Source organism: Vigna unguiculata, chromosome 7 (genome assembly GCF_037176805.1).
Source record: "Vigna unguiculata cultivar grain cowpea cultivar isolate G323 ecotype 2 chromosome 7, ASM3717680v1, whole genome shotgun sequence".
NCBI lineage: Eukaryota > Viridiplantae > Streptophyta > Magnoliopsida > Fabales > Fabaceae > Vigna > Vigna unguiculata.
In genome coordinates, this window is record NC_140798.1 from 21,328,528 (window position 1) to 21,472,706 (window position 144,179).

A 144,179-nucleotide genomic window follows, 5' to 3' on the forward strand; every position below is an offset into this window, starting at 1 on the left:
ACCCATGTTCAGTTGCACTCGTTTACCAAAGCGACAACAATGTTGTAAACCAAATATTGGTGGAGAAACTCCAATTACCAACAAGCTTTCATCTGAATCAAGAAAGGATCAAATTCGGTACATGACAATGTGTGAAAGAAGTATTATGTGATATTGCTCCCACGAACTCTTGTCATCTTCTTTTGAGATGGGCATTGCTTCATTTTGAAATGCTCAATCTTCATAAACTTTCCCTTTGTTTAAGGCATGAGGGACTTGAAATGAAGTTGAAATTTATGACACCAAGACAAGCCAAGAAGGATCAACATACGTTGAAGGAGAAAATAGAAAAGGAAAGAATTGAAAAAGAAGAAATATAAGCTGCAGAAGGAAGGGAAATTGAAGAAAAAGAAAAGGAAGTAAAGAAAAAGATTATGGAAAAGGTAGTAGAGAACAACGTGTTTAATCGAAGGCCACCCATGTTTAGTTGCATTCGTTTACGAAAGCGACAACAATCTTGTAAGCCAAAGATTGGTGGAGAAACTCAAGTTACCAACAACCTTTCATCCGTATAAGCAAGGATCAAATTTAGTACATGACAATGTGTGAAAGAAGTATTATGTGATATTGCTCCCACGAACTCTTGTCATCTTCTGTTGAGATGGGCATAGCTTCAATTTAAAACGCTCAATCTTGATGAACGATCCCTTTGTTTGAGGCATGAGGGACATGAAATGAAGTTGAAATTTATGACACGAAGACAAGCCAAGAAGGATCAACATACGTTGAAGGAGAAAATAGAAAAAGAAAGAATAGAAAAAGAAGAACTATAAACTGCAGAAGGAAGGGATATTGAAGAAAAAGAAAAGGAAGTAAAGATAAAGATGATGGAAAAGGAAGTAGAGAAACAAGGTGTTTAATTAAAGGCCACCCATGTTCAGTTGCACTCGTTTACCAAAGCGACAACAATGTTGTAAACCAAAGATTGGTGGAGAAACTGCAGTTACCAACAAGCTTTCATCTAAATCAAGAAAGGATCAAATTCGGTACATGACAATGTGTGAAAGAAGTATTATGTGATATTGCTCCCACGAACTCTTGTCATCTTCTTTTGAGATGGGCGTTGCTTCATTTTGAAACGCTCAATCTTGATGAACGTTCCTTTTGTTTGAGGCATGAGGGACTTGAAATGAAGTTGAAATTTATGACACCAAGACAAGCCAAGAAGGATCAACATACGTTGAAGGAGAAAATAGAAAAGGAAAGAATTGAAAAAGAAGAAATATAAGCTGCAGAAGGAAGGGAAATTGAAGAAAAAGAAAAGGAAGTAAAGAAAAATATTATGGAAAACGTAGTAGAGAACAACGTGTTTAATCGAAGGCCACCCATGTTTAGTTGCATTCGTTTACGAAAGCGACAACAATGTTGTAAGCCAAACATTGGTGGAGAAACTCAAGTTACCAACAACCTTTCATCCGTATAAGCAAGGATCAAATTTAGTACATGACAATGTGTGAAAGAAGTATTATGTGATATTGCTCCCACGAACTCTTGTCATCTTCTGTTGAGATGGGCATGGCTTCAATTTAAAACGCTCAATCTTGATGAACGATCCCTTTGTTTGAGGCATGAGGGACATGAAATGAAGTTGAAATTTATGACACGAAGACAAGCCAAGAAGGATCAACATACGTTGAAGGAGAAAATAGAAATAGAAAGAATAGAAAAAGAAGAAATATAAACTGCAGAAGGAAGGGAAATTGAAGAAAAAGAAAAGGAAGTAAAGATAAAGATGATGGAAAAGGAAGTAGAGAAACAAGGTGTTTAATTAAAGGCCACCCATGTTCAGTTGCACTCGTTTACCAAAGCGAACACAATGTTGTAAACCAAAGATTGGTGGAGAAACTCCAGTTACCAACAAGCTTTCATCTAAATCAAGAAAGGATCAAATTCGGTACATGACAATGTGTGAAAGAAGTATTATGTGATATTGCTCCCACGAACTCTTGTCATCTTCTTTTGAGATGGGCGTTGCTTCATTTTGAAACGCTCAATCTTGATAAACGTTCCTTTTGTTTGAGGCATGAGGGACTTGAAATGAAGTTGAAATTTATGACACCAAGACAAGCCAAGAAGGATCAACATACGTTGAAGGAGAAAATAGAAAAAGAAAGAATTGAAAAAGAAGAAATATAAGCTGCAGAAGGAAGGGAAATTGAAGAAAAAGAAATGGAAGTAAAGAAAAAGATTATGGAAAAGGTAGTAGGGAACAACGTGTTTAATCGAAGGCCAGCCATGTTTAGTTGCATTCGTTTACGAAAGCGACAACAATGTTGTAAACCAAAGATTGGTGGAGAAACTCAAGTTACCAACAAGCTTTCATTCGAATCAAGCAAGGATCAAATTCGGTACAGGACAATGTGTGAAAGAAGTATTATGTATATTGCTCCCACGAACTCTTGTCATCTTCTTTTGAGATGGGCATTGCTTCATTTTGAAATGCTCAATCTTCATAAACTTTCCCTTTGTTTGAGGCATGAGGGACTTGAAATGAAGTTGAAATTTATGACACCAAGACAAGCCAAGAAGGATCAACATATGTTGAAGGAGAAAATAGAAAAAGAAAGAATTGAAAAAGAAGAAATATAAGCTGCAGAAGGAAGGGAAATTGAAGAAAAAGAAAAGGAAGTAAAAAAAATATTATGGAAAAGGTAGTAGAGAACAACGTGTTTAATCGAAGGCCACCCATGTTTAGTTGCATTCGTTTACGAAAGCGACAACAATGTTGTAAGCCAAACATTGGTGGAGAAACTCAAGTTACCAACAACCTTTCATCTGAATAAGCAAGGATCAAATTCAGTACATGACAATGTGTGAAAGAAGTATTATGTGATATTGCTCCCACGAACTCTTGTCATCTTCTTTTGAGATGGGCGTTGCTTCATTTTGAAACGCTCAATCTTGATAAACGTTCCTTTTGTTTGAGGCATGAGGGACTTGAAATGAAGTTGAAATTTATGACACCAAGACAAGCCAAGAAGGATCAACATACGTTGAAGGAGAAAATAGAAAAAGAAAGAATTGAAAAAGAAGAAATATAAGCTGCAGAAGGAAGGGAAATTGAAGAAAAAGAAAAGGAAGTAAAAAAAATATTATGGAAAACGTAGTAGAGAACAACGTGTTTAATCGAAGGCCACCCATGTTTAGTTGCATTCGTTTACGAAAGCGACAACAATGTTGTAAGCCAAACATTGGTGGAGAAACTCAAGTTACCAACAACCTTTCATCCGTATAAGCAAGGATCAAATTTAGTACATGACAATGTGTGAAAGAAGTATTATGTGATATTGCTCCCACGAACTCTTGTCATCTTCTGTTGAGATGGGCATGGCTTAGATTTAAAACGCTCAATCTTGATGAACGATCCCTTTGTTTGAGGCATGAGGGACATGAAATGAAGTTGAAATTTATGACACGAAGACAAGCCAAGAAGGATCAACATACGTTGAAGGAGAAAATAGAAATAGAAAGAATAGAAAAAGAAGAAATATAAACTGCAGAAGGAAGGGAAATTGAAGAAAAAGAAAAGGAAGTAAAGATAAAGATGATGGAAAAGGAAGTAGAGAAACAAGGTGTTTAATTAAAGGCCACCCATGTTCAGTTGCACTCGTTTACCAAAGCGAACACAATGTTGTAAACCAAAGATTGGTGGAGAAACTCCAGTTACCAACAAGCTTTCATCTAAATCAAGAAAGGATCAAATTCGGTACATGACAATGTGTGAAAGAAGTATTATGTGATATTGCTCCCACGAACTCTTGTCATCTTCTTTTGAGATGGGCGTTGCTTCATTTTGAAACGCTCAATCTTGATAAACGTTCCTTTTGTTTGAGGCATGAGGGACTTGAAATGAAGTTGAAATTTATGACACCAAGACAAGCCAAGAAGGATCAACATACGTTGAAGGAGAAAATAGAAAAAGAAAGAATTGAAAAAGAAGAAATATAAGCTGCAGAAGGAAGGGAAATTGAAGAAAAAGAAATGGAAGTAAAGAAAAAGATTATGGAAAAGGTAGTAGGGAACAACGTGTTTAATCGAAGGCCAGCCATGTTTAGTTGCATTCGTTTACGAAAGCGACAACAATGTTGTAAACCAAAGATTGGTGGAGAAACTCAAGTTACCAACAAGCTTTCATTCGAATCAAGCAAGGATCAAATTCGGTACAGGACAATGTGTGAAAGAAGTATTATGTATATTGCTCCCACGAACTCTTGTCATCTTCTTTTGAGATGGGCATTGCTTCATTTTGAAATGCTCAATCTTCATAAACTTTCCCTTTGTTTGAGGCATGAGGGACTTGAAATGAAGTTGAAATTTATGACACCAAGACAAGCCAAGAAGGATCAACATATGTTGAAGGAGAAAATAGAAAAAGAAAGAATTGAAAAAGAAGAAATATAAGCTGCAGAAGGAAGGGAAATTGAAGAAAAAGAAAAGGAAGTAAAAAAAATATTATGGAAAACGTAGTAGAGAACAACGTGTTTAATCGAAGGCCACCCATGTTTAGTTGCATTCGTTTACGAAAGCGACAACAATGTTGTAAGCCAAACATTGGTGGAGAAACTCAAGTTACCAACAACCTTTCATCTGAATAAGCAAGGATCAAATTCAGTACATGACAATGTGTGAAAGAAGTATTATGTGATATTGCTCCCACGAACTCTTGTCATCTTCTTTTGAGATGGGCGTTGCTTCATTTTGAAACGCTCAATCTTGATAAACGTTCCTTTTGTTTGAGGCATGAGGGACTTGAAATGAAGTTGAAATTTATGACACCAAGACAAGCCAAGAAGGATCAACATACGTTGAAGGAGAAAATAGAAAAAGAAAGAATTGAAAAAGAAGAAATATAAGCTGCAGAAGGAAGGGAAATTGAAGAAAAAGAAATGGAAGTAAAGAAAAAGATTATGGAAAAGGTAGTAGGGAACAACGTGTTTAATCGAAGGCCAGCCATGTTTAGTTGCATTCGTTTACGAAAGCGACAACAATGTTGTAAACCAAAGATTGGTGGAGAAACTCAAGTTACCAACAAGCTTTCATTCGAATCAAGCAAGGATCAAATTCGGTACAGGACAATGTGTGAAAGAAGTATTATGTATATTGCTCCCACGAACTCTTGTCATCTTCTTTTGAGATGGGCATTGCTTCATTTTGAAATGCTCAATCTTCATAAACTTTCCCTTTGTTTGAGGCATGAGGGACTTGAAATGAAGTTGAAATTTATGACACCAAGACAAGCCAAGAAGGATCAACATATGTTGAAGGAGAAAATAGAAAAAGAAAGAATTGAAAAAGAAGAAATATAAGCTGCAGAAGGAAGGGAAATTGAAGAAAAAGAAAAGGAAGTAAAAAAAATATTATGGAAAACGTAGTAGAGAACAACGTGTTTAATCGAAGGCCACCCATGTTTAGTTGCATTCGTTTACGAAAGCGACAACAATGTTGTAAGCCAAACATTGGTGGAGAAACTCAAGTTACCAACAACCTTTCATCTGAATAAGCAAGGATCAAATTCAGTACATGACAATGTGTGAAAGAAGTATTATGTGATATTGCTCCCACGAACTCTTGTCATCTTCTTTTGAGATGGGCGTTGCTTCATTTTGAAACGCTCAATCTTGATAAACGTTCCTTTTGTTTGAGGCATGAGGGACTTGAAATGAAGTTGAAATTTATGACACCAAGACAAGCCAAGAAGGATCAACATACGTTGAAGGAGAAAATAGAAAAAGAAAGAATTGAAAAAGAAGAAATATAAGCTGCAGAAGGAAGGGAAATTGAAGAAAAAGAAATGGAAGTAAAGAAAAAGATTATGGAAAAGGTAGTAGGGAACAACGTGTTTAATCGAAGGCCAGCCATGTTTAGTTGCATTCGTTTACGAAAGCGACAACAATGTTGTAAACCAAAGATTGGTGGAGAAACTCAAGTTACCAACAAGCTTTCATTCGAATCAAGCAAGGATCAAATTCGGTACAGGACAATGTGTGAAAGAAGTATTATGTATATTGCTCCCACGAACTCTTGTCATCTTCTTTTGAGATGGGCATTGCTTCATTTTGAAATGCTCAATCTTCATAAACTTTCCCTTTGTTTGAGGCATGAGGGACTTGAAATGAAGTTGAAATTTATGACACCAAGACAAGCCAAGAAGGATCAACATATGTTGAAGGAGAAAATAGAAAAAGAAAGAATTGAAAAAGAAGAAATATAAGCTGCAGAAGGAAGGGAAATTGAAGAAAAAGAAAAGGAAGTAAAAAAAATATTATGGAAAACGTAGTAGAGAACAACGTGTTTAATCGAAGGCCACCCATGTTTAGTTGCATTCGTTTACGAAAGCGACAACAATGTTGTAAGCCAAACATTGGTGGAGAAACTCAAGTTACCAACAACCTTTCATCTGAATAAGCAAGGATCAAATTCAGTACATGACAATGTGTGAAAGAAGTATTATGTGATATTGCTCCCACGAACTCTTGTCATCTTCTGTTGAGATGGGCACGACTTCAATTTAAAACGCTCAATCTTGATGAACGATCCCTTTGTTTGAGGCATGAGGGACATGAAATGAAGTTGAAATTTATGACACCAAGACAAGCCAAGAAGGATCAACATACGTTGAAGGAGAAAATAGAAAAGGAAAGAATTGAAAAAGAAGAAATATAAGCTGCAGAAGGAAGGGAAATTGAAGAAAAAGAAAAGGAAGTAAAGAAAAAGATTATGGAAAAGGTAGTAGAGAACAACGTGTTTAATCGAAGGCCACCCATGTTTAGTTGCATTCGTTTACGAAAGCGACAACAATCTTGTAAGCCAAAGATTGGTGGAGAAACTCAAGTTACCAACAACCTTTCATCCGAATCAAGCAAGGATCAAATTCAGTACATGACAATGTGTGAAAGAAGTATTATGTGATATTGCTCCCACGAACTCTTGTCATCTTCTGTTGAGATGGGAATGGCTTCAATTTAAAACGCTCAATCTTGATGAACGATCCCTTTGTTTGAGGCATGGGGAACATGAAATGAAGTTCAAATTTATGACACCAAGACAAGCCAAGAACGATCAACATACGCTGAAGGAAAAAATAGAAAAAAAAGAATAGAAAAAGAAGAATTATAAACTACAGAAGGAAGGGAAATTAAAGAAAAAGAAAAGGAAGTAAAGATAAAGATGACGGAAAAGGAAGTAGAGAAACAAGGTGTTTAATCAAAGGCCACCCATGTTCAGTTGCACTCGTTTACCAAAGCGACAACAATGTTGTAAACCAAAGATTGGTGGAGAAACTCCAGTTACCAACAAGCTTTCATCTGAATCAAGAAATGATCAAATTCGGTACATGACAATGTGTGAAAGAAGTATTATGTGATATTGCTCCCACGAACTCTTGTCATCTTCTTTTGAGATGGGCATTGGTTCATTTTGAAATGCTCAATCTTCATAAACTTTCCCTTTGTTTGAGGCATGAGGGACTTGAAATGAAGTTGAAATTTATGACACCAAGACAAGCCAAGAAGGATCAACATATGTTGAAGGAGAAAATAGAAAAGGAAAGAATTGAAAAAGAAGAAATATAAGCTGCAGAAGGAAGGGAAATTGAAGAAAAAGAAAAGGAAGTAAAGAAAAAGATTATGGAAAAGGTAGTAGAGAACAACGTGTTTAATCGAAGGCCACCCATGTTTAGTTGCATTCGTTTACGAAAGCGACAACAATCTTGTAAGCCAAAGATTGGTGGAGAAACTCAAGTTACCAACAACCTTTCATCCGAATAAGCAAGGATCAAATTTAGTACATGACAATGTGTGAAAGAAGTATTATGTGATATTGCTCCCACGAACTCTGGTCATCTTCTGTTGAGATGGGCATGGCTTCAATTTAAAACGCTCAATCTTGATGAACGATCCCTTTGTTTGAGGCATGAGGGACATGAAATGAAGTTGAAATTTATGACACGAAGACAAGCCAAGAAGAATCAACATACGTTGAAGGAGAAAATAGAAAAAGAAGAAAGATAAACTGCAGAAGGAAGGGAAATTGAAGAAAAAGAAAAGGAAGTAAAGATAAAGATGATGGAAAAGGAAGTAGAGAAACAAGGTGTTTAATTAAAGGCCACCCATGTTCGGTTGCACTCGTTTACCAAAGCAACAACAATGTTGTAAACCAAAGATTGGTGGAGAAACTCCAGTTACCAACAAGCTTTCATCTAAATCAAGAGAGGATGAAATTCGGTACATGACAATGTGTGAAAGAAGTATTATGTGATATTGCTCCCACAAACTCTTGTCATCTTCTTTTGAGATGGGCGTTGCTTCATTTTGAAATGCTCAATCTTGATAAACGTTCCTTTTGTTTGAGGCATGAGGGACTTGAAATGAAGTTGAAATTTATGACACCAAGACAAGCCAAGAAGGATCAACATACATTGAAGGAGAAAATAGAAAAAGAAAGAATTGAAAAAGAAGAAATATAAGCTGCAGAAGGAAGGGAAATTGAAGAAAAAGAAATGGAAGTAAAGAAAAAGATTATGGAAAAGGTAGTAGAGAACAACGTGTTTAATCGAAGGCCACCCATGTTTAGTTGCATTCGTTTACGAAAGCGACAACAATGTTGTAAGCCAAAGATTGGTGGAGAAACTCAAGTTACCAACAAGCTTTCATTCGAATCAAGCAAGGATCAAATTCGGTACAGGACAATGTGTGAAAGAAGTATTATGTGATATTGCTCCCACGAACTCTTGTCATCTTCTTTTGAGATGGGCATTGCTTCATTTTAAAACGCTCAATCTTGATGAACGTTCCCTTTGTTTGAGGCCTGAGGGACATGAAATGAAGTTGAAATTTATGACACCAAGACAAGCCAAGAAGGATCAACATACGTTGAAGGAGAAAATAGAAAAAGAAGAAATATAAACTGCAGAAGGAAGGGAAATTGAAGAAAAAGAAAAGGAAGTAAAGATAAAGATGATGGAAAAGGAAGTAGAGAAACAAGGTGTTTAATTAAAGGCCACCCATGTTCAGTTGCACTCGTTTACCAAAGCGACAACAATGTTGTAAACCAAAGATTGGTGGAGAAACTCCAGTTACTAACAAGCTTTCATCTAAATCAAGAGAGGATGAAATTCGATACATGACAATGTGTGAAAGAAGTATTATGTGATATTGCTCCCACGAACTCTTGTCATCTTCTTTTGAGATGGGCGTTGCTTCATTTTGAAATGCTCAATCTTGATAAACGTTCCTTTTGTTTGAGGCACGAGGGACATGAAATGAAGTTGAAATTTATGACACCAAGACAAGCCAAGAAGGATCAACATACGTTGAAGGAGAAAATAGAAAAAGAAAGAATAGAAAAAAAAGAAATATAAACTACAGAAGGAAGGGAAATTGAAGAAAAAGAAAAGGAAGTAAAGAAAAAGATTATGGAAAAGGTAGTAGAGAACAACGTGTTTAATCGAAGGACACCCATGTTTAGTTACGTTCGTTTACGAAAGCGACAACAATGTTGTAAGCCAAAGATTGGTGGCGAAACTCAAGTTACCAACAAACTTTCATCCGAATCAAGCAAGGATCAAATTCAGTACATGACAATGTGTGAAAGAAGTATTATGTGATATTGCTCCCACGGACTCTTGTCATCTTCTTTTGAGATGGGCATGACTTCATTTTAAAACGCTTAATCTTGATGAACGTTCCCTTTGTTTGAGGCATGAGGGACATGAAATGAAGTTGAAATTTAAGACACCAAGACAAGCCAAGAAGGATCAACATACGCTGAAGGAGAAAATAGAAAAAGAAAGAATAGAAAAGGATGAAATATAAATTCTAGAAGGAAGGGAAATTGAAGAAAAAGAAAACGAAGTAAAGATAAAGATGATGGAAAAGGAAGTAGGGAAATAAGGTGTTTCATCGAAGGCCACCCATGTTCAGTTGCATTCGTTTACAAAAGGGACAACAATGTTGTAAGCCAAAGATTGGTGGAGAAACTGAAGTTACCAACAAGCTTTCATTCGAAACAAACAAGGATGAAATTCGGTACAGGACATTGTGTGAAAGAACTGTTATGTGATATTGCTCCCACGAACTCTTGTTATCTTCTTTTGAGATGGGCATTGCTTCATTTCAAAACGCTCAATCTTGATGAACATTCCCTTTGTTTGAGGCATGAGGGACATGAAATGAAGTTGAAATTTACGACACCAAGACAAGCCAAGAAGGATCAACATATGTTGAAGGAGAAAATAGAAAAAGAAAGAATAGAAAAAGAAGAAATATAAACTGCAGAAGGAAGGGAAATTGAAGAAAAAGAAAAGGAAGTAAAGATAAAGAGGATGGAAAAGGAAGTAGAGAAACAAGGTGTTTAATCGAAGGTCACCCATGTTCAGTTGCAATCGTTTACCAAAGCGACAACAATGTTGTAAGCCAAAGATGGGTGGAGAAACTCCAGTTACCAACAAGCTTTTATCTGAATCAAGAAAGGATCAAATTCGGTACAGGACAATGTGTGAAAGAAGTATTATGAGATATTGCTCCCACGAACTCTTGTCATCTTCTTTTCAGATGGGCATTGCTTCATTTTAAAATGCTCAATCTTGATAAACGTTCCCTTTGTTTGAGGCATGAGGGACTTGAAATGAAGTTGAAATTTATGACACCAAGACCAGCCAAGAAGGATCAACATACGTTGAAGGAGAAAATAGAAAAAGAAAGAATTGCAAAAGAAGAAATATAAACTGCAGAAGGAAGGGAAATTAAAGAAAAAGAAAAGGAAGTAAAGAAAAAGATTATGGAAAAGGTAATAGAGAACAAGGTGTTTAATCGAAGGCCACCCATGTTCAGTTGCATTCGTTTACCACAGCGACAACAATGTTGTAAGCCGAAGATTGGTGGAGAAACTCAAGTTATCAACAACCTTTCATCCGAATCAAGCAAGGATCAAATTCAGTACATGACAATGTGTGAAAGAAGTATTATGTGATATTGCTCCCACGGACTCTTGTCATCTTCTTTTGAGATGGGCATGACTTCATTTTAAAACGCTCAATCTTGATGAACGTTCCCTTTGTTTGAGGCATGAGGGACATGAAATGAAGTTGAAATTTAAGACACCAAGACAAGCCAAGAAGGATCAACATACGCTGAAGGAGAAAATAGAAAAAGAAAGAATTGAAAAAGAGGAAATATAAACTGCAGAAGGAAGGGAAATTGAAGAAAAAGAAAAGGAAGTAAAGATATAGAGGATGGAAAAAGAAGTAGAGAAACAAGGTGTTTAATCGAAGGCCACCCATATTCAGTTGCATTCGTTTACCAAAGCGACAACAATGTTGTAAGCCAAAGATTGGTGGAGAAACTCCAGTTACCAACAAGATGTTATCCGAAAGAAGAAAGGATCGAATTCAGTACAGGACAATGTGGGAAAGAAGTATTATGTGATATTGCTCCCACGAACTCTTGTCATCTTCTTTTGAGATGGACATTGCTTCATTTTAAAACGCTCAATCTTGATGAACGTTCCCTTTGTTTGAGGCATGAGGGACATGAAATGAAGTTGAAATTTATGACACCAAGACAAGCCAAGAAGGATCAACATACATTGAAGGAGAAAATAGAAAAACAAAGAATAGAAAAAGAAGAAATATAAACTGCAGAAGGAAGGGAAGTTAAAGATAAAGAAAAGGAAGTAAAGATAAAGATGATGGAAAAAGAAATAGAGAAACAAGGTGTTTACTCGAAGGCCACCCATGTTCAGTTGCATTCGTTTACCAAAGCGACAACAATGTTGTAAGCCAAAGATTGGTGGAGAAACTCCAGTTACCAACAAGATTTTATCCGAATCAAGAAAGGATCAAATTCGGTACAGGACAATGTGTGAAAGAAGTATTATGTGATATTGCTCCCACGAACTCTTGTCATCTTCTTTTGAGATGGGCATGGCTTCATTTTAAAACGGTCAATCTTGATGAACGTTCCCTTTATTTTAGGCATGAGGGACATGAAATGAAGTTGAAATTTATGACACTAAGAGAAGCCAAGAAGGATCAACATACGTTGAAGGAGAAAATAGAAAAAGAAAGAATTGAAAAAGAAGAAATATAAACTGCAGAAGGAAGGGAAATTGAAGAAAAAGAAAAGGAAGTAAAGAAAAAGATTATGGAAAAGGTAGTAGAGAACAACGTGTTTAATGGAAGGCCACCCATGTTTAGTTCCATTCGTTTACGAAAGCGACAACAATATTGTAATCCAAAGATTGGTGAAGAAACTCAAGTTACCAACAACCTTTCATCCGAATCAAGAAAGGATCAAATTCAGTACATGACAATGTGTCAAAGAAGTATTATGTAATATTGCTCCCACGAACTCTTGTGATCTTCTTTTGAGATGGGCATGGCTTCATTTTAAAACGCTCAATCTTGATGAACGTTCCCTTTGTTTGAGGCATGAGGGACATGAAATGAAGTTGAAATTTATGACACCAAGACAAGCCATGAAGAATCAAAATACGTTGAAGGAGAAAATAGAAAAAGAAAGAATTGAAAAAGAAGAAATATAAACTGCAGAAGGAAGGGAAATTGAAGAAAAAGAAAAGGAAGTAAAGAAAAAGTTTATGCAAAAGGTAGTAGAGAACAAGGTGTTTAATCGAAGGCCACCCATGTTCAGTTGCATTCGTTTACCAAAGCGACAACAATGTTGTAAGCCAAAGATTGGTGGAGAAACTCAAGTTACCAACAAGCTTTCATTCGAATCAAGCAAGGATCAAATCGGTACAGGACAATGTGTGAAAGAAGTATTATGTGATATTGCTCCCACGAACTCTTGTCATCTTCTTTTGAGATGGGCATTGCTTAATTTTAAAACTCTCAATCTTGATGAACGTTCCCTTTGTTTGAGGCATGAGGGACATGAAATGAAGTGAAATTTATGACACCAAGACAAGCCATGAAGAATCAAAATACGTTGAAGGAGGAAATAGAAAAGGAAAGAATTGAAAAAGAAGAAATACAAACTATAGAAGGAAGGGAAATTGAAGAAAAAGAAAAGGAAGTAAAGAAAAAGATTATGCAAATGGTAGTAGAGAACAAGGTGTTTAATCAAAGGCCACCCATGTTCAGTTGCATTCGTTTACCAAAGCGACATCAATGTTGTAAGCCAAAGATTGGTGGAGAAACTCAAGTTACCAACAACCTTTCATCCGAATCAAGCAAGGATCAAATTCAGTACATGACAATGTGTCAAAGAAGTATTATGTAATATTGCTCCCACGAACTCTTGTGATCTTCTTTTGAGATGGGCATGGCTTCATTTTAAAACGCTCAATCTTGATGAACGTTCCCTTTGTTTGAGGCATGAGGGACATGAAATGAAGTTGAAATTTATGACACCAAGACAAGCCATGAAGGATCAACATACGTTGAAGGAGAAAATAGAAAAAGAAGAAATATAAACTGCAGAAGGAAGGGAAATTGAAGAAAAAGAAAAGGAAGTAAAGAAAAAGATTATGCAAAAGGTAGTAGAGAACAAGGTGTTTAATCGAAGGCCACCCATGTTCAGTTGCATTCGTTTACCAAAGCGACAACAATGTTGTAAGCCAAAGATTGGTGGAGAAACTCAAGGTACCAACAAGCTTTCATTCGAATCAAGCAAGGATCAAATCGGTACAGGACAATGTGTGAAAGAAGTATTATGTAATATTGCTCCCACGAACTCTTGTGATCTTGTTTTGAGATGGGCATGGCTTCATTTTAAAACGCTCAATCTTGATGAACGTTCCCTTTGTTTGAGGCATGAGGGACATGAAATGAAGTTAAAATTTATGACACCAGGACAAGCCAAGAAGGATCAACATACGTTGAAGGAGAAAATAGAAAAAGAAAGAATTGAAAAAGAAGAAATATAAACTGCAGAAGGAAGGGAAATTGAAGAAAAAGAAAAGGAAGTAAAGATAAAGATGATGGAAAAGGAAGTAGAGAAACAAGGTGTTTATTCGAAGGCCACCCATGTTCAGTTGCATTCGTTTACCAAAGCGACAACAATGTTGTAAGCCAAAGATTGGTGGAGAAACTCAAGGTACCAACAAGCTTTCATTCGAATCAAGCAAGGATCAAATCGGTACAGGACAATGTGTGAAAGAAGTATTATGTAATATTGCTCCCACGAACTCTTGTGATCTTGTTTTGAGATGGGCATGGCTTCATTTTAAAACGCTCAATCTTGATGAACGTTCCCTTTGTTTGAGGCATGAGGGACATGAAATGAAGTTAAAATTTATGACACCAGGACAAGCCAAGAAGGATCAACATACGTTGAAGGAGAAAATAGAAAAAGAAAGAATTGAAAAAGAAGAAATATAAACTGCAGAAGGAAGGGAAATTGAAGAAAAAGAAAAGGAAGTAAAGATAAAGATGATGGAAAAGGAAGTAGAGAAACAAGGTGTTTATTCGAAGGCCACCCATGTTCAGTTGCATTCGTTTACGAAAGCGACAACAATATTGTAAGCCAAAGATTGGTGGAGAAACGCAAGTTACCAACAAGATGTCATCTGAATCAAGAAAGGATCAAATTCGGTACAGGACAATGTGTGAAAGATGTATTATGTGATATTGCTCCCACGAACTCTTGTCATCTTCTTTTGAGATGGGCATTGCTTCATTTTAAAATGCTCAATCTTGATAAACGTTCCCTTTGTTTGAGGCATGAGGGACATGAAATGAAGTTGAAATTTATGACACCAAGACAAGCCAAGAAGGATCAACATACGTTGAAGGAGAAAATAGAAAAAAAAAGAATAGAAAAAGAAGAAATATAAACTGCAGAAGGAAGGGAAATTGAAGAAAAAGAAAAGGAAGTAAAAAAAAAGATTATGGAAAAGGTAGTAGAGAACAACGTGTTTAATCGAAGGCCACCCATGTTCAGTTGCATTCGTTTACCAAAGTGACAACAATATTGTAATCCAAATATTGGTGGAGAAACTCCAGTTACCAACTAGCTTTCATCTGAATCAAGAAAGGATCAAATTCGGTACAGGACCATGTGTGAAAGAAGTATTATGTGATATTGCTCCCACGAACTCTTGTCATCTTCTTTTGAGATGGGCATGGCTTCATTTTAAAACGCTCAATCTTGATGAACGTTCCCTTTGTTTGAGGCATGAGGGACATGAAATGAAGTTGAAATTTATGACACCAAGACAAGCCAAGGAGGATCAACATACGTTGAAGGAGAAAATAGAAAAAGAAAGAATAGAAAAAGAAGAAATATAAACTGCAGAAGGAAGGGAAATTGAAGAAAAAGAAAAGGAAGTAAAGAAAAAGATTATGCAAAAGGTAGTAGAGAACAAGGTGTTTAATCGAAGGCCACCCATGTTCAGTTGCATTCGTTTACGAAAGCGACAACAATATTGTAAGCCAAAGATTGGTGAAGAAACTCAAGTTACCAACAAGCTTTCATCCGAATCAAGCAAGGATCAAATTCAGTACATGACAATGTGTCAAAGAAGTATTATGTAATATTGCTCCCACGAACTCTTGTCATCTTCTTTTGAGATGGGCATGGCTTCATTTTAAAACGCTCAATCTTGATGAACGTTCCCTTTGTTTGAGGCATGAGGGACATGAAATGAAGTTGAAATTTATGACACCAGGACAAGCCAAGAAGGATCAACATACGTTGAAGGAGAAAATAGAAAAAGAAAGAATTGAAAAAGAAGAAATATGAACTGCAGAAGGAAGGGAGATTGAAGAAAAAGAAAAGGAAGTAAAGATAAAGATGACGGAAAAAGAAGTAGAGAAACAAGGTGTTTAATCAAAGGCCACCCATGTTCAGTTGAATTCGTTTACAAGAGCGACAACAATGTTGTAAGCCAAAGATTGGTGGAGAAACTCCAGTTACCAACAAGCTTTCATCTGAATCAAGAAAGGATCAAATTCGGTACAAGACAATGTGTGAAAGAAGTATTATGTGATATTACTCCCACGAACTCTTGTCATCTTCTTTTGAGATGGGCATTGCTTCATTTTAAAACGCTCAATCTTGATAAACGTTCCCTTTGTTTGAGGCATGAGGGACATGAAATGAAGTTGAAATTTATGACACCAAGACAAGCCAAGAAGGATCAACATACGTTGAAGGAGAAAATACAAAAAAGAAAGAATAGGAAAAGAAGAAATATCAACTGCAGAAGGAAGGGAAATTGAAGAAAAAGAAAAGGAAGTAAAAAAAAAGATTATGGAAAAGGTAGTAGAGAACAACATGTTTAATCGAAGGCCACCCATGTTTAGTTGCATTCGTTTACGAAAGCGACAACAATATTGTAAGCCAAAGATTGGTGAAGAAACTCAAGTTACCAACAACCTTTCATCCGAATCAAGCAAGGATCAAATTCAGTACATGACAATGTGTCAAAGAAGTATTATGTAATATTGCTCCCACGAACTCTTGTGATCTTCTTTTGAGATGGGCATGGCTTCATTTGAAAACGCTCAATCTTGAAGAACGTTCCCTTTGTTTGAGGCATGAGGGACATGAAATGAAGTTGAAATTTATGACACCAAGACAAGCCAAGAAGGATCAACATACGTTGAAGGAGAAAATAGAAAAAGAAAGAATTGAAAAAGAAGAAATATAAACTGCAGAAGGAAGGGAAATTGAAGAAAAAGAAAAGGAAGTGAAGATAAAGATGATGGAAGAGGAAGTAGAGAAACAAGCTGTTTAATCAAAGGCCACCCATGTTCAGTTGCATTCGTTTACCAGAGCGACAACAGTGTTGTAAGCCAAAGATTGGTGGAGAAACTCCAGTTACCAACAAGCTTTCATCTGAATCAAGAAAGGATCAAATTCGGTACAGGACAATGTGTGAAAGAAGTATTATGTGATATTGCTCCCACGAACTCTTGTCATCTTCTTTTGAGATGGGCATTGCTTAATTTTAAAACTCTCAATCTTGATGAACGTTCCCTTTGTTTGAGGCATGAGGGACATGAAATGAAGTGAAATTTATGACACCAAGACAAGCCAAGAAGGATCAACATACGTTGAAGGAGAAAATAGAACAGGAAAGAATTGAAAAAGAAGAAATACAAACTATAGAAGGAAGGGAAATTGAAGAAAAAGAAAAGGAAGTAAAGAAAAAGATTATGCAAAAGGTAGTAGAGAACAAGGTGTTTAATCAAAGGCCACCCATGTTCAGTTGCATTCGTTTACCAAAGCGACATCAATGTTGTAAGCCAAAGATTGGTGGAGAAACTCAAGTTACCAACAACCTTTCATCCGAATCAAGCAAGGATCAAATTCAGTACATGACAATGTGTCAAAGAAGTATTATGTAATATTGCTCCCACGAACTCTTGTGATCTTCTTTTGAGATGGGCATGGCTTCATTTTAAAACGCTCAATCTTGATGAACGTTCCCTTTGTTTGAGGCATGAGGGACATGAAATGAAGTTGAAATTTATGACACCAGGACAAGCCAAGAAGGATCAACATACGTTGAAGGAGAAAATAGAAAAAGAAAGAATTGAAAAAGAAGAAATATGAACTGCAGAAGGAAGGGAGATTGAAGAAAAAGAAAAGGAAGTAAAGATAAAGATGATGGAAAAGGAAGTAGAGAAACAAGGTGTTTAATCAAAGGCCACCCATGTTCAGTTGAATTCGTTTACAAGAGCGACAACAATGTTGTAAGCCAAAGATTGGTGGAGAAACTCCAGTTACCAACAAGCTTACATCTGAATCAAGAAAGGATCAAATTCGGTACAAGACAATGTGTGAAAGAAGTATTATGTGATATTACTCCCACGAACTCTTGTCATCTTCTTTTGAGATGGGCATTGCTTCATTTTAAAACGCTCAATCTTGATAAACGTTCCCTTTGTTTGAGGCATGAGGGACATGAAATGAAGTTGAAATTTATGACACCAAGACAAGCCAAGAAGGATCAACATACGTTGAAGGAGAAAATACAAAAAAGAAAGAATAGGAAAAGAAGAAATATCAACTGCAGAAGGAAGGGAAATTGAAGAAAAAGAAAAGGAAGTAAAAAAAAAGATTATGGAAAAGGTAGTAGAGAACAACATGTTTAATCGAAGGCCACCCATGTTTAGTTGCATTCGTTTACGAAAGCGACAACAATATTGTAAGCCAAAGATTGGTGAAGAAACTCAAGTTACCAACAACCTTTCATTCGAATCAAGCAAGGATCAAATTCAGTACATGACAATGTGTCAAAGAAGTATTATGTAATATTGCTCCCACGAACTCTTGTGATCTTCTTTTGAGATGGGCATGGCTTCATTTTAAAACGCTCAACCTTGATGAACGTTCCCTTTGTTTGAGGCATGAGGGACATGAAATGAAGTTGAAATTTATGACACCAGGACAAGCCAAGAAGGATCAACATACGTTGAAGGAGAAAATAGAAAAAGAAAGAATTGAAAAAGAAGAAATATAAACTGCAGAAGGAAGGGAGATTGAAGAAAAAGAAAAGGAAGTGAAGATAAAGATGATGGAAAAGGAAGTAGAGAAACAAGGTGCTTAATCAAAGGCCACCCATGTTCAGTTGCATTCGTTTACCAAAGCGACAACAATGTTGTAAGCCAAAGATTGGTGGAGAAACGCAAGTTACCAACAAGATGTCATCTGAATCAAGAAAGGATCAAATTCGGTACAGGACAATGTGTGAAAGATGTATTATGTGATATTGCTCCCACGAACTCTTGTCATCTTCTTTTGAGATGGGCATTGCTTCATTTTAAAATGCTCAATCTTGATAAACGTTCGCTTTGTTTGAGGCATGAGGGACATGAAATGAAGTTGAAATTTATGACACCAAGACAAGCCAAGAAGGATCAACATACGTTGAAGGAGAAAATAGAAAAAAAAAGAATAGAAAAAGAAGAAATATAAATTGCAGAAGGAAGGGAAATTGAAGAAAAAGAAAAGGAAGTAAAAAAAAAGATTATGGAAAAGGTAGTAGAGAACAACGTGTTTAATCGAAGGCCACCCATGTTCAGTTGCATTCGTTTACCAAAGTGACAACAATATTGTAATCCAAATATTGGTGGAGAAACTCCAGTTACCAACTAGCTTTCATCTGAATCAAGAAAGGATCAAATTCGGTACAGGACCATGTGTGAAAGAAGTATTATGTGATATTGCTCCCACGAACTCTTGTCATCTTCTTTTGAGATGGGCATGGCTTCATTTTAAAACGCTCAATCTTGATGAACGTTCCCCTTGTTTGAGGCATGAGGGACATGAAATGAAGTTGAAATTTATGACACCAAGACAAGCCAAGGAGGATCAACATACGTTGAAGGAGAAAATAGAAAAAGAAAGAATAGAAAAAGAAGAAATATAAACTGCAGAAGGAAGGGAAATTGGAGAAAAAGAAAAGGAAGTAAAGAAAAAGATTATGCAAAAGGTAGTAGAGAACAAGGTGTTTAATCGAAGGCCACCCATGTTCAGTTGCATTCGTTTACGAAAGCGACAACAATATTGTAAGCCAAAGATTGGTGAAGAAACTCAAGTTACCAACAAGCTTTCATCCGAATCAAGCAAGGATCAAATTCAGTACATGACAATGTGTCAAAGAAGTATTATGTAATATTGCTCCCACGAACTCTTGTCATCTTCTTTTCAGATGGGCATGGCTTCATTTTAAAACGCTCAATCTTGATGAACGTTCCCTTTGTTTGAGGCATGAGGGACATGAAATGAAGTTGAAATTTATGACACCAGGACAAGCCAAGAAGGATCAACATACGTTGAAGGAGAAAATAGAAAAAGAAAGAATTGAAAAAGAAGAAATATGAACTGCAGAAGGAAGGGAGATTGAAGAAAAAGAAAAGGAAGTGAAGATAAAGATGATGGAAAAGGAAGTAGAGAAACAAGGTGCTTAATCAAAGGCCACCCATGTTCAGTTGCATTCGTTTACCAAAGCGACAACAATGTTGTAAGCCAAAGATTGGTGGAGAAACGCAAGTTACCAACAAGATGTCATCTGAATCAAGAAAGGATCAAATTCGGTACAGGACAATGTGTGAAAGATGTATTATGTGATATTGCTCCCACGAACTCTTGTCATCTTCTTTTGAGATGGGCATTGCTTCATTTTAAAATGCTCAATCTTGATAAACGTTCCCTTTGTTTGAGGCATGAGGGACATGAAATGAAGTTGAAATTTATGACACCAAGACAAGCCAAGAAGGATCAACATACGTTGAAGGAGAAAATAGAAAAAAAAAGAATAGAAAAAGAAGAAATATAAACTGCAGAAGGAAGGGAAATTGAAGAAAAAGAAAAGGAAGTAAAAAAAAAGATTATGGAAAAGGTAGTAGAGAACAACGTGTTTAATCGAAGGCCACCCATGTTCAGTTGCATTCGTTTACCAAAGTGACAACAATATTGTAATCCAAATATTGGTGGAGAAACTCCAGTTACCAACTAGCTTTCATCTGAATCAAGAAAGGATCAAATTCGGTACAGGACCATGTGTGAAAGAAGTATTATGTGATATTGCTCCCACGAACTCTTGTCATCTTCTTTTGAGATGGGCATGGCTTCATTTTAAAACGCTCAATCTTGATGAACGTTCCCTTTGTTTGAGGCATGAGGGACATGAAATGAAGTTGAAATTTATGACACCAAGACAAGCCAAGGAGGATCAACATACGTTGAAGGAGAAAATAGAAAAAGAAAGAATAGAAAAAGAAGAAATATAAACTGCAGAAGGAAGGGAAATTGAAGAAAAAGAAAAGGAAGTAAAGAAAAAGATTATGCAAAAGGTAGTAGAGAACAAGGTGTTTAATCGAAGGCCACCCATGTTCAGTTGCATTCGTTTACGAAAGCGACAACAATATTGTAAGCCAAAGATTGGTGAAGAAACTCAAGTTACCAACAAGCTTTCATCCGAATCAAGCAAGGATCAAATTCAGTACATGACAATGTGTCAAAGAAGTATTATGTAATATTGCTCCCACGAACTCTTGTCATCTTCTTTTGAGATGGGCATGGCTTCATTTTAAAACGCTCAATCTTGATGAACGTTCCCTTTGTTTGAGGCATGAGGGACATGAAATGAAGTTGAAATTTATGACACCAGGACAAGCCAAGAAGGATCAACATACGTTGAAGGAGAAAATAGAAAAAGAAAGAATTGAAAAAGAAGAAATATGAACTGCAGAAGGAAGGGAGATTGAAGAAAAAGAAAAGGAAGTAAAGATAAAGATGATGGAAAAGGAAGTAGAGAAACAAGGTGTTTAATCAAAGGCCACCCATGTTCAGTTGAATTCGTTTACAAGAGCGACAACAATGTTGTAAGCCAAAGATTGGTGGAGAAACTCCAGTTACCAACAAGCTTTCATCTGAATCAAGAAAGGATCAAATTCGGTACAAGACAATGTGTGAAAGAAGTATTATGTGATATTACTCCCACGAACTCTTGTCATCTTCTTTTGAGATGGGCATTGCTTCATTTTAAAACGCTCAATCTTGATAAACGTTCCCTTTGTTTGAGGCATGAGGGACATGAAATGAAGTTGAAATTTATGACACCAAGACAAGCCAAGAAGGATCAACATACGTTGAAGGAGAAAATACAAAAAAGAAAGAATAGGAAAAGAAGAAATATCAACTGCAGAAGGAAGGGAAATTGAAGAAAAAGAAAAGGAAGTAAAAAAAAAGATTATGGAAAAGGTAGTAGAGAACAACATGTTTAATCGAAGGCCACCCATGTTTAGTTGCATTCGTTTACGAAAGCGACAACAATATTGTAAGCCAAAGATTGGTGAAGAAACTCAAGTTACCAACAACCTTTCATCCGAATCAAGCAAGGATCAAATTCAGTACATGACAATGTGTCAAAGAAGTATTATGTAATATTGCTCCCACGAACTCTTGTGATCTTCTTTTGAGATGGGCATGGCTTCATTTGAAAACGCTCAATCTTGAAGAACGTTCCCTTTGTTTGAGGCATGAGGGACATGAAATGATGTTGAAATTTATGACACCAAGACAAGCCAAGAAGGATCAACATACGTTGAAGGAGAAAATAGAAAAAGAAAGAATTGAAAAAGAAGAAATATAAACTGCAGAAGGAAGGGAAATTGAAGAAAAAGAAAAGGAAGTGAAGATAAAGATGATGGAAGAGGAAGTAGAGAAACAAGCTGTTTAATCAAAGGCCACCCATGTTCAGTTGCATTCGTTTACCAGAGCGACAACAGTGTTGTAAGCCAAAGATTGGTGGAGAAACTCCAGTTACCAACAAGCTTTCATCTGAATCAAGAAAGGATCAAATTCGGTACAGGACAATGTTTGAAAGAAGTATTATGTGATATTGCTCCCACGAACTCTTGTCATCTTCTTTTGAGATGGGCATTGGTTAATTTTAAAACTCTCAATCTTGATGAACGTTCCCTTTGTTTGAGGCATGAGGGACATGAAATGAAGTGAAATTTATGACACCAAGACAAGCCAAGAAGGATCAACATACGTTGAAGGAGAAAATAGAAAAGGAAAGAATTGAAAAAGAAGAAATACAAACTATAGAAGGAAGGGAAATTGAAGAAAAAGAAAAGGAAGTAAAGAAAAAGATTATGCAAAAGGTAGTAGAGAACAAGGTGTTTAATCAAAGGCCACCCATGTTCAGTTGCATTCGTTTACCAAAGCGACATCAATGTTGTAAGCCAAAGATTGGTGGAGAAACTCCAGTTACCAACAAGCTTTCATCTGAATCAAGAAAGGATCAAATTCGGTACAAGACAATGTGTGAAAGAAGTATTATGTGATATTACTCCCACGAACTCTTGTCATCTTCTTTTGAGATGGGCATGGCTTCATTTTAAAACGCTCAATCTTGATGAACGTTCCCTTTGTTTGAGGCATGAGGGACATGAAATGAAGTTGAAATTTATGACACCAGGACAAGCCAAGAAGGATCAACATACGTTGAAGGAGAAAATAGAAAAAGAAAGAATTGAAAAAGAAGAAATATGAACTGCAGAAGGAAGGGAGATTGAAGAAAAAGAAAAGGAAGTAAAGATAAAGATGATGGAAAAGGAAGTAGAGAAACAAGGTGTTTAATCAAAGGCCACCCATGTTCAGTTGAATTCGTTTACAAGAGCGACAACAATGTTGTAAGCCAAAGATTGGTGGAGAAACTCCAGTTACCAACAAGCTTTCATCTGAATCAAGAAAGGATCAAATTCGGTACTAGACAATGTGTGAAAGAAGTATTATGTGATATTACTCCCACGAACTCTTGTCATCTTCTTTTGAGATGGGCATTGCTTCATTTTAAAACGCTCAATCTTGATAAACGTTCCCTTTGTTTGAGGCATGAGGGACATGAAATGAAGTTGAAATTTATGACACCAAGACAAGCCAAGAAGGATCAACATACGTTGAAGGAGAAAATACAAAAAAGAAAGAATAGGAAAAGAAGAAATATCAACTGCAGAAGGAAGGGAAATTGAAGAAAAAGAAAAGGAAGTAAAAAAAAAGATTATGGAAAAGGTAGTAGAGAACAACATGTTTAATCGAAGGCCACCCATGTTTAGTTGCATTCGTTTACGAAAGCGACAACAATATTGTAAGCCAAAGATTGGTGAAGAAACTCAAGTTACCAACAACCTTTCATCCGAATCAAGCAAGGATCAAATTCAGTACATGACAATGTGTCAAAGAAGTATTATGTAATATTGCTCCCACGAACTCTTGTGATCTTCTTTTGAGATGGGCATGGCTTCATTTGAAAACGCTCAATCTTGAAGAACGTTCCCTTTGTTTGAGGCATGAGGGACATGAAATGAAGTTGAAATTTATGACACCAAGACAAGCCAAGAAGGATCAACATACGTTGAAGGAGAAAATAGAAAAAGAAAGAATTGAAAAAGAAGAAATATAAACTGCAGAAGGAAGGGAAATTGAAGAAAAAGAAAAGGAAGTGAAGATAAAGATGATGGAAGAGGAAGTAGAGAAACAAGCTGTTTAATCAAAGGCCACCCATGTTCAGTTGCATTCGTTTACCAGAGCGACAACAGTGTTGTAAGCCAAAGATTGGTGGAGAAACTCCAGTTACCAACAAGCTTTCATCTGAATCAAGAAAGGATCAAATTCGGTACAGGACAATGTGTGAAAGAAGTATTATGTGATATTGCTCCCACGAACTCTTGTCATCTTCTTTTGAGATGGGCATTGCTTAATTTTAAAACTCTCAATCTTGATGAACGTTCCCTTTGTTTGAGGCATGAGGGACATGAAATGAAGTGAAATTTATGACACCAAGACAAGCCAAGAAGGATCAACATACGTTGAAGGAGAAAATAGAAAAGGAAAGAATTGAAAAAGAAGAAATACAAACTATAGAAGGAAGGGAAATTGAAGAAAAAGAAAAGGAAGTAAAGAAAAAGATTATGCAAAAGGTAGTAGAGAACAAGGTGTTTAATCGAAGGCCACCCATGTTCAGTTGCATTCGTTTACCAAAGCGACAACAATATTGTAATCCAAAGATTGGTGGAGAAACTCCAGTTACCAACTAGCTTTCATCTGAATCAAGAAAGGATCAAATTCGGTACAAGACAATGTGTGAAAGAAGTATTATGTGATATTACTCCCACGAACTCTTGTCATCTTCTTTTGAAATGGGCATTGCTTCATTTTAAAACGCTCAATCTTGATAAACGTTCCCTTTGTTTAAGGCATGAGGGACATGAAATGAAGTTGAAATTTATGACACCAAGACAAGCCAAGAAGGATCAACATACGTTGAAGGAGAAAATACAAAAAAGAAAGAATAGGAAAAGAAGAAATATCAACTGCAGAAGGAAGGGAAATTGAAGAAAAAGAAAAGGAAGTAAAAAAAAAGATTATGGAAAAGGTAGTAGAGAACAACATGTTTAATCGAAGGCCACCCATGTTTAGTTGCATTCGTTTACGAAAGCGACAACAATATTGTAAGCCAAAGATTGGTGAAGAAACTCAAGTTACCAACAACCTTTCATCCGAATCAAGCAAGGATCAAATTCAGTACATGACAATGTGTCAAAGAAGTATTATGTAATATTGCTCCCACGAACTCTTGTGATCTTCTTTTGAGATGGGCATGGCTTCATTTGAAAACGCTCAATCTTGAAGAACGTTCCCTTTGTTTGAGGCATGAGGGACATGAAATGAAGTTGAAATTTATGACACCAAGACAAGCCAAGAAGGATCAACATACGTTGAAGGACAAAAATAGAAAAAGAAAGAATTGAAAAAGAAGAAATATAAACTGCAGAAGGAAGGGAAATTGAAGAAAAAGAAAAGGAAGTGAAGATAAAGATGATGGAAGAGGAAGTAGAGAAACAAGCTGTTTAATCAAAGGCCACCCATGTTCAGTTGCATTCGTTTACCAGAGCGACAACAGTGTTGTAAGCCAAAGATTGGTGGAGAAACTCCAATTACCAACAAGATTTCATCTGAATCAAGAAAGGATCAAATTCGGTACAGGACAATGTGTGAAAGAAGTATTATGTGATATTGCTCCCACGAACTCTTGTCATCTTCTTTTGAGATGGGCATTGCTTCATTTTAAAATGCTCAATCTTGATAAATGTTCCCTTTGTTTGAGGCATGAGGGACATGAAATGAAGTTGAAATTTATGACACTAAGACAAGCCAAGAAGGATCAACATACGTTGAAGGGGAAAATAGAAAAAGAAAGAATAGAAAAAGAAGAAATATAAACTGCAGAAGGAAGGGAAATTGAAGAAAAAGAAAAGGAAGTAAAAAAAAAGATTATGGAAAAGGTAGTAGAGAACAACGTGTTTAATCAAAGGCCACCCATGTTCAGTTGCATTCGTTTACCAAAGCGACAACAATATTGTAATCCAAAGATTGGTGGAGAAACTCCAGTTACCAACTAGCTTTCATCTGAATCAAGAAAGGATCAAATTCGGTACAGGACCATGTGTGAAAGAAGTATTATGTGATATTGCTCCCACGAACTCTTGTCATCTTCTTTTCAGATGGGCATGGCTTCATTTTAAAACGCTCAATCTTGATGAACGTTCCCTTTGTTTGAGGCATGAGGGACATGAAATGAAGTTGAAATTTATGACACCAAGACAAGCCAAGAAGGATCAACATACGTTGAAGGAGAAAATAGAAAAAGAAAGAATAGAAAAAGAAGTAATATAAACTGCAGAAGGAAGGGAAATTGAAGAAAAAGAAAAGGAAGTAAAAAAAAAGATTATGGAAAAGGTAGTAGAGAACAACGTGTTTAATCAAAGGCCACCCAAGTTCAGTTGCATTCGTTTACCAAAGCGACAACAATATTGTAATCCAAAGATTGGTGGAGAAACTCCAGTTACCAACTAGCTTTCATCTGAATCAAGAAAGGATCAAATTCGGTACAGGACAATGTGTGAAAGAAGTATTATGTGATATTGCTCCCACGAACTCTTGTCATCTTCTTTTGAGATGGGCATGGCTTCATTTTAAAACGCTCAATCTTGATGAACGTTCCCTTTGTTTGAGGCATGAGGGACATGAAATGAAGTTGAAATTTATGACACCAAGACAAGCCAAGAAGGATCAACATACGTTGAAGGAGAAAATAGAAAAAGAAAGAATTGAAAAAGAAGAAATATAAACTGCAGAAGGAAGGGAAATTGAAGAAAAAGAAAAGGAAGTAAAGAAAAAGATTATGCAAAAGGTAGTAGAGACCAAGGTGTTTAATCGAAGGCCACCCATGTTCAGTTGCATTCGTTTACCAAAGCGACAACAATGTTGTAAGCCAAAGATTGCTGAAGAAACTCAAGTTACCAACAACCTTTCATCCGAATCAAGCAAGGATCAAATTCAGTACATGACAATGTGTCAAAGAAGTATTATGTAATATTGCTCCCACGAACTCTTGTGATCTTCTTTTGAGATGGGCATGGCTTCATTTTAAAACGCTCAATCTTGATGAACGTTCCCTTTGTTTGAGGCATGAGGGACATGAAATGAAGTTGAAATTTATGACACCAAGACAAGCCAAGAAGGATCAACATACGTTGAAGGAGAAAATAGAAAAAGAAAGAATTGAAAAAGAAGAAATATAAACTGCCGAAGGAAGGGAAATTGAAGAAAAAGAAAAGGAAGTAAAGATAAAGATGATGGAAAAGGAGGTAGAGAAACAAGGTGTTTAATCAAAGGCCACCCATGTTGAGTTGCATTCGTTTACCAGAGCGACAACAATGTTGTAAGCCAAAGATTGGTGGAGAAACTCCAGTTACCAACAAGCTTTCATCTGAATCAAGAAAGGATCAAATTCGGTACAGGACAATGTGTGAAAGAAGTATTATGTGATATTGCTCCCACGAACTCTTGTCATCTTCTGTTGAGATGGGCGTGGCTTCATTTTAAAACGCTCAATCTTGATGAATGTTCCCTTTGTTTGAGGCATGAGGGACATGAAATGAAGTTGAAATTTATGACACCAAGACAAGCCAAGGAGGATCAACATACGTTGAAGGAGAAAATAGAAAAAGAAAGAATAGAAAAAGAAGAAATATAAACTGCAGAAGGAAGGGAAATTGAAGAAAAAGAAAAGGAAGTAAAGAAAAAGATTATGCAAAAGGTAGTAGAGAACAAGGTGTTTAATCGAAGGCCACCCATGTTCAGTTGCATTCGTTTACCAAAGCGACAACAATGTTGTAAGCTAAAGATTGGTGGAGAAACTCAAGTTACCAACAAGCTTTCATTCGAATCAAGCAAGGATCAAATTCGGTAGAGGACAATGTGTGACAGAAGTATTATGTGATATTGCTCCCACGAACTCTTGTCATCTTCCTTTGAGATGGGCATTGCTTCATTTTAAAACGCTCAATCTTGATGAACGTTCCCTTTGTTTGAGGCATGAGGGACATGAAATGAAGTTGAAATTTATTACACCAAGACAAGCCAAGAAGGATCAACATACGTTGAAGGAGAAAATAGAAAAAGAAAGAATTGAAAAAGAAGAAATATAAACTGCAGAAGGAAGGGAAATTGAAGAAAATGAAAAGGAAGTAAAGATAAAGATGATGGAAAAGGAAGTAGAGAAACAAGGTGTTTAATCAAAGGCCACCCATGTTCAGTTGTAATGGTTTACCAAAGCGACAACAATATTGTAAGCCAAAGATTGGTGGAGAAACTCCAGTTACCAACAAGCTTTCATCTGAATCAAGAAAGGATCAAATTCGGTACAGGACAATGTGTGAAAGAAGTATTATGTGATATTTCTCCCACGAACTCTTGTCATCTTCTTTTGAGATGGGCATTGCTTCATTTTAAAACGCTCAATCTTGATGAACGTTCCCTTTGTTTGAGGCATGAGGGACATGAAATGAAGTTGAAATTTATGACACCAAGACAAGCCAAGAAGGACCAATATACGTTGAAGGAGAAAATAGAAAAAGAAATAATTGAAAAAGAAGAAATATAAACTGCAGAAGGAAGGGAAATTGAAGAAAAAGAAAAGGAAGTAAAGATAAAGATGATGGAAAAGGAAGTAGAGAAACAAGGTGTTTAATCAAAGGCCACCCATGTTCAGTTGTAATCGTTTACCAAAGCGACAACAATATTGTAAGCCAAAGACTGGTGGAGAAACTCCAGTTACCAACAAGCTTTCATCTGAATCAAGAAAGGATCAAATACGGTACAGGACAATGTGTGAAAGAAGTATTATGTGATATTGCTCCCACGAACTCTTGTCATCTTCTTTTGAGATGGGCATTGCTTCATTTTAAAACGCTCAATCTTGATAAACGTTCCCTTTGTTTGAGGCATGAGGGACATGAAATGAAGTTGAAATTTATGACACCAAGACAAGCCAAGAATGATCAACATACGTTGAAGGAGAAAATAGAAAAAGAAAGAATAGAAAAAGAAGAAATATAAACTGTAGAAGGAAGGGAAATTGAAGAAAAAGAAAAGGAAGTAAAGAAAAAGATTATGGAATCGGTAGTAGAGAACAACGTGTTTAATCGAAGGCCACCCATGTTTAGTTGCGTTCGTTTACGAAAGCGACAACAATGTTGTAAGCCAAAGATTGGTGGAGAAACTCCAGTTACCAACAAGCTTTCATCTGAATCAAGAAAGGATCAAATTCGGTACAAGACAATGTGTGAAAGAAGTATTATGTGATATTGCTCCCACGAACTCTTGTCATCTTCTTTTGAGATGGGCATGGCTTCATTTTAAAACGCTCAATCTTGAAGAACGTTCCCTTTGTTTGAGGCATGAGGGACATGAAATGAAGTTGAAATTTATGACACCAAGACAAGCCAAGAAGGATCAACATACGTTGAAGGAGAAAATAGAAAAAGAAAGAATTGAAAAAGAAGAAATATAAACTGCAGAAGGAAGGGAAATTGTAGAAAAAGAAAAGGAAGTGAAGATAAAGATGATGGAAGAGGAAGTAGAGAAACAAGCTGTTTAATCAAAGGCCACCCATGTTCAGTTGCATTCGTTTACCAGAGCGACAACAGTGTTGTAAGCCAAAGATTGGTGGAGAAACTCCAGTTACCAACAAGATTTCATCTGAATCAAGAAAGGATCAAATTCGGTACAGGACAATGTGTGAAAGAAGTATTATGTGATATTGCTCCCACGAACTCTTGTCATCTTCTTTTGAGATGGGCATTGCTTCATTTTGAAATGCTCAATCTTCATAAACTTTCCCTTTGTTTGAGGCATGGGGGACTTGAAATGAAGTTGAAATTTATGACACCAAGACAAGCCAAGAAGGATCAACATATGTTGAAGGAGAAAATAGAAAAAGAAAGAATTGAAAAAGAAGAAATATAAGCTGCAGAAGGAAGGGAAATTGAAGAAAAAGAAAAGGAAGTAAAAAAAATATTATGGAAAACGTAGTAGAGAACAACGTGTTTAATCGAAGGCCACCCATGTTTAGTTGCATTCGTTTACGAAAGCGACAAAAATGTTGTAAGCCAAACATTGGTGGAGAAACTCAAGTTACCAACAACCTTTCATCTGAATAAGCAAGGATCAAATTCAGTACATGACAATGTGTGAAAGAAGTATTATGTGATATTGCTCCCACGAACTCTTGTCATCTTCTGTTGAGATGGGCACGACTTCAATTTAAAACGCTCAATCTTGATGAACGATCCCTTTGTTTGAGGCATGAGGGACATGAAATGAAGTTGAAATTTATGACACCAAGACAAGCCAAGAAGGATCAACATACGTTGAAGGAGAAAATAGAAAAAGAAAGAATAGAAAAAGAAGAAATATATGCTGCAAAAGGAAGGGAAATTGAAGAAAAAGAAAAGGAAGTAAAGATAAAGATGATGGAAAAGGAAGTAGAGAAACAAGGTGTTTAATCAAAGGCCACCCATGTTCAGTTGCACTCGTTTACCAAAGCGACAACAATGTTATAAACCAAATATTGGTGGAGAAACTCCAGTTACCAACAAGCTTTCATATGAATCAAGAAAGGATCAAATTCGGTACATGACAATGTGTGAAAGAAGTATTATGTGATATTGCTCCCACGAACTCTTGTCATCTTCTTTTGAGATGGGCATTGCTTCATTTTGAAATGCTCAATCTTCATAAACTTTCCCTTTGTTTGAGGCATGAGGGACTTGAAATGAAGTTGAAATTTATGACACCAAGACAAGCCAAGAAGGATCAACAAGGAGAAAATAGAAAAGGAAAGAATTGAAAAAGAAGAAATATAAGTTGCAGAAGGAAGGGAAATTGAAGAAAAAGAAAAGGAAGTAAAGAAAAATATTATGGAAAACGTAGTAGAGAACAACGTGTTTAATCGAAGGCCACCCATGTTTAGTTGCATTCGTTTACGAAAGCGACAACAATGTTCTAAGCCAAACATTGGTGGAGAAACTCAAGTTACCAACAACCTTTCATCCGTATAAGCAAGGATCAAATTTAGTACATGACAATGTGTGAAAGAAGTATTATGTGATATTGCTCCCACGAACTCTTGTCATCTTCTGTTGAGATGGGCATGGCTTCAATTTAAAACGATCAATCTTGATGAACGATCCCTTTGTTTGAGGCATGAGGGACATGAAATGAAGTTGAAATTTATGACACGAAGACAAGCCAAGAAGGATCAACATACGTTGAAGGAGAAAATAGAAATAGAAAGAATAGAAAAAGAAGAAATATAAACTGCAGAAGGAAGGGAAATTGAAGAAAAAGAAAAGGAAGTAAAGATAAAGATGATGGAAAAGGAAGTAGAGAAACAAGGTGTTTAATTAAAGGCCACCCATGTTCAGTTGCACTCGTTTACCAAAGCGACAACAATGTTGTAAACCAAAGATTGGTGGAGAAACTCCAGTTACCAACAAGCTTTCATCTAAATCAAGAAAGGATCAAATTCGGTACATGACAATGTGTGAAAGAAGTATTATGTGATATTGCTCCCACGAACTCTTGTCATCTTCTTTTGAGATGGGCGTTGCTTCATTTTGAAACGCTCAATCTTGATAAACGTTCCTTTTGTTTGAGGCATGAGGGACTTGAAATGAAGTTGAAATTTATGACACCAAGACAAGCCAAGAAGGATCAACATACGTTGAAGGAGAAAATAGAAAAAGAAAGAATTGAAAAAGAAGAAATATAAGCTGCAGAAGGAAGGGAAATTGAAGAAAAAGAAATGGAAGTAAAGAAAAAGATTATGGAACAGGTAGTAGAGAACAACGTGTTTAATCGAAGGCCAGCCATGTTTAGTTGCATTCGTTTACGAAAGCGACAACAATGTTGTAAACCAAAGATTGGTGGAGAAACTCAAGTTACCAACAACCTTTCATCTGAATAAGCAAGGATCAAATTCAGTACATGACAATGTGTGAAAGAAGTATTATGTGATATTGCTCCCACGAACTCTTGTCATCTTCTGTTGAGATGGGCACGACTTCAATTTAAAACGCTCAATCTTCATGAACGATCCCTTTGTTTGAGGCATGAGGGACATGAAATGAAGTTGAAATTTATGACACCAAGACAAGCCAAGAAGGATCAACATACGTTGAAGGAGAAAATAGAAAAAGAAAGAATAGAAAAAGAAGAAATATAAGCTGCAGAAGGAAGGGAAATTGAAGAAAAAGAAAAGGAAGTAAAGATAAAGATGATGGAAAAGGAAGTAGAGAAACAAGGTGTTTAATCAAAGGCCACCCATGTTCAGTTGCACTCGTTTACCAAAGCGACAACAATGTTGTAAACCAAATATTGGTGGAGAAACTCCAGTTACCAACAAGCTTTCATCTGAATCAAGAAAGGATCAAATTCGGTACATGACAATGTGTGAAAGAAGTATTATGTGATATTGCTCCCACGAACTCTTGTCATCTTCTTTTGAGATGGGCATTGCTTCATTTTGAAATGCTCAATCTTCATAAACTTTCCCTTTGTTTGAGGCATGAGGGACTTGAAATGAAGTTGAAATTTATGACACCAAGACAAGCCAAGAAGGATCAACATACGTTGAAGGAGAAAATAGAAAAGGAAAGAATTGAAAAAGAAGAAATATAAGCTGCAGAAGGAAGGGAAATTGAAGAAAAAGAAAAGGAAGTAAAGAAAAAGATTATGGAAAAGGTAGTAGAGAACAACGTGTTTAATCGAAGGCCACCCATGTTTAGTTGCATTCGTTTACGAAAGCGACAACAATCTTGTAAGCCAAAGATTGGTGGAGAAACTCAAGTTACCAACAACCTTTCATCCGTATAAGCAAGGATCAAATTTAGTACATGACAATGTGTGAAAGAAGTATTATGTGATATTGCTCCCACGAACTCTTGTCATCTTCTGTTGAGATGGGCATGGCTTCAATTTAAAACGCTCAATCTTGATGAATGATCCCTTTGTTTGAGGCATGAGGGACATGAAATGAAGTTGAAATTTATGACACCAAGACAAGCCAAGAAGGATCAACATACGTTGAAGGAGAAAATAGAAAAAGAAAGAATAGAAAAAGAAGAAATATAAACTGCAGAAGGAAGGGATATTGAAGAAAAAGAAAAGGAAGTAAAGATAAAGATGATGGAAAAGGAAGTAGAGAAACAAGGTGTTTAATTAAAGGCCACCCATGTTCAGTTGCACTCGTTTACCAAAGCGACAACAATGTTGTAAACCAAAGATTGGTGGAGAAACTCCAGTTACCAACAAGCTTTCATCTAAATCAAGAAAGGATCAAATTCGGTACATGACAATGTGTGAAAGAAGTATTATGTGATATTGCTCCCACGAACTCTTGTCATCTTCTTTTGAGATGGGCGTTGCTTCATTTTGAAACGCTCAATCTTGATGAACGTTCCTTTTGTTTGAGGTATGAGGGACTTGAAATGAAGTTGAAATTTATGACACCAAGACAAGCCAAGAAGGATCAACATACGTTGAAGGAGAAAATAGAAAAGGAAATAATTGAAAAAGAAGAAATATAAGCTGCAGAAGGAAGGGAAATTGAAGAAAAAGAAAAGGAAGTAAAGAAAAATATTATGGAAAACGTAGCAGAGAACAACGTGTTTAATCGAAGGCCACCCATGTTTAGTTGCATTCGTTTACGAAAGCGACAACAATGTTGTAAGCGAAACATTGGTGGAGAAACTCAAGTTACCAACAACCTTTCATCTGAATAAGCAAGGATCAAATTCAGTACATGACAATGTGTGAAAGAAGTATTATGTGATATTGCTCCCACGAACTCTTGTCATCTTCTGTTGAGATGGGCATGTCTTCAATTTAAAACGCTCAATCTTGATGAACGATCCCTTTGTTTGAGGCATGAGGGACATGAAATGAAGTTGAAATTTATGACACCAAGACAAGCCAAGAAGGATCAACATACGTTGAAGGAGAAAATCGAAAAAGAAAGAATAGAAAAAGAAGAAATATAAGCTGCAGAAGGAAGGGAAATTGAAGAAAAAGAAAAGAAAGTAAAGATAAAGATTATGGAAAAGGTAGTAGAGAACAACGTGTTTAATCGAAGGCCAGCCATGTTTAGTTGCATTCGTTCACGAAAGCAACAACAATGTTGTAAACCAAAGATTGGTGGAGAAACTCAAGTTACCAACAAGCTTTCATTCGAATCAAGAAAGGATCAAATTCGGTACATGACAATGTGTGAAAGAAGTATTATGTGATATTGCTCCCACGAACTCTTGTCATCTTCTTTTGAGATGGGCGTTGCTTCATTTTGAAACGCTCAATCTTGATGAACGTTCCTTTTGTTTGAGGCATGAGGGACTTGAAATGAAGTTGAAATTTATGACACCAAGACAAGCCAAGAAGGATCAACATACGTTGAAGGAGAAAATAGAAAAGGAAAGAATTGAAAAAGAAGAAATATAAGCTGCAGAAGGAAGGGAAATTGAAGAAAAAGAAAAGGAAGTAAAGAAAAATATTATGGAAAACGTAGTAGAGAACAACGTGTTTAATCGAAGGCCACCCATGTTTAGTTGCATTCGTTTACGAAAGCGACAACAATGTTGTAAGCCAAACATTGGTGGAGAAACTCATGTTACCAACAACCTTTCATCCGTATAAGCAAGGATCAAATTTAGTACATGACAATGTGTGAAAGAAGTATTATGTGATATTGCTCCCACGAACTCTTGTCATCTTCTGTTGAGATGGGCATGGCTTCAATTTAAAACGCTCAATCTTGATGAACGATCCCTTTGTTTGAGGCATGAGGGACATGAAATGAAGTTGAAATTTATGACACGAAGACAAGCCAAGAAGGATCAACATACGTTGAAGGAGAAAATAGAAATAGAAAGAATAGAAAAAGAACAAATATAAACTGCAGAAGGAAGGGAAATTGAAGAAAAAGAAAAGGAAGTAAAGATAAAGATGATGGAAAAGGAAGTAGAGAAACAAGGTGTTTAATTAAAGGCCACCCATGTTCAGTTGCACTCGTTTACCAAAGCGACAACAATGTTGTAAAGCAAAGATTGGTGGAGAAACTCCAGTTACCAACAAGCTTTCATCTAAATCAAGAAAGGATCAAATTCGGTACATGACAATGTGTGAAAGAAGTATTATGTGATATTGCTCCCACGAACTCTTGTCATCTTCTTTTGAGATGGGCATTGCTTCATTTTGAAACGCTCAATCTTGATAAACGTTCCTTTTGTTTGAGGCATGAGGGACTTGAAATGAAGTTGAAATTTATGACACCAAGACAAGCCAAGAAGGATCAACATACGTTGAAGGAGAAAATAGAAAAAGAAAGAATTGAAAAAGAAGAAATATAAGCTGCAGAATGAAGGGAAATTGAAGAAAAAGAAATGGAAGTAAAGAAAAAGATTATGGAAAAGGTAGTAGAGAACAACGTGTTTAATCGAAGGCCAGCCATGTTTAGTTGCATTCGTTTACGAAAGCGACAACAATGTTGTAAACCAAAGATTGGTGGAGAAACTCAAGTTACCAACAACCTTTCATCTGAATAAGCAAGGATCAAATTCAGTACATGACAATGTGTGAAAGAAGTATTATGTGATATTGCTCCCACGAACTCTTGTCATCTTCTGTTGAGATGGGCACGACTTCAATTTAAAACGCTCAATCTTGATGAACGATCCCTTTGTTTGAGGCATGAGGGACATGAAATGAAGTTGAAATTTATGACACCAAGACAACCCAAGAAGGATCAACATACGTTGAAGGAGAAAATAGAAAAAGAAAGAATAGAAAAAGAAGAAATATAAGCTGCAGAAGGAAGGGAAATTGAAGAAAAAGAAAAGGAAGTAAAGATAAAGATGATGGAAAAGGAAGTAGAGAAACAAGGTGTTTAATCAAAGGCCACCCATGTTCAGTTGCACTCGTTTACCAAAGCGACAACAATGTTGTAAACCAAATATTGGTGGAGAAACTCCAGTTACCAACAAGCTTTCATCTGAATCAAGAAAGGATCAAATTCGGTACATGACAATGTGTGAAAGAAGTATTATGTGATATTGCTCCCACGAACTCTTGTCATCTTCTTTTGAGATGGGCATTGCTTCATTTTGAAATGCTCAATCTTCATAAACTTTCCCTTTGTTTGAGGCATGAGGGACTTGAAATGAAGTTGAAATTTATGACACCAAGACAAGCCAAGAAGGATCAACAAGGAGAAAATAGAAAAGGAAAGAATTGAAAAAGAAGAAATATAAGCTGCAGAAGGAAGGGAAATTGAAGAAAAAGAAAAGGAAGTAAAGAAAAAGATTATGGAAAAGGTAGTAGAGAACAACGTGTTTAATCGAAGGCCACCCATGTTTAGTTGCATTCGTTTACGAAAGCGACAACAATCTTGTAAGCCAAACATTGGTGGAGAAACTCAAGTTACCAACAACCTTTCATCCGTATAAGCAAGGATCAAATTTAGTACATGACAATGTGTGAAAGAAGTATTATGTGATATTGCTCCCACGAACTCTTGTCATCTTCTGTTGAGATGGGCATGGCTTCAATTTAAAACGCTCAATCTTGATGAACGATCCCTTTGTTTGAGGCATGAGGGACATGAAATGAAGTTGAAATTTATGACACGAAGACAAGCCAAGAAGGATCATCATACGTTGAAGGAGAAAATAGAAAAAGAAAGAATAGAAAAAGAAGAAATATAAACTGCAGAAGGAAGGGATATTGAAGAAAAAGAAAAGGAAGTAAAGATAAAGATGATGGAAAAGGAAGTAGAGAAACAAGGTGTTTAATTAAAGGCCACCCATGTTCAGTTGCACTCGTTTACCAAAGCGACAACAATGTTGTAAACCAAAGATTGGTGGAGAAACTCCAGTTACCAACAAGCTTTCATCTAAATCAAGAAAGGATCAAATTCGGTACATGACAATGTGTGAAAGAAGTATTATGTGATATTGCTCCCACGAACTCTTGTCATCTTCTTTTGAGATGGGCGTTGCTTCATTTTGAAATGCTCAATCTTGATGAACGTTCCTTTTGTTTGAGGCATGAGGGACTTGAAATGAAGTTGAAATTTATGACACCAAGACAAGCCAAGAAGGATCAACATACGTTGAAGGAGAAAATATAAAAGGAAAGAATTGAAAAAGAAGAAATATAAGCTGCAGAAGGAAGGGAAATTGAAGAAAAAGAAAAGGAAGTAAAGAAAAATATTATGGAAAACGTAGTAGAGAACAACGTGTTTAATCGAAGGCCACCCATGTTTAGTTGCATTCGTTTACGAAAGCGACAACAATGTTGTAAGCCAAACATTGGTGGAGAAACTCATGTTACCAACAACCTTTCATCCGTATAAGCAAGGATCAAATTTAGTACATGACAATGTGTGAAAGAAGTATTATGTGATATTGCTCCCACGAACTCTTGTCATCTTCTGTTGAGATGGGCATGGCTTCAATTTAAAACGCTCAATCTTGATGAACGATCCCTTTGTTTGAGGCATGAGGGACATGAAATGAAGTTGAAATTTATGACACGAAGACAAGCCAAGAAGGATCAACATACGTTGAAGGAGAAAATAGAAATAGAAAGAATAGAAAAAGAACAAATATAAACTGCAGAAGGAAGGGAAATTGAAGAAAAAGAAAAGGAAGTAAAGATAAAGATGATGGAAAAGGAAGTAGAGAAACAAGGTGTTTAATTAAAGGCCACCCATGTTCAGTTGCACTCGTTTACCAAAGCGACAACAATGTTGTAAAGCAAAGATTGGTGGAGAAACTCCAGTTACCAACAAGCTTTCATCTAAATCAAGAAAGGATCAAATTCGGTACATGACAATGTGTGAAAGAAGTATTATGTGATATTGCTCCCACGAACTCTTGTCATCTTCTTTTGAGATGGGCATTGCTTCATTTTGAAACGCTCAATCTTGATAAACGTTCCTTTTGTTTGAGGCATGAGGGACTTGAAATGAAGTTGAAATTTATGACACCAAGACAAGCCAAGAAGGATCAACATACGTTGAAGGAGAAAATAGAAAAAGAAAGAATTGAAAAAGAAGAAATATAAGCTGCAGAATGAAGGGAAATTGAAGAAAAAGAAATGGAAGTAAAGAAAAAGATTATGGAAAAGGTAGTAGAGAACAACGTGTTTAATCGAAGGCCAGCCATGTTTAGTTGCATTCGTTTACGAAAGCGACAACAATGTTGTAAACCAAAGATTGGTGGAGAAACTCAAGTTACCAACAACCTTTCATCTGAATAAGCAAGGATCAAATTCAGTACATGACAATGTGTGAAAGAAGTATTATGTGATATTGCTCCCACGAACTCTTGTCATCTTCTGTTGAGATGGGCACGACTTCAATTTAAAACGCTCAATCTTGATGAACGATCCCTTTGTTTGAGGCATGAGGGACATGAAATGAAGTTGAAATTTATGACACCAAGACAACCCAAGAAGGATCAACATACGTTGAAGGAGAAAATAGAAAAAGAAAGAATAGAAAAAGAAGAAATATAAGCTGCAGAAGGAAGGGAAATTGAAGAAAAAGAAAAGGAAGTAAAGATAAAGATGATGGAAAAGGAAGTAGAGAAACAAGGTGTTTAATCAAAGGCCACCCATGTTCAGTTGCACTCGTTTACCAAAGCGACAACAATGTTGTAAACCAAATATTGGTGGAGAAACTCCAGTTACCAACAAGCTTTCATCTGAATCAAGAAAGGATCAAATTCGGTACATGACAATGTGTGAAAGAAGTATTATGTGATATTGCTCCCACGAACTCTTGTCATCTTCTTTTGAGATGGGCATTGCTTCATTTTGAAATGCTCAATCTTCATAAACTTTCCCTTTGTTTGAGGCATGAGGGACTTGAAATGAAGTTGAAATTTATGACACCAAGACAAGCCAAGAAGGATCAACAAGGAGAAAATAGAAAAGGAAAGAATTGAAAAAGAAGAAATATAAGCTGCAGAAGGAAGGGAAATTGAAGAAAAAGAAAAGGAAGTAAAGAAAAAGATTATGGAAAAGGTAGTAGAGAACAACGTGTTTAATCGAAGGCCACCCATGTTTAGTTGCATTCGTTTACGAAAGCGACAACAATCTTGTAAGCCAAACATTGGTGGAGAAACTCAAGTTACCAACAACCTTTCATCCGTATAAGCAAGGATCAAATTTAGTACATGACAATGTGTGAAAGAAGTATTATGTGATATTGCTCCCACGAACTCTTGTCATCTTCTGTTGAGATGGGCATGGCTTCAATTTAAAACGCTCAATCTTGATGAACGATCCCTTTGTTTGAGGCATGAGGGACATGAAATGAAGTTGAAATTTATGACACGAAGACAAGCCAAGAAGGATCATCATACGTTGAAGGAGAAAATAGAAAAAGAAAGAATAGAAAAAGAAGAAATATAAACTGCAGAAGGAAGGGATATTGAAGAAAAAGAAAAGGAAGTAAAGATAAAGATGATGGAAAAGGAAGTAGAGAAACAAGGTGTTTAATTAAAGGCCACCCATGTTCAGTTGCACTCGTTTACCAAAGCGACAACAATGTTGTAAACCAAAGATTGGTGGAGAAACTCCAGTTACCAACAAGCTTTCATCTAAATCAAGAAAGGATCAAATTCGGTACATGACAATGTGTGAAAGAAGTATTATGTGATATTGCTCCCACGAACTCTTGTCATCTTCTTTTGAGATGGGCGTTGCTTCATTTTGAAACGCTCAATCTTGATGAACGTTCCTTTTGTTTGAGGCATGAGGGACTTGAAATGAAGTTGAAATTTATGACACCAAGACAAGCCAAGAAGGATCAACATACGTTGAAGGAGAAAATATAAAAGGAAAGAATTGAAAAAGAAGAAATATAAGCTGCAGAAGGAAGGGAAATTGAAGAAAAAGAAAAGGAAGTAAAGAAAAATATTATGGAAAACGTAGTAGAGAACAACGTGTTTAATCGAAGGCCACCCATGTTTAGTTGCATTCGTTTACGAAAGCGACAACAATGTTGTAAGCCAAACATTGGTGGAGAAACTCATGTTACCAACAACCTTTCATCCGTATAAGCAAGGATCAAATTTAGTACATGACAATGTGTGAAAGAAGTATTATGTGATATTGCTCCCACGAACTCTTGTCATCTTCTGTTGAGATGGGCATGGCTTCAATTTAAAACGCTCAATCTTGATGAACGATCCCTTTGTTTGAGGCATGAGGGACATGAAATGAAGTTGAAATTTATGACACGAAGACAAGCCAAGAAGGATCAACATACGTTGAAGGAGAAAATAGAAATAGAAAGAATAGAAAAAGAACAAATATAAACTGCAGAAGGAAGGGAAATTGAAGAAAAAGAAAAGGAAGTAAAGATAAAGATGATGGAAAAGGAAGTAGAGAAACAAGGTGTTTAATTAAAGGCCACCCATGTTCAGTTGCACTCGTTTACCAAAGCGACAACAATGTTGTAAACCAAAGATTGGTGGAGAAACTCCAGTTACCAACAAGCTTTCATCTAAATCAAGAAAGGATCAAATTCGGTACATGACAATGTGTGAAAGAAGTATTATGTGATATTGCTCCCACGAACTCTTGTCATCTTCTTTTGAGATGGGCATTGCTTCATTTTGAAACGCTCAATCTTGATAAACGTTCCTTTTGTTTGAGGCATGAGGGACTTGAAATGAAGTTGAAATTTATGACACCAAGACAAGCCAAGAAGGATCAACATACGTTGAAGGAGAAAATAGAAAAAGAAAGAATTGAAAAAGAAGAAATATAAGCTGCAGAATGAAGGGAAATTGAAGAAAAAGAAATGGAAGTAAAGAAAAAGATTATGGAAAAGGTAGTAGAGAACAACGTGTTTAATCGAAGGCCAGCCATGTTTAGTTGCATTCGTTTACGAAAGCGACAACAATGTTGTAAACCAAAGATTGGTGGAGAAACTCAAGTTACCAACAACCTTTCATCTGAATAAGCAAGGATCAAATTCAGTACATGACAATGTGTGAAAGAAGTATTATGTGATATTGCTCCCACGAACTCTTGTCATCTTCTGTTGAGATGGGCACGACTTCAATTTAAAACGCTCAATCTTGATGAACGATCCCTTTGTTTGAGGCATGAGGGACATGAAATGAAGTTGAAATTTATGACACCAAGACAAGCCAAGAAGGATCAACATACGTTGAAGGAGAAAATAGAAAAAGAAAGAATAGAAAAAGAAGAAATATAAGCTGCAGAAGGAAGGGAAATTGAAGAAAAAGAAAAGGAAGTAAAGATAAAGATGATGGAAAAGGAAGTAGAGAAACAAGGTGTTTAATCAAAGGCCACCCATGTTCAGTTGCACTCGTTTACCAAAGCGACAACAATGTTGTAAACCAAATATTGGTGGAGAAACTCCAGTTACCAACAAGCTTTCATCTGAATCAAGAAAGGATCAAATTCGGTACATGACAATGTGTGAAAGAAGTATTATGTGATATTGCTCCCACGAACTCTTGTCATCTTCTTTTGAGATGGGCATTGCTTCATTTTGAAATGCTCAATCTTCATAAACTTTCCCTTTGTTTGAGGCATGAGGGACTTGAAATGAAGTTGAAATTTATGACACCAAGACAAGCCAAGAAGGATCAACATACGTTGAAGGAGAAAATAGAAAAGGAAAGAATTGAAAAAGAAGAAATATAAGCTGCAGAAGGAAGGGAAATTGAAGAAAAAGAAAAGGAAGTAAAGAAAAAGATTATGGAAAAGGTAGTAGAGAACAACGTGTTTAATCGAAGGCCACCCATGTTTAGTTGCATTCGTTTACGAAAGCGACAACAATCTTGTAAGCCAAAGATTGGTGGAGAAACTCAAGTTACCAACAACCTTTCATCCGTATAAGCAAGGATCAAATTTAGTACATGACAATGTGTGAAAGAAGTATTATGTGATATTGCTCCCACGAACTCTTGTCATCTTCTGTTGAGATGGGCATGGCTTCAATTTAAAACGCTCAATCTTGATGAATGATCCCTTTGTTTGAGGCATGAGGGACATGAAATGAAGTTGAAATTTATGACACCAAGACAAGCCAAGAAGGATCAACATACGTTGAAGGAGAAAATAGAAAAAGAAAGAATAGAAAAAGAAGAAATATAAACTGCAGAAGGAAGGGATATTGAAGAAAAAGAAAAGGAAGTAAAGATAAAGATGATGGAAAAGGAAGTAGAGAAACAAGGTGTTTAATTAAAGGCCACCCATGTTCAGTTGCACTCGTTTACCAAAGCGACAACAATGTTGTAAACCAAAGATTGGTGGAGAAACTCCAGTTACCAACAAGCTTTCATCTAAATCAAGAAAGGATCAAATTCGGTACATGACAATGTGTGAAAGAAGTATTATGTGATATTGCTCCCACGAACTCTTGTCATCTTCTTTTGAGATGGGCGTTGCTTCATTTTGAAACGCTCAATCTTGATGAACGTTCCTTTTGTTTGAGGTATGAGGGACTTGAAATGAAGTTGAAATTTATGACACCAAGACAAGCCAAGAAGGATCAACATACGTTGAAGGAGAAAATAGAAAAGGAAAGAATTGAAAAAGAAGAAATATAAGCTGCAGAAGGAAGGGAAATTGAAGAAAAAGAAAAGGAAGTAAAGAAAAATATTATGGAAAACGTAGTAGAGAACAACGTGTTTAATCGAAGGCCACCCATGTTTAGTTGCATTCGTTTACGAAAGCGACAACAATGTTGTAAGCCAAACATTGGTGGAGAAACTCAAGTTACCAACAACCTTTCATCTGAATAAGCAAGGATCAAATTCAGTACATGACAATGTGTGAAAGAAGTATTATGTGATATTGCTCCCACGAACTCTTGTCATCTTCTGTTGAGATGGGCATGGCTTCAATTTAAAACGCTCAATCTTGATGAACGATCCCTTTGTTTGAGGCATGAGGGACATGAAATGAAGTTGAAATTTATGACACCAAGACAAGCCAAGAAGGATCAACATACGTTGAAGGAGAAAATAGAAAAAGAAAGAATAGAAAAAGAAGAAATATAAGCTGCAGAAGGAAGGGAAATTGAAGAAAAAGAAAAGAAAGTAAAGATAAAGATGATGGAAAAGGAAGTAGAGAAACAAGGTGTTTAATCAAAGGCCACCCATGTTCAGTTGCACTCGTTTACCAAAGCGACAACAATGTTGTAAACCAAAGATTGGTGGAGAAACTCCAGTTACCAACAAGCTTTCATCTGAATCAAGAAAGGATCAAATTCGGTACATGACAATGTGTGAAAGAAGTATTATGTGATATTGCTCCCACGAACTCTTGTCATCTGCTTTTGAGATGGGCATTGCTTCATTTTGAAATGCTCAATCTTCATAAACTTTCCCTTTGTTTGAGGCATGAGGGACTTGAAATGAAGTTGAAATTTATGACACCAAGACAAGCCAAGAAGGATCAACATACGTTGAAGGAGAAAATAGAAAAGGAAAGAATTGAAAAAGAAGAAATATAAGCTGCAGAAGGAAGGGAAATTGAAGAAAAAGAAAAGGAAGTAAAGAAAAAGATTATGGAAAAGGTAGTAGAGAACAACGTGTTTAATCGAAGGCCACCCATGTTTAGTTGCATTCGTTTACGAAAGCGACAACAATCTTGTAAGCCAAAGATTGGTGGAGAAACTCAAGTTACCAACAACCTTTCATCCGTATAAGCAAGGATCAAATTTAGTACATGACAATGTGTGAAAGAAGTATTATGTGATATTGCTCCCACGAACTCTTGTCATCTTCTGTTGAGATGGGCATGGCTTCAATTTAAAATGCTCAATCTTGATGAACGATCCCTTTGTTTGAGGCATGAGGGACATGAAATGAAGTTGAAATTTATGACACGAAGACAAGCCAAGAAGGATCAACATACGTTGAAGGAGAAAATAGAAAAAGAAAGAATAGAAAAAGAAGAAATATAAACTGCAGAAGGAAGGGAAATTGAAGAAAAAGAAAAGGAAGTAAAGATAAAGATGATGGAAGTAAAGAAAAAGATTATGGAAAAGGTAGTAGAGAACAACGTGTTTAATCGAAGGCCACCCATGTTTAGTTGCATTCGTTTACGAAAGCGACAACAATGTTGTAAACCAAAGATTGGTGGAGAAACTCAAGTTACCAACAAGCTTTCATTCGAATCAAGCAAGGATCAAATTCGGTACATGACAATGTGTGAAAGAAGTATTATGTGATATTGCTCCCACGAACTCTTGTCATCTTCTTTTGAGATGGGCATTGCTTCATTTTGAAATGCTCAATCTTCATAAACTTTCCCTTTGTTTGAGGCATGAGGGACATGAAATGAAGTTGAAATTTATGACACGAAGACAAGCCAAGAAGGATCAACATATGTTGAAGGAGAAAATAGAAAAAGAAAGAATAGAAAAAGAAGAAATATAAACTGCAGAAGGAAGGGAAATTGAAGAAAAAGAAAAGGAAGTAAAGATAAAGATGATGGAAGTAAAGAAAAAGATTATGGAAAAGGTAGTAGAGAACAACGTGTTTAATCGAAGGCCAGCCATGTTTAGTTGCATTCGTTTACGAAAGCGACAACAATGTTGTAAACCAAAGATTGGTGGAGAAACTCAAGTTACCAACAAGCTTTCATTCGAATCAAGCAAGGATCAAATTCGGTACAGGACAATGTGTGAAAGAAGTATTATGTGATATTGCTCCCACGAACTCTTGTCATCTTCTTTTGAGATGGGCATTGCTTCATTTTGAAATGCTCAATCTTCATAAACTTTCCCTTTGTTTGAGGCATGAGGGACTTGAAATGAAGTTGAAATTTATGACACCAAGACAAGCCAAGAAGGATCAACATATGTTGAAGCAGAAAATAGAAAAAGAAAGAATTGAAAAAGAAGAAATATAAGCTGCAGAAGGAAGGGAAATTGAAGAAAAAGAAAAGGAAGTAAAGAAAAATATTATGGAAAACGTAGTAGAGAACCACGTGTTTAATCGAAGGCCACCCATGTTTAGTTGCATTCGTTTACGAAAGCGACAACAATGTTGTAAGCCAAACATTGGTGGAGAAACTCAAGTTACCAACAACCTTTCATCTGAATAAGCAAGGATCAAATTCAGTACATGACAATGTGTGAAAGAAGTATTATGTGATATTGCTCCCACGAACTCTTGTCATCTTCTGTTGAGATGGGCATGGCTTCAATTTAAAACGCTCAATCTTGATGAACGATCCCTTTGTTTGAGGCCTGAGGGACATGAAATGAAGTTGAAATTTATGACACCAAGACAAGCCAAGAAGGATCAACATACGTTGAAGGAGAAAATAGAAAAAGAAAGAATAGAAAAAGAAGAAATATAAGCTGCAGAAGGAAGGGAAATTGAAGAAAAAGAAAAGGAAGTAAAGATAAAAATGATGGAAAAGGAAGTAGAGAAACAAGGTGTTTAATCAAAGGCCACCCATGTTCAGTTGCACTCGTTTACCAAAGCGACAACAATGTTGTAAACCAAAGATTGGTGGAGAAACTCCAGTTACCAACAAGCTTTCATCTGAATCAAGAAATGATCAAATTCGGTACATGACAATGTGTGAAAGAATTATTATGTGATATTGCTCCCACGAACTCTTGTCATCTTCTTTTGAGATGGGCATTGCTTCATTTTGAAATGCTCAATCTTCATAAACTTTCCCTTTGTTTGAGGCATGAGGGACTTGAAATGAAGTTGAAATTTATGACACCAAGACAAGCCAAGAAGGATCAACATACGTTGAAGGAGAAAATAGAAAAGGAAAGAATTGAAAAAGAAGAAATATAAGCTGCAGAAGGAAGGGAAATTGAAGAAAAAGAAAAGGAAGTAAAGAAAAAGATTATGGAAAAGGTAGTAGAGAACAACGTGTTTAATCGAAGGCCACCCATGTTTAGTTGCATTCCTTTACGAAAGCGACAACAATCTTGTAAGCCAAAGATTGGTGGAGAAACTCAAGTTACCAACAACCTTTCATCCGTATAAGCAAGGATCAAATTTAGTACATGACAATGTGTGAAAGAAGTATTATGTGATATTGCTCCCACGAACTCTTGTCATCTTCTGTTGAGATGGGCATGGCTTCAATTTAAAACGCTCAATCTTGATGAACGATCCCTTTGTTTGAGGCATGAGGGACATGAAATGAAGTTGAAATTTATGACACGAAGACAAGCCAAGAAGGATCAACATACGTTGAAGGAGAAAATAGAAAAAGAAAGAATAGAAAAAGAAGAAATATAAACTGCAGAAGGAAGGGAAATTGAAGAAAAAGAAAAGGAAGTAAAGATAAAGATGATGGAAAAGGAAGTAGAGAAACAAGGTGTTTAATTAAAGGCCACCCATGTTCAGTTGCACTCGTTTACCAAAGCGACAACAATGTTGTAAACCAAAGATTGGTGGAGAAACTCCAGTTACCAACAAGCTTTCATCTGAATCAAGAAATGATCAAATTCGGTACATGACAATGTGTGAAAGAAGTATAATGTGATATTGCTCCCACGAACTCTTGTCATCTTCTTTTGAGATGGGCATTGGTTCATTTTGAAATGCTCAATCTTCATAAACTTTCCCTTTGTTTGAGGCATGAGGGACTTGAAATGAAGTTGAAATTTATGACACCAAGACAAGCCAAGAACGATCAACATATGTTGAAGGAGAAAATAGAAAAGGAAAGAATTGAAAAAGAAGAAATATAAGCTGCAGAAGGAAGGGAAATTGAAGAAAAAGAAAAGGAAGTAAAGAAAAAGATTATGGAAAAGGTAGTAGAGAACAACGTGTTTAATCGAAGGCCACCCATGTTTAGTTGCATTCGTTTACGAAAGCGACAACAATGTTGTAAGCCAAAGATTGGTGGAGAAACTCAAGTTACCAACAAGCTTTCATTCGAATCAAGCAAGGATCAAATTCGGTACAGGACAATGTGTGAAAGAAGTATTATGTGATATTGCTCCCACGAACTCTTGTCATCTTCTTTTGAGATGGGCATTGCTTCATTTTAAAACGCTCAATCTTGATGAACGTTCCCTTTGTTTGAGGCCTGAGGGACATGAAATGAAGTTGAAATTTATGACACCAAGACAAGCCAAGAAGGATCAACATACGTTGAAGGAGAAAATAGAAAAAGAAGAAATATAAACTGCAGAAGGAAGGGAAATTGAAGAAAAAGAAAAGGAAGTAAAGATAAAGATGATGGAAAAGGAAGTAGAGAAACAAGGTGTTTAATTAAAGGCCACCCATGTTCAGTTGCACTCGTTTACCAAAGCGACAACAATGTTGTAAACCAAAGATTGGTGGAGAAACTCCAGTTACCAACAAGCTTTCATCTAAATCAAGAAAGGATCAAATTCGGTACATGACAATGTGTGAAAGAAGTATTATGTGATATTGCTCCCACGAACTCTTGTCATCTTCTTTTGAGATGGGCGTTGCTTCATTTTGAAACGCTCAATCTTGATAAACGTTCCTTTTGTTTGAGGCATGAGGGACTTGAAATGAAGTTGAAATTTATGACACCAAGACAAGCCAAGAAGGATCAACATACGTTGAAGGAGAAAATAGAAAAAGAAAGAATTGAAAAAGAAGAAATATAAGCTGCAGAAGGAAGGGAAATTGAAGAAAAAGAAATGGAAGTAAAGAAAAAGATTATGGAACAGGTAGTAGAGAACAACGTGTTTAATCGAAGGCCAGCCATGTTTAGTTGCATTCGTTTACGAAAGCGACAACAATGTTGTAAACCAAAGATTGGTGGAGAAACTCAAGTTACCAACAACCTTTCATCTGAATAAGCAAGGATCAAATTCAGTACATGACAATGTGTGAAAGAAGTATTATGTGATATTGCTCCCACGAACTCTTGTCATCTTCTGTTGAGATGGGCACGACTTCAATTTAAAACGCTCAATCTTCATGAACGATCCCTTTGTTTGAGGCATGAGGGACATGAAATGAAGTTGAAATTTATGACACCAAGACAAGCCAAGAAGGATCAACATACGTTGAAGGAGAAAATAGAAAAAGAAAGAATAGAAAAAGAAGAAATATAAGCTGCAGAAGGAAGGGAAATTGAAGAAAAAGAAAAGGAAGTAAAGATAAAGATGATGGAAAAGGAAGTAGAGAAACAAGGTGTTTAATCAAAGGCCACCCATGTTCAGTTGCACTCGTTTACCAAAGCGACAACAATGTTGTAAACCAAATATTGGTGGAGAAACTCCAGTTACCAACAAGCTTTCATCTGAATCAAGAAAGGATCAAATTCGGTACATGACAATGTGTGAAAGAAGTATTATGTGATATTGCTCCCACGAACTCTTGTCATCTTCTTTTGAGATGGGCATTGCTTCATTTTGAAATGCTCAATCTTCATAAACTTTCCCTTTGTTTGAGGCATGAGGGACTTGAAATGAAGTTGAAATTTATGACACCAAGACAAGCCAAGAAGGATCAACATACGTTGAAGGAGAAAATAGAAAAGGAAAGAATTGAAAAAGAAGAAATATAAGCTGCAGAAGGAAGGGAAATTGAAGAAAAAGAAAAGGAAGTAAAGAAAAAGATTATGGAAAAGGTAGTAGAGAACAACGTGTTTAATCGAAGGCCACCCATGTTTAGTTGCATTCGTTTACGAAAGCGACAACAATCTTGTAAGCCAAAGATTGGTGGAGAAACTCAAGTTACCAACAACCTTTCATCCGTATAAGCAAGGATCAAATTTAGTACATGACAATGTGTGAAAGAAGTATTATGTGATATTGCTCCCACGAACTCTTGTCATCTTCTGTTGAGATGGGCATGGCTTCAATTTAAAACGCTCAATCTTGATGAATGATCCCTTTGTTTGAGGCATGAGGGACATGAAATGAAGTTGAAATTTATGACACCAAGACAAGCCAAGAAGGATCAACATACGTTGAAGGAGAAAATAGAAAAAGAAAGAATAGAAAAAGAAGAAATATAAACTGCAGAAGGAAGGGATATTGAAGAAAAAGAAAAGGAAGTAAAGATAAAGATGATGGAAAAGGAAGTAGAGAAACAAGGTGTTTAATTAAAGGCCACCCATGTTCAGTTGCACTCGTTTACCAAAGCGACAACAATGTTGTAAACCAAAGATTGGTGGAGAAACTCCAGTTACCAACAAGCTTTCATCTAAATCAAGAAAGGATCAAATTCGGTACATGACAATGTGTGAAAGAAGTATTATGTGATATTGCTCCCACGAACTCTTGTCATCTTCTTTTGAGATGGGCGTTGCTTCATTTTGAAACGCTCAATCTTGATGAACGTTCCTTTTGTTTGAGGTATGAGGGACTTGAAATGAAGTTGAAATTTATGACACCAAGACAAGCCAAGAAGGATCAACATACGTTGAAGGAGAAAATAGAAAAGGAAATAATTGAAAAAGAAGAAATATAAGCTGCAGAAGGAAGGGAAATTGAAGAAAAAGAAAAGGAAGTAAAGAAAAATATTATGGAAAACGTAGCAGAGAACAACGTGTTTAATCGAAGGCCACCCATGTTTAGTTGCATTCGTTTACGAAAGCGACAACAATGTTGTAAGCGAAACATTGGTGGAGAAACTCAAGTTACCAACAACCTTTCATCTGAATAAGCAAGGATCAAATTCAGTACATGACAATGTGTGAAAGAAGTATTATGTGATATTGCTCCCACGAACTCTTGTCATCTTCTGTTGAGATGGGCATGTCTTCAATTTAAAACGCTCAATCTTGATGAACGATCCCTTTGTTTGAGGCATGAGGGACATGAAATGAAGTTGAAATTTATGACACCAAGACAAGCCAAGAAGGATCAACATACGTTGAAGGAGAAAATCGAAAAAGAAAGAATAGAAAAAGAAGAAATATAAGCTGCAGAAGGAAGGGAAATTGAAGAAAAAGAAAAGAAAGTAAAGATAAAGATTATGGAAAAGGTAGTAGAGAACAACGTGTTTAATCGAAGGCCAGCCATGTTTAGTTGCATTCGTTCACGAAAGCAACAACAATGTTGTAAACCAAAGATTGGTGGAGAAACTCAAGTTACCAACAAGCTTTCATTCGAATCAAGAAAGGATCAAATTCGGTACATGACAATGTGTGAAAGAAGTATTATGTGATATTGCTCCCACGAACTCTTGTCATCTTCTTTTGAGATGGGCGTTGCTTCATTTTGAAACGCTCAATCTTGATGAACGTTCCTTTTGTTTGAGGCATGAGGGACTTGAAATGAAGTTGAAATTTATGACACCAAGACAAGCCAAGAAGGATCAACATACGTTGAAGGAGAAAATAGAAAAGGAAAGAATTGAAAAAGAAGAAATATAAGCTGCAGAAGGAAGGGAAATTGAAGAAAAAGAAAAGGAAGTAAAGAAAAATATTATGGAAAACGTAGTAGAGAACAACGTGTTTAATCGAAGGCCACCCATGTTTAGTTGCATTCGTTTACGAAAGCGACAACAATGTTGTAAGCCAAACATTGGTGGAGAAACTCATGTTACCAACAACCTTTCATCCGTATAAGCAAGGATCAAATTTAGTACATGACAATGTGTGAAAGAAGTATTATGTGATATTGCTCCCACGAACTCTTGTCATCTTCTGTTGAGATGGGCATGGCTTCAATTTAAAACGCTCAATCTTGATGAACGATCCCTTTGTTTGAGGCATGAGGGACATGAAATGAAGTTGAAATTTATGACACGAAGACAAGCCAAGAAGGATCAACATACGTTGAAGGAGAAAATAGAAATAGAAAGAATAGAAAAAGAACAAATATAAACTGCAGAAGGAAGGGAAATTGAAGAAAAAGAAAAGGAAGTAAAGATAAAGATGATGGAAAAGGAAGTAGAGAAACAAGGTGTTTAATTAAAGGCCACCCATGTTCAGTTGCACTCGTTTACCAAAGCGACAACAATGTTGTAAAGCAAAGATTGGTGGAGAAACTCCAGTTACCAACAAGCTTTCATCTAAATCAAGAAAGGATCAAATTCGGTACATGACAATGTGTGAAAGAAGTATTATGTGATATTGCTCCCACGAACTCTTGTCATCTTCTTTTGAGATGGGCATTGCTTCATTTTGAAACGCTCAATCTTGATAAACGTTCCTTTTGTTTGAGGCATGAGGGACTTGAAATGAAGTTGAAATTTATGACACCAAGACAAGCCAAGAAGGATCAACATACGTTGAAGGAGAAAATAGAAAAAGAAAGAATTGAAAAAGAAGAAATATAAGCTGCAGAATGAAGGGAAATTGAAGAAAAAGAAATGGAAGTAAAGAAAAAGATTATGGAAAAGGTAGTAGAGAACAACGTGTTTAATCGAAGGCCAGCCATGTTTAGTTGCATTCGTTTACGAAAGCGACAACAATGTTGTAAACCAAAGATTGGTGGAGAAACTCAAGTTACCAACAACCTTTCATCTGAATAAGCAAGGATCAAATTCAGTACATGACAATGTGTGAAAGAAGTATTATGTGATATTGCTCCCACGAACTCTTGTCATCTTCTGTTGAGATGGGCACGACTTCAATTTAAAACGCTCAATCTTGATGAACGATCCCTTTGTTTGAGGCATGAGGGACATGAAATGAAGTTGAAATTTATGACACCAAGACAACCCAAGAAGGATCAACATACGTTGAAGGAGAAAATAGAAAAAGAAAGAATAGAAAAAGAAGAAATATAAGCTGCAGAAGGAAGGGAAATTGAAGAAAAAGAAAAGGAAGTAAAGATAAAGATGATGGAAAAGGAAGTAGAGAAACAAGGTGTTTAATCAAAGGCCACCCATGTTCAGTTGCACTCGTTTACCAAAGCGACAACAATGTTGTAAACCAAATATTGGTGGAGAAACTCCAGTTACCAACAAGCTTTCATCTGAATCAAGAAAGGATCAAATTCGGTACATGACAATGTGTGAAAGAAGTATTATGTGATATTGCTCCCACGAACTCTTGTCATCTTCTTTTGAGATGGGCATTGCTTCATTTTGAAATGCTCAATCTTCATAAACTTTCCCTTTGTTTGAGGCATGAGGGACTTGAAATGAAGTTGAAATTTATGACACCAAGACAAGCCAAGAAGGATCAACAAGGAGAAAATAGAAAAGGAAAGAATTGAAAAAGAAGAAATATAAGCTGCAGAAGGAAGGGAAATTGAAGAAAAAGAAAAGGAAGTAAAGAAAAAGATTATGGAAAAGGTAGTAGAGAACAACGTGTTTAATCGAAGGCCACCCATGTTTAGTTGCATTCGTTTACGAAAGCGACAACAATCTTGTAAGCCAAACATTGGTGGAGAAACTCAAGTTACCAACAACCTTTCATCCGTATAAGCAAGGATCAAATTTAGTACATGACAATGTGTGAAAGAAGTATTATGTGATATTGCTCCCACGAACTCTTGTCATCTTCTGTTGAGATGGGCATGGCTTCAATTTAAAACGCTCAATCTTGATGAACGATCCCTTTGTTTGAGGCATGAGGGACATGAAATGAAGTTGAAATTTATGACACGAAGACAAGCCAAGAAGGATCATCATACGTTGAAGGAGAAAATAGAAAAAGAAAGAATAGAAAAAGAAGAAATATAAACTGCAGAAGGAAGGGATATTGAAGAAAAAGAAAAGGAAGTAAAGATAAAGATGATGGAAAAGGAAGTAGAGAAACAAGGTGTTTAATTAAAGGCCACCCATGTTCAGTTGCACTCGTTTACCAAAGCGACAACAATGTTGTAAACCAAAGATTGGTGGAGAAACTCCAGTTACCAACAAGCTTTCATCTAAATCAAGAAAGGATCAAATTCGGTACATGACAATGTGTGAAAGAAGTATTATGTGATATTGCTCCCACGAACTCTTGTCATCTTCTTTTGAGATGGGCGTTGCTTCATTTTGAAATGCTCAATCTTGATGAACGTTCCTTTTGTTTGAGGCATGAGGGACTTGAAATGAAGTTGAAATTTATGACACCAAGACAAGCCAAGAAGGATCAACATACGTTGAAGGAGAAAATATAAAAGGAAAGAATTGAAAAAGAAGAAATATAAGCTGCAGAAGGAAGGGAAATTGAAGAAAAAGAAAAGGAAGTAAAGAAAAATATTATGGAAAACGTAGTAGAGAACAACGTGTTTAATCGAAGGCCACCCATGTTTAGTTGCATTCGTTTACGAAAGCGACAACAATGTTGTAAGCCAAACATTGGTGGAGAAACTCATGTTACCAACAACCTTTCATCCGTATAAGCAAGGATCAAATTTAGTACATGACAATGTGTGAAAGAAGTATTATGTGATATTGCTCCCACGAACTCTTGTCATCTTCTGTTGAGATGGGCATGGCTTCAATTTAAAACGCTCAATCTTGATGAACGATCCCTTTGTTTGAGGCATGAGGGACATGAAATGAAGTTGAAATTTATGACACGAAGACAAGCCAAGAAGGATCAACATACGTTGAAGGAGAAAATAGAAATAGAAAGAATAGAAAAAGAACAAATATAAACTGCAGAAGGAAGGGAAATTGAAGAAAAAGAAAAGGAAGTAAAGATAAAGATGATGGAAAAGGAAGTAGAGAAACAAGGTGTTTAATTAAAGGCCACCCATGTTCAGTTGCACTCGTTTACCAAAGCGACAACAATGTTGTAAAGCAAAGATTGGTGGAGAAACTCCAGTTACCAACAAGCTTTCATCTAAATCAAGAAAGGATCAAATTCGGTACATGACAATGTGTGAAAGAAGTATTATGTGATATTGCTCCCACGAACTCTTGTCATCTTCTTTTGAGATGGGCATTGCTTCATTTTGAAACGCTCAATCTTGATAAACGTTCCTTTTGTTTGAGGCATGAGGGACTTGAAATGAAGTTGAAATTTATGACACCAAGACAAGCCAAGAAGGATCAACATACGTTGAAGGAGAAAATAGAAAAAGAAAGAATTGAAAAAGAAGAAATATAAGCTGCAGAATGAAGGGAAATTGAAGAAAAAGAAATGGAAGTAAAGAAAAAGATTATGGAAAAGGTAGTAGAGAACAACGTGTTTAATCGAAGGCCAGCCATGTTTAGTTGCATTCGTTTACGAAAGCGACAACAATGTTGTAAACCAAAGATTGGTGGAGAAACTCAAGTTACCAACAACCTTTCATCTGAATAAGCAAGGATCAAATTCAGTACATGACAATGTGTGAAAGAAGTATTATGTGATATTGCTCCCACGAACTCTTGTCATCTTCTGTTGAGATGGGCACGACTTCAATTTAAAACGCTCAATCTTGATGAACGATCCCTTTGTTTGAGGCATGAGGGACATGAAATGAAGTTGAAATTTATGACACCAAGACAACCCAAGAAGGATCAACATACGTTGAAGGAGAAAATAGAAAAAGAAAGAATAGAAAAAGAAGAAATATAAGCTGCAGAAGGAAGGGAAATTGAAGAAAAAGAAAAGGAAGTAAAGATAAAGATGATGGAAAAGGAAGTAGAGAAACAAGGTGTTTAATCAAAGGCCACCCATGTTCAGTTGCACTCGTTTACCAAAGCGACAACAATGTTGTAAACCAAATATTGGTGGAGAAACTCCAGTTACCAACAAGCTTTCATCTGAATCAAGAAAGGATCAAATTCGGTACATGACAATGTGTGAAAGAAGTATTATGTGATATTGCTCCCACGAACTCTTGTCATCTTCTTTTGAGATGGGCATTGCTTCATTTTGAAATGCTCAATCTTCATAAACTTTCCCTTTGTTTGAGGCATGAGGGACTTGAAATGAAGTTGAAATTTATGACACCAAGACAAGCCAAGAAGGATCAACAAGGAGAAAATAGAAAAGGAAAGAATTGAAAAAGAAGAAATATAAGCTGCAGAAGGAAGGGAAATTGAAGAAAAAGAAAAGGAAGTAAAGAAAAAGATTATGGAAAAGGTAGTAGAGAACAACGTGTTTAATCGAAGGCCACCCATGTTTAGTTGCATTCGTTTACGAAAGCGACAACAATCTTGTAAGCCAAACATTGGTGGAGAAACTCAAGTTACCAACAACCTTTCATCCGTATAAGCAAGGATCAAATTTAGTACATGACAATGTGTGAAAGAAGTATTATGTGATATTGCTCCCACGAACTCTTGTCATCTTCTGTTGAGATGGGCATGGCTTCAATTTAAAACGCTCAATCTTGATGAACGATCCCTTTGTTTGAGGCATGAGGGACATGAAATGAAGTTGAAATTTATGACACGAAGACAAGCCAAGAAGGATCATCATACGTTGAAGGAGAAAATAGAAAAAGAAAGAATAGAAAAAGAAGAAATATAAACTGCAGAAGGAAGGGATATTGAAGAAAAAGAAAAGGAAGTAAAGATAAAGATGATGGAAAAGGAAGTAGAGAAACAAGGTGTTTAATTAAAGGCCACCCATGTTCAGTTGCACTCGTTTACCAAAGCGACAACAATGTTGTAAACCAAAGATTGGTGGAGAAACTCCAGTTACCAACAAGCTTTCATCTAAATCAAGAAAGGATCAAATTCGGTACATGACAATGTGTGAAAGAAGTATTATGTGATATTGCTCCCACGAACTCTTGTCATCTTCTTTTGAGATGGGCGTTGCTTCATTTTGAAACGCTCAATCTTGATGAACGTTCCTTTTGTTTGAGGCATGAGGGACTTGAAATGAAGTTGAAATTTATGACACCAAGACAAGCCAAGAAGGATCAACATACGTTGAAGGAGAAAATATAAAAGGAAAGAATTGAAAAAGAAGAAATATAAGCTGCAGAAGGAAGGGAAATTGAAGAAAAAGAAAAGGAAGTAAAGAAAAATATTATGGAAAACGTAGTAGAGAACAACGTGTTTAATCGAAGGCCACCCATGTTTAGTTGCATTCGTTTACGAAAGCGACAACAATGTTGTAAGCCAAACATTGGTGGAGAAACTCATGTTACCAACAACCTTTCATCCGTATAAGCAAGGATCAAATTTAGTACATGACAATGTGTGAAAGAAGTATTATGTGATATTGCTCCCACGAACTCTTGTCATCTTCTGTTGAGATGGGCATGGCTTCAATTTAAAACGCTCAATCTTGATGAACGATCCCTTTGTTTGAGGCATGAGGGACATGAAATGAAGTTGAAATTTATGACACGAAGACAAGCCAAGAAGGATCAACATACGTTGAAGGAGAAAATAGAAATAGAAAGAATAGAAAAAGAACAAATATAAACTGCAGAAGGAAGGGAAATTGAAGAAAAAGAAAAGGAAGTAAAGATAAAGATGATGGAAAAGGAAGTAGAGAAACAAGGTGTTTAATTAAAGGCCACCCATGTTCAGTTGCACTCGTTTACCAAAGCGACAACAATGTTGTAAACCAAAGATTGGTGGAGAAACTCCAGTTACCAACAAGCTTTCATCTAAATCAAGAAAGGATCAAATTCGGTACATGACAATGTGTGAAAGAAGTATTATGTGATATTGCTCCCACGAACTCTTGTCATCTTCTTTTGAGATGGGCATTGCTTCATTTTGAAACGCTCAATCTTGATAAACGTTCCTTTTGTTTGAGGCATGAGGGACTTGAAATGAAGTTGAAATTTATGACACCAAGACAAGCCAAGAAGGATCAACATACGTTGAAGGAGAAAATAGAAAAAGAAAGAATTGAAAAAGAAGAAATATAAGCTGCAGAATGAAGGGAAATTGAAGAAAAAGAAATGGAAGTAAAGAAAAAGATTATGGAAAAGGTAGTAGAGAACAACGTGTTTAATCGAAGGCCAGCCATGTTTAGTTGCATTCGTTTACGAAAGCGACAACAATGTTGTAAACCAAAGATTGGTGGAGAAACTCAAGTTACCAACAACCTTTCATCTGAATAAGCAAGGATCAAATTCAGTACATGACAATGTGTGAAAGAAGTATTATGTGATATTGCTCCCACGAACTCTTGTCATCTTCTGTTGAGATGGGCACGACTTCAATTTAAAACGCTCAATCTTGATGAACGATCCCTTTGTTTGAGGCATGAGGGACATGAAATGAAGTTGAAATTTATGACACCAAGACAAGCCAAGAAGGATCAACATACGTTGAAGGAGAAAATAGAAAAAGAAAGAATAGAAAAAGAAGAAATATAAGCTGCAGAAGGAAGGGAAATTGAAGAAAAAGAAAAGGAAGTAAAGATAAAGATGATGGAAAAGGAAGTAGAGAAACAAGGTGTTTAATCAAAGGCCACCCATGTTCAGTTGCACTCGTTTACCAAAGCGACAACAATGTTGTAAACCAAATATTGGTGGAGAAACTCCAGTTACCAACAAGCTTTCATCTGAATCAAGAAAGGATCAAATTCGGTACATGACAATGTGTGAAAGAAGTATTATGTGATATTGCTCCCACGAACTCTTGTCATCTTCTTTTGAGATGGGCATTGCTTCATTTTGAAATGCTCAATCTTCATAAACTTTCCCTTTGTTTGAGGCATGAGGGACTTGAAATGAAGTTGAAATTTATGACACCAAGACAAGCCAAGAAGGATCAACATACGTTGAAGGAGAAAATAGAAAAGGAAAGAATTGAAAAAGAAGAAATATAAGCTGCAGAAGGAAGGGAAATTGAAGAAAAAGAAAAGGAAGTAAAGAAAAAGATTATGGAAAAGGTAGTAGAGAACAACGTGTTTAATCGAAGGCCACCCATGTTTAGTTGCATTCGTTTACGAAAGCGACAACAATCTTGTAAGCCAAAGATTGGTGGAGAAACTCAAGTTACCAACAACCTTTCATCCGTATAAGCAAGGATCAAATTTAGTACATGACAATGTGTGAAAGAAGTATTATGTGATATTGCTCCCACGAACTCTTGTCATCTTCTGTTGAGATGGGCATGGCTTCAATTTAAAACGCTCAATCTTGATGAATGATCCCTTTGTTTGAGGCATGAGGGACATGAAATGAAGTTGAAATTTATGACACCAAGACAAGCCAAGAAGGATCAACATACGTTGAAGGAGAAAATAGAAAAAGAAAGAATAGAAAAAGAAGAAATATAAACTGCAGAAGGAAGGGATATTGAAGAAAAAGAAAAGGAAGTAAAGATAAAGATGATGGAAAAGGAAGTAGAGAAACAAGGTGTTTAATTAAAGGCCACCCATGTTCAGTTGCACTCGTTTACCAAAGCGACAACAATGTTGTAAACCAAAGATTGGTGGAGAAACTCCAGTTACCAACAAGCTTTCATCTAAATCAAGAAAGGATCAAATTCGGTACATGACAATGTGTGAAAGAAGTATTATGTGATATTGCTCCCACGAACTCTTGTCATCTTCTTTTGAGATGGGCGTTGCTTCATTTTGAAACGCTCAATCTTGATGAACGTTCCTTTTGTTTGAGGTATGAGGGACTTGAAATGAAGTTGAAATTTATGACACCAAGACAAGCCAAGAAGGATCAACATACGTTGAAGGAGAAAATAGAAAAGGAAAGAATTGAAAAAGAAGAAATATAAGCTGCAGAAGGAAGGGAAATTGAAGAAAAAGAAAAGGAAGTAAAGAAAAATATTATGGAAAACGTAGTAGAGAACAACGTGTTTAATCGAAGGCCACCCATGTTTAGTTGCATTCGTTTACGAAAGCGACAACAATGTTGTAAGCCAAACATTGGTGGAGAAACTCAAGTTACCAACAACCTTTCATCTGAATAAGCAAGGATCAAATTCAGTACATGACAATGTGTGAAAGAAGTATTATGTGATATTGCTCCCACGAACTCTTGTCATCTTCTGTTGAGATGGGCATGGCTTCAATTTAAAACGCTCAATCTTGATGAACGATCCCTTTGTTTGAGGCATGAGGGACATGAAATGAAGTTGAAATTTATGACACCAAGACAAGCCAAGAAGGATCAACATACGTTGAAGGAGAAAATAGAAAAAGAAAGAATAGAAAAAGAAGAAATATAAGCTGCAGAAGGAAGGGAAATTGAAGAAAAAGAAAAGAAAGTAAAGATAAAGATGATGGAAAAGGAAGTAGAGAAACAAGGTGTTTAATCAAAGGCCACCCATGTTCAGTTGCACTCGTTTACCAAAGCGACAACAATGTTGTAAACCAAAGATTGGTGGAGAAACTCCAGTTACCAACAAGCTTTCATCTGAATCAAGAAAGGATCAAATTCGGTACATGACAATGTGTGAAAGAAGTATTATGTGATATTGCTCCCACGAACTCTTGTCATCTGCTTTTGAGATGGGCATTGCTTCATTTTGAAATGCTCAATCTTCATAAACTTTCCCTTTGTTTGAGGCATGAGGGACTTGAAATGAAGTTGAAATTTATGACACCAAGACAAGCCAAGAAGGATCAACATACGTTGAAGGAGAAAATAGAAAAGGAAAGAATTGAAAAAGAAGAAATATAAGCTGCAGAAGGAAGGGAAATTGAAGAAAAAGAAAAGGAAGTAAAGAAAAAGATTATGGAAAAGGTAGTAGAGAACAACGTGTTTAATCGAAGGCCACCCATGTTTAGTTGCATTCGTTTACGAAAGCGACAACAATCTTGTAAGCCAAAGATTGGTGGAGAAACTCAAGTTACCAACAACCTTTCATCCGTATAAGCAAGGATCAAATTTAGTACATGACAATGTGTGAAAGAAGTATTATGTGATATTGCTCCCACGAACTCTTGTCATCTTCTGTTGAGATGGGCATGGCTTCAATTTAAAATGCTCAATCTTGATGAACGATCCCTTTGTTTGAGGCATGAGGGACATGAAATGAAGTTGAAATTTATGACACGAAGACAAGCCAAGAAGGATCAACATACGTTGAAGGAGAAAATAGAAAAAGAAAGAATAGAAAAAGAAGAAATATAAACTGCAGAAGGAAGGGAAATTGAAGAAAAAGAAAAGGAAGTAAAGATAAAGATGATGGAAGTAAAGAAAAAGATTATGGAAAAGGTAGTAGAGAACAACGTGTTTAATCGAAGGCCACCCATGTTTAGTTGCATTCGTTTACGAAAGCGACAACAATGTTGTAAACCAAAGATTGGTGGAGAAACTCAAGTTACCAACAAGCTTTCATTCGAATCAAGCAAGGATCAAATTCGGTACATGACAATGTGTGAAAGAAGTATTATGTGATATTGCTCCCACGAACTCTTGTCATCTTCTTTTGAGATGGGCATTGCTTCATTTTGAAATGCTCAATCTTCATAAACTTTCCCTTTGTTTGAGGCATGAGGGACATGAAATGAAGTTGAAATTTATGACACGAAGACAAGCCAAGAAGGATCAACATATGTTGAAGGAGAAAATAGAAAAAGAAAGAATAGAAAAAGAAGAAATATAAACTGCAGAAGGAAGGGAAATTGAAGAAAAAGAAAAGGAAGTAAAGATAAAGATGATGGAAGTAAAGAAAAAGATTATGGAAAAGGTAGTAGAGAACAACGTGTTTAATCGAAGGCCAGCCATGTTTAGTTGCATTCGTTTACGAAAGCGACAACAATGTTGTAAACCAAAGATTGGTGGAGAAACTCAAGTTACCAACAAGCTTTCATTCGAATCAAGCAAGGATCAAATTCGGTACAGGACAATGTGTGAAAGAAGTATTATGTGATATTGCTCCCACGAACTCTTGTCATCTTCTTTTGAGATGGGCATTGCTTCATTTTGAAATGCTCAATCTTCATAAACTTTCCCTTTGTTTGAGGCATGAGGGACTTGAAATGAAGTTGAAATTTATGACACCAAGACAAGCCAAGAAGGATCAACATATGTTGAAGCAGAAAATAGAAAAAGAAAGAATTGAAAAAGAAGAAATATAAGCTGCAGAAGGAAGGGAAATTGAAGAAAAAGAAAAGGAAGTAAAGAAAAATATTATGGAAAACGTAGTAGAGAACCACGTGTTTAATCGAAGGCCACCCATGTTTAGTTGCATTCGTTTACGAAAGCGACAACAATGTTGTAAGCCAAACATTGGTGGAGAAACTCAAGTTACCAACAACCTTTCATCTGAATAAGCAAGGATCAAATTCAGTACATGACAATGTGTGAAAGAAGTATTATGTGATATTGCTCCCACGAACTCTTGTCATCTTCTGTTGAGATGGGCATGGCTTCAATTTAAAACGCTCAATCTTGATGAACGATCCCTTTGTTTGAGGCCTGAGGGACATGAAATGAAGTTGAAATTTATGACACCAAGACAAGCCAAGAAGGATCAACATACGTTGAAGGAGAAAATAGAAAAAGAAAGAATAGAAAAAGAAGAAATATAAGCTGCAGAAGGAAGGGAAATTGAAGAAAAAGAAAAGGAAGTAAAGATAAAAATGATGGAAAAGGAAGTAGAGAAACAAGGTGTTTAATCAAAGGCCACCCATGTTCAGTTGCACTCGTTTACCAAAGCGACAACAATGTTGTAAACCAAAGATTGGTGGAGAAACTCCAGTTACCAACAAGCTTTCATCTGAATCAAGAAATGATCAAATTCGGTACATGACAATGTGTGAAAGAATTATTATGTGATATTGCTCCCACGAACTCTTGTCATCTTCTTTTGAGATGGGCATTGCTTCATTTTGAAATGCTCAATCTTCATAAACTTTCCCTTTGTTTGAGGCATGAGGGACTTGAAATGAAGTTGAAATTTATGACACCAAGACAAGCCAAGAAGGATCAACATACGTTGAAGGAGAAAATAGAAAAGGAAAGAATTGAAAAAGAAGAAATATAAGCTGCAGAAGGAAGGGAAATTGAAGAAAAAGAAAAGGAAGTAAAGAAAAAGATTATGGAAAAGGTAGTAGAGAACAACGTGTTTAATCGAAGGCCACCCATGTTTAGTTGCATTCCTTTACGAAAGCGACAACAATCTTGTAAGCCAAAGATTGGTGGAGAAACTCAAGTTACCAACAACCTTTCATCCGTATAAGCAAGGATCAAATTTAGTACATGACAATGTGTGAAAGAAGTATTATGTGATATTGCTCCCACGAACTCTTGTCATCTTCTGTTGAGATGGGCATGGCTTCAATTTAAAACGCTCAATCTTGATGAACGATCCCTTTGTTTGAGGCATGAGGGACATGAAATGAAGTTGAAATTTATGACACGAAGACAAGCCAAGAAGGATCAACATACGTTGAAGGAGAAAATAGAAAAAGAAAGAATAGAAAAAGAAGAAATATAAACTGCAGAAGGAAGGGAAATTGAAGAAAAAGAAAAGGAAGTAAAGATAAAGATGATGGAAAAGGAAGTAGAGAAACAAGGTGTTTAATTAAAGGCCACCCATGTTCAGTTGCACTCGTTTACCAAAGCGACAACAATGTTGTAAACCAAAGATTGGTGGAGAAACTCCAGTTACCAACAAGCTTTCATCTGAATCAAGAAATGATCAAATTCGGTACATGACAATGTGTGAAAGAAGTATAATGTGATATTGCTCCCACGAACTCTTGTCATCTTCTTTTGAGATGGGCATTGGTTCATTTTGAAATGCTCAATCTTCATAAACTTTCCCTTTGTTTGAGGCATGAGGGACTTGAAATGAAGTTGAAATTTATGACACCAAGACAAGCCAAGAACGATCAACATATGTTGAAGGAGAAAATAGAAAAGGAAAGAATTGAAAAAGAAGAAATATAAGCTGCAGAAGGAAGGGAAATTGAAGAAAAAGAAAAGGAAGTAAAGAAAAAGATTATGGAAAAGGTAGTAGAGAACAACGTGTTTAATCGAAGGCCACCCATGTTTAGTTGCATTCGTTTACGAAAGCGACAACAATGTTGTAAGCCAAAGATTGGTGGAGAAACTCAAGTTACCAACAAGCTTTCATTCGAATCAAGCAAGGATCAAATTCGGTACAGGACAATGTGTGAAAGAAGTATTATGTGATATTGCTCCCACGAACTCTTGTCATCTTCTTTTGAGATGGGCATTGCTTCATTTTAAAACGCTCAATCTTGATGAACGTTCCCTTTGTTTGAGGCCTGAGGGACATGAAATGAAGTTGAAATTTATGACACCAAGACAAGCCAAGAAGGATCAACATACGTTGAAGGAGAAAATAGAAAAAGAAGAAATATAAACTGCAGAAGGAAGGGAAATTGAAGAAAAAGAAAAGGAAGTAAAGATAAAGATGATGGAAAAGGAAGTAGAGAAACAAGGTGTTTAATTAAAGGCCACCCATGTTCAGTTGCACTCGTTTACCAAAGCGACAACAATGTTGTAAACCAAAGATTGGTGGAGAAACTCCAGTTACCAACAAGCTTTCATCTAAATCAAGAGAGGATGAAATTCGATACATGACAATGTGTGAAAGAAGTATTATGTGATATTGCTCCCACGAACTCTTGTCATCTTCTTTTGAGATGGGCGTTGCTTCATTTTGAAATGCTCAATCTTGATAAACGTTCCTTTTGTTTGAGGCATGAGGGACATGAAATGAAGTTGAAATTTATGACACCAAGACAAGCCAAGAAGGATCAACATACGTTGAAGGAGAAAATAGAAAAAGAAAGAATAGAAAAAAAAGAAATATAAACTGCAGAAGGAAGGGAAATTGAAGAAAAAGAAAAGGAAGTAAAGAAAAAGATTATGGAAAAGGTAGTAGAGAACAACGTGTTTAATCGAAGGACACCCATGTTTCGTTACGTTCGTTTACGAAAGCGACAACAATGTTGTAAGCCAAAGATTGGTGGCGAAACTCAAGTTACCAACAAACTTTCATCCGAATCAAGCAAGGATCAAATTCAGTACATGACAATGTGTGAAAGAAGTATTATGTGATATTGCTCCCACGAACTCTTGTCATCTTCTGTTGAGATGGGCATGGCTTCAATTTAAAACGCTCAATCTTGATGAACGATCCCTTTGTTTGAAGCATGGGGAACATGAAATGAAGTTCAAATTTGTGACACCAAGACAAGCCAAGAAGGATCAACATACGCTGAAGGAAAAAATAGAAAAGAAAGAATACAAAAAGAAGAAATATAAACTACAAAAGGAAGGGAAATTGAAGAAAAAGAAAAGGAAGTAAAGATAAAGATGACGGAAAAGGAAGTAGAGAAACAAGGTGTTTAATCAAAGGCCACCCATGTTCAGTTGCACTCGTTTACCAAAGCGACAACAATGTTGTAAACCAAAGATTGGTGGAGAAACTCCAGTTACCAACAAGCTTTCATCTGAATCAAGAAAGGATCAAATTCGGTACATGACAATGTGTGAAAGAAGTATTATGTGATAATGCTCCCACGAACTCTTGTCATCTTCTTTTGAGATGGGCATTGCTTCATTTTAAAACGCTCAATCTTGATGAACGTTCCCTTTATTTGAGGAGTGAGGGACATTAAATGATATTGAAATTTATGACACCAAGACAAGCCAATAAGGATCAACATAGGCTGAAGGAGAAAATTGAAAAAGAAAGAATAGAAAAGGATGAAATATAAGCTGCAGAAGGAAGGGAAATTGAAGAAAAAGAAAAGGAAGTAAAGAAAAAGATTATGGAAAAGGTAGTATAGAACAACAGGTTTAATCAAAGGCCACCCATGTTCAGTTGCATTCGTTTACGAAAGCGACAACAATGTTGTAAGCCAAAGATTGGTGGCGAAACTGAAGTTACCAACAACCTTTCATCCGAATCAAGCAAGGATCAAATTCCGTACATGACAATGTGTGAAAGAAGTATTATGTGATATTGCTCCCACGAACTCTTGTCATCTTCTTTTGAGATGGGCATTGCTTCATTTTAAAACGCTCAATCTTGATGAACGTTCCCTTTATTTGAGGAGTGAGGGACATTAAATGAAGTTGAAATTTATGACACCAAGACAAGCCAAGAAGGGTCAACATAGGCTGAAGGAGAAAATTGAAAAAGAAAGAATAGAAAAGGATGAAATATAAATTCTAGAAGGAAGGGAAATTGAAGAAAAAGAAAACGAAGTAAAGATAAAGATGATGGAAAAGGAAGTAGGGAAATAAGGTGTTTCATCGAAGGCCACCCATGTTCAGTTGCATTCGTTTACAAAAGGGACAACAATGTTGTAAGCCAAAGATTGGTGGAGAAACTCAAGTTACCAACAAGCTTTCATTCGAAACAAACAAGGATGAAATTCGGTACAGGACATTGTGTGAAAGAACTGTTATGTGATATTGCTCCCACGAACTCTTGTCATCTTCTTTTGAGATGGGCATTGCTTCATTTCAAAACGCTCAATCTTGATGAACATTCCCTTTGTTTGAGGCATGAGGGACATGAAATGAAGTTGAAATTTACGACACCAAGACAAGCCAAGAAGGATCAACAAATGTTGAAGGAGAAAATAGAAAAAGAAAGAATAGAAAAAGAAGAAATATAAACTGCAGAAGGAAGGGAAATTGAAGAAAAAGAAAAGGAAGTAAAGATAAAGAGGATGGAAAAGGAAGTAGAGAAACAAGGTGTTTAATCGAAGGTCATTCATGTTCAGTTGCAATCGTTTACCAAAGCGACAACAATGTTGTAAGCCAAAGATGGGTGGAGAAACTCCAGTTACCAACAAGCTTTTATCTGAATCAAGAAAGGATCAAATTCGGTACAGGACAATGTGTGAAAGAAGTATTATGAGATATTGCTCCCACGAACTCTTGTCATCTTCTTTTCAGATGGGCATTGCTTCATTTTAAAATGCTCAATCTTGATAAACGTTCCCTTTGTTTGAGGCATGAGGGACTTGAAATGAAGTTGAAATTTATGACACCAAGACCAGCCAAGAAGGATCAACATACGTTGAAGGAGAAAATAGAAAAAGAAAGAATTGCAAAAGAAGAAATATAAACTGCAGAAGGAAGGGAAATTAAAGAAAAAGAAAAGGAAGTAAAGAAAAAGATTATGGAAAAGGTAATAGAGAACAAGGTGTTTAATCGAAGGCCACCCATGTTCAGTTGCATTCGTTTACCACAGCGACAACAATGTTGTAAGCCGAAGATTGGTGGAGAAACTCAAGTTATCAACAACCTTTCATCCGAATCAAGCAAGGATCAAATTCAGTACATGACAATGTGTGAAAGAAGTATTATGTGATATTGCTCCCACGGACTCTTGTCATCTTCTTTTGAGATGGGCATGACTTCATTTTAAAACACTCAATCTTGATGAACGTTCCCTTTGTTTGAGGCATGAGGGACATGAAATGAAGTTGAAATTTAAGACACCAAGACAAGCCAAGAAGGATCAACATACGCTGAAGGAGAAAATAGAAAAAGAAAGAATTGAAAAAGAGGAAATATAAACTGCAGAAGGAAGGGAAATTGAAGAAAAAGAAAAGGAAGTAAAGATATAGAGGATGGAAAAAGAAGTAGAGAAACAAGGTGTTTAATCGAAGGCCACCCATATTCAGTTGCATTCGTTTACCAAAGCGACAACAATGTTGTAAGCCAAAGATTGGTGGAGAAACTCCAGTTACCAACAAGATGTTATCCGAAAGAAGAAAGGATCGATTTCGGTACAGGACAATGTGGGAAAGAAGTATTATGTGATATTGCTCCCACGAACTCTTGTCATCTTCTTTTGAGATGGACATTGCTTCATTTTAAAACGCTCAATCTTGATAAATGTTCCCTTTGTTTGAGGCATGAGGGACATGAAATGAAGTTGAAATTTATGACACCAAGACAAGCCAAGAAGGATCAACATACGTTGAAGGAGAAAATAGAAAAACAAAGAATGGAAAAAGAAGAAATATAAGCTGCAGACAGAAGGGAAATTGAAGAAAAAGAAAAGGAATTAAAGAAAAAGATTATGGAAAAGGTAGTAGAGAACAAGGTGTTTAATCGAAGGCCACCCATGTTTAGTTGCATTTGTTTACGAAAGCGACAACAATGTTGTAAGCCAAAGATTAGTGGAGAAACTCAAGTTACCAACAACCTTTCATCCGAATCAAGCAAGGATCAAATTCAGTACATGACAATGTGTGAAAGAAGTATTATGTGATATTGCTCCCACGAACTCTTGTCATCTTCTTTTGCGATGGGCATGGCTTCATTTTAAAACGTTCAATCTTGATGAACGTTCCCTTTGTTTGAGGCATGAGGGATATGAAATGAAGTTGAAATTTATGTCACCAAGACAAGCCAAGAAGGATCAACATACGCTGAAGGAGAAAATAGAAAAAGAAAGAATTGAAAAAGAGGAAATATAAACTGCAGAAGGAAGGGAAATTGAAGAAAAAGAAAAGGAAGTAAAGATATAGAGGATGGAAAAAGAAGTAGAGAAACAAGGTGTTTAATCGAAGGCCACCCATGTTCAGTTGCATTCATTTACCAAAGCGACAACAATGTTGTAAGCCAAAGATTGGTGGAGAAACTCCAGTTACCAACATAATGTTATCCGAATCAAGAAAGGATCAAATTCGGTACAGGACAATGTGTGAAAGAAGGATTATGTGATATTGCTCCCACGAACTCTGGTCATCTTCTTTTGATATGGACATTGCTTCATTTTAAAACGCTCAATCTTGATAAACATTCCCTTTGTTTGAGGCATGAGGGACATGAAATGAAGTTGAAATTTATGACACCAAGACAAGCCAAGAAGGATCAACATACGTTGAAGGAGAAAATAGAAAAAGAAAGAATTGAAAAAGAAGAAATATAAACTGCAGAAGGAATTGAAATTGAAGAAAAAGAAAAGGAATTAAAGAAAAAGATTATGGAAAAGGTAGTAGAGAACAAGGTGTTTAATCGAAGGCCACCCATGTTTAGTTGCATTCATTTACGAAAGCGACAACAATGTTGTAAGCCAAACATTAGTGGAGAAACTCAAGTTACCAACAACCTTTCATCCGAATCAAGCAAAGATCAAACTCAGTACATGACAATGTGTGAAAGAAGTATTATGTGATATTGCTCCCACGAACTCTTGTCATCTTCTTTGGAGATGGGCATGGCTTCATTTTAAAACGCTCAATCTTGATGAACGTTCCCTTTGTTTGAGGCATGAGGGACATGAAATGAAGTTGAAATTTATGACACCAAGACAAGCCAAGAAGGATCAACATACGCTGAAGGAGAAAATAGAAAAAAAAAGAATTAAAAAACAAGAAATATAAACTGCAGAAGGAAGGGAAATTGAAGAAAAAGAAAAGGAAGTAAAGATAAAGAGGATGGAAAAGGAAGTAGAGAAACAAGGTGTTTAATCGAAGGCCACCCATGTTCAGTTGCATTCGTTTACCAAAGCGACAACAATGTTGTAAGCCAAAGATTGGTGGAGAAACTCAAGTTACCAACAAGATTTTATCCGAATCAAGCAAGGATCAAATTCAGTACATGACAATGTGTGAAAGAAGTATTATGTGATATTGCTCCCACGAACTCTGGTCATCTTCTGTTGAGATGGGCATGGCTTCAATTTAAAATGCTCAATCTTGATGAACGATCCCTTTGTTTGAGGCATGAGGGACATGAAATGAAGTTGAAATTTATGACACGAAGACAAGCCAAGAAGAATCAACATACGTTGAAGGAGAAAATAGAAAAAGAAGAAAGATAAACAGCAGAAGGAAGGGAAATTGAAGAAAAACAAAAGGAAGTAAAGATAAAGATGATGGAAAAGGAAGTAGAGAAACAAGGTGTTTAATTAAAGGCCACCCATGTTCAGTTGCACTCGTTTACCAAAGCAACAACAATGTTGTAAACCAAAGATTGGTGGAGAAACTCAAGTTACCAACAACCTTTCATCCGAATCAAGCAAAGATCAAACTCAGTACATGACAATGTGTGAAAGAAGTATTATGTGATATTGCTCCCACGAACTCTTGTCATCTTCTTTGGAGATGGGCATGGCTTCATTTTAAAACGCTCAATCTTGATGAACGTTCCCTTTGTTTGAGGCATGAGGGACATGAAATGAAGTTGAAATTTATGACACCAAGACAAGCCAAGAAGGATCAACATACGCTGAAGGAGAAAATAGAAAAAAAAAGAATTAAAAAACAAGAAATATAAACTGCAGAAGGAAGGGAAATTGAAGAAAAAGAAAAGGAAGTAAAGATAAAGAGGATGGAAAAGGAAGTAGAGAAACAAGGTGTTTAATCGAAGGCCACCCATGTTCAGTTGCATTCGTTTACCAAAGCGACAACAATGTTGTAAGCCAAAGATTGGTGGAGAAACTCCAGTTACCAACAAGATTTTATCCGAATCAAGCAAGGATCAAATTCAGTACATGACAATGTGTGAAAGAAGTATTATGTGATATAGCTCCCACGAACTCTTGTCATCTTCTGTTGAGATGGGCATGGCTTCAATTTAAAATGTTCAATCTTGATGAACGTTCCCTTTGTTTGAGGCATGAGGGACATGAAATGAAGTTGAAATTTATGACACCAAGACAAGCCAAGAAGGATCAACATACGTTGAAGGAGAAAATAGAAAAAAAAAGAATTAAAAAACAAGAAATATAAACTGCAGAAGGAAGGGAAATTGAAGAAAAAGAAAAGGAAGTAAAGATAAAGAGGATGGAAAAGGAAGTAGAGAAACAAGGTGTTTAATCGAAGGCCACCCATGTTCAGTTGCATTCGTTTACCAAAGCGACAACAATGTTGTAAGCCAAAGATTGGTGGAGAAACTCCAGTTACCAACAAGATTTTATCCGAATCAAGCAAGGATCAAATTCAGTACATGACAATGTGTGAAAGAAGTATTATGTGATATTGCTCCCACGAACTCTTGTCATCTTCTTTTGAGATGGGCATGGCTTCATTTTAAAACGCTCAATCTTGATGAACGTTCCCTTTGTTTGAGGCATGAGGGACATGAAATGAAGTTGAAATTTATGACACCAAGACAAGCCAAGAAGGATCAACATACGTTGAAGGAGAAAATAGAAAAAGAAAGAATTGAAAAAGAAGAAATATAAACTGCAGAAGGAAGGGAAATTGAAGAAAAAGAAAAGGAATTAAAGAAAAAGATTATGGAAAAGGTAGTAGAGAACAAGGTGTTTAATCGAAGGCCACCCATGTTTAGTTGCATTCGTTTACGAAAGCGACAACAATGTTTTAAGCCAAAGATTGGTGGAGAAACTCATGTTACCAACAACCTTTCATCCGAATCAAGCAAGGATCAAATTCAGTACATGACAATGTGTGAAAGAAGTATTATGTGATATTGCTCCCACGAACTCTTGTCATCTTCTTTTGAGATGGGCATGGCTTCATTTTAAAACGCTCAATCTTGATGAACGTTCCCTTTGTTTGAGGCATGAGGGACATGAAATGAAGTTGAAATTTATGACACCAAGACAAGCCAAGAAGGATCAACATACGTTGAAGGAGAAAATAGAAAAAGAAAGAATTGAAAAAGAAGAAATATAAACTGCAAAAGGAAGGGAAATTGAAGAAAAAGAAAAGGAAGTAAAGATATAGAGGATGGAAAAGGAAGTAGAGAAACAAGGTGTTTATTCGAAGGCCACCCATGTTCAGTTGCATTCGTTTACCAAAGCGACAACAATGTTGTAAGCCAAAGATTGGTGGAGAAACTCCAGTTACCACCAAGATTTTATCCGAATCAAGAAAGGATCAAATTCGGTACAGGACAATGTGTGAAAGAAGTATTATGAGATATTGCTCCCACGAACTCTTGTCATCTTCTCTTGAGATGGACATTGCTTCATTTTAAAACGCTCAATCTTGATAAACGTTCCCTTTGTTTGAGGCATGAGGGACATGAAATGAAGTTGAAATTTATGACACCAAGACAAGCCAAGAAGGATCAACATACGTTGAAGGAGAAAATAGAAAAACAAAGAATAGAAAAAGAAGAAATATAAACTGCAGAAGGATGGGAAATTGAAGATAAAGAAAAGGAAGTAAAGATAAAGATGATGGAAAAAGAAGTAGAGAAACAAGGTGTTTACTCGAAGGCCACCCATGTTCAGTTGCATTCATTTACCACAGCGACAACAATGTTGTAAGCCAAAGATTGGTGGAGAAACTCAAGTTTTCAACAAACTTTAATCTAAATCAAGCAAGGATCAAATTCAGTACATGACAATGTGTGAAAGAAGTATTATGTGATATTGTTCCTACGAACTCTTGTCATCATCTTTTGGGATGGGCATGGCTTCATTTTAAAACGCTCAATCTTGATAAACGTTCCCTTTGTTTGAGGCATGAGGGACATGAAATGAAGTTGAAATTTATGACACCAAGACAAGCTAAGAAGGATCAACATACGTTGAAGGAGAAAATAGAAAAAGAAAGAATTGAAAAAGAAGAAATATAAACTGCAGAAGGAAGGGAAATTGAAGAAAAAGAAAAGGAATTAAAGAAAAAGATTATGGAAAAGGTAGTAGAGAACAAGGTGTTTAATCGAAGGCGACCCATGTTTAGTTGAATTCGTTTACGAAAGCGACAACAATGTTGTAAGCCAAAGATTGGTGGAGAAACTCAAGTTACCAACAACCTTTCATCCGAATCAAGCAAGGATCAAATTCAGTAAATGACAATGTGTGAAAGAAGTATTACGTGATATTGCTCCCACGAACTCTTGTCATCTTCTTTTGAGATGGGCATGGCTTCATTTTAAAACGCTCAATCTTGATGAACGTTCCCTTTGTTTGAGGCATGAGGGACATGAAATGAAGTTGAAATTTATGACACCAAGACAAGCCAAGAGCGATCAACATACGCTGAAGGAGAAAATAGAAAAAGAAAGAATTGAAAAAGAAGAAATATAAACTGCAGAAGGAAGGGAAATTGAAGAAAAAGAAAAGGAACTAGAGATATAGAGGATGGAAAAGGAAGTAGAGAAACAAGGTGTTTAATCGAAGGCCACCCATGTTTAGTTGCATTCGTTTACCAAAGCGACAACAATGTTGTAAGCCAAAGATTGGTGGAGAAACTCCAGTTACCAACAAGATTTTATCCGAATCAAGAAAGGATCAAATTCGGTACAGGACAATGTGTGAAAGAAGTATTATGAGATATTGCTCCCACGAACTCTTGTCATCTTCTCTTGAGATGGACATTGCTTCATTTTAAAACGCTCAATCTTGATAAACGTTCCCTTTGTTTGAGGCATGAGGGACATGAAATGAAGTTGAAATTTATGACACCAAGACAAGCCAAGAAGGATCAACATACGTTGAAGGAGAAAATAGAAAAACAAAGAATAGAAAAAGAAGAAATATAAACTGCAGAAGGATGGGAAATTGAAGATAAAGAAAAGGAAGTAAAGATAAAGATGATGGAAAAAGAAGTAGAGAAACAAGGTGTTTACTCGAAGGCCACCCATGTTCAGTTGCATTCATTTACCACAGCGACAACAATGTTGTAAGCCAAAGATTGGTGGAGAAACTCAAGTTTTCAACAAACTTTAATCTAAATCAAGCAAGGATCAAATTCAGTACATGACAATGTGTGAAAGAAGTATTATGTGATATTGTTCCTACGAACTCTTGTCATCATCTTTTGGGATGGGCATGGCTTCATTTTAAAACGCTCAATCATGATAAACGTTCCCTTTGTTTGAGGCATGAGGGACATGAAATGAAGTTGAAATTTATGACACCAAGACAAGCTAAGAAGGATCAACATACGTTGAAGGAGAAAATAGAAAAAGAAAGAATTGAAAAAGAAGAAATATAAACTGCAGAAGGAAGGGAAATTGAAGAAAAAGAAAAGGAATTAAAGAAAAAGATTATGGAAAAGGTAGTAGAGAACAAGGTGTTTAATCGAAGGCCACCCATGTTTAGTTGCATTCGTTTACGAAAGCGACAACAATGTTTTAAGCCAAAGATTGGTGGAGAAACTCAAGTTACCAACAACCTTTCATCCGAATCAAGCAAGGATCAAATTCAGTACATGACAATGTGTGAAAGAAGTATTATGTGATATTGCTCCCACGAACTCTTGTCATCTTCTTTTGAGATGGGCATGGCTTCATTTTAAAACGCTCAATCTTGATGAACGTTCCCTTTGTTTGAGGCATGAGGGACATTAAATGAAGTTGAAATTTATGACACCAAGACAAGCCAAGAAGGATCAACATACGTTGAAGGAGAAAATAGAAAAAGAAAGAATTGAAAAAGAAGAAATATAAACTGCAAAAGGAAGGGAAATTGAAGAAAAAGAAAAGGAAGTAAAGATATAGAGGATGGAAAAGGAAGTAGAGAAACAAGGTGTTTATTCGAAGGCCACCCATGTTCAGTTGCATTCGTTTACCAAAGCGACAACAATGTTGTAAGCCAAAGATTGGTGGAGAAACTCAAGTTACCAACAACCTTTCATCCGAATCAAGCAAGGATCAAATTCAGTAAATGACAATGTGTGAAAGAAGTATTATGTGATATTGCTCCCACGAACTCTTGTCATCTTCTTTTGAGATGGGCATGGCTTCATTTTAAAACGCTCAATCTTGATGAACGTTCCCTTTGTTTGAGGCATGAGGGACATGAAATGAAGTTGAAATTTATGACACCAAGACAAGCCAAGAAGGATCAACATACGTTGAAGGAGAAAATAGAAAAAGAAAGAATTGAAAAAGAAGAAATATAAACTGCAAAAGGAAGGGAAATTGAAGAAAAAGAAAAGGAAGTAAAGATATAGAGGATGGAAAAGGAAGTAGAGAAACAAGGTGTTTATTCGAAGGCCACCCATGTTCAGTTGCATTCGTTTACCAAAGCGACAACAATGTTGTAAGCCAAAGATTGGTGGAGAAACTCAAGTTACCAACAACCTTTCATCCGAATCAAGCAAGGATCAAATTCAGTAAATGACAATGTGTGAAAGAAGTATTACGTGATATTGCTCCCACGAACTCTTGTCATCTTCTTTTGAGATGGGCATGGCTTCATTTTAAAACGCTCAATCTTGATGAACGTTCCCTTTGTTTGAGGCATGAGGGACATGAAATGAAGTTGAAATTTATGACACCAAGACAAGCCAAGAGCGATCAACATACGCTGAAGGAGAAAATAGAAAAAGAAAGAATTGAAAAAGAAGAAATATAAACTGCAGAAGGAAGGGAAATTGAAGAAAAAGAAAAGGAACTAGAGATATAGAGGATGGAAAAGGAAGTAGAGAAACAAGGTGTTTAATCGAAGGCCACCCATGTTTAGTTGCATTCGTTTACCAAAGCGACAACAATGTTGTAAGCCAAAGATTGGTGGAGAAACTCCAGTTACCAACAAGATTTTATCCGAATCAAGAAAGGATCAAATTCGGTACAGGACAATGTGTGAAAGAAGTATTATGAGATATTGCTCCCACGAACTCTTGTCATCTTCTCTTGAGATGGACATTGCTTCATTTTAAAACGCTCAATCTTGATAAACGTTCCCTTTGTTTGAGGCATGAGGGACATGAAATGAAGTTGAAATTTATGACACCAAGACAAGCCAAGAAGGATCAACATACGTTGAAGGAGAAAATAGAAAAACAAAGAATAGAAAAAGAAGAAATATAAACTGCAGAAGGATGAGAAATTGAAGATAAAGAAAAGGAAGTAAAGATAAAGATGATGGAAAAAGAAGTAGAGAAACAAGGTGTTTACTCGAAGGCCACCCATGTTCAGTTGCATTCATTTACCACAGCGACAACAATGTTGTAAGCCAAAGATTGGTGGAGAAACTCAAGTTTTCAACAAACTTTAATCTAAATCAAGCAAGGATCAAATTCAGTACATGACAATGTGTGAAAGAAGTATTATGTGATATTGTTCCTACGAACTCTTGTCATCATCTTTTGGGATGGGCATGGCTTCATTTTAAAACGCTCAATCATGATAAACGTTCCCTTTGTTTGAGGCATGAGGGACATGAAATGAAGTTGAAATTTATGACACCAAGACAAGCTAAGAAGGATCAACATACGTTGAAGGAGAAAATAGAAAAAGAAAGAATTGAAAAAGAAGAAATATAAACTGCAGAAGGAAGGGAAATTGAAGAAAAAGAAAAGGAATTAAAGAAAAAGATTATGGAAAAGGTAGTAGAGAATAAGGTGTTTAATCGAAGGCCACCCATGTTTAGTTGCATTCGTTTACGAAAGCGACAACAATGTTTTAAGCCAAAGATTGGTGGAGAAACTCAAGTTACCAACAACCTTTCATCCGAATCAAGCAAGGATCAAATTCAGTACATGACAATGTGTGAAAGAAGTATTATGTGATATTGCTCCCACGAACTCTTGTCATCTTCTTTTGAGATGGGCATGGCTTCATTTTAAAACGCTCAATCTTGATGAACGTTCCCTTTGTTTGAGGCATGAGGGACATGAAATGAAGTTGAAATTTATGACACCAAGACAAGCCAAGAAGGATCAACATACGTTGAAGGAGAAAATAGAAAAAGAAAGAATTGAAAAAGAAGAAATATAAACTGCAAAAGGAAGGGAAATTGAAGAAAAAGAAAAGGAAGTAAAGATATAGAGGATGGAAAAGGAAGTAGAGAAACAAGGTGTTTATTCGAAGGCCACCCATGTTCAGTTGCATTCGTTTACCAAAGCGACAACAATGTTGTAAGCCAAAGATTGGTGGAGAAACTCAAGTTACCAACAACCTTTCATCCGAATCAAGCAAGGATCAAATTCAGTAAATGACAATGTGTGAAAGAAGTATTATGTGATATTGCTCCCACGAACTCTTGTCATCTTCTTTTGAGATGGGCATGGCTTCATTTTAAAACGCTCAATCTTGATGAACGTTCCCTTTGTTTGAGGCATGAGGGACATGAAATGAAGTTGAAATTTATGACACCAAGACAAGCCAAGAAGGATCAACATACGTTGAAGGAGAAAATAGAAAAAGAAAGAATTGAAAAAGAAGAAATATAAACTGCAGAAGGAAGGGAAATTGAAGAAAAAGAAAAGGAATTAAAGAAAAAGATTATGGAAAAGGTAGTAGAGAACAAGGTGTTTAATCGAAGGCCACCCATGTTTAGTTGCATTCGTTTACGAAAGCGACAACAATGTTTTAAGCCAAAGATTGGTGGAGAAACTCAAGTTACCAACAACCTTTCATCCGAATCAAGCAAGGATCAAATTCAGTACATGACAATGTGTGAAAGAAGTATTATGTGATATTGCTCCCACGAACTCTTGTCATCTTCTTTTGAGATGGGCATGGCTTCATTTTAAAACGCTCAATCTTGATGAACGTTCCCTTTGTTTGAGGCATGAGGGACATGAAATGAAGTTGAAATTTATGACACCAAGACAAGCCAAGAAGGATCAACATACGTTGAAGGAGAAAATAGAAAAAGAAAGAATTGAAAAAGAAGAAATATAAACTGCAAAAGGAAGGGAAATTGAAGAAAAAGAAAAGGAAGTAAAGATATAGAGGATGGAAAAGGAAGTAGAGAAACAAGGTGTTTATTCGAAGGCCACCCATGTTCAGTTGCATTCGTTTACCAAAGCGACAACAATGTTGTAAGCCAAAGATTGGTGGAGAAACTCAAGTTACCAACAACCTTTCATCCGAATCAAGCAAGGATCAAATTCAGTAAATGACAATGTGTGAAAGAAGTATTATGTGATATTGCTCCCACGAACTCTTGTCATCTTCTTTTGAGATGGGCATGGCTTCATTTTAAAACGCTCAATCTTGATGAACGTTCCCTTTGTTTGAGGCATGAGGGACATGAAATGAAGTTGAAATTTATGACACCAAGACAAGCCAAGAAGGATCAACATACGTTGAAGGAGAAAATAGAAAAAGAAAGAATTGAAAAAGAAGAAATATAAACTGCAAAAGGAAGGGAAATTGAAGAAAAAGAAAAGGAAGTAAAGATATAGAGGATGGAAAAGGAAGTAGAGAAACAAGGTGTTTATTCGAAGGCCACCCATGTTCAGTTGCATTCGTTTACCAAAGCGACAACAATGTTGTAAGCCAAAGATTGGTGGAGAAACTCCAGTTACCACCAAGATTTTATCCGAATCAAGAAAGGATCAAATTCGGTACAGGACAATGTGTGAAAGAAGTATTATGAGATATTGCTCCCACGAACTCTTGTCATCTTCTCTTGAGATGGACATTGCTTCATTTTAAAACGCTCAATCTTGATAAACGTTCCCTTTGTTTGAGGCATGAGGGACATGAAATGAAGTTGAAATTTATGACACCAAGACAAGCCAAGAAGGATCAACATACATTGAAGGAGAAAATAGAAAAACAAAGAATAGAAAAAGAAGAAATATAAACTGCAGAAGGAAGGGAAGTTGAAGATAAAGAAAAGGAAGTAAAGATAAAGATGATGGAAAAAGAAATAGAGAAACAAGGTGTTTACTCGAAGGCCACCCATGTTCAGTTGCATTCGTTTACCAAAGCGACAACAATGTTGTAAGCCAAAGATTGGTGGAGAAACTCCAGTTACCAACAAGATTTTATCCGAATCAAGAAAAGATCAAATTCGGTACAGGACAATGTGTGAAAGAAGTATTATGTGATATTGCTCCCACGAACTCTTGTCATCTTCTTTTGAGATGGGCATTGCTTCATTTTAAAACGCTCAATCTTGATGAACGTTCCCTTTGTTTGAGGCATGAGGGACATGAAATGAAGTTGAAATTTATGACACCAAGACAAGCCAAGAACGATCAACATACGCTGAAGGAGAAAATAGAAAAAGAAAGAATTGAAAAAGAAGAAATATAAACTGCAGAAGGAAGGGAAATTGAAGAAAAAGAAAAGGAAGTAGAGATATAGAGGATGGAAAAGGAAGTAGAGAAACAAGGTGTTTAATCGAAGGCCACCCATGTTTAGTTGCATTCGTTTACCAAAGCGACAACAATGTTGTAAGCCAAAGATTGGTGGAGAAACTCCAGTTACCAACAAGATTTTATCCGAATCAAGAAAGGATGAAATTCGGTACAGGACAATGTGTGAAAGAAGTATTATGTGATATTGCTCCCACGAACTCTTGTCATCTTCTTTTGGGATGGGCATTGCTTCATTTTAAAACGCTCAATCTTGATGAACGTTCCCTTTGTTTGAGGCATGAGGGACATGAAATGAAGTTGAAATTTATGACACCAAGACAAGCCAAGAAGGATCAACATACGTTGAAGGAGAAAATAGAAAAACAAAGAATAGAAAAAGAAGAAATATAAACTGCAGAAGGATGGGAAATTGAAGATAAAGAAAAGGAAGTAAAGATAAAGATGATGGAAAAAGAAGTAGAGAAACAAGGTGTTTACTCGAAGGCCACCCATGTTCAGTTGCATTCATTTACCACAGCGACAACAATGTTGTAAGCCAAAGATTGGTGGAGAAACTCAAGTTTTCAACAAACTTTAATCTAAATCAAGCAAGGATCAAATTCAGTACATGACAATGTGTGAAAGAAGTATTATGTGATATTGTTCCTACGAACTCTTGTCATCATCTTTTGGGATGGGCATGGCTTCATTTTAAAACGCTCAATCTTGATAAACGTTCCCTTTGTTTGAGGCATGAGGGACATGAAATGAAGTTGAAATTTATGACACCAAGACAAGCTAAGAAGGATCAACATACGTTGAAGGAGAAAATAGAAAAAGAAAGAATTGAAAAAGAAGAAATATAAACTGCAGAAGGAAGGGAAATTGAAGAAAAAGAAAAGGAATTAAAGAAAAAGATTATGGAAAAGGTAGTAGAGAACAAGGTGTTTAATCGAAGGCGACCCATGTTTAGTTGAATTCGTTTACGAAAGCGACAACAATGTTGTAAGCCAAAGATTGGTGGAGAAACTCAAGTTACCAACAACCTTTCATCCGAATCAAGCAAGGATCAACTTCAGTAAATGACAATGTGTGAAAGAAGTATTACGTGATATTGCTCCCACGAACTCTTGTCATCTTCTTTTGAGATGGGCATGGCTTCATTTTAAAACGCTCAATCTTGATGAACGTTCCCTTTGTTTGAGGCATGAGGGACATGAAATGAAGTTGAAATTTATGACACCAAGACAAGCCAAGAGCGATCAACATACGCTGAAGGAGAAAATAGAAAAAGAAAGAATTGAAAAAGAAGAAATATAAACTGCAGAAGGAAGGGAAATTGAAGAAAAAGAAAAGGAACTAGAGATATAGAGGATGGAAAAGGAAGTAGAGAAACAAGGTGTTTAATCGAAGGCCACCCATGTTTAGTTGCATTCGTTTACCAAAGCGACAACAATGTTGTAAGCCAAAGATTGGTGGAGAAACTCCAGTTACCAACAAGATTTTATCCGAATCAAGAAAGGATCAAATTCGGTACAGGACAATGTGTGAAAGAAGTATTATGAGATATTGCTCCCACGAACTCTTGTCATCTTCTCTTGAGATGGACATTGCTTCATTTTAAAACGCTCAATCTTGATAAACGTTCCCTTTGTTTGAGGCATGAGGGACATGAAATGAAGTTGAAATTTATGACACCAAGACAAGCCAAGAAGGATCAACATACGTTGAAGGAGAAAATAGAAAAACAAAGAATAGAAAAAGAAGAAATATAAACTGCAGAAGGATGGGAAATTGAAGATAAAGAAAAGGAAGTAAAGATAAAGATGATGGAAAAAGAAGTAGAGAAACAAGGTGTTTACTCGAAGGCCACCCATGTTCAGTTGCATTCATTTACCACAGCGACAACAATGTTGTAAGCCAAAGATTGGTGGAGAAACTCAAGTTTTCAACAAACTTTAATCTAAATCAAGCAAGGATCAAATTCAGTACATGACAATGTGTGAAAGAAGTATTATGTGATATTGTTCCTACGAACTCTTGTCATCATCTTTTGGGATGGGCATGGCTTCATTTTAAAACGCTCAATCATGATAAACGTTCCCTTTGTTTGAGGCATGAGGGACATGAAATGAAGTTGAAATTTATGACACCAAGACAAGCTAAGAAGGATCAACATACGTTGAAGGAGAAAATAGAAAAAGAAAGAATTGAAAAAGAAGAAATATAAACTGCAGAAGGAAGGGAAATTGAAGAAAAAGAAAAGGAATTAAAGAAAAAGATTATGGAAAAGGTAGTAGAGAACAAGGTGTTTAATCGAAGGCCACCCATGTTTAGTTGCATTCGTTTACGAAAGCGACAACAATGTTTTAAGCCAAAGATTGGTGGAGAAACTCAAGTTACCAACAACCTTTCATCCGAATCAAGCAAGGATCAAATTCAGTACATGACAATGTGTGAAAGAAGTATTATGTGATATTGCTCCCACGAACTCTTGTCATCTTCTTTTGAGATGGGCATGGCTTCATTTTAAAACGCTCAATCTTGATGAACGTTCCCTTTGTTTGAGGCATGAGGGACATGAAATGAAGTTGAAATTTATGACACCAAGACAAGCCAAGAAGGATCAACATACGTTGAAGGAGAAAATAGAAAAAGAAAGAATTGAAAAAGAAGAAATATAAACTGCAAAAGGAAGGGAAATTGAAGAAAAAGAAAAGGAAGTAAAGATATAGAGGATGGAAAAGGAAGTAGAGAAACAAGGTGTTTATTCGAAGGCCACCCATGTTCAGTTGCATTCGTTTACCAAAGCGACAACAATGTTGTAAGCCAAAGATTGGTGGAGAAACTCAAGTTACCAACAACCTTTCATCCGAATCAAGCAAGGATCAAATTCAGTAAATGACAATGTGTGAAAGAAGTATTATGTGATATTGCTCCCACGAACTCTTGTCATCTTCTTTTGAGATGGGCATGGCTTCATTTTAAAACGCTCAATCTTGATGAACGTTCCCTTTGTTTGAGGCATGAGGGACATGAAATGAAGTTGAAATTTATGACACCAAGACAAGCCAAGAAGGATCAACATACGTTGAAGGAGAAAATAGAAAAAGAAAGAATTGAAAAAGAAGAAATATAAACTGCAAAAGGAAGGGAAATTGAAGAAAAAGAAAAGGAAGTAAAGATATAGAGGATGGAAAAGGAAGTAGAGAAACAAGGTGTTTATTCGAAGGCCACCCATGTTCAGTTGCATTCGTTTACCAAAGCGACAACAATGTTGTAAGCCAAAGATTGGTGGAGAAACTCCAGTTACCACCAAGATTTTATCCGAATCAAGAAAGGATCAAATTCGGTACAGGACAATGTGTGAAAGAAGTATTATGAGATATTGCTCCCACGAACTCTTGTCATCTTCTCTTGAGATGGACATTGCTTCATTTTAAAACGCTCAATCTTGATAAACGTTCCCTTTGTTTGAGGCATGAGGGACATGAAATGAAGTTGAAATTTATGACACCAAGACAAGCCAAGAAGGATCAACATACATTGAAGGAGAAAATAGAAAAACAAAGAATAGAAAAAGAAGAAATATAAACTGCAGAAGGAAGGGAAGTTGAAGATAAAGAAAAGGAAGTAAAGATAAAGATGATGGAAAAAGAAATAGAGAAACAAGGTGTTTACTCGAAGGCCACCCATGTTCAGTTGCATTCGTTTACCAAAGCGACAACAATGTTGTAAGCCAAAGATTGGTGGAGAAACTCCAGTTACCAACAAGATTTTATCCGAATCAAGAAAGGATCAAATTCGGTACAGGACAATGTGTGAAAGAAGTATTATGTGATATTGCTCCCACGAACTCTTGTCATCTTCTTTTGAGATGGGCATTGCTTCATTTTAAAACGCTCAATCTTGATGAACGTTCCCTTTGTTTGAGGCATGAGGGACATGAAATGAAGTTGAAATTTATGACACCAAGACAAGCCAAGAACGATCAACATACGCTGAAGGAGAAAATAGAAAAAGAAAGAATTGAAAAAGAAGAAATATAAACTGCAGAAGGAAGGGAAATTGAAGAAAAAGAAAAGGAAGTAGAGATATAGAGGATGGAAAAGGAAGTAGAGAAACAAGGTGTTTAATCGAAGGCCACCCATGTTTAGTTGCATTCGTTTACCAAAGCGACAACAATGTTGTAAGCCAAAGATTGGTGGAGAAACTCCAGTTACCAACAAGATTTTATCCGAATCAAGAAAGGATGAAATTCGGTACAGGACAATGTGTGAAAGAAGTATTATGTGATATTGCTCCCACGAACTCTTGTCATCTTCTTTTGAGATGGGCATTGCTTCATTTTAAAACGCTCAATCTTGATGAACGTTCCCTTTGTTTGAGGCATGAGGGACATGAAATGAAGTTGAAATTTATGACACCAAGACAAGCCAAGAAGGATCAACATACGTTGAAGGAGAAAATAGAAAAACAAAGAATAGAAAAAGAAGAAATATAAACTGCAGAAGGATGGGAAATTGAAGATAAAGAAAAGGAAGTAAAGATAAAGATGATGGAAAAAGAAGTAGAGAAACAAGGTGTTTACTCGAAGGCCACCCATGTTCAGTTGCATTCATTTACCACAGCGACAACAATGTTGTAAGCCAAAGATTGGTGGAGAAACTCAAGTTTTCAACAAACTTTAATCTAAATCAAGCAAGGATCAAATTCAGTACATGACAATGTGTGAAAGAAGTATTATGTGATATTGTTCCTACGAACTCTTGTCATCATCTTTTGGGATGGGCATGGCTTCATTTTAAAACGCTCAATCTTGATAAACGTTCCCTTTGTTTGAGGCATGAGGGACATGAAATGAAGTTGAAATTTATGACACCAAGACAAGCTAAGAAGGATCAACATACGTTGAAGGAGAAAATAGAAAAAGAAAGAATTGAAAAAGAAGAAATATAAACTGCAGAAGGAAGGGAAATTGAAGAAAAAGAAAAGGAATTAAAGAAAAAGATTATGGAAAAGGTAGTAGAGAACAAGGTGTTTAATCGAAGGCGACCCATGTTTAGTTGAATTCGTTTACGAAAGCGACAACAATGTTGTAAGCCAAAGATTGGTGGAGAAACTCAAGTTACCAACAACCTTTCATCCGAATCAAGCAAGGATCAAATTCAGTAAATGACAATGTGTGAAAGAAGTATTACGTGATATTGCTCCCACGAACTCTTGTCATCTTCTTTTGAGATGGGCATGGCTTCATTTTAAAACGCTCAATCTTGATGAACGTTCCCTTTGTTTGAGGCATGAGGGACATGAAATGAAGTTGAAATTTATGACACCAAGACAAGCCAAGAGCGATCAACATACGCTGAAGGAGAAAATAGAAAAAGAAAGAATTGAAAAAGAAGAAATATAAACTGCAGAAGGAAGGGAAATTGAAGAAAAAGAAAAGGAACTAGAGATATAGAGGATGGAAAAGGAAGTAGAGAAACAAGGTGTTTAATCGAAGGCCACCCATGTTTAGTTGCATTCGTTTACCAAAGCGACAACAATGTTGTAAGCCAAAGATTGGTGGAGAAACTCCAGTTACCAACAAGATTTTATCCGAATCAAGAAAGGATCAAATTCGGTACAGGACAATGTGTGAAAGAAGTATTATGAGATATTGCTCCCACGAACTCTTGTCATCTTCTCTTGAGATGGACATTGCTTCATTTTAAAACGCTCAATCTTGATAAACGTTCCCTTTGTTTGAGGCATGAGGGACATGAAATGAAGTTGAAATTTATGACACCAAGACAAGCCAAGAAGGATCAACATACGTTGAAGGAGAAAATAGAAAAACAAAGAATAGAAAAAGAAGAAATATAAACTGCAGAAGGATGGGAAATTGAAGATAAAGAAAAGGAAGTAAAGATAAAGATGATGGAAAAAGAAGTAGAGAAACAAGGTGTTTACTCGAAGGCCACCCATGTTCAGTTGCATTCATTTACCACAGCGACAACAATGTTGTAAGCCAAAGATTGGTGGAGAAACTCAAGTTTTCAACAAACTTTAATCTAAATCAAGCAAGGATCAAATTCAGTACATGACAATGTGTGAAAGAAGTATTATGTGATATTGTTCCTACGAACTCTTGTCATCATCTTTTGGGATGGGCATGGCTTCATTTTAAAACGCTCAATCATGATAAACGTTCCCTTTGTTTGAGGCATGAGGGACATGAAATGAAGTTGAAATTTATGACACCAAGACAAGCTAAGAAGGATCAACATACGTTGAAGGAGAAAATAGAAAAAGAAAGAATTGAAAAAGAAGAAATATAAACTGCAGAAGGAAGGGAAATTGAAGAAAAAGAAAAGGAATTAAAGAAAAAGATTATGGAAAAGGTAGTAGAGAACAAGGTGTTTAATCGAAGGCCACCCATGTTTAGTTGCATTCGTTTACGAAAGCGACAACAATGTTTTAAGCCAAAGATTGGTGGAGAAACTCAAGTTACCAACAACCTTTCATCCGAATCAAGCAAGGATCAAATTCAGTACATGACAATGTGTGAAAGAAGTATTATGTGATATTGCTCCCACGAACTCTTGTCATCTTCTTTTGAGATGGGCATGGCTTCATTTTAAAACGCTCAATCTTGATGAACGTTCCCTTTGTTTGAGGCATGAGGGACATGAAATGAAGTTGAAATTTATGACACCAAGACAAGCCAAGAAGGATCAACATACGTTGAAGGAGAAAATAGAAAAAGAAAGAATTGAAAAAGAAGAAATATAAACTGCAAAAGGAAGGGAAATTGAAGAAAAAGAAAAGGAAGTAAAGATATAGAGGATGGAAAAGGAAGTAGAGAAACAAGGTGTTTATTCGAAGGCCACCCATGTTCAGTTGCATTCGTTTACCAAAGCGACAACAATGTTGTAAGCCAAAGATTGGTGGAGAAACTCAAGTTACCAACAACCTTTCATCCGAATCAAGCAAGGATCAAATTCAGTAAATGACAATGTGTGAAAGAAGTATTATGTGATATTGCTCCCACGAACTCTTGTCATCTTCTTTTGAGATGGGCATGGCTTCATTTTAAAACGCTCAATCTTGATGAACGTTCCCTTTGTTTGAGGCATGAGGGACATGAAATGAAGTTGAAATTTATGACACCAAGACAAGCCAAGAAGGATCAACATACGTTGAAGGAGAAAATAGAAAAAGAAAGAATTGAAAAAGAAGAAATATAAACTGCAAAAGGAAGGGAAATTGAAGAAAAAGAAAAGGAAGTAAAGATATAGAGGATGGAAAAGGAAGTAGAGAAACAAGGTGTTTATGCGAAGGCCACCCATGTTCAGTTGCATTCGTTTACCAAATCGACAACAATGTTGTAAGCCAAAGATTGGTGGAGAAACTCCAGTTACCACCAAGATTTTATCCGAATCAAGAAAGGATCAAATTCGGTACAGGACAATGTGTGAAAGAAGTATTATGAGATATTGCTCCCACGAACTCTTGTCATCTTCTCTTGAGATGGACATTGCTTCATTTTAAAACGCTCAATCTTGATAAACGTTCCCTTTGTTTGAGGCATGAGGGACATGAAATGAAGTTGAAATTTATGACACCAAGACAAGCCAAGAAGGATCAACATACATTGAAGGAGAAAATAGAAAAACAAAGAATAGAAAAAGAAGAAATATAAACTGCAGAAGGAAGGGAAGTTGAAGATAAAGAAAAGGAAGTAAAGATAAAGATGATGGAAAAAGAAATAGAGAAACAAGGTGTTTACTCGAAGGCCACCCATGTTCAGTTGCATTCGTTTACCAAAGCGACAACAATGTTGTAAGCCAAAGATTGGTGGAGAAACTCCAGTTACCAACAAGATTTTATCCGAATCAAGAAAGGATCAAATTCGGTACAGGCCAATGTGTGAAAGAAGTATTATGTGATATTGCTCCCACGAACTCTTGTCATCTTCTTTTGAGATGGGCATTGCTTCATTTTAAAACGCTCAATCTTGATGAACGTTCCCTTTGTTTGAGGCATGAGGGACATGAAATGAAGTTGAAATTTATGACACCAAGACAAGCCAAGAACGATCAACATACGCTGAAGGAGAAAATAGAAAAAGAAAGAATTGAAAAAGAAGAAATATAAACTGCAGAAGGAAGGGAAATTGAAGAAAAAGAAAAGGAAGTAGAGATATAGAGGATGGAAAAGGAAGTAGAGAAACAAGGTGTTTAATCGAAGGCCACCCATGTTTAGTTGCATTCGTTTACCAAAGCGACAACAATGTTGTAAGCCAAAGATTGGTGGAGAAACTCCAGTTACCAACAAGATTTTATCCGAATCAAGAAAGGATGAAATTCGGTACAGGACAATGTGTGAAAGAAGTATTATGTGATATTGCTCCCACGAACTCTTGTCATCTTCTTTTGAGATGGGCATTGCTTCATTTTAAAACGCTCAATCTTGATGAACGTTCCCTTTGTTTGAGGCATGAGGGACATGAAATGAAGTTGAAATTTATGACACCAAGACAAGCCAAGAAGGATCAACATACGCTGAAGTAGAAAATAGAAAAAGAAAGAATTGAAAAAGAAGAAATATAAACTGCAGAAGGAAGGGAAATTGAAGAAAAAGAAAAGGAAGTAAAGATAAAGAGGATGGAAAAGGAAGTAAAGAAACAAGGTGTTTAATCGAAGGCCACCCATGTTCAGTTGCATTCGTTTACCACAGCGACAACAATATAGTAAGCCGAAGATTGGTGGAGAAACTCAAGTTACCAACAAGCTTTAATCTGAATCAAGCAAGGATCAAATTCAGTACATGAAAATGTGTGAAAGAAGTATTATGTGATATTGCTCCTACGAACTCTTGTCATCATCTTTTGAGATGGGCATGACTTCATTTTAAAACGCTCAATCTTGATAAACGTTCCCCTCATTTGAGGCATGATGGACAGGAAATGAAGTTGAAATTTATGACACCAAGACAAGCCAAGAAGGATCAACATACGTTGAAGGAGAAAATAGAAAAACAAAGAATAGAAAAAGAAGAAATATAAACTGCAGAAGGAAGGGAAATTGAAGAAAAAGAAAAGGAATTAAAGAAAAAGATTATGGAAAAGGTAGTAGAGAAATAAGGTGTTTAATCGAAGGCCACCCATGTTCAGTTGCATTCGTTTACCAAAGCGACAACAATGTTGTAAGCCAAAGATTGGTGGAGAAACTCCAGTTACCAACAAGCTTTCATCCGAATCAAGCAAGGATCAAATTCGGTACATGACAATGTGTGAAAGAAGTATTATGTGATATTGCTCCCACGAACTCTTGTCATCTTCTTTTGAGATGGGCATGGCTTCATTTTAAAACTCTCAATCTTGATGAACGTTCCCTTTGTTTGAGGCATGAGGGACATGAAATGAAGTTGAAATTTATGACACCAAGACAAGCCAAGAAGGATCAACATACGTTGAAGGAGAAAATAGAAAAAGAAAGAATTGAAAAAGAAGAAATATAAACTGCAGAAGGAAGGGAAATTGAAGAAAAAGAAAAGGAATTAAAGCAAAAGATTATGGAAAAGGTAGTAGAGAACAAGGTGTTTAATCGAAGGCCACCCATGTTTAGTTGCATTCATTTACGGAAGCGACAACAATGTTTTAAGCCAAAGATTGGTGGAGAAACTCACGTTACCAACAACCTTTCATCCGAATCAAGCAAGGATCAAATTCAGTACATGACAATGTGTGAAAGAAGTATTATGTGATATTGCTCCTACGAACCCTTGTCATCATCTTTTGAGATGGGCATGGCTTCATTTTAAAACGCTCAATCTTGATGAACGTTCCCTTTGTTTGAGGCATGAGGGACATGAAATGAAGTTGAAATTTATGACACCAAGACAAGCCAAGAAGGATCAACATACGCTGAAGGAGAAAATAGAAAAAGAAAGAATTGAAAAAGAAGAAATATAAACTGCAGAAGGAAGGGAAATTGAAGAAAAAGAAAAGGAATTAAAGAAAAAGATTATGGAAAAGGTAGTAGAGAACAAGGTGTTTAATCGAAGGCGACCCATGTTTAGTTGAATTCGTTTACAAAAGCGACAACAATGTTGTAAGCCAAAGATTGGTGGAGAAACTCAAGTTACCAACAACCTTTCATCCGAATCAAGCAAGGATCAAATTCAGTAAATGACAATGTGTGAAAGAAGTATTATGTGATATTGCTCCCACGAACTCTTGTCATCTTCTTTTGAGATGGGCATGGCTTCATTTTAAAACGCTCAATCTTGATGAACGTTCCCTTTGTTTGAGGCACGAGGGACATGAAATGAAGTTGAAATTTATGACACCAAGACAAGCCAAGAGCGATCAACATACGCTGAAGGAGAAAATAGAAAAAGAAAGAATTGAAAAAGAAGAAATATAAACTGCAGAAGGAAGGGAAATTGAAGAAAAAGAAAACGAAGTAGAGATATAGAGGATGGAAAAGGAAGTAGAGAAACAAGGTGTTTAATCGAAGGCCACCCATGTTTAGTTGCATTCGTTTACCAAAGCGACAACAATGTTGTAAGCCAAAGATTGGTGGAGAAACTCCGGTTACCAACAAGATTTTATCCGAATCAAGAAAGGATCAAATTCGGTACAGGACAATGTGTGAAAGAAGTATTATGTGATATTGTTCCCACGAACTCTTGTCATCTTCTTTTGAGATGGGCATTGCTTCATTTTAAAACGCTCAATCTTGATGAACGTTCCCTTTGTTTGAGGCATGAGGGACATGAAATGAAGTTGAAATTTATGACACCAAGACAAGCCAAGAACGATCAACATACGCTGAAGGAGAAAATAGAAAAAGAAAGAATTGAAAAGAAGAAATATAAACTGCAGAAGGAAGGGAAATTGAAGAAAAAGAAAAGGAAGTAGAAATATAGAGGATGGAAAAGGAAGTAGAGAAACAAGGTGTTTAATCGAAGGCCACCCATGTTTAGTTGCATTCGTTTACCAAAGCGACAACAATGTTGTAAGCCAAAGATTGGTGGAGAAACTCCAGTTACCAACAAGATTTTATCCGAATCAAGAAAGGATGAAATTCGGTACAGGACAATGTGTGAAAGAAGTATTATGTGATATTGCTCCCACGAACTCTTGTCATCTTCTTTTGAGATGGGCATTGCTTCATTTTAAAACGCTCAATCTTGATGAACGTTCCCTTTGTTTGAGGCATGAGGGACATGAAATGAAGTTGAAATTTATGACACCAAGACAAGCCAAGAAGGATCAACATACGCTGAAGTAGAAAATAGAAAAAGAAAGAATTGAAAAAGAAGAAATATAAACTGCAGAAGGAAGGGAAATTGAAGAAAAAGAAAAGGAAGTAAAGATAAAGAGGATGGAAAAGGAAGTAAAGAAACAAGGTGTTTAATCGAAGGCCACCCATGTTCAGTTGCATTCGTTTACCACAGCGACAACAATATAGTAAGCCGAAGAATGGTGGAGAAACTCAAGTTACCAACAAGCTTTAATCTGAATCAAGCAAGGATCAAATTCAGTACATGAAAATGTGTGAAAGAAGTATTATGTGATATTGCTGCTACGAAATCTTGTCATCATCTTTTGAGATGGGCATGACTTCATTTTAAAACGCTCAATCTTGATAAACGTTCCCCTCATTTGAGGCATGATGGACAGGAAATGAAGTTGAAATTTATGACACCAAGACAAGCCAAGAAGGATCAACATACGTTGAAGGAGAAAATAGAAAAACAAAGAATAGAAAAAGAAGAAATATAAACTGCAGAAGGAAGGGAAATTGAAGAAAAAGAAAAGGAATTAAAGAAAAAGATTATGGAAAAGGTAGTAGAGAAATAAGGTGTTTAATCGAAGGCCACCCATGTTCAGTTGCATTCGTTTACCAAAGCGACAACAATGTTGTAAGCCAAAGATTGGTGGAGAAACTCCAGTTACCAACAAGCTTTCATCCGAATCAAGCAAGGATCAAATTCGGTACATGACAATGTGTGAAAGAAGTATTATGTGATATTGCTCCCACGAACTCTTGTCATCTTCTTTTGAGATGGGCATGGCTTCATTTTAAAACTCTCAATCTTGATGAACGTTCCCTTTGTTTGAGGCATGAGGGACATGAAATGAAGTTGAAATTTATGACACCAAGACAAGCCAAGAAGGATCAACATACGTTGAAGGAGAAAATAGAAAAAGAAAGAATTGAAAAAGAAGAAATATAAACTACAGAAGGAAGGCAAATTGAAGAAAAAGAAAAGGAATTAAAGAAAAAGATTATGGAAAAGGTAGTAGAGAACAAGGTGTTTAATCGAAGGCCACCCATGTTTAGTTGCATTCATTTACGGAAGCGACAACAATGTTTTAAGCCAAAGATTGGTGGAGAAACTCACGTTACCAACAACCTTTCATCCGAATCAAGCAAGGATCAAATTCAGTACATGACAATGTGTGAAAGAAGTATTATGTGATATTGCTCCTACGAACCCTTGTCATCATCTTTTGAGATGGGCATGGCTTCATTTTAAAACGCTCAATCTTGATGAACGTTCCCTTTGTTTGAGGCATGAGGGACATGAAATGAAGTTGAAATTTATGACACCAAGACAAGCCAAGCAGGATCAACATACGCTGAAGGAGAAAATAGAAAAAGAAAGAATTGAAAAAGAAGAAATATAAACTGCAGAAGGAAGGGAAATTGAAGAAAAAGAAAAGGAATTAAAGAAAAAGATTATGGAAAAGGTAGTAGAGAACAAGGTGTTTAATCGAAGGCGACCCATGTTTAGTTGAATTCGTTTACGAAAGCGACAACAATGTTGTAAGCCAAAGATTGGTGGAGAAACTCAAGTTACCAACAACCTTTCATCCGAATCAAGCAAGGATCAAATTCAGTAAATGACAATGTGTGAAAGAAGTATTATGTGATATTGCTCCCACGAACTCTTGTCATCTTCTTTTGAGATGGGCATGGCTTCATTTTAAAACGCTCAATCTTGATGAACGTTCCCTTTGTTTGAGGCATGAGGGACATGAAATGAAGTTGAAATTTATGACACCAAGACAAGCCAAGAGCGATCAACATACGCTGAAGGAGAAAATAGAAAAAGAAAGAATTGAAAAAGAAGAAATATAAACTGCAGAAGGAAGGGAAATTGAAGAAAAAGAAAAGGAAGTAGAGATATAGAGGATGGAAAAGGAAGTAGAGAAACAAGGTGTTTAATCGAAGGCCACCCATGTTTAGTTGCATTCGTTTACCAAAGCGACAACAATGTTGTAAGCCAAAGATTGGTGGAGAAACTCCAGTTACCAACAAGATTTTATCCGAATCAAGAAAGGATCAAATTCGGTACAGGACAATGTGTGAAAGAAGTATTATGTGATATTGCTCCCACGAACTCTTGTCATTTTCTTTTGAGATGGGCATTGCTTCATTTTAAAACGCTCAATCTTGATGAACGTTCCCTTTGTTTGAGGCATGAGGGACATGAAATGAAGTTGAAATTTATGACACCAAGACAAGCCAAGAAGGATCAACATACGCTGAAGTAGAAAATAGAAAAAGAAAGAATTGAAAAAGAAGAAATATAAACTGCAGAAGGAAGGGAAATTGAAGAAAAAGAAAAGGAAGTAAAGATAAAGAGGATGGAAAAGGAAGTAAAGAAACAAGGTGTTTAATCGAAGGCCACCCATGTTCAGTTGCATTCGTTTACCACAGCGACAACAATATAGTAAGCCGAAGATTGGTGGAGAAACTCAAGTTACCAACAAGCTTTAATCTGAATCAAGCAAGGATCAAATTCAGTACATGAAAATGTGTGAAAGAAGTATTATGTGATATTGCTCCTACGAACTCTTGTCACCATCTTTTGAGATGGGCATGACTTCATTTTAAAACGCTCAATCTTGATAAACGTTCCCCTCATTTGAGGCATGATGGACAGGAAATGAAGTTGAAATTTATGACACCAAGACAAGCCAAGAAGGATCAACATACGTTGAAGGAGAAAATAGAAAAACAAAGAATAGAAAAAGAAGAAATATAAACTGCAGAAGGAAGGGAAATTGAAGAAAAAGAAAAGGAATTAAAGAAAAAGATTATGGAAAAGGTAGTAGAGAAATAAGGTATTTAATCGAAGGCCACCCATGTTCAGTTGCATTCGTTTACCAAAGCGACAACAATGTTGTAAGCCAAAGATTGGTGGAGAAACTCCAGTTACCAACAAGCTTTCATCCGAATCAAGCAAGGATGAAATTCGGTACATGATAATGTGTGAAAGAAGTATTATGTGATATTGCTCCCACGAACTCTTGTCATCTTCTTTTGAGATGGGCATGGCTTCATTTTAAAACTCTCAATCTTGATGAACGTTCCCTTTGTTTGAGGCATGAGGGACATGAAATGAAGTTGAAATTTATGACACCAAGACAAGCCAAGAAGGATCAACATACGTTGAAGGAGAAAATAGAAAAAGAAAGAATTGAAAAAGAAGAAATATAAACTCCAAAAGGAAGGGAAATTGAAGAAAAAGAAAAGGAAGTAAAGATATAGAGGATGGAAAAGGAAGTAGAGAAACAAGGTGTTTAATCGAAGGCCACCCATGTTCAGTTGCATTCGTTTACCAAAGCGACAACAATGTTGTAAGCCAAAGATTGGTGGAGAAACTCCAGTTACCACCAAGATTTTATCCGAATCAAGAAAGGATCAAATTCGGTACAGGACAATGTGTGAAAGAAGTATTATGAGATATTGCTCCCACGAACTATTGTCATCTTCTCTTGAGATGGACATTGCTTAATTTTAAAACGCTCAATCTTGATAAACGTTCCCTTTGTTTGAGGCATGAGGGACATGAAATGAAGTTGAAATTTATGACACCAAGACAAGCCAAGAAGGATCAACATACGTTGAAGGAGAAAATAGAAAAAGAAAGAATTGAAAAAGAAGAAATATAAACTGCAGAAGGAAGGGAAATTGAAGAAAAAGAAAAGGAAGTAGAGATATAGAGGATGGAAAAGGAAGTAGAGAAACAAGGTGTTTAATCGAAGGCCACCCATGTTTAGTTGCATTCGTTTACCAAAGCGACAACAATGTTGTAAGCCAAAGATTGGTGGAGAAACTCCAGTTACCAACAAGCTTTCATCCGAATCAAGCAAGGATGAAATTCGGTACATGATAATGTGTGAAAGAAGTATTATGTGATATTGCTCCCACGAACTCTTGTCATCTTCTTTTGAGATGGGCATGGCTTCATTTTAAAACTCTCAATCTTGATGAACGTTCCCTTTGTTTGAGGCATGAGGGACATGAAATGAAGTTGAAATTTATGACACCAAGACAAGCCAAGAAGGATCAACATACGTTGAAGGAGAAAATAGAAAAAGAAAGAATTGAAAAAGAAGAAATATAAACTCCAAAAGGAAGGGAAATTGAAGAAAAAGAAAAGGAAGTAAAGATATAGAGGATGGAAAAGGAAGTAGAGAAACAAGGTGTTTAATCGAAGGCCACCCATGTTCAGTTGCATTCGTTTACCAAAGCGACAACAATGTTGTAAGCCAAAGATTGGTGGAGAAACTCCAGTTACCAACAAGATTTTATCCGAATCAAGAAAGGATCAAATTCGGTACAGGACAATGTGTGAAAGAAGTATTATGTGATATTGCTCCCACGAACTCTTGTCATCTTCTTTTGAGATGGGCATTGCTTCATTTTAAAACGCTCAATCTTGATGAACGTTCCCTTTGTTTGAGGCATGAGGGACATGAAATGAAGTTGAAATTTATGACACCAAGACAAGCCAAGAATGATCAACATACGCTGAAGTAGAAAATAGAAAAAGAAAGAATTGAAAAAGAAGAAATATAAACTGCAGAAGGAAGGGAAATTGAAGAAAAAGAAAAGGAAGTAAAGATAAAGAGGATGGAAAAGGAAGTAAAGAAACAAGGTGTTTAATCGAAGGCCACCCATGTTCAGTTGCATTCGTTTACCACAGCGACAACAATATAGTAAGCCGAAGATTGGTGGAGAAACTCAAGTTACCAACAAGCTTTAATCTGAATCAAGCAAGGATCAAATTCAGTACATGAAAATGTGTGAAAGAAGTATTATGTGATATTGCTCCTACGAACTCTTGTCATCATCTTTTGAGATGGGCATGACTTCATTTTAAAACGCTCAATCTTGATAAACGTTCCCCTCATTTGAGGCATGATGGACAGGAAATGAAGTTGAAATTTATGACACCAAGACAAGCCAAGAAGGATCAACATACGTTGAAGGAGAAAATAGAAAAACAAAGAATAGAAAAAGAAGAAATATAAACTGCAGAAGGAAGGGAAATTGAAGAAAAAGAAAAGGAATTAAAGAAAAAGATTATGGAAAAGGTAGTAGAGAAACAAGGTGTTTAATCGAAGGCCACCCATGTTCAGTTGCATTCGTTTACCAAAGCGACAACAATGTTGTAAGCCAAAGATTGGTGGAGAAACTCCAGTTACCAACAAGCTTTCATCCGAATCAAGCAAGGATCAAATTCGGTACATGACAATGTGTGAAAGAAGTATTATGTGATATTGCTCCCACGAACTCTTGTCATCTTCTTTTGAGATGGGCATGGCTTCATTTTAAAACTCTCAATCTTGATGAACGTTCCCTTTGTTTGAGGCATGAGGGACATGAAATGAAGTTGAAATTTATGACACCAAGACAAGCCAAGAAGGATCAACATACGTTGAAGGAGAAAATAGAAAAAGAAAGAATTGAAAAAGAAGAAATATAAACTCCAAAAGGAAGGGAAATTGAAGAAAAAGAAAAGGAAGTAAAGATATAGAGGATGGAAAAGGAAGTAGAGAAACAAGGTGTTTAATCGAAGGCCACCCATGTTCAGTTGCATTCGTTTACCAAAGCGACAACAATGTTGTAAGCCAAAGATTGGTGGAGAAACTCCAGTTACCACCAAGATTTTATCCGAATCAAGAAAGGATCAAATTCGGTACAGGACAATGTGTGAAAGAAGTATTATGAGATATTGCTCCCACGAACTCTTGTCATCTTCTCTTGAGATGGACATTGCTTCATTTTAAAACGCTCAATCTTGATAAACGTTCCCTTTGTTTGAGGCATGAGGGACATGAAATGAAGTTGAAATTTATGACACCAAGACAAGCCAAGAAGGATCAACATACGTTGAAGGAGAAAATAGAAAAAGAAAGAATTGAAAAAGAAGAAATATAAATTGCAAAAGGAAGGGAAATTGAAGAAAAAGAAAAGGAAGTAAAGATATAGAGGATGGAAAAGGAAGTAGAGAAACAAGGTGTTTAATCGAAGGCCACCCATGTTCAGTTGCATTCGTTTACAAAAGCGACAACAATGTTGTAAGCCAAAGATTGGTGGAGAAACTCCAGTTACCACCAAGATTTTATCCGAATCAAGAAAGGATCAAATTCGGTACAGGACAATGTGTGAAAGAAGTATTATGAGATATTGCTCCCACGAACTCTTGTCATCTTCTCTTGAGATGGACATTGCTTCATTTTAAAACGCTCAATCTTGATAAACGTTCCCTTTGTTTGAGGCATGAGGGACATGAAATGAAGTTGAAATTTATGACACCAAGACAAGCCAAGAAGGATCAACATACGTTGAAGGAGAAAATAGAAAAACAAAGAATAGAAAAAGAAGAAATATAAACTGCAGAAGGAAGGGAAGTTGAAGATAAAGAAAAGGAAGTAAAGATAAAGATGATGGAAAAAGAAATAAAGAAACAAGGTGTTTACTCGAAGGCCACCCATGTTCAGTTGCATTCGTTTACCAAAGCGACAACAATGTTGTAAGCCAAAGATTGGTGGAGAAACTCCAGTTACCAACAAGATTTTATCCGAATCAAGAAAGGATCAAATTCGGTACAGGACAATGTGTGAAAGAAGTATTACGTGATATAGCTCCCACGAACTCTTTTCATCTTCTTTTGAGATGGACATTGCTTCATTTTAAAACGCTCAATCTTGATAAACGTTCCCTTTGTTTGAGGCATGAGGGACATGAAATGAAGTTGAAATTTATGACACCAAGACAAGCCAAGAAGGATCAACATACGTTGAAGGAGAAAATAGAAAAACAAAGAATAGAAAAAGAAGAAATATAAACTGCAGAAGGAAGGGAAATTGAAGATAAAGAAAAGGAAGTAAAGATAAAGATGATGGAAAAAGAAGTAGAGAAACAAGGTGTTTACTCGAAGGCCCCCCATGTTCAGTTGCATTCATTTACCACAGCGACAACAATGTTGTCAGCCAAAGATTAGGGGAGAAACTCAAGTTTTCAACAAACTTTAATCTGAATCAAGCAAGGATCAAATTCAGTACATGACAATGTGTGAAAGAAGTATTATGTGATATTGTTCCTACGAACTCTTGTCATCATCTTTTGGGATGGGCATGGCTTCATTTTAAAACGCTCAATCTTGATAAACGTTCCCTTTGTTTGAGGCATGAGGGACATGAAATGAAGTTGAAATTTATGACACCAAGACAAGCCAAGAAGGATCAACATACGTTGAAGGAGAAAATAGAAAAAGAAAGAATTGAAAAAGAAGAAATATAAACTGCAGAAGGAAGGGAAATTGAAGAAAAAGAAAAGGAATTAAAGAAAAAGATTATGGAAAAGGTAGTAGAGAACAAGGTGTTTAATCGAAGGCCACCCATGTTTAGTTGCATTCGTTTACGGAAGCGACAACAATGTTTTAAGCCAAAGATTGGTGGAGAAACTCAAGTTACCAACAACCTTTCATCCGAATCAAGCAAGGATCAAATTCAGTACATGACAATGTGTGAAAGAAGTATTATGTGATATTGCTCCCACGAACTCTTTTCATCTTCTTTTGAGATGGGCATGGCTCCATTTTAAAACGCTCAATCTTGATGAACGTTCCCTTTGTTTGAGGCATGAGGGACATGAAATGAAGTTGAAATTTATGACACCAAGGCAAGCCAAGAAGGATCAACAAACGCTGAAGGAGAAAATGGAAAAAGAAAGAATTGAAAAAGAAGAAATATAAACTGTAGGAGGAAGGGAAATTGAAGATAAAGAAAAGGAAGTAAAGATAAAGATCATGGAAAAGGAAGTAGAGAAACAAGGTGTTTAATCGAAGGCCACCCATGTTCAGTTGCATTCGTTTACCAAAGCGACAACAATGTTGTAAGCCAAAGATTGGTGGAGAAACTCCAGTTACCAACAAGATTTTATCCGAATCAAGAAAGGATCAAATTCGGTACAGGACAATGTGTGAAAGAAGTATTATGTGATATTGCTCCCACGAACTCTTGTCATCTTCTTTTGAGATGGGCATGGCTTCATTTTAAAACGCTCAATCTTGATGAACGTTCCCTTTGTTTGAGGCATGAGGGACATGAAATGAAGTTGAAATTTATGACACCAAGACAAGCCAAGAAGGATCAACATACGTTGAAGGAGAAAATAGAAAAAGAAAGAATTGAAAAAGAAGAAATATAAACTGCAGAAGGAATTGAAATTGAAGAAAAAGAAAAGGAATTAAAGAAAAAGATTATGGAAAAGGTAGTAGAGAACAAGGTGTTTAATCAAAGGCCACCCATGTTTAGTTGCATTCGTTTACGAAAGCGACAACAATGTTGTAAGCCAATGATTGGTGGAGAAACTCAAGTTACCAACAACCTTTCATCCGAATCAAGCAAGGATCAAATTCAGTACATGACAATGTGTGAAAGAAGTATTACGTGATATTGCTCCCATGAACTCTTGTCATCTTCTTTTGAGATGGGCATGGCTTCATTTTAAAACGCTCAATCTTGATGAACGTTCCCTTTGTTTGAGGCATGAGGGACATGAAATGAAGTTGAAATTTATGACACCAAGGCAAGCCAAGAAGGATCAACATACGCTGAAGGAGAAAATGGAAAAAGAAAGAATTGAAAAAGAAGAAATATAAACTGCAGAAGGAAGGGAAATTGAAGAAAAAGAAAAGGAATTAAAGGAAAAGATTATGGACAAGGTAGTAGAGAACAAGGTGTTTAATCGAAAGCCACCCATGTTTAGTTGCATTCGTTTACCAAAGCGACAACAATGTTGTAAGCTAAAGATTGGTGGAGAAACTCAAGTTACCAACAACCTTTCATCCGAATCAAGCAAGGATCAAATTCAGTACAGGACAATGTGTGAAAGAAGTATTACGTGATATTGCTCCCACGAACTCTTGTCATCTTCTTTTGAGATGGGCATTGCTTCATTTTAAAACGCTCCATCTTGATGAACGTTCCCTTTGTTTGAGGCATGAGGGACATGAAATGAAGTTGAAATTTATGACACCAAGGCAAGCCAAGAAGGATCAACATACGCTGAAGGAGAAAATGGAAAAAGAAAGAATTGAAAAAGAAGAAATATAAACTGCAGGAGGAAGGGAAATTAAAGATAAAGAAAAGGAAGTAAAGATAAAGATCATGGAAAAGGAAGTAGAGAAACAAGGTGTTTAATCGAAGGCCACCCATGTTTAGTTGCATTCGTTTACGAAAGCGACAACAATGTTGTAAGCCAATGATTGGTGGAGAAACTCAAGTTACCAACAACCTTTCATCCGAATCAAGCAAGGATCAAATTCAGTACAGGACAATGTGTGAAAGAAGTATTACGTGATATTGCTCCCACGAACTCTTGTCATCTTCTTTTGAGATGGGCATTGCTTCATTTTAAAACGCTCAATCTTGATGAACGTTCCCTTTGTTTGAGGATTGAGGGACATGAAATGAAGTTGAAATTTATGACACCAAGGCAAGCCAAGAAGGATCAACATACGCTGAAGGAGAAAATGGAAAAAGAAAGAATTGAAAAAGAAGAAATATAAACTGCAGGAGGAAGGGAAATTGAAGATAAAGAAAAGGAAGTAAAGATAAAGATCATGGAAAAGGAAGTAGAGAAACAAGGTGTTTAATCGAAGGCCACCCATGTTCAGTTGCATTCGTTTACCAAAGCGACAACAATGTTGTAAGCCAAAGATTGGTGGAGAAACTCAAGTTACCAACAACCTTTCATCCGAATCAAGCAAGGATCAAATTCAGTACATGACAATGTGTGAAAGAAGTATTACGTGATATTGCTCCCACGAACTCTTGTCATCTTCTTTTGAGATGGGCATGGCTTCATTTTAAAACGCTCAATCTTGATGAACGTTCCCTTTGTTTGAGGCATGAGGGACATGAAATGAAGTTGAAATTTATGACACCAAGGCAAGCCAAGAAGGATTAACATACGCTGAAGGAGAAAATGGAAAAAGAAAGAATTGAAAAAGAAGAAATATAAACTGCAGAAGGAAGGGAAATTGAAGAAAAAGAAAAGGAATTAAAGAAAAAGATTATGGACAAGGTAGTAGAGAAGAAGGTGTTTAATCGAAGGCCACCCATGTTTAGTTGCATTCGTTTACCAAAGCGACAATAATGTTGTAAGCCAAAGATTGGTGGAGAAACTCAAGTTACCAACAACCTTTCATCCGAATCAAGCAAGGATCAAATTCAGTACATGACAATGTGTGAAAGAAGTATTACGTGATATTGCTCCCACGAACTCTTGTCATCTTCTTTTGAGATGGGCATGGCTTCATTTTAAAACGCTCAATCTTGATGAACGTTCCCTTTGTTTGAGGCATGAGGGACATGAAATGAAGTTGAAATTTATGACACCAAGGCAAGCCAAGAAGGATTAACATACGCTGAAGGAGAAAATGGAAAAAGAAAGAATTGAAAAAGAAGAAATATAAACTGCAGAAGGAAGGGAAATTGAAGAAAAAGAAAAGGAATTAAAGAAAAAGATTATGGACAAGGTAGTAGAGAAGAAGGTGTTTAATCGAAGGCCACCCATGTTTAGTTGCATTCGTTTACCAAAGCGACAACAATGTTGTAAGCCAAAGATTGGTGGAGAAACTCAAGTTACCAACAACCTTTCATCCGAATCAAGCAAGGATCAAATTCAGTACAGGACAATGTGTGAAAGAAGTATTACGTGATATTGCTCCCACGAACTCTTGTCATCTTCTTTTGAGATGGGCATTGCTTCATTTTAAAACGCTCCATCTTGATGAACGTTCTCTTTGTTTGAGGCATGAGGGACATGAAATGAAGTTGAAATTTATGACACCAAGGCAAGCCAAGAAGGATCAACATACGCTGAAGGAGAAAATGGAAAAAGAAAGAATTGAAAAAGAAGAAATATAAACTGCAGTGGAAGGGAAATTGAAGATAAAGAAAAGGAAGTAAAGATAAAGATCATGGAAAAGGAAGTAGAGAAACAAGGTGTTTAATCGAAGGCCACCCATGTTTAGTTGCATTCGTTTACCAAAGCGACAACAATGTTGTAAGCCAAAGATTGGTGGAGAAACTCAAGTTACCAACAACCTTTCATCCGAATCAAGCAAGGATCAAATTCAGTACAGGACAATGTGTGAAAGAAGTATTACGTGATATTGCTCCCACGAACTCTTGTCATCTTCTTTTGAGATGGGCATTGCTTCATTTTAAAACGCTCCATCTTGATGAACGTTCTCTTTGTTTGAGGCATGAGGGACATGAAATGAAGTTGAAATTTATGACACCAAGGCAAGCCAAGAAGGATCAACATACGCTAAAGGAGAAAATGGAAAAAGAAAGAATTGAAAAAGAAGAAATATAAACTGCAGAAGGAAGGGAAATTGAAGAAAAAGAAAAGGAATTAAAGGAAAAGATTATGGACAAGGTAGTAGAGAACAAGGTGTTTAATCGAAGGCCACCCATGTTTAGTTGCATTCGTTTACCAAAGCGACAACAATGTTGTAAGCCAAAGATTGGTGGAGAAACTCAAGTTACCAACAACCTTTCATCCGAATCAAGCAAGGATCAAATTCAGTACAGGACAATGTGTGAAAGAAGTATTACGTGATATTGCTCCCACGAACTCTTGTCATCTTCTTTTGAGATGGGCATTGCTTCATTTTAAAACGCTCCATCTTGATGAACGTTCTCTTTGTTTGAGGCATGAGGGACATGAAATGAAGTTGAAATTTATGACACCAAGGCAAGCCAAGAAGGATCAACATACGCTGAAGGAGAAAATGGAAAAAGAAAGAATTGAAAAAGAAGAAATATAAACTGCAGGAGGAAGGGAAATTGAAGATAAAGAAAAGGAAGTAAAGATAAAGATCATGGAAAAGGAAGTAGAGAAACAAGGTGTTTAATCGAAGGCCACCCATGTTTAGTTGCATTCGTTTACGAAAGCGACAACAATGTTGTAAGCCAATGATTGGTCGAGAAACTCAAGTTACCAACAACCTTTTATCCGAATCAAGAAAGGATCAAATTCGGTACAGGACAATGTGTGAAAGAAGTATTACGTGATATTGCTCCCACGAACTCTTGTCATCTTCTTTTGAGATGGGCATTGCTTCATTTTAAAACGCTCAATCTTGATGAACGTTCCCTTTGTTTGAGGCATGAGGGACATGAAATGAAGTTGAAATTTATGACACCAAGACAAGCCAAGAGGGATCAACATACGCTGAAGGAGAAAATAGAAAAAGAAAGAATAGAAAAAGAAGAAATATAAACTGCAGAAGGAAGGGAAATTGAAGAAAAAGAAAAGGAAGTAAAGATAAAGAGGATGGAAAAGGAAGTAGAGAAACAAGGTGTTTAATCGAAGGCCACCCATGTTCAGTTGCATTCGTTTACCACAGCGACAACAATGTTGTAAGCCAAAGATTGGTGGAGAGACTGAAGTTACCAACAAGCTTTAATCTGAATCAAGCAAGGATCAAATTCAGTACATGACAATGTGTGAAAGAAGTATTATGTGATATTGCTCCCACGAACTCTTGTCATCTTCTTTTGAGATGGACATTGCTTGATTTTAAAACGCTCAATCTTGATAAACGTTCCCTTCATTTGAGGCATGATGGACAGGAAATGAAGTTGAAATTTATGACACCAACACAAGCCAAGAAGGATCAACATACGTTGAAGGAGAAAATAGAAAAACAAAGAATAGAAAAAGAAGAAATATAAACTGCAGAAGGAAGGGAAATTAAAGAAAAAGAAAAGGAATTAAAGAAAAAGATTATGGAAAAGGTAGTAGAGAAACAAGGAGTTTAATCGAAGGCCACCCATGTTCAGTTGCATTCGTTTACCAAAGCGACAACAATGTTGTAAGCCAAAGATTGGTGGAGAAACTCAAGTTACCGACAACCTTTCATCCGAATCAAGCAAGGATCAAATTCAGTACATGACAATGTGTGAAAGAAGTATTATGTGATATTGCTCCCACGAACTCTTTTCATCTTCTTTTGAGATGGGCATGGCTCCATTTTAAAACGCTCAATCTTGATGAACGTTCCCTTTGTTTGAGGCATGAGGGACATGAAATGAAGTTGAAATTTATGACACCAAGGCAAGCCAAGAAGGATCAACAAACGCTGAAGGAGAAAATGGAAAAAGAAAGAATTGAAAAAGAAGAAATATAAACTGTAGGAGGAAGGGAAATTGAAGATAAAGAAAAGGAAGTAAAGATAAAGATCATGGAAAAGGAAGTAGAGAAACAAGGTGTTTAATCGAAGGCCACCCATGTTCAGTTGCATTCGTTTACCAAAGCGACAACAATGTTGTAAGCCAAAGAATGGTGGAGAAATTCCAGTTACCAACAAGATTTTATCCGAATCAAGAAAGGATCAAATTCGGTACAGGACAATGTGTGAAAGAAGTATTATGTGATATTGCTCCCACGAACTCTTGTCATCTTCTTTTGAGATGGGCATGGCTTCATTTTAAAACGCTCAATCTTGATGAACGTTCCCTTTGTTTGAGGCATGAGGGACATGAAATGAAGTTGAAATTTATGACACCAAGACAAGCCAAGAAGGATCAACATACGTTGAAGGAGAAAATAGAAAAAGAAAGAATTGAAAAAGAAGAAATATAAACTGCAGAAGGAATTGAAATTGAAGAAAAAGAAAAGGAATTAAAGAAAAAGATTATGGAAAAGGTAGTAGAGAACAAGGTGTTTAATCGAAGGCCACCCATGTTTAGTTGCATTCGTTTACGAAAGCGACAACAATGTTGTAAGCCAATGATTGGTGGAGAAACTCAAGTTACCAACAACCTTTCATCCGAATCAAGCAAAGATCAAATTCAGTACATGACAATGTGTGAAAGAAGTATTACGTGATATTGCTCCCACGAACTCTTGTCATCTTCTTTTGAGATGGGCATGGCTTCATTTTAAAACGCTCAATCTTGATGAACGTTCCCTTTGTTTGAGGCATGAGGGACATGAAATGAAGTTGAAATTTATGACACCAAGGCAAGCCAAGAAGGATCAACATACGCTAAAGGAGAAAATGGAAAAAGAAAGAATTGAAAAAGAAGAAATATAAACTGCAGAAGGAAGGGAAATTGAAGAAAAAGAAAAGGAATTAAAGGAAAAGATTATGGACAAGGTAGTAGAGAACAAGGTGTTTAATCGAAGGCCACCCATGTTTAGTTGCATTCGTTTACCAAAGCGACAACAATGTTGTAAGCCAAAGATTGGTGGAGAAACTCAAGTTACCAACAACCTTTCATCCGAATCAAGCAAGGATCAAATTCAGTACAGGACAATGTGTGAAAGAAGTATTACGTCATATTGCTCCCACGAACTCTTGTCATCTTCTTTTGAGATGGGCATTGCTTCATTTTAAAACGCTCCATCTTGATGAACGTTCTCTTTGTTTGAGGCATGAGGGACATGAAATGAAGTTGAAATTTATGACACCAAGGCAAGCCAAGAAGGATCAACATACGCTGAAGGAGAAAATGGAAAAAGAAAGAATTGAAAAAGAAGAAATATAAACTGCAGGAGGAAGGGAAATTGAAGATAAAGAAAAGGAAGTAAAGATAAAGATCATGGAAAAGGAAGTAGAGAAACAAGGTGTTTAATCGAAGGCCACCCATGTTTAGTTGCATTCGTTTACGAAAGCGACAACAATGTTGTAAGCCAATGATTGGTGGAGAAACTCAAGTTACCAACAACCTTTCATCCGAATCAAGCAAGGATCAAATTCAGTACATGACAATGTGTGAAAGAAGTATTACGTGATATTGCTCCCACGAACTCTTGTCATCTTCTTTTGAGATGGGCATGGCTTCATTTTAAAACGCTCAATCTTGATGAACGTTTCCTTTGTTTGAGGCATGAGGGACATGAAATGAAGTTGAAATTTATGACACCAAAACAAGCCAAGAAGGGTCAACATACGCTGAAGGAGAAAATAGAAAAAGAAAGAATTGAAAAAGACGAAATATAAACTGCAGAAGGAAGGGAAATTGAAGAAAAAGAAAAGGAAGTAAAGATAAAGAGGATGGAAAAGGAAGTAGAGAAACAAGGTGTTTAATCGAAGGCCACCCATGTTCAGTTGCATTCGTTTACCACAGCGACAACAATGTTGTAAGCCAATGATTGGTGGAGAAACTCAAGTTACCAACAACCTTTTATCCGAATCAAGAAAGGATCAAATTCGGTACAGGACAATGTGTGAAAGAAGTATTACGTGATATTGCTCCCACGAACTCTTGTCATCTTCTTTTGAGATGGGCATTGCTTCATTTTAAAACGCTCAATCTTGATGAACGTTCCCTTTGTTTGAGGCATGAGGGACATGAAATGAAGTTGAAATTTATGACACCAAGACAAGCCAAGAAGGATCAACATACGCTGAAGGAGAAAATAGAAAAAGAAAGAATTGAAAAAGAAGAAATATAAACTGCAGAAGGAAGGGAAATTGAAGAAAAAGAAAAGGAAGTAAAGATAAAGAGGATGGAAAAGGAAGTAGAGAAACAAGGTGTTTAATCGAAGGCCACCCATGTTCAGTTGCATTCGTTTACCACAGCGACAACAATGTTGTAAGCCAAAGATTGGTGGAGAGACTGAAGTTACCAACAAGCTTTAATCTGAATCAAGCAAGGATCAAATTCAGTACATGACAATGTGTGAAAGAAGTATTATGTGATATTGCTCCCACGAACTCTTGTCATCTTCTTTTGAGATGGACATTGCTTGATTTTAAAACGCTCAATCTTGATAAACGTTCCCTTCATTTGAGGCATGATGGACAGGAAATGAAGTTGAAATTTATGACACCAACACAAGCCAAGAAGGATCAACATACGTTGAAGGAGAAAATAGAAAAACAAAGAATAGAAAAAGAAGAAATATAAACTGCAGAAGGAAGGGAAATTAAAGAAAAAGAAAAGGAATTAAAGAAAAAGATTATGGAAAAGGTAGTAGAGAAACAAGGAGTTTAATCGAAGGCCACCCATGTTCAGTTGCATTCGTTTACCAAAGCGACAACAATGTTGTAAGCCAAAGATTGGTGGAGAAACTCCAGTTACCAACAACCTTTCATCCGAATCAACCAAGGATCAAATTCGGTACATGATAATGTGTGCAAGAAGTATTATGTGATATTGCTCCCATGAACTCTTGTCATCTTCTTTTGAGATGGGCATGGCTTCATTTTAAAACGCTCAATCTTGATGAACGTTCCCTTTGTTTGAGGCATGAGGGACATGAAATGAAGTTGAAATTTATGACACCAAGACAAGCCAAGAAGGATCAACATACGCTGAAGTAGAAAATAGAAAAACAAAGAATTGAGAAAGAAGAAATATAAACTGCAGAAGGAAGTGAAATTGAAGAAAAAGAAAAGGAATTAAAGAAAAAGATTATGGAAAAGGTAGTAGAGAACAAGGTGTTTAATCGAAGGCCACCCATGTTCAGTTGCATTCGTTTACGAAAGCGACAACAATGTTGTAAGCCAATGATTGGTGGAGAAACTACAGTTACCAACAAGATTTTATCCGAATCAATAAAGGATCAAATTCGGTACAGGACAATGTGTGAATGAAGTATTATGTGATATTGCTCCCACGAACTCTTGTCATCTTCTTTTGAGATGGACATTGCTTCATTTTAAAACGCTCAATCTTGATGAGCGTTCCCTTTGTTTGAGGCATGAGGGACATGAAATGAAGTTGAAATTTATGACACCAAGACAAGCCAAGAAGGATCAACATACGTTGAAGGAGAAAATAGAAAAACAAAGAATAAAAAAAGAAGAAACATAAACTGCAGAAGGAAGGGAAATTGAAGATAAAGAAAAGGAAGTAAAGATAAAGATGATGGAAAAAGAAGTAGAGAAACAAGGTGTTTAATCGAAGGCCACCCATGTTCAGTTGCATTCGTTTACCACAGCGACAACAATGTTTGAAGCCAAAGATTGGTGGAGAAACTCAAGTTACCAACAAGCTTTCATCCGAATCAACCAAGAATCACATTCAGTACATGACAATGTGTGAAAGAAGTATTATGTGATATTGCTCCTATGAACTCTTGTCATCATCTTTTGAGATGGGCATGGCTTCATTTTAAAACGCTCAATCTTGATAAACGTTCCCTTTGTTTGAGGCATGAGGGACATGAAATGAAGTTGAAATTTATGACACCAAGACAAGCCAAGAAGGATCAATATACGTTGAAGGAGAAAAAAGAAAAGGAAAGAATTGAAAAAGAAGAAATATAAACTGCAGAAGGAATTGAAATTGAAGAAAAAGAAAAGAAAGTAAAGATAAAGAGGATGGAAAAGGAAGTAGAGAAACAAGGTGTTTAATCGAAGGCCACCCATGTTCAGTTGCATTCATTTACCACAGCGACAACAATGTTGTAAGCCAAAGATTGGTGGAGAAACTCAAGTTTTCAACAAACTTTAATCTGAATCAAGCAAGGATCAAATTCAGTACATGACAATGTGTGAAAGAAGTATTATGTGATATTGTTCCTACGAACTCTTGTCATCATCTTTTGGGATGGGCATGGCTTCATTTTAAAACGCTCAATCTTGATAAACGTTCCCTTTGTTTGAGGCATGAGGGACATGAAATGAAGTTGAAATTTATGACACCAAGACAAGCCAAGAAGGATCAACATACGTTGAAGGAGAAAATAGAAAAAGAAAGAATTGAAAAAGAAGAAATATAAACTGCAGAAGGAAGGGAAATTGAAGAAAAAGAAAAGGAATTAAAGAAAAAGATTATGGAAAAGGTAGTAGAGAACAAGGTGTTTAATCGAAGGCCACCCATGTTTAGTTGCATTCGTTTACGGAAGCGACAACAATGTTTTAAGCCAAAGATTGGTGGAGAAACTCCAGTTACCAACAAGATTTTATCCGAATCAATAAAGGATCAAATTCGGTACAGGACAATGTGTGAAAGAAGTATTATGTGATATTGCTCCCACGAACTCTTGTCATCTTCTTTTGAGATGGACATTGCTTCATTTTAAAACGCTCAATCTTTATAAACGTTCCCTTTGTTTGAGGCATGAGGGACATGAAATGAAGTTGAAATTTATGACACCAAGACAAGCCAAGAAGGATCAACATACGTTGAAGGAGAAAATAGAAAAACAAAGAATAGAAAAAGAAGAAATATAAATTGCAGAAGGAAGGGAAATTGAAGAAAAAGAAAAGGAATTAAAGAAAAAGATTATGGAAAAGGTAGTAGAGAAACAAGGTGTTTAATCGAAGGCCACCCATGTTCAGTTGCATTCGTTTACCAAAGCGACAACAATGTTGTAAGCCAAAGATTGGTGGAGAAACTCCAGTTACCAACAAGATTTTATCCGAATCAAGAATGGATCAAATTCGGTACAGGACAATGTGTGAAAGAAGAAGTATTACGTGATATTGCTCCCACGAACTCTTGTCATCTTCTTTTGAGATGGGCATTGCTTCATTTTAAAACGCTCAATCTTGATGAACGTTCCCTTTGTTTGAGGCATGAGGGACATGAAATGAAGTTGAAATTTATGACACCAAGACAAGCCAAGAAGGATCATCATACGCTGAAGGAGAAAATAGAAAAAGAAAGAATTGAAAAAGAAGAAATATAAACTGCAGAAGGAAGGGAAATTGAAGAAAAAGAAAAGGAAGTAAAGATAAAGAGGATGGAAAAGGAAGTAGAGAAACAAGGTGTTTAATCGAAGGCCACCCATGTTCAGTTGCATTCGTTTACCACAGCGACAACAATGTTGTAAGCCAAAGATTGGTTGCGAAACTCAAGTTACCAACAAGCTTTAATCTGAATCAAGCAAGGATCAAATTCAGTACATGACAATGTGTGAAAGAAGTATTATGGGATATTGCTCCCACGAACTCTTGTCATCTTCTTTTGAGTTGCACATTGCTTCATTTTAAAACGCTCAATCTTTATAAACGTTCCCTTTGTTTGAGGCATGATGGACAGGAAATGAAGTTGAAATTTATGACACCAAGACAAGCCAAGAAGGATCAACATACGTTGAAGGAGAAAATAGAAAAACAAAGAATAGAAAAAGAAGAAATATAAACTGCAGAAGGAAGGGAAATTGAAGAAAAAGAAAAGGAATTAAAGAAAAAGATTATGGAAAAGGTAGTAGAGAAACAAGGTGTTTAATCGAAGGCCACCCATGTTCAGTTGCATTCGTTTACCACAGCGACAACAATGTTGTAAGCCAAAGATTGGTGGAGAAACTCCAGTTACCAACAAGATTTTATCCGAATCAAGAAAGGATCAAATTCGGTACAGGACAATGTGTGAAAGAAGTATTACGTGATATTGCTCCCACGAACTCTTGTCATCTTCTTTTGAGATGGGCATTGCTTCATTTTAAAACGCTCAATCTTGATGAACGTTCCCTTTGTTTGAGGCATGAGGGACATGAAATGAAGTTGAAATTTATGACACCAAGACAAGCCAAGAAGGATCAACATACGTTGAAGGAGAAAATAGAAAAAGAAAGAATTGAAAAAGAAGAAATATAAACTGCAGAAGGAAGGGAAATTGAAGAAAAAGAAAAGGAATTAAAGAAAAAAATTATGGAAAAGGTAGTAGAGAATAAGGTATTTAATCGAAGGCCACCCATGTTTAGTTGCATTCGTTTACGGAAGCGACAACAATGTTTTAAGCCAAAGATTGGTGGAGAAACTCCAGTTACCAACAAGATTTTATCCGAATCAATAAAGGATCAAATTCGGTACAGGACAATGTGTGAAAGAAGTATTATGTGATATTGCTCCCACGAACTCTTGTCATCTTCTTTTGAGATGGACATTGCTTCATTTTAAAACGCTCAATCTTTATAAACGTTCCCTTTGTTTGAGGCATGAGGGACATGAAATGAAGTTGAAATTTATGACACCAAGACAAGCCAAGAAGGATCAACATACGTTGAAGGAGAAAATAGAAAAACAAAGAATAGAAAAAGAAGAAATATAAATTGCAGAAGGAAGGGAAATTGAAGAAAAAGAAAAGGAATTAAAGAAAAAGATTATGGAAAAGGTAGTAGAGAAACAAGGTGTTTAATCGAAGGCCACCCATGTTCAGTTGCATTCGTTTACCAAATCGACAACAATGTTGTAAGCCAAAGATTGGTGGAGAAACTCCAGTTACCAACAAGATTTTATCCGAATCAAGAAAGGATCAAATTCGGTACAGGACAATGTGTGAAAGAAGAAGTATTACGTGATATTGCTCCCACGAACTCTAGTCATCTTCTTTTGAGATGGGCATTGCTTCATTTTAAAATGCTCAATCTTGATGAACGTTCCCTTTGTTTGAGGCATGAGGGACATGAAATGAAGTTGAAATTTATGACACCAAGACAAGCCAAGAAGGATCAACATACGCTGAAGGAGAAAATAGAAAAAGAAAGAATTGAAAAAGAAGAAATATAAACTGCAGAAGGAAGGGAAATTGAAGAAAAAGAAAAGGAAGTAAAGATAAAGAGGATGGAAAAGGAAGTAGAGAAACAAGGTGTTTAATCGAAGGCCACCCATGTTCAGTTGCATTCGTTTACCACAGCGACAACAATGTTGTAAGCCAATGATTGGTGGATAAACTCAAGTTACCAACAACCTTTTATCCGAATCAAGAAAGGATCAAATTCGGTACAGGACAATGTGTGAAAGAAGTATTACGTGATATTGCTCCCACGAACTCTTGTCATCTTCTTTTGAGTTGGACATTGCTTCATTTTAAAACGCTCAATCTTTATAAACGTTCCCTTTGTTTGAGGCATGATGGACAGGAAATGAAGTTGAAATTTATGACACCAAGACAAGCCAAGAAGGATCAACATACGTTGAAGGAGAAAATAGAAAAACAAAGAATAGAAAAAGAAGAAATATATACTGCAGAAGGAAGGGAAATTGAAGAAAAAGAAAAGGAATTAAAGAAAAAGATTATGGAAAAGGTAGTAGAGAAACAAGGTGTTTAATCGAAGGCCACCCATGTTCAGTTGCATTCGTTTACGGAAGCGACAACAATGTTGTAAGCCAAAGATTGGTGGAGAAACTCCAGTTACCAACAAGATTTTATCCGAATCAAGAAAGGATCAAATTCGGTACAGGACAATGTGTGAAAGAAGTATTACGTGATATTGCTCCCACGAACTCTTGTCATCTTCTTTTGAGATGGGCATTGCTTCATTTTAAAACGCTCAATCTTGATGAACGTTCCCTTTGTTTGAGGCATGAGGGACATGAAATGAAGTTGAAATTTATGACACCAAGACAAGCCAAGAAGGATCAACATACGTTGAAGGAGAAAATAGAAAAACAAAGAATAGAAAAAGAAGAAATATAAATTGCAGAAGGAAGGGAAATTGAAGAAAAAGAAAAGGAATTAAAGAAAAAGATTATGGAAAAGGTAGTAGAGAAACAAGGTGTTTAATCGAAGGCCACCCATGTTCAGTTGCATTCGTTTACGGAAGCGACAACAATGTTGTAAGCCAAAGATTGGTGGAGAAACTCCAGTTACCAACAAGATTTTATCCGAATCAAGAAAGGATCAAATTCGGTACAGGACAATGTGTGAAAGAAGTATTACGTGATATTGCTCCCACGAACTCTTGTCATCTTCTTTTGAGATGGGCATTGCTTCATTTTAAAATGCTCAATCTTGATGAACGTTCCCTTTGTTTGAGGCATGAGGGACATGAAATGAAGTTGAAATTTATGACACCAAGACAAGCCAAGAAGGATCAACATACGCTGAAGGAGAAAATAGAAAAAGAAAGAATTGAAAAAGAAGAAATATAAATTGCAGAAGGAAGGGAAATTGAAGAAAAAGAAAAGGAAGTAAAGATAAAGAGGATGGAAAAGGAAGTAGAGAAACAAGGTGTTTAATCGAAGGCCACCCATGTTCAGTTGCATTCGTTTACCACAGCGACAACAATGTTGTAAGCCAAAGATTGGTTGAGAAACTCAAGTTACCAACAAGCTTTAATCTGAATCAAGCAAGGATCAAATTCAGTACATGACAATGTGTGAAAGAAGTATTATGTGATATTGCTCCCACGAACTCTTGTCATCTTCTTTTGAGATGGACATTGCTTCATTTTAAAACGCTCAATCTTTATAAACGTTCCCTTTGTTTGAGGCATGATGGACAGGAAATGAAGTTGAAATTTATGACACCAAGACAAGCCAAGAAGGATCAACATACGTTGAAGGAGAAAATAGAAAAACAAAGAATAGAAAAAGAAGAAATATAAACTGCAGAAGGAAGGGAAATTGAAGAAAAAGAAAAGGAATTAAAGAAAAAGATTATGGAAAAGGTAGTAGAGAAACAAGGTGTTTAATCGAAGGCCACCCATGTTCAGTTGCATTCGTTTACGGAAGCGACAACAATGTTGTAAGCCAAAGATTGGTGGAGAAACTTCAGTTACCAACAAGATTTTATCCGAATCAAGAAAGGATCAAATTCGGTACAGGACAATGTGTGAAAGAAGTATTACGTGATATTGCTCCCACGAACTCTTGTCATCTTCTTTTGAGATGGGCATTGCTTCATTTTAAAACGCTCAATCTTGATGAACGTTCCCTTTGTTTGAGGCATGAGGGACATGAAATGAAGTTGAAATTTATGACACCAAGACAAGCCAAGAAGGATCAACATACGTTGAAGGAGAAAATAGAAAAACAAAGAATAGAAAAAGAAGAAATATAAACTGCAGAAGGAAGGGAAATTGAAGAAAAAGAAAAGGAATTAAAGAAAAAGATTATGGAAAAGGTAGTAGAGAAACAAGGTGTTTAATCGAAGGCCACCCATGTTCAGTTGCATTCGTTTACGGAAGCGACAACAATGTTGTAAGCCAAAGATTGGTGGAGAAACTCCAGTTACCAACAGGATTTTATCCGAATCAAGAAAGGATCAAATTCGGTACAGGACAATGTGTGAAAGAAGTATTACGTGATATTGCTCCCACGAACTCTTGTCATCTTCTTTTGAGATGGGCATTGCTTCATTTTAAAATGCTCAATCTTGATGAACGTTCCCTTTGTTTGAGGCATGAGGGACATGAAATGAAGTTGAAATTTATGACACCAAGACAAGCCAAGAAGGATCAACATACGTTGAAGGAGAAAATAGAAAAACAAAGAATAGAAAAAGAAGAAATATAAATTGCAGAAGGAAGGGAAATTGAAGAAAAAGAAAAGGAATTAAAGAAAAAGATTATGGAAAAGGTAGTAGAGAAACAAGGTGTTTAATCGAAGGCCACCCATGTTCAGTTGCATTCGTTTACGGAAGCGACAACAATGTTGTAAGCCAAAGATTGGTGGAGAAACTCCAGTTACGAACAAGATTTTATCCGAATCAAGAAAGGATCAAATTCGGTACAGGACAATGTGTGAAAGAAGTATTACGTGATATTGCTCCCACGAACTCTTGTCATCTTCTTTTGAGATGGGCATTGCTTCATTTTAAAACGCTCAATCTTGATGAACGTTCCCTTTGTTTGAGGCATGAGGGACATGAAATGAAGTTGAAATTTATGACACCAAGACAAGCCAAGAAGGATCAACATACGTTGAAGGAGAAAATAGAAAAACAAAGAATAGAAAAAGAAGAAATATAAACTGCAGAAGGAAGGGAAATTGAAGAAAAAGAAAAGGAATTAAAGAAAAAGATTATGGAAAAGGTAGTAGAGAAACAAGGTGTTTAATCGAAGGCCACCCATGTTCAGTTGCATTCGTTTACGGAAGCGACAACAATGTTGTAAGCCAAAGATTGGTGGAGAAACTCCAGTTACCAACAAGATTTTATCCGAATCAAGAAAGGATCAAATTCGGTACAGGACAATGTGTGAAAGAAGTATTACGTGATATTGCTCCCACGAACTCTTGTCATCTTCTTTTGAGATGGGCATTGCTTCATTTTAAAACGCTCAATCTTGATGAACGTTCCCTTTGTTTGAGGCATGAGGGACATGAAATGAAGTTGAAATTTATGACACCAAGACAAGCCAAGAAGGATCAACATACGTTGAAGGAGAAAATAGAAAAACAAAGAATAGAAAAAGAAGAAATATAAATTGCAGAAGGAAGGGAAATTGAAGAAAAAGAAAAGGAATTAAAGAAAAAGATTATGGAAAAGGTAGTAGAGAAACAAGATGTTTAATCGAAGGCCACCCATGTTCAGTTGCATTCGTTTACCAAAGCGACAACAATGTTGTAAGCCAAAGATTGGTGGAGAAACTCCAGTTACCAACAAGATTTTATCCGAATCAAGAAAGGATCAAATTCGGTACAGGACAATGTGTGAAAGAAGTATTACGTGATATTGCTCCCACGAACTCTTGTCATCTTCTTTTGAGATGGGCATTGCTTCATTTTAAAACGCTCAATCTTGATGAACGTTCCCTTTGTTTGAGGCATGAGGGACATGAAATGAAGTTGAAATTTATGACACCAAGACAAGCCAAGAAGGATCAACATACGCTGAAGGAGAAAATAGAAAAAGAAAGAATTGAAAAAGAAGAAATATAAACAGCAGAAGGAAGGGAAATTGAAGAAAAAGAAAAGGAAGTAAAGATAAAGAGGATGGAAAAGGAAGTAGAGAAACAAGGTGTTTAATCGAAGGCCACCCATGTTCAGTTGCATTCGTTTACCACAGCGACAACAATGTTGTAAGCCAAAGATTGGTTGAGAAACTCAAGTTACCAACAAGCTTTAATCTGAATCAAGCAAGGATCAAATTCAGTACATGACAATGTGTGAAAGAAGTATTATGTGATATTGCTCCCACGAACTCTTGTCATCTTCTTTTGAGATGGACATTGCTTCATTTTAAAACGCTCAATCTTTATAAACGTTCCCTTTGTTTGAGGCATGATGGACAGGAAATGAAGTTGAAATTTATGACACCAAGACAAGCCAAGAAGGATCAACATACGTTGAAGGAGAAAATAGAAAAACAAAGAATAGAAAAAGAAGAAATATAAACTGCAGAAGGAAGGGAAATTGAAGAAAAAGAAAAGGAATTAAAGAAAAAGATTATGGAAAAGGTAGTAGAGAAACAAGGTGTTTAATCGAAGGCCACCCATGTTCAGTTGCATTCGTTTACGGAAGCGACAACAATGTTGTAAGCCAAAGATTGGTGGAGAAACTCCAGTTACCAACAAGATTTTATCCGAATCAAGAAAGGATCAAATTCGGTACAGGACAATGTGTGAAAGAAGTATTACGTGATATTGCTCCCACGAACTCTTGTCATCTTCTTTTGAGATGGGCATTGCTTCATTTTAAAACGCTCAATCTTGATGAACGTTCCCTTTGTTTGAGGCATGAGGGACATGAAATGAAGTTGAAATTTATGACACCAAGACAAGCCAAGAAGGATCAACATACGTTGAAGGAGAAAATAGAAAAACAAAGAATAGAAAAAGAAGAAATATAAATTGCAGAAGGAAGGGAAATTGAAGAAAAAGAAAAGGAATTAAAGAAAAAGATTATGGAAAAGGTAGTAGAGAAACAAGGTGTTTAATCGAAGGCCACCCATGTTCAGTTGCATTCGTTTACCAAAGCGACAACAATGTTGTAAGCCAAAGATTGGTGGAGAAACTCCAGTTACCAACAAGATTTTATCCGAATCAAGAAAGGATCAAATTCGGTACAGGACAATGTGTGAAAGAAGTATTACGTGATATTGCTCCCACGAACTCTTGTCATCTTCTTTTGAGATGGGCATTGCTTCATTTTAAAACGCTCAATCTTGATGAACGTTCCCTTTGTTTGAGGCATGAGGGACATGAAATGAAGTTGAAATTTATGACACCAAGACAAGCCAAGAAGGATCAACATACGCTGAAGGAGAAAATAGAAAAAGAAAGAATTGAAAAAGAAGAAATATAAACTGCAGAAGGAAGGGAAATTGAAGAAAAAGAAAAGGAAGTAAAGATAAAGAGGATGGAAAAGGAAGTAGAGAAACAAGGTGTTTAATCGAAGGCCACCCATGTTCAGTTGCATTCGTTTACCACAGCGACAACAATGTTGTAAGCCAAAGATTGGTTGAGAAACTCAAGTTACCAACAAGCTTTAATCTGAATCAAGCAAGGATCAAATTCAGTACATGACAATGTGTGAAAGAAGTATTATGTGATATTGCTCCCACGAACTCTTGTCATCTTCTTTTGAGATGGACATTGCTTCATTTTAAAATGCTCAATCTTGATAAACGTTCCCTTCATTTGAGGCATGATGGACAGGAAATGAAGTTGAAATTTATGACACCAAGACAAGCCAAGAAGGACCAACATACGTTGAAGGAGAAAATAGAAAAACAAAGAATAGAAAAAGAAGAAATATAAACTGCAGAAGGAAGGGAAATTGAAGAAAAAGAAAAGGAATTAAAGAAAAAGATTATGGAAAAGGTAGTAGAGAAACAAGGTGTTTAATCGAAGGCCACCCATGTTCAGTTGCATTCGTTTACCAAAGCGACAACAATGTTGTAAGCCAAAGATTGTTAGAGAAACTCCAGTTACCAACAACCTTTCATCCGAATCATGCAAGGATCAAATTCGGTACATGATAATGTGTGAAAGAAGTATTATGTGATATTGCTCCCACGAACTCTTGTCATCTTCTTTTGAGATGGGCATGGCTTCATTTTAAAACGCTCAATCTTGATGAACGTTCCCTTTGTTTGAGGCATGAGGGACATGAAATGAAGTTGAAATTTATGACACCAAGACAAGCCAAGAAGGATCAACATACGCTGAAGGAGAAAATAGAAAAACAAAGAATTGAGAAAGAAGAAATATAAACTGCAGAAGGAAGGGAAATTGAAGAAAAAGAAAAGGAAGTAAAGATAAAGAGGATGGAAAAGGAAGTAGAGAAACAAGGTGTTTAATAGAAGGCCACCCATGTTCAGGTGCATTCGTTTACCAAAGCGACAACAATGTTGTAAGCCAAAGATTGGTGGAGAAACTACAGTTACCAACAAGATTTTATCCGAATCAATAAAGGATCAAATTCGGTACAGGACAATGTGTGAATGAAGTATTATGTGATATTGCTCCCACGAACTCTTGTCATCTTCTTTTGAGATGGACATTGCTTCATTTTAAAACGCTCAATCTTGATGAACGTTCCCTTTGTTTGAGGCATGAGGGACATGAAATGAAGTTGAAATTTATGACACCAAGACAAGCCAAGAAGGATCAACATAGGTTGAAGGAGAAAATAGAAAAACAAAGAATAGAAAAAGAAGAAATATAAACTGCAGAAGGAAGGGAAATTGAAGAAAAAGAAAAGGAATTAAAGAAAAAGATTATGGACAAGGTAGTAGAGAACAAGGTGTTTAATCGAAGGCCACCCATGTTCAGTTGCATTCGTTTACGAAAGCGACAACAATGTTGTAAGCCAATGATTGGTGGAGAAACTCAAGTTACCAACAACCTTTTATCCGAATCAAGAAAGGATCAAATTCGGTATAGGACAATGTGTGAAAGAAGTATTACGTGATATTGCTCCCACGAACTCTTGTCATCTTCTTTTGAGATGGGCATTGCTTCATTTTAAAATGCTCAATCTTGATGAACGTTCCCTTTGTTTGAGGCATGAGGGACATGAAATGAAGTTGAAATTTATGACACCAAGACAAGCCAAGAAGGATCAACATACGCTGAAGGAGAAAATAGAAAAAGAAAGAATTGAAAAAGAAGAAATATAAACTGCAGAAGGAAGGGAAATTGAAGAAAAAGAAAAGGAAGTAAAGATAAAGAGGATGGAAAAGGAAGTAGAGAAACAAGGTGTTTAATCGAAGGCCACCCATGTTCAGTTGCATTCGTTTACCACAGCGACAACAATGTTGTAAGCCAATGATTGGTGGATAAACTCAAGTTACCAACAACCTTTTATCCGAATCAAGAAAGGATCAAATTCGGTACATGACAATGTGTGAAAGAAGTATTACGTGATATTGCTCCCACGAACTCTTGTCATCTTCTTTTGAGATGGGCATGGCTTCATTTTAAAACGCTCAATCTTGATGAACGTTCCCTTTGTTTGAGGCATGAGGGACATGAAATGAAGTTGAAATTTATGACACCAAGACAATCCAAGAAGGATCAACACGCTGAAGGAGAAAATAGAAAAAGAAAGAATTGAAAAAGAAGAAATATAAACTGCAGAAGGAAGAGAAATTGAAGAAAAAGAAAAGGAAGTAAAGATAAAGAGGATGGAAAAGGAAGTAGAGAAACAAGGTGTTTAATCGAAGGCCACCCATGTTCAGTTGCATTCGTTTACCACAGCGACAACAATGTTGTAAGCCAAAGATTGGTGGAGAAACTCAAGTTACCAACAAGCTTTAATCTGAATCAAGCAAGGATCAAATTCAGTACATGACAATGTGTGAAAGAAGTATTATGTGATATTGCTCCCACGAACTCTTGTCATCTTCTTTTGAGATGGACATTGCTTCATTTTAAAATGCTCAATCTTGATAAACGTTCCCTTCATTTGAGGCATGATGGACAGGAAATGAAGTTGAAATTTATGACACCAAGACAAGCCGAGAAGGATCAACATACGTTGAACGAGAAAATAGAAAAACAAAGAATAGAAAAAGAAGAAATATAAACTGCAGAAGGAAGGGAAATTGAAGAAAAAGAAAAGGAAGTAAAGAAAAAGATTATGGAAAAGGTATTAGAGAAACAAGGTGTTTAATCGAAGGCCACCCATGTTCAGTTGCATTCGTTTACCAAAGCGACAACAATGTTGTAAGCCACTGATTGGTGGAGAAACTCAAGTTACCAACAACCTTTTATCTGAATCAAGAAAGGATCAAATTCGGTACAGGACAATGTGTGAAAGAAGTATTACGTGATATTGCTCCCACGAACTCTTGTCATCTTCTTTTGAGATGGGCATTGCTTCATATTAAAACGCTCAATCTTGATGAACGTTCCCTTTGTTTGAGGCATGAGGGACATGAAATGAAGTTGAAATTTATGACACCAAGACAAGCCAAGAAGGATCAACATACGCTGAAGGAGAAAATAGAAAAAGAAAGAATTGAAAAAGAAGAAATATAAACTGCAGAAGGAAGGGAAATTGAAGAAAAAGAAAAGGAAGTAAAGATAAAGAGGATGGAAAAGGAAGTAGAGAAACAAGGTGTTTAATCGAAGGCCACCCATGTTCAGTTGCATTCGTTTACCACAGCGACAACAATGTTGTAAGCCAAAGATTGGTGGAGAAACTCCAGTTACCAACAACCTTTCATCCGAATCAACCAAGGATCAAATTCGGTACATGATAATGTGTGAAAGAAGTATTATGTGATATTGCTCCCATGAACTCTTGTCATCTTCTTTTGAGATGGGCATGGCTTCATTTTAAAACGCTCAATCTTGATGAACGTTCCCTTTGTTTGAGGCATGAGGGACATGAAATGAAGTTGAAATTTATGACACCAAGACAAGCCAAGAAGGATCAACATACGCTGAAGTAGAAAATAGAAAAACAAAGAATTGAGAAAGAAGAAATATAAACTGCAGAAGGAAGGGAAATTGAAGAAAAAGAAAAGGAAGTAAAGATAAAGAGGATGGAAAAGGAAGTAGAGAAACAAGGTGTTTAATAGAAGGCCACCCATGTTCAGGTGCGTTCGTTTACCAAAGCGACAACAATGTTGTAAGCCAAAGATTGGTGGAGAAACTACAGTTACCAACAAGATTTTATCCGAATCAATAAAGGATCAAATTCGGTACAGGACAATGTGTGAAAGAAGTATTATGTGATATTGCTCCCACGAACTCTTGTCATCTTCTTTTGAGATGAACATTGCTTCATTTTAAAACGCTCAATCTTGATAAACGTTCCCTTTGTTTGAGGCATGAGGGACATGAAATGAAGTTGAAATTTATGACACCAAGACAAGCCAAGAAGGATCAACATACGTTGAAGGAGAAAATAGAAAAAGAAAGAATTGAAAAAGAAGAAATATAAACTGCAGAAGGAATTGAAATAGAAGAAAAAGAAAAGGAATTAAAGAAAAAGATTATGGAAAAGGTAGTAGAGAACAAGGTGTTTAATCGAAGGCCACCCATGTTTAGTTGCATTCGTTTACGAAAGCGACAACAATGTTGTAAGCCAATGATTGGTGGTGAAACTCAAGCTACCAACAACCTTTCATCCGAATCAAGCAAGGATCAAATTCAGTACATGACAATGTGTGAAAGAAGTATTATGTGATATTGCTCCCACGAACTCTTGTCATCTTCTTTTGAGATGGGCATGGCGTCATTTTAAAACGCTCAATCTTGATGAACGTTCCCTTTGTTTGAGGCATGAGGGACATGAAATGAAGTTGAAATTTATGACACCAAGGCAAGCCAAGAAGGATCAACATACGCTGATGGAGAAAATGGAAAAAGAAAGAATTGAAAAAGAAGAAATATAAACTGCAGAAGGAAGGGAAATTGAAGAAAAAGAAAAGGAATTAAAGAAAAAGATTATGGACAAGGTAGTAGAGAACAAGGTGTTTAATCGAAGGCCACCCATGTTCAGTTGCATTCGTTTACGAAAGCGACAACAATGTTGTAAGCCAATGATTGGTGGAGAAACTCAAGTTACCAACAACCTTTTATCCGAATCAAGAAAGGATCAAATTCGATACAGGACAATGTGTGAAAGAAGTATTACGTGATATTGCTCCCACGAACTCTTGTCATCTTCTTTTGAGATGGGCATTGCTTCATTTTAAAATGCTCAATCTTGATGAACGTTCCCTTTGTTTGAGGCATGAGGGACATGAAATGAAGTTGAAATTTATGACACCAAGACAAGCCAAGAAGGATCAACATACGCTGAAGGAGAAAATAGAAAAAGAAAGAATTGAAAAAGAAGAAATATAAACTGCAGAAGGAAGGGAAATTGAAGAAAAAGAAAAGGAAGTAAAGATAAAGAGGATGGAAAAGGAAGTAGAGAAACAAGGTGTTTAATCGAAGGCCACCCATGTTCAGTTGCATTCGTTTACCACAGCGACAACAATGTTGTAAGCCAATGATTGGTGGAGAAACTCAAGTTACCAACAACCTTTTATCCGAATCAAGAAAGGATCAAATTCGGTACAGGACAATGTGTGAAAGAAGTATTACGTGATATTGCTCCCACGAACTCTTGTCATCTTCTTTTGAGATGGGCATGGCTTCATTTTAAAACGCTCAATCTTGATGAACGTTCCCTTTGTTTGAGGCATGAGGGACATGAAATGAAGTTGAAATTTATGACACCAAGGCAAGCCAAGAAGGATCAACATACGCTGATGGAGAAAATGGAAAAAGAAAGAATTGAAAAAGAAGAAATATAAACTGCAGAAGGAAGGGAAATTGAAGAAAAAGAAAAGGAATTAAAGAAAAAGATTATGGACAAGGTAGTAGAGAACAAGGTGTTTAATCGAAGGCCACCCATGTTTAGTTGCATTCGTTTACGAAAGCGACAACAATGTTGTAAGCCAATGATTGGTGGAGAAACTCAAGTTACCAACAACCTTTTATCCGAATCAAGAAAGGATCAAATTCGGTACAGGACAACGTGTGAAAGAAGTATTACGTGATATTGCTCCCACGAACTCTTGTCATCTTCTTTTGAGATGGGCATTGCTTCATTTTAAAATGCTCAATCTTGATGAACGTTCCCTTTGTTTGAGGCATGAGGGACATGAAATGAAGTTGAAATTTATGACACCAAGACAAGCCAAGAAGGATCAACATACGCTGAAGGAGAAAATAGAAAAAGAAAGAATTGAAAAAGAAGAAATATAAACTGCAGAAGGAAGGGAAATTGAAGAAAAAGAAAAGGAAGTAAAGATAAAGAGGATGGAAAAGGAAGTAGAGAAACAAGGTGTTTAATCGAAGGCCACCCATGTTCAGTTGCATTCGTTTACCACAGCGACAACAATGTTGTAAGCCAATGATTGGTGGAGAAACTCAAGTTACCAACAACCTTTTATCCGAATCAAGAAAGGATCAAATTCGGTACAGGACAATGTGTGAAAGAAGTATTACGTGATATTGCTCCCACGAACTCTTGTCATCTTCTTTTGAGATGGGCATTGCTTCATTTTAAAACGCTCAATCATGATGAACGTTCCCTTTGTTTGAGGCATGAGGGACATGAAATGAAGTTGAAATTTATGACACCAAGACAAGCCAAGAAGGATCAACATACGCTGAAGGAGAAAATAGAAAAAGAAAGAATTGAAAAAGAAGAAATATAAACTGCAGAAGGAAGGGAAATTGAAGAAAAAGAAAAGGAAGTAAAGATAAAGAGGATGGAAAAGGAAGTAGAGAAACAAGGTGTTTAATAGAAGGCCACCCATGTTCAGGTGCATTCGTTTACCAAAGCGACAACAATGTTGTAAGCCAAAGATTGGTGGAGAAACTACAGTTACCAACAAGATTTTATCCGAATCAATAAAGGATCAAATTCGGTACAGGACAATGTGTGAAAGAAGTATTATGTGATATTGCTCCCACGAACTCTTGTCATCTTCTTTTGAGATGAACATTGCTTCATTTTAAAACGCTCAATCTTGATAAACGTTCCCTTTGTTTGAGGCATGAGGGACATGAAATGAAGTTGAAATTTATGACACCAAGACAAGCCAAGAAGGATCAACATACGTTGAAGGAGAAAATAGAAAAAGAAAGAATTGAAAAAGAAGAAATATAAACTGCAGAAGGAATTGAAATTGAAGAAAAAGAAAAGGAATTAAAGAAAAAGATTATGGAAAAGGTAGTAGAGAACAAGGTGTTTAATCGAAGGCCACCCATGTTCAGTTGCATTCGTTTACCACAGCGACAACAATGTTGTAAGCCAATGATTGGTGGAGAAACTCCAGTTACCAACAAGATTTTATCCGAATCAAGAAAGGATCAAATTCGGTACAGGACAATGTGTGAAAGAAGTATTATGTGATATTGCTCCCACGAACTCTTGTCATCTTCTTTTGAGATGGGCATGGCTTCATTTTAAAACGCTCAATCTTGATGAACGTTCCCTTTGTTTGAGGCATGAGGGACATGAAATGAAGTTGAAATTTATGACACCAAGGCAAGCCAAGAAGGATCAACATACGCTGATGGAGAAAATGGAAAAAGAAAGAATTGAAAAAGAAGAAATATAAACTGCAGAAGGAAGGGAAATTGAAGAAAAAGAAAAGGAATTAAAGAAAAAGATTATCGACAAGGTAGTAGAGAACAAGGTGTTTAATCGAAGGCCACCCATTTTCAGTTGCATTCGTTTACGAAAGCGACAACAATGTTGTAAGCCAATGATTGGTGGAGAAACTCAAGTTACCAACAACCTTTTATCCGAATCAAGAAAGGATCAAATTCGGTACAGGACAATGTGTGAAAGAAGTATTACGTGATATTGCTCCCACGAACTCTTGTCATCTTCTTTTGAGATGGGCATTGCTTCATTTTAAAATGCTCAATCTTGATGAACGTTCCCTTTGTTTGAGGCATGAGGGACATGAAATGAAGTTGAAATTTATGACACCAAGACAAGCCAAGAAGGATCAACATACGCTGAAGGAGAAAATAGAAAAAGAAAGAATTGAAAAAGAAGAAATATAAACTGCAGAAGGAAGGGAAATTGAAGAAAAAGAAAAGGAAGTAAAGATAAAGAGGATGGAAAAGGAAGTAGAGAAACAAGGTGTTTAATCGAAGGCCACCCATGTTCAGTTGCATTCGTTTACCACAGCGACAACAATGTTGTAAGCCAATGATTGGTGGAGAAACTCAAGTTACCAACAACCTTTTATCCGAATCAAGAAAGGATCAAATTCGGTACAGGACAATGTGTGAAAGAAGTATTACGTGATATTGCTCCCACGAACTCTTGTCATCTTCTTTTGAGATGGGTATTGCTTCATTTTAAAACGCTCAATCTTGATGAACGTTCCCTTTGTTTGAGGCATGAGGGACATGAAATGAAGTTGAAATTTATGACACCAAGACAAGCCAAGAAGGATCAACATACGCTGAAGGAGAAAATAGAAAAAGAAAGAATTGAAAAAGAAGAAATATAAACTGCAGAAGGAAGGGAAATTGAAGAAAAAGAAAAGGAAGTAAAGATAAAGAGGATGGAAAAGGAAGTAGAGAAACAAGGTGTTTAATCGAAGGCCACCCATGTTCAGTTGCATTCGTTTACCACAGCGACAACAATGTTGTAAGCCAATGATTGGTGGAGAAACTCAAGTTACCAACAACCTTTTATCCGAATCAAGAAAGGATCAAATTCGGTACAGGACAATGTGTGAAAGAAGTATTACGTGATATTGCTCCCACGAACTCTTGTCATCTTCTTTTGAGATGGGCATTGCTTCATTTTAAAACGCTCAATCTTGATGAACGTTCCCTTTGTTTGAGGCATGAGGGACATGAAATGAAGTTGAAATTTATGACACCAAGACAAGCCAAGAAGGATCAACATACGCTGAAGGAGAGAATAGAAAAAGAAAGAATTGAAAAAGAAGAAATATAAACTGCAGAAGGAAGGGAAATTGAAGAAAAAGAAAAGGAAGTAAAGATAAAGAGGATGGAAAAGGAAGTAGAGAAACAAGGTGTTTAATAGAAGGCCACCCATGTTCAGGTGCATTCGTTTACCAAAGCGACAACAATGTTGTAAGCCAAAGATTGGTGGAGAAACTACAGTTACCAACAAGATTTTATCCGAATCAATAAAGGATCAAATTCGGTACAGGACAATGTGTGAAAGAAGTATTATGTGATATTGCTCCCACGAACTCTTGTCATCTTCTTTTGAGATGAACATTGCTTCATTTTAAAACGCTCAATCTTGATAAACGTTCCCTTTGTTTGAGGCATGAGGGACATGAAATGAAGTTGAAATTTATGACACCAAGACAAGCCAAGAAGGATCAACATACGTTGAAGGAGAAAATAGAAAAAGAAAGAATTGAAAAAGAAGAAATATAAACTGCAGAAGGAATTGAAATTGAAGAAAAAGAAAAGGAATTAAAGAAAAAGATTATGGAAAAGGTAGTAGAGAACAAGGTGTTTAATCGAAGGCCACCCATGTTTAGTTGCATTCGTTTACCAAAGCGACAACAATGTTGTAAGCCAAAGATTGGTGGAGAAACTACAGTTACCAACAAGATTTTATCCGAATCAATAAAGGATCAAATTCGGTACAGGACAATGTGTGAATGAAGTATTATGTGATATTGCTCCCACGAACTCTTGTCATCTTCTTTTGAGATGGGCATTGCTTCATTTTAAAACGCTCAATCTTGATGAACGTTCCCTTTGTTTGAGGCATGAGGGACATGAAATGAAGTTGAAATTTATGACACCAAGACAAGCCAAGAAGGATCAACATACGCTGAAGGAGAAAATAGAAAAAGAAAGAATTGAAAAAGAAGAAATATAAACTGCAGAAGGAAGGGAAATTGAAGAAAAAGAAAAGGAAGTAAAGATAAAGAGGATGGAAAAGGAAGTAGAGAAACAAGGTGTTTAATAGAAGGCCACCCATGTTCAGGTGCATTCGTTTACCAAAGCGACAACAATGTTGTAAGCCAAAGATTGGTGGAGAAACTACAGTTACCAACAAGATTTTATCCGAATCAATAAAGGATCAAATTCGGTACAGGACAATGTGTGAAAGAAGTATTATGTGATATTGCTCCCACGAACTCTTGTCATCTTCTTTTGAGATGAACATTGCTTCATTTTAAAACGCTCAATCTTGATAAACGTTCCCTTTGTTTGAGGCATGAGGGACATGAAATGAAGTTGAAATTTATGACACCAAGACAAGCCAAGAAGGATCAACATACGTTGAAGGAGAAAATAGAAAAAGAAAGAATTGAAAAAGAAGAAATATAAACTGCAGAAGGAATTGAAATTGAAGAAAAAGAAAAGGAATTAAAGAAAAAGATTATGGAAAAGGTAGTAGAGAACAAGGTGTTTAATCGAAGGCCACCCATGTTTAGTTGCATTCGTTTACCAAAGCGACAACAATGTTGTAAGCCAAAGATTGGTGGAGAAACTACAGTTACCAACAAGATTTTATCCGAATCAATAAAGGATCAAATTCGGTACAGGACAATGTGTGAATGAAGTATTATGTGATATTGCTCCCACGAACTCTTGTCATCTTCTTTTGAGATGGACATTGCTTCATTTTAAAACGCTCAATCTTGATAAACGTTCCCTTTGTTTGAGGCATGAGGGACATGAAATGAAGTTGAAATTTATGACACCAAGACAAGCCAAGAAGGATCAACATAGGTTGAAGGAGAAAATAGAAAAACAAAGAATTGAGAAAGAAGAAATATAAACTGCAGAAGGAAGGGAAATTGAAGAAAAAGAAAAGGAAGTAAAGATAAAGAGGATGGAAAAGGAAGTAGAGAAACAAGGTGTTTAATAGAAGGCCACCCATGTTCAGGTGCATTCGTTTACCAAAGCGACAACAATGTTGTAAGCCAAAGATTGGTGGAGAAACTACAGTTACCAACAAGATTTTATCCGAATCAATAAAGGATCAAATTCGGTACAGGACAATGTGTGAATGAAGTATTATGTGATATTGCTCCCACGAACTCTTGTCATCTTCTTTTGAGATGGACATTGCTTCATTTTAAAACGCTCAATCTTGATAAACGTTCCCTTTGTTTGAGGCATGAGGGACATGAAATGAAGTTGAAATTTATGACACCAAGACAAGCCAAGAAGGATCAACATAGGTTGAAGGAGAAAATAGAAAAAGAAAGAATTGAAAAAGAAGAAATATAAACTGCAGAAGGAATTGAAATTGAAGAAAAAAATAAAGGAATTAAAGAAAAAGATTATGGAAAAGGTAGTAGAGAACAAGGTGTTTAATCGAAGGCCACCCATGTTTAGTTGCATTCGTTTACGAAAGCGACAACAATGTTGTAAGCCAATGATTGGTGGAGAAACTCAAGTTACCAACAACCTTTCATCCGAATCAAGCAAGGATCAAATTCAGTACATGACAATGTGTGAAAGAAGTATTATGTGATATTGCTCCCACGAACTCTTGTCATCTTCTTTTGAGATGGGCATGGCTTCATTTTAAAACGCTCAATCTTGATGAACGTTCCCTTTGTTTGAGGCATGAGGGACATGAAATGAAGTTGAAATTTATGACACCAAGGCAAGCCAAAAAGGATCAACATACGCTGATGGAGAAAATGGAAAAAGAAAGAATTGAAAAAGAAGAAATATAAACTGCAGAAGGAAGGGAAATTGAAGAAAAAGAAAAGGAATTAAAGAAAAAGATTATGGACAAGGTAGTAGATAACAAGGTGTTTAATCGAAGGCCACCCATGTTCAGTTGCATTCGTTTACGAAAGCGACAACAATGTTGTAAGCCAATGATTGGTGGAGAAACTCAAGTTACCAACAACCTTTTATCCGAATCAAGAAAGGATCAAATTCGGTACAGGACAATGTGTGAAAGAAGTATTACGTGATATTGCTCCCACGAACTCTTGTCATCTTCTTTTGAGATGGGCATGGCTTCATTTTAAAACGCTCAATCTTGATGAACGTTCCCTTTGTTTGAGGCATGAGGGACATGAAATGAAGTTGAAATTTATGACACCAAGACAAGCCAAGAAGGATCAACATACGCTGAAGGAGAAAATAGAAAAAGAAAGAATTGAAAAAGAAGAAATATAAACTGCAGAAGGAAGAGAAATTGAAGAAAAAGAAAAGGAAGTAAAGATAAAGAGGATGGAAAAGGAAGTAGAGAAACAAGGTGTTTAATCGAAGGCCACCCATGTTCAGTTGCATTCGTTTACCACAGCGACAACAATGTTGTAAGCCAAAGATTGGTGGAGAAACTCAAGTTACCAACAAGCTTTAATCTGAATCAAGCAAGGATCAAATTCAGTACATGACAATGTGTGAAAGAAGTATTATGTGATATTGCTCCCACGAACTCTTGTCATCTTCTTTTGAGATGGACATTGCTTCATTTTAAAACGCTCAATCTTGATGAACGTTCCCTTTGTTTGAGGCATGAGGGACATGAAATGAAGTTGAAATTTATGACACCAAGACAAGCCAAGAAGGATCAACATACGCTGAAGGAGAAAATAGAAAAAGAAAGAATTGAAAAAGAAGAAATATAAACTGCAGAAGGAAGGGAAATTGAAGAAAAAGAAAAGGAAGTAAAGAAAAAGATTATGGAAAACGTAGTAGAGAAACAAGGTGTTTAATCGAAGGCCACCCATGTTCAGTTGCATTCGTTTACCAAAGCGACAACAATGTTGTAAGCCAATGATTGGTGGAGAAACTCAAGTTACCAACAACCTTTTATCTGAATCAAGAAAGGATCAAATTCGGTACAGGACAATGTGTGAAAGAAGTATTACGTGATATTGCTCCCACGAACTCTTGTCATCTTCTTTTGAGATGGGCATTGCTTCATATTAAAACGCTCAATCTTGATGAACGTTCCCTTTGTTTGAGGCATGAGGGACATGAAATGAAGTTGAAATTTATGACACCAAGACAAGCCAAGAAGGATCAACATACGCTGAAGGAGAAAATAGAAAAAGAAAGAATTGAAAAAGAAGAAATATAAACTGCAGAAGGAAGAGAAATTGAAGAAAAAGAAAAGGAAGTAAAGATAAAGAGGATGGAAAAGGAAGTAGAGAAACAAGGTGTTTAATCGAAGGCCACCCATGTTTAGTTGCATTCGTTTACGAAAGCGACAACAATGTTGTAAGCCAATGATTGGTGAAGAAACTCAAGTTACCAACAACCTTTCATCCGAATCAAGCAAGGATCAAATTCAGTACATGACAATGTGTGAAAGAAGTATTATGTGATATTGCTCCCACGAACTCTTGTCATCTTCTTTTGAGATGGGCATGGCTTCATTTTAAAACGCTCAATCTTGATGAACGTTCCCTTTGTTTGAGGCATGAGGGACATGAAATGAAGTTGAAATTTATGACACCAAGACAAGCCAAGAAGGATCAACATACGCTGAAGGAGAAAATAGAAAAAGAAAGAATTGAAAAAGAAGAAATATAAACTGCAGAAGGAAGGGAAATTGAAGAAAAAGAAAAGGAAGTAAAGAAAAAGATTATGGAAAACGTAGTAGAGAAACAAGGTGTTTAATCGAAGGCCACCCATGTTCAGTTGCATTCGTTTACCAAAGCGACAACAATGTTGTAAGCCAATGATTGGTGGAGAAACTCAAGTTACCAACAACCTTTTATCTGAATCAAGAAAGGATCAAATTCGGTACAGGACAATGTGTGAAAGAAGTATTACGTGATATTGCTCCCACGAACTCTTGTCATCTTCTTTTGAGATGGGCATTGCTTCATATTAAAACGCTCAATCTTGATGAACGTTCCCTTTGTTTGAGGCATGAGGGACATGAAATGAAGTTGAAATTTATGACACCAAGACAAGCCAAGAAGGATCAACATACGCTGAAGGAGAAAATAGAAAAAGAAAGAATTGAAAAAGAAGAAATATAAACTGCAGAAGGAAGGGAAATTGAAGAAAAAGAAAAGGAAGTAAAGATAAAGAGGATGGAAAAGGAAGTAGAGAAACAAGGTGTTTAATCGAAGGCCACCCATGTTCAGTTGCATTCGTTTACCACAGCGACAACAATGTTGTAAGCCAAAGATTGGTGGAGAAACTCCAGTTACCAACAACCTTTCATCCGAATCAACCAACGATCAAATTCGGTACATGATAATGTGTGAAAGAAGTATTATGTGATATTGCTCCCATGAACTCTTGTCATCTTCTTTTGAGATGGGCATGGCTTCATTTTAAAACGCTCAATCTTGATGAACGTTCCCTTTGTTTGAGGCATGAGGGACATGAAATGAAGTTGAAATTTATGACACCAAGACAAGCCAAGAAGGATCAACATACGCTGAAGTAGAAAATAGAAAAACAAAGAATTGAGAAAGAAGAAATATAAACTGCAGAAGGAAGGGAAATTGAAGAAAAAGAAAAGGAAGTAAAGATAAAGAGGATGGAAAAGGAAGTAGAGAAACAAGGTGCTTAATAGAAGGCCACCCATGTTCAGGTGCATTCGTTTACCAAAGCGACAACAATGTTGTAAGCCAACGATTGGTGGAGAAACTACAGTTACCAACAAGATTTTATCCGAATCAATAAAGGATCAAATTCGGTACAGGACAATGTGTGAAAGAAGTATTATGTGATATTGCTCCCACGAACTCTTGTCATCTTCTTTTGAGATGAACATTGCTTCATTTTAAAACGCTCAATCTTGATAAACGTTCCCTTTGTTTGAGGCATGAGGGACATGAAATGAAGTTGAAATTTATGACACCAAGACAAGCCAAGAAGGATCAACATACGTTGAAGGAGAAAATAGAAAAAGAAAGAATTGAAAAAGAAGAAATATAAACTGCAGAAGGAATTGAAATTGAAGAAAAAGAAAAGGAATTAAAGAAAAAGATTATGGAAAAGGTAGTAGAGAACAAGGTGTTTAATCGAAGGCCACCCATGTTTAGTTGCATTCGTTTACGAAAGCGACAACAATGTTGTAAGCCAATGATTGGTGGTGAAACTCAAGTTACCAACAACCTTTCATCCGAATCAAGCAAGGATCAAATTCAGTACATGACAATGTGTGAAAGAAGTATTATGTGATATTGCTCCCACGAACTCTTGTCATCTTCTTTTGAGATGGGCATGGCTCCATTTTAAAACGCTCAATCTTGATGAACGTTCCCTTTGTTTGAGGCATGAGGGACATGAAATGAAGTTGAAATTTATGACACCAAGGCAAGCCAAGAAGGATCAACATACGCTGAAGGAGAAAATGGAAAAAGAAAGAATTGAAAAAGAAGAAATATAAACTACAGGAGGAAGGGAAATTGAAGATAAAGAAAAGGAAGTAAAGATAAAGATCATGGAAAAGGAAGTAGAGAAACAAGGTGTTTAATTGAAGGCCACCCATGTTCAGTTGCATTCGTTTACCAAAGCGACAACAATGTTGTAAGCCAAAAATTGGTGGAGAAACTCCGGTTACCAACAAGATTTTATCCGAATCAAGAAAGGATCAAATTCGGTACAGGACAATGTGTGAAAGAAGTATTATGTGATATTACTCCCACGAACTCTTGTCATCTTCTTTTGAGATGGGCATGACTTCATTTTAAAACGTTCAATCTTGATGAACGTTGCCTTTGTTTGAGGCATGAGGGACATGAAATGAAGTTGAAATTTATGACACCAAGACAAGCCAAGAAGGATCAACATACGTTGAAGGAGAAAATAGAAAAACAAAGAATAAAAAAAGAAGAAATATAAACTGCAGAAGGAAGGGAAATTGAAGATAAAGAAAAGGAAGTAAAGATAAAGATGATGGAAAAAGAAATAGAAAAACAAGGTGTTTAATCGAAGGCCACCCATGTTCAGTTGCATTCGTTTACCATAGCGACAACAATGTTTGAGGCCAAAGATTGGTGGAGAAACTCAAGTTACCAACAAGCTTTCATCCGAATCAACCAAGAATCACATTCAGTACATGACAATGTGTAAAAGAAGTATTATGTGATATTGCTCCTATGAACTCTTGTCATCATCTTTTGAGATGGGCATGGCTTCATTTTAAAACGCTCAATCTTGATAAACGTTCCCTTTGTTTGAGGCATGAGGGACATGAAATGAAGTTGAAATTTATGACACCAAGACAAGCCAAGAAGGATCAACATACGTTGAAGGAGAAAATAGAAAAGGAAAGAATTGAAAAAGAAGAAATATAAACTGCAGAAGGAATTGAAATTGAAGAAAAAGAAAAGGAATTAAAGAAAAAGATTATGGAAAAGGTAATAGAGAAAAAGGTCTTTAATCGAAGGCCACCCATGTTCAGTTGCATTCGTTTACCATAGTGACAACAATGTTGTAAGCCGAAGATTGGTGGAGAAACTCAAGTTACCAACAAGCTTTCATCCGAATCAACCAAGGATCAAATTCAGTACATGACAATGTGTGCAAGAAGTATTATGTGATATTGCTCCTACGAACTATTGTCATCATCTTTTGAGATGGGCATGGCTTCATTTTAAAACGCTCAATCTTGATGAACGTTCCCTTTGTTTGAGGCATGAGGGACATGAAATGAAGTTGAAATTTATGACACCAAGACAAGCCAAGAATCATCAACATACGCTGAAGGAGAAAATAGAAAAAGAAAGAATTGAAAAAGAAGAAATATAAACTGCAGAAGGAAGGGAAATTGAAGAAAAAGAAAAGGAATTAAAGAAAAAGATTATGGAAAAGGTAGTAGAGAACAAGGTGTTTAATCGAAGGCCACCAATGTTCAGTTGAATTCGTTTACCAAAGCGACAACAATGTTGTAAGCCAAAGATTGGTGGAGAAACTCAAGTTACCAACAAGCTTTCATCCGAATCAACCAAGGATCAAATTCAGTACATGACAATGTGTGAAAGAAGTATTATGTGATATTGCTCCCACGAACTCTTGTCATCTTCTTTTGAGATGGGCATGGCTTCATTTTAAAACGCTCAATCTTGATGAACGTTCCCTTTGTTTGAGGCATGAGGGACATGAAATGAATTGAAATTTATGACACCAAGACAAGCCAAGAAGGATCAACATACGCTGAAGGAGAAAATAGAAAAAGAAAGAATTGAGAAAGAAGAAATATAAACTGCAGAAGGAAGGGAAATTGAAGAAAAAGAAAAGGAAGTAAAGATAAAGAGGATGGAAAAGGAAGTAGAGAAACAAGGTGTTTAATCGAAGGCCACCCATGTTCAGTTGCATTCGTTTACCAAAGCAACAACAATGTTGTAAGCCAAAGATTGATGGAGAAACTCCAGTTACCAACAAGATTTTATCCGAATCAAGAAAGGATCAAATTCGGTACAGGACAATGTGTGAAAGAAGTATTATGTGATATAGCTCCCACGAACTCTTGTCATCTTCTTTTGAGATGGACATTGCTTCATTTTAAAACGTTCAATCTTGATAAACATTCCCTTTGTTTGAGGTATGAGCGACATGAAATGAAGTTGAAATTTATGACACCAAGACAAGCCAAGAAGGATCAACATACGTTGAAGGAGAAAATAGAAAAAGAAAGAATAGCAAAAGAAGAAATATAAACTGCAGAAGGAAGGGAAATTGAAGATAAAGAAAAGGAAGTAAAGATAAAGATCATGCAAAAAGAAGTAGAGAAACAGGATGTTTAATCGAAGGCCACCCATGTTCAGTTGCATTCGTTTACCAAAGCGACAACAATGTTGTAAGCCAAAGATTGGTGGAGAAACTCAAGTTACCAACAAGCTTTCATCCGAATCAACCAAGGATCAAATTCAGTACATGACAATGTGTGCAAGAAGTATTATGTGATATTGCTCCTACGAACTATTGTCATCATCTTTTGAGATGGGCATGGCTTCATTTTAAAACGCTCAATCTTGATGAACGTTCCCTTTGTTTGAGGCATGAGGGACATGAAATGAAGTTGAAATTTATGACACCAAGACAAGCCAAAAATGATCAACATACGCTGAAGGAGAAAATAGAAAAAGAAAGAATTGAAAAAGAACAAATATAAACTGCAGAAGGAAGGGAAATTGAAGAAAAAGAAAAGGAATTAAAGAAAAAGATTATGGAAAAGGTAGTAGAGAACAAGGTGTTTAATCGAAGGCCACCAATGTTCAGTTGAATTCGTTTACCAAAGCGACAACAATGTTGTAAGCCAAAGATTGGTGGAGAAACTCAAGTTACCAACAAGCTTTCATCCGAATCAACCAAGGATCAAATTCAGTACATGACAATGTGTGAAAGAAGTATTATGTGATATTGCTCCCACGAACTCTTGTCATCTTCTTTTGAGATGCGCATGGCTTCATTTTAAAACGCTCAATCTTGATGAACGTTCCCTTTGTTTGAGGCATGAGGGACATGAAATGAAGTTGAAATTTATGACACCAAGACAAGCCAAGAAGGATCAACATACGCTGAAGGAGAAAATAGAAAAAGAAAGAATTGAGAAAGAAGAAATATAAACTGCAGAAGGAAGGGAAATTGAAGAAAAAGAAAAGGAAGTAAAGATAAAGAGGATGGAAAAGGAAGTAGAGAAACAAGGTGTTTAATCGAAGGCCACCCATGTTCAGTTGCATTCGTTTACCAAAGCAACAACAATGTTGTAAGCCAAAGATTGATGGAGAAACTCCAGTTACCAACAAGATTTTATCCGAATCAAGAAAGGATCAAATTCGGTACAGGACAATGTGTGAAAGAAGTATTATGTGATATAGCTCCCACGAACTCTTGTCATCTTCTTTTGAGATGGACATTGATTCATTTTAAAACGTTCAATCTTGATAAACATTCCCTTTGTTTGAGGTATGAGGGACATGAAATGAAGTTGAAATTTATGACACCAAGACAAGCCAAGAGGGATCAACATACGTTGAAGGAGAAAATAGAAAAAGAAAGAATAGTAAAAGAAGAAATATAAACTGCAAAAGGAAGGGAAATTGAAGATAAAGAAAAGGAAGTAAAGATAAAGATGATGGAAAAAGAAGTAGAGACACAAGGTGTTTAATCGAAGGCCACCCATGTTCAGTTGCATTCGTTTACCACAGCGACAACAATGTTTGAAGCAAAAGATTGGTGGAGAAACTCAAGTTACCAACAAGCTTTCATCCGAATCAACCAAGAATCACATTCAGTACATGACAATGTGTGAAAGAAGTATTATGTGATATTGCTCCTATGAACTCTTGTCATCATCTTTTGAGATGGGCATGGCTTCATTTTAAAACGCTCAATCTTGATAAACGTTCCCTTTGTTTGAGGCATGAGGGACATGAAATGAAGTTGAAATTTATGACACCAAGACAAGCCAAGAAGGATCAACATACGTTGAAGGAGAAAATAGAAAAGGAAAGAATTGAAAAAGAAGAAATATAAACTGCAGAAGGATTTGAAATTGAAGAAAAAGAAAAGGAATTAAAGAAAAAGATTATGGAAAAGGTAATAGAGAAACAAGGTGTTTAATCGAACGCCACCCATGTTCAGTTGCATTCGTTTACCAAAGCGACAACAATGTTGTAAGCCAAAGATTGGTGGAGAAACTCCAGTTACCAACAAGATTTTATCCGAATCAAGAAAGGATCAAATTCGGTACAGGACAATGTGTGAAAGAAGTATTATGTGATATTGCTCCCACGAACTCTTGTCATCTTCTTTTGAGATGGGCATTGCTTCATTTTAAAACGCTCAATCTTGATGAACGTTCCCTTTGTTTGAGGCATGAGGGACACGAAATGAAGTTGAAATTTATGACACCAAGATAAGCCAAGAAGGATCAACATACGCTGAAGGAGAAAATAGAAAAAGAGAATTGAAAAAGAAGAAATATAAACTGCAGAAGGAAGGGAAATTAAAGAAAAAGAAAAGGAAGTAAAGAAAAAGATTATGGAAAAGGTAATAGAGAACAAGGTGTTTAATCGAAGGCCACCCATGTTCAGTTGCATTCGTTTACCACCGCGACAACAATGTTGTAAGCCGAAGATTGGTGGAGAAACTCAAGTTACCAACAAGCTTTCATCCGAATCAACCAAGGATCAAATTCAGTACATGACAATGTGTGAAAGAAGTATTATGTGATATTGCTCCCACGAACTCTTGTCATCTTCTTTTGAGATGGGTATGGCTTCATTTTAAAACGCTCAATCTTGATGAACGTTCCCTTTGTTTGAGGCATGAAGGACATGAAATGAAGTTGAAATTTATGACACCAAGACAAGCCAAGAAGGATCAAAATACGTTGAAGGAGAAAATAGAAAAAGAAAGAATTGAAAAAGAAGAAATATAAAGTGCAGAAGGAATTGAAATTGAAGATAAAGAAAAGGAAGTAAAGATAAAGATGATGGAAAAAGAAGTAGAGAAACAAGGTGTTTACTCGAAGGTCACCCATGTTCAGTTGCATTCGTTTACCACAGCGACAACAATGTTGTAAGCCAAAGATTGGTGGAGAAACTCAAGTTACCAACAAACTTTAATCTGAATCAAGCAAGGATCAAATTCAGTACACGACAATGTGTGAAAGAATTATTATGTGATATTGCTCTTACGAACTCTTGTCATCATCTTTTGGGATGGGCATGGCTTCATTTTAAAATGCTTAATCTTGATAAACGTTCCCTTTATTTGAGGAATGAGGGACATGAAATGAAGTTGAAATTTATGACACCAAGACAAGCCAAGAAGGATCAACATACGTTGAAGGAGAAAATAGAAAAAGAAAGAATTAAAAAAGAAGAAATATAAACTGCAGAAGGAAGGGAAATTGAAGAAAAAGAAAAGGTATTAAAGAAAAAGATTATGGAAAAGGTAGTAGAGAATAAGGTGTTTAATCGAAGGCCACCCATGTTTAGTTGCATTCGTTTACGAAAGCGACAACAATGTTTTAAGCCAAAGATTGGTGGAGAAACTCAAGTTACCAACAACCTTTCATCCGAATCAAGCAAGGATCAAATTCAGTACATGACAATGTGTGAAAGAAGTATTATGTGATATTCCTCCTACGAACTCTTACCATCATCTTTTGAGATGGGCATGGCTTCATTTTAAAACGCTCAATCTTGATGAACGTTCCCTTTGTTTGAGGCATGAGGGACATGAAATGAAGTTGAAATTTATGACACCAAGACAAGCCAAGAAGGATCAACATACGCTGAAGAAAAAAATAGAAAAAGAAAGAATTGAAAAAGAAGAAAAATAAACTGCAGAAGGACGGGAAATTGAAGAAAAAGAAAAGGAAGTAAAGATATAGAGGATGGAAAAGGAAGTAGAGAAACAAGGTGTTTAATCGAAGGCCACCCATGTTCAGTTGCATTCGTTTACCAAAGCGACAACAATGTTGTAAGCCAAAGATTGGTGGAGAAACTCCAGTTACCAACAAGATTTTATCCGAATCAAGAAAGGATCAAATTCGGTACAGGACAACGTGTGAAAGAAGTATTATGTGATATTGCTCCCACGAACTCTTGTCATCTTCTTTTGAGATGGGCATTGCTTCATTTTAAAACGCTCAATCTTGATGAACGTTCCCTTTGTTTGAGGCATGAGGGACATGAAATGAAGTTGAAATTTATGACACCAAGACAAGCCAAGAAGGATCAACATACGCTGAAGGAGAAAATAGAGAAAGAAAGAATTGAAAAAGAAGAAATATAAACTGCAGAAGGAAGGGAAATTGAAGAAAAAGAAAAGGAAGTAAAGATAAAGAGGATGGGAAAGGAAGTAGAGAAACAAGGTGTTTAATCGAAGGCCACCCATGTTCAGTTGCATTCGTTTACCACAGCGACAACAATGTTGTAAGCCAAAGATTGGTGGAGAAACTCAAGTTACCAACAAGCTTTACTCTGAATCAAGCAAGGATCAAATTCAGTACATGACAATGTGTGAAAGAAGTATTATGTGATATTGCTCCTACGAACTCTTGTCATCATCTTTTGAGATGGGCATGACTTTATTTTAAAACGCTCAATCTTGATAAACGTTCCCTTCATTTGAGGCATGATGGACAGGAAATGAAGTTGAAATTAATGACACCAAGACAAGCCAAGAAGGATCAACATACGTTGAAGGAGAAAATAGAAAAACAAAGAATAGAAAAAGAAGAAATATAAACTGCAGAAGGAAGGGAAATTGAAGAAAAAGAAAAGGAATTAAAGAAAAAGATTATGGAACAGGTAGTAGAGAAACAAGGTGTTTATTCGAAGGCCACCCATGTTCAGTTGCATTCGTTTACCAAAGCGACAACAATGTTGTAAGCCAAAGATTGGTGGAGAAACTCCAGTTACCAATAACCTTTCATCCGAATCAAGCAAGGATCAAATTCGGTACATGACAATGTGTGAAAGAAGTATTATGTGATATTGCTCCCACGAACTCTTGTCATCTTCTTTTGAGCTGGGCATGGCTTCATTTTAAAACGCTCAATCTTGATGAACGTTCCCTTTGTTTGAGGCATGAGGGACATGAAATGAAGTTGAAATTTATGACACCAAGACAAGCCAAGAAGGATCAACATACGCTGAAGAAGAAAATAGAAAAAGAAAGAATTGAAAAAGAAGAAATATAAACTGCAGAAGGAAGGGAAATTGAAGAAAAAGAAAAGGAAGTAAAGATAAAGATGATGGAAAAGGTAATAGAGAAAAAGGTGTTTAATCGAAGGCCACCCATGTTCAGTTGCATTCGTTTACCACAGCGACAACAATGTTTGAAGCCAAAGATTGGTGGAGAAACTCATGTTACCAACAAGCTTTCATCCGAATCAACCAAGAATCACATTCAGTACATGACAATGTGTGCAAGAAGTATTATGTGATATTGCTCCTACGAACTCTTGTCATCATCTTTTGAGATGGGCATGGCTTCATTTTAAAACGCTCAATCTTGATAAACGTTCCCTTTGTTTGAGGCATGAGGGACATGAAATGAAGTTGAAATTTATGACACCAAGACAAGCCAAGAAGGATCAACATACGCTGAAGGAGAAAATAGAAAAAGTAAGAATTGAAAAAGAAGAAATATAAACTGCAGAAGGAATTGAAATTGAAGAAAAAGAAAAGGAATTAAAGAAAAAGATTATGGAAAAGGTAGTAGAGAACAAGGTGTTTAATCGAAGGCCAGCCATGTTCAGTTGCATTCGTTTACCACAACGACAACAATGTTGTAAGCCAATGATTGGTGGAGAAACTCAAGTTACCAACAAGCTTTACTCTGAATCAAGCAAGGATCAAATTCAGTACATGACAATGTGTGAAAGAAGTATTATGTGATATTGCTCCCACGAACTCTTGTCATCTTCTTTTGAGATGGGCATGGCTTCATTTTAAAACGCTCAATCTTGATGAACGTTCCCTTTGTTTTAGGCATGATGGACAGGAAATGAAGTTGAAATTTATGACACCAAGACAAGCCAAGAAGGATCAACACACGTTGAAGGAGAAAATGGAAAAAGAAAGAATAGCAAAAGAAGAAATATAAACTGCAGAAGGAAGGGAAATTGAAGAAAAAGAAAAGGAATTAAAGAAAAAGATTATGGAAAAGGTAGTAGAGAAACAAGGTGTTTAATCGAAGGCCACCCATGTTCAGTTGCATTCGTTTACGAAAGCGACAACAATGTTTTAAGCCAATGATTGGTGGAGAAACTCAAGTTACCAACAACCTTTCATCCGAATCAAGCAAGGATCAAATTCAGTACATGACAATGTGTGAAAGAAGTATTATGTGATATTGCTCTTACGAACTCTTGTCATCATCTTTTGAGATGGGCATGGCTTCATTTTAAAACGCTCAATCTTGATGAACGTTCCCTTTGTTTGAGGCATGAGGGACATGAAATGAAGTTGAAATTTATGACACCAAGACAAGCCAAGAATGATCAACATACGCTGAAGGAGAAAATAGAAAAAGAAAGAATTGAAAAAGAAGAAATATAAACTGCAGAAGGAAGGGAAATTGAAGAAAAAGACAAGGAATTAAAGAAAAAGATTATGGAAAAGGTAGTAGAGAACAAGGTGTTTAATCGAAGGCCAGCCATGTTCAGTTGCATTCGTTTACCACAACGACAACAATGTTGTAAGCCAATGATTGGTGGAGAAACTCAAGTTACCAACAAGCTTTACTCTGAATCAAGCAAGGATCAAATTCAGTACATGACAATGTGTGAAAGAAGTATTATGTGATATTGCTCCCACGAACTCTTGTCATCTTCTTTTGAGATGGGCATGGCTTCATTTTAAAACGCTCAATCTTGATGAACGTTCCCTTTGTTTTAGGCATGATGGACAGGAAATGAAGTTGAAATTTATGACACCAAGACAAGCCAAGAAGGATCAACACACGTTGAAGGAGAAAATGGAAAAAGAAAGAATAGCAAAAGAAGAAATATAAACTGCAGAAGGAAGGGAAATTGAAGAAAAAGAAAAGGAATTAAAGAAAAAGATTATGGAAAAGGTAGTAGAGAAACAAGGTGTTTAATCGAAGGCCACCCATGTTCAGTTGCATTCGTTTACGAAAGCGACAACAATGTTTTAAGCCAATGATTGGTGGAGAAACTCAAGTTACCAACAACCTTTCATCCGAATCAAGCAAGGATCAAATTCAGTACATGACAATGTGTGAAAGAAGTATTATGTGATATTGCTCTTACGAACTCTTGTCATCATCTTTTGAGATGGGCATGGCTTCATTTTAAAACGCTCAATCTTGATGAACGTTCCCTTTGTTTGAGGCATGAGGGACATGAAATGAAGTTGAAATTTATGACACCAAGACAAGCCAAGAATGATCAACATACGCTGAAGGAGAAAATAGAAAAAGAAAGAATTGAAAAAGAAGAAATATAAACTGCAGAAGGAAGGGAAATTGAAGAAAAAGACAAGGAATTAAAGAAAAAGATTATGGAAAAGATAGTAGAGAATAAGGTGTTTAATCGAAGGCCACCCATGTTCAGTTGAATTCGTTTACCAAAGCGACAACAATGTTGTAAGCCAAAGATTGGTGGAGAAACTCAAGTTACCAACAAGCTTTGATCCGAATCAACCAAGGATCAAATTCAGTACATGACATTGCGTGAAAGAAGTATTATGTGATATTGCTCCCACGAACTCTTGTCATCTTCTTTTGAGATGGGCATTGCTTCATCTTAAAACGCTCAATCTTGATGAACGTTCCCTTTGTTTAAGGCATGAGGGACATGAAATGAAGTTGAAATTTATGACACCAAGACAAGCCAAGAAGGATCAACATACGCTGAAGGAGAAAATAGAAAAAGAGAATTGAAAAAGAAGAAATATAAACTACAGAAGGAAGGGAAATTGAAGAAAAAGAAAAGGAAGTAAAGATAAAGAGGATGGAAAAGGAAGTAGAGAAACAAGGTGTTTAATCGTAGGCCACCCATGTTCAGTTGCATTCGTTTACCACAGCGACAACAATGTTGTAAGCCAAAGATTGGTGGAGAAACTCAAGTTTCCAACAAGCTTTAATCTGAATCAAGCAAGGATCAAATTCAGCACATGACAATGTGTGAAAGAAGTATTATGTGATATTACTCCTACGAACTCTTGTCATAATCTTTTGAGATGGGCATGACTTCATTTTAAAACGCTCAATCTTGATAAACGTTCCCTTCATTTGCGGCATGATGGACATGAAATGAAGTTGAAATTTATGACACCAAGACAAGCCAAGAAGGATCAACATACGTAGAAGGAGAAAATAGAAAAAGAAAGAATAGCAAAAGAAGAAATATAAACTGCAGAAGGAAGGGAAATTAAAGAAAAAGAAAAGGAAGTAAAGAAAAAGATTATGGAAAAGGTAATAGAGAACAAGGTGTTTAATCGAAGGCCACCCATGTTCAGTTGCATTTGTTTACCACAGCGACAATAATGTTGTAAGCCCAAGATTGGTGGAGAAACTCAAGTTACCAACAAGCTTTCATCCGAATCAACCAAGGATCAAATTCAGTACATGACAATGTGTGAAAGAAGTATTATGTGATATTGCTCCCACGAACTCTTGTCATCTTCTTTTGAGATGGGTATGGCTTCATTTTAAAACGCTCAATCTTGATGAACGTTCCCTTTGTTTGAGGCATGAGGGACATGAAATGAAGTTGAAATTTATGACACCAAGACAAGCCAAGAAGGATCAACATACGCTGAAGGAGAAAATAGAAAAAGAAAGAATAGCAAAAGAAGAAATATAAGCTGCAGAAGGAAGGGAAATTGTAGATAAAGAAAAGGAAGTAAAGATAAAGATCATGGAAAAGGTAGTAGAGAACAAGGTGTTTAATCGAAGGCCACCCATGTTTAGTTGCATTCGTTTATGAAAGCGACAACAATGTTGTAAGCCAATGATTGGTGGAGAAACTCAAGTTACCAACAACCTTTCATCCGAATCAAGCAAGGATCAAATTCAGTACATGACAATGTGTGAAAGAAGTATTATGTGATATTGCTCCCACGAACTCTTGTCATCTTCTTTTGAGATGGGCATGGCTTCATTTTAAAACGCTCAATCTTGATGAACGTTCCCTTTGTTTGAGGCATGAGGGACATGAAATGAAGTTGAAATTTATGACACCAAGACAAGCCCAGAAGGATCAACATACGCTGAAGGAGAAAATGGAAAAAGAAAGAATTAAAAATAAGAAATATAAACTGCAGAAGGAAGGGAAATTGAAGAAAAAGAAAAGGAAGTAAAGATAAAGAGGATGGAAAAGGAAGTAGAGAAACAAGGTGTTTAATCGAAGGCCACCCATGTTCAGTTGCATTCGTTTACCAAAGCAACAACAATGTTGTAAGCCAAAGATTGATGCAGAAACTCCAGTTAGCAACAAGATTTTATCCGAATCAAGAAAGGATCAAATTCGGTACAGGACAATGTGTGAAAGAAGTATTATGTGATATAGCTCCCACGAACTCTTGTCATCTTCTTTTGAGATGGACATTGCTTCATTTTAAAACGTTCAATCTTGATAAACATTCCCTTTGTTTGAGGTATGAGGGACATGAAATGAAGTTGAAATTTATGACACCAAGACAAGCCAAGAAGGATCAACATACGCTGAAGGAGAAAATAGAAAAAGAAAGAATAGCAAAAGAAGAAATATAAACTGCAGAAGGAAGGGAAATTGTAGATAAAGAAAAGGAAGTAAAGATAAAGATCATCGAAAAAGAGGTAGAGAAACAAGGTGTTTAATCGAAGGCCACCCATGTTCAGTTGCATTCGTTTACCAAAGCGACAACAATGTTGTAAGCCAAAGATTGGTGGAGAAACTCCAGTTACCAACAAGATTTTATCCGAATCAAGAAAGGAGAAAATTCGGTACAGCACAATGTGTGAAAGAAGTATTATGTGATATTGCTCCCACAAAGTCTTGTCATCTTCTTTTGAGATGGGCATGGCTTCATTTTAAAACGCTCAAGCTTGATGAACGTTCCCTTTGTTTGAGGCATGAGGGACATGAAATGAAGTTGAAATTTATGAGACCAAGACAAGCCAAGAAGGATCAACATACGTTGAAGGAGAAAATAGAAAAACAAAGAATAAAAAAAGAAGAAATATAAACTGCAGAAGGAAGGGAAATTGAAGATAAAGAAAAGGAAGTAAAGATAAAGATGATGGAAAAGGTAATAGAGAAAAAGGTGTTTAATCGAAGGCCACCCATGTTCAGTTGCATTCGTTTACCACAGCGACAACAATGTTTGAAGCCAAAGATTGGTGGAGAAACTCAAGTTACCAACAAGCTTTCATCCGAATCAACCAAGAATCACATTCAGTACATGACAATGTGTGCAAGAAGTATTATGTGATATTGCTCCTACGAACTCTTGTCATCATCTTTTGAGATGGGCGTGGCTTCATTTTAAAACGCTCAATCTTGATAAACGTTCCCTTTGTTTGAGGCATGAGGGACATGAAATGAAGTTGAAATTTATGACACCAAGACAAGCCAAGAAGGATCAACATACGTTGAAGGAGAAAATAGAAAAAGTAAGAATTGAAAAAGAAGAAATATAAACTGCAGAAGGAATTGAAATTGAAGAAAAAGAAAAGGAATTAAAGAAAAAGATTATGGAAAAGGTAGTAGAGAACAAGGTGTTTAATCGAAGGCCACCCATGTTTAGTTGCATTCGTTTACGAAAGCGACAACAAAGTTGTAAGCCAATGATTGGTGGAGAAACTCAAGTTACCAACAACCTTTCATCCGAATCAAGCAAGGATCAAATTCAGTACATGACAATGTGTGAACGAAGTATTATGTGATATTGCTCCCACGAACTCTTGTCATCTTCTTTTGAGATGGGCATGGCTTCATTTTAAAACGCTCAAGCTTGATGAACGTTCCCTTTGTTTGAGGCATGAGGGACATGAAATGAAGTTGAAATTTATGATACCAAGACAAGCCAAGAAGGATCAAAATACGTTGAAGGAGAAAATAGAAAAAGAAAGAATTGAAAAAGAAGAAATATAAACTGCAGAAGGAATTGAAATTGAAGATAAAGAAAAGGAAGTAAAGATAAAGATGATGGAAAAAGAAGTAGAGAAACAAGGTGTTTACTCGAAGGTCACTCATGTTCAGTTGCATTCGTTTACCACAGCGACAACAATGTTGTAAGCCAAAGATTGGTGGAGAAACTCAAGTTACCAACAAACTTTAATCTGAATCAAGCAAGGATCAAATTCAGTACACGACAATGTGTGAAAGAATTATTATGTGATATTGCTCTTACGAACTCTTGTCATCATCTTTTGGGATGGGCATGGCTTCATTTTAAAATGCTTAATCTTGATAAACGTTCCCTTTATTTGAGGAATGAGGGACATGAAATGAAGTTGAAATTTATGACACCAAGACAAGCCAAGAAGGATCAACATACGTTGAAGGAGAAAATAGAAAAAGAAAGAATTAAAAAAGAAGAAATATAAACTGCAGAAGGAAGGGAAATTGAAGAAAAAGAAAAGGTATTAAAGAAAAAGATTATGGAAAAGGTAGTAGAGAACAAGGTGTTTAATCGAAGGCCACCCATGTTTAGTTGCATTCGTTTACGAAAGCGACAACAATGTTTTAAGCCAAAGATTGGTGGAGAAACTCAAGTTACCAACAACCTTTCATCCGAATCAAGCAAGGATCAAATTCAGTACATGACAATGTGTGAAAGAAGTATTATGTGATATTCCTCCTACGAACTCTTACCATCATCTTTTGAGATGGGCATGGCTTCATTTTAAAACGCTCAATCTTGATGAACGTTCCCTTTGTTTGAGGCATGAGGGACATGAAATGAAGTTGAAATTTATGACACCAAGACAAGCCAAGAAGGATCAACATACGCTGAAGAAAAAAATAGAAAAAGAAAGAATTGAAAAAGAAGAAAAATAAACTGCAGAAGGACGGGAAATTGAAGAAAAAGAAAAGGAAGTAAAGATATAGAGGATGGAAAAGGAAGTAGAGAAACAAGGTGTTTAATCGAAGGCCACCCATGTTCAGTTGCATTCGTTTACCAAAGCGACAACAATGTTGTAAGCCAAAGATTGGTGGAGAAACTCCAGTTACCAACAAGATTTTATCCGAATCAAGAAAGGATCAAATTCGGTACAGGACAATGTGTGAAAGAAGTATTATGTGATATTGCTCCCACGAACTCTTGTCATCTTCTTT